This window comes from Antennarius striatus, chromosome 22 (assembly GCF_040054535.1).
Source record: "Antennarius striatus isolate MH-2024 chromosome 22, ASM4005453v1, whole genome shotgun sequence".
In the NCBI taxonomy this organism is placed as follows: domain Eukaryota; kingdom Metazoa; phylum Chordata; class Actinopteri; order Lophiiformes; family Antennariidae; genus Antennarius; species Antennarius striatus.
The window spans coordinates 6,136,566-6,280,744 of record NC_090797.1 but is presented as its reverse complement, the minus strand read 5'-3'; the positions used below and the strand labels follow the sequence as shown (position 1 = coordinate 6,280,744).

General features: G+C 40.2%; 6 protein-coding genes across 14 annotated transcripts; 2 read left to right on the top strand and 4 right to left on the bottom strand.

Moving 5' to 3' along the window:
- Positions 1-40,970: 40,970 nt before the first annotated feature.
- On the bottom strand, positions 40,971-47,877 carry fam3c (FAM3 metabolism regulating signaling molecule C). The gene is made up of 10 exons (XM_068307431.1): positions 47,791-47,877; positions 47,350-47,403; positions 47,163-47,267; positions 46,972-46,998; positions 46,545-46,668; positions 43,858-43,916; positions 43,631-43,681; positions 43,471-43,555; positions 43,203-43,329; positions 40,971-41,747 (listed from the first exon to the last, which is right to left on the bottom strand). Exons 2-10 carry the CDS (start codon positions 47,363-47,365, stop codon positions 41,658-41,660), a joined length of 684 nt encoding a protein of 227 aa, XP_068163532.1. The 5' UTR covers positions 47,366-47,403; positions 47,791-47,877; the 3' UTR covers positions 40,971-41,657.
- A 685-nt stretch (positions 47,878-48,562) lies between these two features.
- si:dkey-159a18.1 (sortilin) lies at positions 48,563-56,626 on the bottom strand. 6 transcript variants are annotated; one of them, XM_068307014.1, is made up of 21 exons: positions 56,348-56,626; positions 55,788-55,850; positions 55,581-55,657; positions 55,405-55,501; positions 54,651-54,818; positions 54,346-54,419; positions 54,143-54,189; positions 53,553-53,689; positions 53,348-53,431; positions 52,222-52,282; positions 51,299-51,451; positions 50,999-51,096; positions 50,811-50,910; positions 50,486-50,660; positions 50,193-50,386; positions 49,819-50,014; positions 49,590-49,706; positions 49,364-49,508; positions 49,181-49,287; positions 48,974-49,091; positions 48,563-48,877 (listed from the first exon to the last, which is right to left on the bottom strand). In XM_068307014.1, exons 1-21 carry the CDS (start codon positions 56,600-56,602, stop codon positions 48,863-48,865), a joined length of 2,481 nt encoding a protein of 826 aa, XP_068163115.1. In that variant the 5' UTR covers positions 56,603-56,626; the 3' UTR covers positions 48,563-48,862. The 6 variants fall into 6 exon arrangements, with proteins under 6 accessions (XP_068163115.1, XP_068163116.1, XP_068163117.1 ...); XM_068307015.1 differs by having other exon boundaries at positions 48,998-49,091; XM_068307016.1 differs by having other exon boundaries at positions 50,486-50,603.
- A 10,244-nt stretch (positions 56,627-66,870) lies between these two features.
- Positions 66,871-78,757, top strand: LOC137589438 (inosine-5'-monophosphate dehydrogenase 1b). Of its 3 annotated transcripts, none has more exons than XM_068307210.1 (16): positions 66,871-67,099; positions 68,982-69,080; positions 69,253-69,330; positions 71,501-71,549; positions 72,921-73,022; positions 73,115-73,189; positions 73,580-73,786; positions 73,891-73,978; positions 74,069-74,268; positions 74,370-74,460; positions 74,603-74,698; positions 75,343-75,486; positions 75,595-75,739; positions 75,827-75,970; positions 76,052-76,135; positions 76,669-78,757. In XM_068307210.1, exons 2-16 carry the CDS (start codon positions 68,983-68,985, stop codon positions 76,688-76,690), a joined length of 1,623 nt encoding a protein of 540 aa, XP_068163311.1. In that variant the 5' UTR covers positions 66,871-67,099; position 68,982; the 3' UTR covers positions 76,691-78,757. The 3 variants fall into 3 exon arrangements, with proteins under 3 accessions (XP_068163311.1, XP_068163313.1, XP_068163312.1); XM_068307211.1 differs by having other exon boundaries at positions 67,083-67,197; XM_068307212.1 differs by lacking the exon at positions 69,253-69,330 and having other exon boundaries at positions 66,872-67,099.
- A 1,081-nt stretch (positions 78,758-79,838) lies between these two features.
- prrt4b (proline rich transmembrane protein 4b) lies at positions 79,839-98,031 on the bottom strand. Of its 2 annotated transcripts, XM_068306923.1 has the most exons (5): positions 96,258-96,324; positions 92,893-92,964; positions 91,853-92,810; positions 87,626-87,760; positions 79,839-82,322 (listed from the first exon to the last, which is right to left on the bottom strand). In XM_068306923.1, the coding sequence occupies exons 1-5, from the start codon at positions 96,300-96,302 to the stop codon at positions 80,272-80,274; spliced, it is 3,261 nt and encodes a 1,086-aa protein (XP_068163024.1). In that variant the 5' UTR covers positions 96,303-96,324; the 3' UTR covers positions 79,839-80,271. The 2 variants fall into 2 exon arrangements, with proteins under 2 accessions (XP_068163024.1, XP_068163026.1); XM_068306925.1 differs by lacking the exon at positions 96,258-96,324 and adding an exon at positions 97,908-98,031 and having other exon boundaries at positions 91,853-92,964.
- A 4,632-nt stretch (positions 98,032-102,663) lies between these two features.
- On the top strand, positions 102,664-105,453 carry LOC137589434 (transmembrane protein 53-A-like). The gene is made up of 3 exons (XM_068307204.1): positions 102,664-102,903; positions 103,491-104,107; positions 104,281-105,453. The coding sequence occupies exons 1-3, from the start codon at positions 102,878-102,880 to the stop codon at positions 104,646-104,648; spliced, it is 1,011 nt and encodes a 336-aa protein (XP_068163305.1). The 5' UTR covers positions 102,664-102,877; the 3' UTR covers positions 104,649-105,453.
- A 1,646-nt stretch (positions 105,454-107,099) lies between these two features.
- LOC137589516 (leptin-B-like) lies at positions 107,100-108,404 on the bottom strand. The gene is made up of 3 exons (XM_068307334.1): positions 108,229-108,404; positions 107,786-107,924; positions 107,100-107,697 (listed from the first exon to the last, which is right to left on the bottom strand). The coding sequence occupies exons 1-3, from the start codon at positions 108,279-108,281 to the stop codon at positions 107,374-107,376; spliced, it is 516 nt and encodes a 171-aa protein (XP_068163435.1). The 5' UTR covers positions 108,282-108,404; the 3' UTR covers positions 107,100-107,373.
- Between the last annotated feature and the right edge of the window lie 35,775 nt (positions 108,405-144,179).

Here is a 144,179-nt window from a genome sequence, read left to right as displayed (position 1 = left end):
AATCATGATCGTCATGTGCAACTCTGTGTCACCCATTACTAACTTGGATAAAGGAAATTACTGTTTCAGTGAGGCACTTAAATACCAGTCGGTCCCTTAAATGGCAAATTGCGACAAATGAAAGAGACAGTAGAGTGTTTATCAAGCTGGGTGAGTGAGCAAAGGTGTGGCATGTGGGTCTAATTTGTATTAGCAAAAGCAAAAGTACATCTCTTTGTACATCTCTTTGCATCTCTTTGTTTCTTCACATTTGTTACTGAGAAAAGCAATAATACGGAACTGTTTTCATTCTATGGAAATTATTTTATAAGTTTCTGTTCTTTGGATCCTTTTCCCATCACGAGAATGAGTCCTTACTGGAATGTGAGTGGCATGAATTAATCCCCAGAGACCACCTTCCCATGGCTCGATTCTTGAAAGACTGACTCTGAGAGGTATACCGCTTAAAGTTGACACATTCAAGTGACACGGGCTGGCACAGGTGTGTGGAGATAAATCGCCAGCGCCACGTGGTAGCAACTTCTGAAGGAACTCAACTTCTGTCCCATTACCTGTGCAGGATTTTCCTCCTGGGGCGTAGCAGGAGCATCAGAGCAAGCAAGCAAGATTTTCAAGAGAGTACGATCACAACATACAACGTCAAAATGCCTCATTGGTGACAGTGTGTGTGGGTGTGTTTGGGTGAGCTCCGGTTGCAGGGGAGATAAAAGTCAGATGCGATTAGAGGAAGAGAAAAACAGCATTGGTGACAACAGAGTGAACTTGTGACATAATTAAAGTCGGAAAGTCCCATGCATTTCTGTTGATGCGGATATGATTCACCTGAAACAAACACACACACGGACTGAAAATGTCATGTTGTTTTTCACGAGAGGGTCACCAGCGCTGGGTCAAATATGGCCCTGGTTGTTGCCAGACAAGGGCGGGGTATCCTGTCGTTATGTTGGGCCCGCAGTCAGACTAATGAATGGAGGCTTTTATCTTGGAACCACACTTGAACTACAGGAAAGAAAGTCCGGTCAGGCATTGGGGAGAGAGACCATGGCTGCTCTGTAGTGGGGGAAGAGTTTTCTAAGAACATTATTATTTCTTGGTGTGAACATGTTTGGATACATGGGTGTACAAAGAGACACATACCACTAATGGCAGCACCAACATCTGCAGGGTACACAAAAGCTAAAACAACACGAGCTGTATTCATGCAGACAAAACAACGGCTCTGACTTCCCAACACACACATCCCTTAACATTCACAACTGTATGTTGGAGCATGCAGTTAATAATTTGAGTGCATATGCAGGGAAGTGTGAAAAGTAGGCTAAGTGCAATTTCACTTAATCTATTTTTGCCTGGTATGTGTGTGTGTGTGTGTGTGTGTGTTTGTGTGTATTACAAATACACGCACGCACGCACGCACGCACACACACACACACACACACACACACACACACACACACACACACACACACACACACACACACAGAAATACACTGAAACAAATACAAGATTTAGTTTCAGTGTTCATATCATCCACACAGAAATCCCACCCTCATACCCACCCTAAGCCAACCTGTCTCATACCATAAGAACTATGTTAAGTGAGAGGTCACATAATAAAAATACAATATGCAAGTATAGTAAAAGTAATATAATTATGTAACAATAGAAACACACAAAAAAATCAAACAAAATAAATAAATGGATAAACAAACACACAAACAAACAATTAAAAAGTACTCTCTCACACACACACACACACACCGGGATGGGTGGGGGGTGCACATCTGATCTTATGAGTATATAGTAATGGGCTTTGTACATTCTCATAGTATGTCAGAAAAGGGGATCAGGTCTCTCCTGACATTAAATATCCATACTGTTGATTATGTATTTTTACATCTTTTCACTCGTGATATTTAATCCTGTGTAGAGATATTTAAGTCTATGTAAACATTGTCAACAAACACTGTCAATATGCTTTTGACTTCATCCTGCTATTTGCTGTCGTCTTCTCTGTACCCTGTTTAGCTCTGGCAAACCAGTGTTCGCTATGTTGACATAAAACTTGTCGCTATTGCATAGCCAAAATTGGAAATTTGCCACAGGCTTGTGATTGAAAATTCATAGTGAGCTACAGAGAGTTTTATCTGGCAGAGATAGGCTTAATCAGCATTATGTGAACTTGTTTGGCTGAAAGTTTGTAACAGATGCTTATTTCTCTTTAGAAGCCTCCAACCGGTTTAAAGCAACACTCCTTGGGTAGATTAGAAAGAATGGCAAAGTGACAGTCACAGTAGTAAGAGCTAAAACAGCAGGTGTTAACATAAATGGCATTACTGAATCATGCTTTATGGTGGCTAACGTTAGCAAACTTTATTAAGTGGATGTAAAATTCCAACACATGTAGATCATTAACAAAACCACTTATAATCCTAATCCTTTTTTGACATTCAATTCAGTTGAGGTTAATACAAAGACAAACATTATTTAATTGTACCTGATCTTCATTGCTTTACTTATTTTTGCAAATATACATTCACTTTTAACTTCATGTCCTTCATACATAACCAAAGGATTGGAACCAACAACAACTTTCACTATGATTGGTTCTTGATTGATTTCTATTTTTTCTAGCTTTTTAATGTACCAACTTGTATTCAGATATATTTTTCGTCATAAAGGAGGAAATTGTGATGTGCTAAATTATTAAATGATAGGTGGTTCATGTTTGTCAACGCTTGTGAACTTGAAGTGGATGCAGTAAAAAGACTTAGAATTGAACTTTTTTGTGGCTAATTGTAGCTTAAGCTGGAACTATACTCTTTTTTTAGACTGGGACAGCAAATAGTGTCTCTCTTTGGATTCCTGTTGCCAATGGCAATATAAAAATCAATTCTAACTATGAATGCAGTAAAATATGGAGTAAATGGAAACGTGGATTCCCAACACATGCGATGTTACTGAGCTGGTAGCGTAAGGGTGTGGCTCAGGCTGGGTAATCACCTCTGCTCGCCCTTTCACAGAGACTCATTGGACAAAACCACAAAGTTTCCATGATACTCACTCTCCCTCACCCTCTCCCTTCCTTCCTCTCCCTCTCTCTCGCCCTCTCTCTCTTTCCCCGGATGTTAATCGAGGAGCTACCCCAGCTTTTCCTACCAGTGGACTATTGCTCTATATGCATTGGCTTGGCCTTGAGTTGCTCGCAGAGACGGAACAACGGTCAACACTCAAAGCCTCAGGAATTTTATTTTTCCCTCCAATTGCTTCCCTTATAGCCCTAATTCTTATCCTGCTGAATTCTCTCTGTATTTGCTTAATCCATTTTGAGGTTTAAGACCACATGGATCTTCCAAGCAAGGCTGCCCCAAAAATAAGCCTTTGAGAAAATGTCTTTTTTCTCTAGTAATAGTCCATTATTTTTTGTTTTTTTTATGCTCATCACTCTCCAGAACATCATGAGTAATTTAAGTTCAGTGATCAATCAGACAAAATGCGCCATGGAACAGGTCCGTAAATTTGAATGTTAAACTCATTCACGGCTGTATTGTTTCACAAATCATTTGGTTCCTCTCCATACACGAAGCTCTACAAATGTGACTGTGTGTGTGTGTGTGTGTGTGTGTGTGTGTGTGTGTGTGTGTGTGTGTGTGTGTGTGTGTGTGTGTGTGTGTGTGTGTGTGTGTGTGTGTGTGTGTGTGTGTGTGCGTGCATATATAGTGATGACATGTGAGATGGTGAGGGGCATGCCAAGACAAGCCCAGTTTTGAAAGATGATTCACAAATGTTCTTTTCACCATCTTTATGTTTATGAATCATAGTGAACAGAGGGAATGAGAATTAAATGGGACAGTCTAAGTCATTCCTTAATGTATTTCAAACTCCAAAATAAATATATAGTAAGCTAAGCTGAAGAAAAAGTGAAATATAAAAAGATTTGCTCAATTCACGTTGTATGTAAAGTGATTCTCTGGATGCTAATACTGCAGGTTTTTTTGTTTGCGGAATGCAGGCGTGCGTTCTTTGTGTGTTTTCGTGCAGACAGGGTACAGTCGCAGGCTGGCTGGTGTCTTTGTGGCGCATTGCCGCTCTCGTGCAGCGACTTAACTTTCCCTGGTGGAATGGCAAAATTTCAGTGCTGCATGGCTGAGTCATTAAACACACAGAGGGAAGACAGGCTGAAGGCCACGGAATGCCGTGTCTGAAGGCAGCGCGTCTTTGCGAGCTATAAATATGTAAAGTTTGGATGAATATTACATACCGTATATGCTCTTCCCGCTTTATCTGGGACACAGTCTTCACACGTACTGAATGTAAATCTCTGCTGCGTGCGGAATTAGGCAACGGCATCCAATGTGCTTCAGCTCACTCATGTCTTCTGAAAGAGGACACACAGAAGACTTATGTGACTGACATCATGTAGTGAGCTTATTCAAGTATATTATTGAAATATACCACCAAGTTTAAAGTATTATGACTAAGGCTCAATCCCATTTATGTGAATACATAAATGACAGACATTTATCATTGGCATACAAATACAACAGTCAGATTTTTCTGCAGTTTGGGAGCAGATTTCTCCTCTCCTGGAAATTGGATCAGAAGCTCTGTTTGTTTAGACGTCCAGTGAAAACATAAAAGTATCACTTCTGCACAACTATTTATAAAACAGAATAAGAGAATAAGCAAAAACTGCAGTGTGTATAAAAACACTAAACAGTTTTCCTGAAGTGTTACAAAAATCCAATTATATATGAAACTTAATTTATGTTAATAGATATTCTGATGAGTTTTGAAGTTCTTTGCCTTGTTGCTTGTAAGAGATTTAACATTTATGCACTACTTTAAGAGTAGTTGAAGGGATGGACACATACGTTTCATCGCTGACTCAACATGAAAAAGTTTTAAACCCTCTAAACACTCCAAATTCTGAGAGCCAATGAGAGTGTCAGACAGACAGGAAGAGAGACAGAGAGAGAGAGAGCGAAACCCTGCCTGAACACATGTTAGTGAGAGTCAATGACTGTGCAACCTTAAGGCTCCGACATGACTCACCCTTTAAACAGCCTCAAACGACCAGGGATCAAATCCAGGCTAGGCCCACACAAGCTATCATTTCACCACTATTCGTGACACCAGCTGTACTTTCACGATGTTGACGTGCTGAACCCAAAGCGTTCGACTCTAACCGTCAGATCTGCAGACATATTAGGACTCAAAACATCACATTTGGGTTGCTAATTTATCTGTGTGTGATCCACAGACTTTTTGTAAGGTAGCTGTTCTGTAGCCATCATATAGATGAAGCTTACTGATACCATGGAGGCTCTCAAACACTAGTAGATAATACCAGTCAAGCATGGAGGGTCCTTTTTGTTTCTCATGAAACATATGGGTCACTAGATATACAGTATTGTATCTACAAAGCACTACGGCATTTCAGTGAAACAAAGATAAATTACTTGTACTTGCTTTTTACAGCATAGGTCTACAATAAAGTAAACGTATATTTTAGGATTTTAGGATAGGTCTTTAAAACTGGGCATTTCAGTCTGACTCAGCACTTAGTATTTTCTATTCAAATGCAACATTCCTGGTCATGTTAATGTTCATGAGTCATACAAAATAAAAGTGTTTTCCTCCAAGCCTTTTCCACTCACCCCCTTAAACACATTACAGATGCCACAGTTTGCTCTCTTCTAACAGTTGCTTTATAAATGGCTTGATTTGATGAATTCATTTAGTCATTTTTTTCTTTACAGCCTAATATTTGCTCCTGTTCTTTCCCCTGAACCTCGAGTCATCTCATGACTTCAATGGAATCAGATATTATGAAGCAATTTGGATATGGAGTGAACCAGATTGTGTGAAATAAATTAGATTATCTTGCTGAAAATATGTTCACAAAGAAAAAAAACAAGAGCTGGTATTGACATGGGCCAGACCAAAGAAAGCTGATTTAGTTCTGCATGCAATCCTGCGGAAGTTGAAATGAGATTCACGTTGTTGTAAACTGCCCTTTGTGTTGAGTTGTGTTAAAAATGGATATTAAAATAACTCAAATTAATCATCAAATAATGTTTGACATAATAATTAAAGGAATAACTAGCATGAATACGAACAACAACGACAATAATAATAAAACGTATTATTATTATATTTTTCTTACTATACGTACTGTTATTATTATTATTATTATTATTATTATTATTATTATTATTATTATTGTTGTTGTTGTTGTTGTTGTTGTTGTTATTGGGAGTAGAAGTAGCAGTAGTACTAGTAGTAGTTGTTGTTTGGTATAATGACGCACTAATGTATGCACATTTTACATCTGTATCCTATAATTTAACAACATTTTCATTTAGTCAAGGTATCTTATAAACCTCTATCCAACATTTGTGCATGTAAGTATGTATGTATGTATGTATGTATGTATGTATGTATGTATGTATGTATGTATGTATGTATGTATGTATGTAGGTAGGTAGGTAGGTAGGTAGGTACAATGCATATACTCCTATGCATCATGACAATGTGACATTTAGCTGTCCGTACCTACATTTAGTGACAGCATATCATTTACACCACATAGTTTGGTTTAGACCTTTTGACCCTTCTGTAAGTTGATAAGATAGCAGCTGCCTGTCGCAGCGTATCAGAGATCACTTTGAATAATGATGAGGGGAAAACCAGTGAATATTGATTGAGAGATTATCTCATGCTTTTCCCAGACAGGCAAATATTAACTTGGATCGGTAAAGCAAAAGCACACATCAGAATGGGTACTGGAGAAGACGGAACCATATTTGATTTGGATTTTAGACTCAACAAGAATTGTAGTAGTGTGTTTTTCTATGTAGGAATGGTTAACTAAAGCAGTGTTGATGTGAAATTTAGCAAAAATACATAAAAATCTGTCTTACAAAAAAATCAGTTATGGATTAAGCTTCAATAGTGATACTTCCTGTGTACTAAAAAAGTTATTTATGCAATTAATTGTGGTGTTGTACTGGTCGATTATCATGAACACAGGAAGTGTAGTGTTAGGTAAACACTTCTTTAGCATGGCAGTTTTTCACAGTCTCTCTTTTTCCAGGTTCTTTTTGACTTCTGAACAGACTCCCCCTGCTGGAATGGAGATTAATCTCCCATCATGCAGGTGGAGGCCAGCATCTGTTGTCTTTATGGTGTGTTCAAGTACAACTGGTTCACCCAGACACAGGCTTTTATGTCAGTTTAATGTGTCTGAGGCCTTATAATGGGGAACTCTGAGAGTGTTGTGAGAAAAAATAACTCATTGCTGGTTTTAGGTTTTTCATAGGCCTGTATTACTTTCAATTCAATAAATTAATTTATAATAACTATTTGGGTAAATATTCTTTTTTCATATTTAGATGTCAGTCAGAGATAAATCTATTTCAGCGTGAGTACCGTAAGTATTGTTGGTAGTTTTACAGTCAGGAAACTTGTCAGGACAAGTAGAGGACAGATAATCTGTCATCGCTGGGGCTGAAGTGGGTGGTTTGTGGTAAACATGATTTAAACTAAGCAGCTTGGTTTCCCCCTTTACCCTCAGTTATTGTAATGATTTTAAATGAGATAGCTTTCAGGGAGACAGAGGAAACTACTGCCTCTCTTGTTCAGTTGTGAATGGACTTTAGCATGTGTGGGTGAAATATTTTTACTGACCTCCAACTCAAGTTCCAGCTGTGCTCTGACTAGTTTATAGGATGGTTTTCTGGTGAGTTATGTCGGGACATGTTGAGCCGAAAGTCCCCAGAGGTGGGGGGGTCGTGTTAAAGAGTTTCAACAAAAAGCAACAGTAAAGGATCTGGTTTCTTTGTCAACTGCTGCCCGATCATATATGTTGTGTCATGGAGAGCATTTATGTGGGAGAACAACCACGTAGGGACAATTAATGTAAGGAATGTCATCACCTGGTAACTTGTCCGGGGTATACCCCTCTTTTCCCCTATACTCAGCTGGAATCATCCAGTGTAACCTTGGACCTGGATACTGTCAAAGTGGCTGAAGACGAGATGATTACGATCTTCTAATCTCCAAGGAGATGAATAAATAAATCATTACTGACATACAGTTGCAATAAAAAACATTTTTTTCAAAAGTACATTTGACTGAAGCTGAGCTGTTACATCGGGGTTCTATAACAGTAAATAATGAACAAACGAGTGAGTGCAGTCCATAACGTAGGATCGGTAAAGACAAATGCACTGGATAAATTAAGTATTCATCAATAAATGTGTTTAAACACAGGTAAATTAGAGAAAAATGGATCCAGAGCATATGTGGGGTAAATTACCTGAACCTGATGGTTCTGCTCCCATTGGATATTTCATTTCCTGTTTGGCAGGTGTTTAATCCCAGTAGGTGTCCACAAAATAGTTGTGAGGTGTGTTTGAGTGCATTAAATTAAATTTTAAAAAAAGGAAAGAAAATCAAACCCATTCATCCAGCATTCTGAACATATGGCAACCAACCCCCCCAGGATGGCCACAAAGAAAGTTAATCTCAACTTGTCAGCTGAGGCCGGTATAGAAGCTGTAGAATATGACAGGCACCCCACCTCCAAACGCTATCCCCTAGGAAAGCAGGGCTGCATTGATCCAAGCTTAAGCTCCGACATGCCTCCCACCTCGGTCTCTGCAGTAATTAAATGAGAGCCACTGTTCAGCAGCACTCAGGAAATTGGCCCTGCACATCTCCTGTCTCTGCTGTCATAGTCTTCAGGAGGTGGGTACAGGTGGCGTTAGATGGCAATGAGGTAGAAAATAGAGTGAATGATGGTGAGAGTGGGCGCTGACAGAAATGGGGAGATGTAAACAAGGTGAGGTGATGGAAAGAGACAAATTGAGAGACAATCTAGATTGGTGTTCCATTGAGATTTGAGAGGAAATGAGGGACCACGGAAGGAGCGAGATCGTCACGGCAGCATCCATCTCACTTGCGTAATGGCAATAATATTTCGGTGATGTTGTATCCCGATAGATTTGTCTGGTGATTTTCCAAGGCGCTTCTTTCAGTTTTGTTCTTTGAATACCAGGGTGACGTGAAGTTTTAATGATGAGAAGGACAAGGACTTATCTAAAGAAGGGAAAGTCGAACGGATGGCAACTACTGGGGCCTTGGGAGTAAATGCAGACAGAGGCTATTTAACTGCAGCAGAACCATTAAAAACATGCACTAAAATTAATGTCATAACCACTGAGTGTATCACTATGTGATCACCTTGTAACACGTCCTTCAGTTGTGGATAATCATAGAGGTATTTTGGCAGCTGGGTTTTTTTGCTGTGAGTGGGGTTAAATGATTGATGTCCAAAGTGAAAAGTACATTCCAGCACTTCAAAAATGTTCTTAGGTACCATGGATCTCATGCAGGTGCACAATTTCCAAAGTGGTTATCCACATGCAGAACAATTACCCATCCGTGCATGCAGATGCAGAGGGCAGGAACTCCTTCAAACTTGCTGTAACTTTTTTTGTTTCAAGCTGTTTTCTCAGCTTTACTGCTTAAAAGGCAAATGGTCAGACCAGTGAACATATTAGCATTGGAAAAGGGCATGGAATGTTTGCAATAAGAGTCGAAGATTTGTTCAGACAATTTTTACCCACAGCACCCAGCTCAGAGCTGAAGGAGTGCAAAACTGACATAAAAAATCATCATCATTATCCTGCTGCTATATACATTCATCCAAATTTAACAAATGCTAAATCTCTTAATTGTCTTCATTTTTGAAGTGACTCATAGTGACTCAGATTTCTTAATTAATAAATAATAAATAATTAGAATCATGAGTAGAGGGAATATTATCGAGTGCCAGACCGACTCTTTTCTCCTGTTTTCCTTTATTTATTGAGCTATGTTTATCTCCTCCACTCCCCTGATGAATTTAAAACAGATACAGAAATAAAAATTTTAAGAGCGGAACTTGTTGAAGCTACTGTCAGCTTTTAAGTTGAGGCTTTTTGCATCTTCTCTTCTGCAGTTTCCCAGCTTGCACAACTTTGATGGACCAAGCAGACCAGTGAAAAGCAAGTGCAAGTCATCATTTTTCTTGAGATTAAATTTTTTGCTGGTTGAGAAAGCCTGAAGTGTGTGTTCATCTTAAATTAAATTCCTGGCTGCAATTTGTACACCCTCCAGCAATGCCTCCACTTAGCTGGAAGGTGACAGAGGAAGTTAATTGGCTGCTTTGCTTTCAGCTGCAAGGCTGTTGATCAAATGTTGGCATGTCTCGTGCCCTGGGAAGCAAAATATATTTACATTTTGTGCGGATTTGCTGATACCACCTGAACTGGCAATGTTCTGATACTGTTTGGTGGTCCAATCTGACAAGATTCAGCATGTTTTGTTAATTTATTCCTTCAAAAAGAGTTTGGTTGACAAAATTAACAGCTAAATGTCAAGAAAAGAACAGAAGTGAAGCCGAAGGGAGGAAAAAAAATGCTAATAGTAGAAATATCATGCAGGCCAAGGAGAGCAGAGAGATGGCGTAAAAGCAGGAAAGGCAACCAGAAATAATTTAGATGAGGTGGATTAATGATCTGCAGATGACACAAGTGACAGCAGGGCTATAAATAAAAGTGAACACAGTACAAGTTGAGAAAACTGTTTTGCATGGGTCAGGCCAGCCCCCAGGGTCGAGCCACTCTGGCCTCAACAGCAACAGCTGTCAGATCCGGACCTGTTCGTATGTTCTGTCCATCTTCTGTCTACATGTCGCTTTTGCATCACTGGACGACTAAACTTCACACATGCACGACATGCATGTGCATATGGTTGTTTTGCACATTTTCATGTGCATTTTTATTTAAACAACACCAATTCTTATAAAACCGGAGCACTGTATTAACTATAAAGAACAAATAAAGTAATTTGTGTATTACTTTTAAAATATATTCAACCACAGAGTAATTTAGTGTTTAAATTGTGAAACGCTGTTCTTCTTATGACTGTAAACCTCGCATTCCTAAAAAAGCACGTTGTATGAATGGTGGAATCTCTACAGATTACAAATCAATCAGCTAGGTCCTAAAAGTTGTTTATTGAGTATTCCACAACTTCACTCTTTTGTTGCCCCTGCCCTGACCTATGTCAACATGTTACTTGAAATCAGCTTTGATGAAGACCGACAACAGATAAATATATCACTCTAACCTTTTGATTATATTCAATGTTACAATGACTTTTTCTTATGCAACCCATCCCTTCATGCTTATCTCAAACGTCTAAGGGCCATATTTTCTGAATAGACACATAATTACGGCGTTCAAGTGTCTAAACATTGTATTATACCTGCAAGTGTCTGGCCATGACTGGCTGGTCAATGAAGGGTTTTGTTTTTGTTCATTGGAGTCTAATATTGGTGAAAAGTTGCTTTTGAAAATGAGCACGAGTTAATTATAAACAAAACCTTTAACAAGTCAATTAGTCAGCTTACAACATACACAATCTCACTTGTGCACATGCAATTAGATTTACAACATATGCACTATAAACACGTCTGCTAAAGCAGCCAGACATAACCTCCGTCTAGACTAAATCTGACATGGCCACACAAGAACAGGGTTCCCTGTTCCTGCATCCAGCCAGAGCTGAGCCCTCTGTGTTTATGAGGGTTGTTCCTGCAGCCCAGTATTAAGTAAAGGCAGGAACAGGTTAGTAGACCGTAAAATACCCCCTTCATTTGTAACAAAGCTGTTCTTTGAAGATTAGGATGCTGTTTGTTGCTGGACTCGGATTTGGACGTATTAAGCACTTCTGAAATGAAAATTACACATGTTGGAGCCAAACGTTGCCTAATAAGAGTGTATGCTCATGTCGGTATGAAGGTCCGCTTTGCATGTGTGGTGAGACACGTGTATGAAAACATGCATGATTAAAGTGCAGAAAAATGGAGACAGCTGATTGTAATTGGCTCAGGCAGTGGCATTCCACAGCTTTAACTGAAGAAGCACTTTGATTGTGGGAAGTCAAGTGTGATTAAATTTTCCACTCAGGGAAACTGACTTTTGGATAAGAGAGTTTACTTTTCCCACAAGGCAAAGGTAAACTACAACCTGCTCTGACTATAAATGTAATGTCTCGAATAAAACTTCTACTTCTTTGTTAAGGTTAATTAAATGAACATTTTCTTTTTCCAATGTGATTCCAGATGCTAAGGTTGGTTTATAGAACACTGAGCTGCTTTGCTGAAGACTTTTCTCTTAGTGAGCTGAAATTTGTGCCGGAAAGACCACATCAAGACAATTTAAATTAGTATACACTATGTTCTAAAGATTAAAACAGTTTTATTTTAACTCATCATTTTATGGTACCATCATAATCCTGAAATTGTAGTATGTAATTAGGGGATCCAAGAAATGATACCTGTCTGCTTTTATGAATCACATAATAAGAGGAGCATGATATTACTTATACACACAACAATACACAGCCATTTAGTAGAAGCAGTCTGTTGTGTCCAGGAAATCCAACCACCTAGAGCCAAAACAGCAGCATGTGTTTGTAAAAGATAAACCTTGTTTTGTAGTGCCGCTGCCTTCAGGGAACACTGTACATTCTGTGCCCATCATAAAAGAGATGGCTTGCTGTGTGTCTGTTTTTAACTGTGACCAAGAAGTCAAATCTACATATTATATTTTATTTCATGAGCAATTTAAAAAAAGCAAAAGGTATTCTGTGTCACATGCAATGTCTTTAACCTATTAACTTTTTTCTAAATACAAATTTTAATGTCATATATGACGCTCTGAAGCATGTACATGCTGACGTGCACCATGGGGGTCTTTGGATCTGCAGCGATCGCCATGGTGACAGACCCTTTGAAGTACATCTCCACCTTCAAGTGACTGTCCTGCTTTTGTTCTTGGTAATTAAATGGATTATCGGTTGCTCTGTTTTACACATGCTTTCTCCCCCTGCACCGTTTATAGATAGCTTTCATTGAATCCAGCAAAGCAGCAAGAGAAAAAGACAAAGTGATGATCAAAATAGTCATAATCCATGATGTCCTCTTCACCTGACAACATTAGAATGGTGGAGTTAAAACACACAGATTACACTCCAATGCTCTGATCATGGAGATGTGCGTGCCCTCCAATTTAAAGAAGACTTACTAAACAATAGCTGTACACATACTTCTTTACTGTACCAAATGACATTGTTAGTCATTGTTTGTTTAATATAGTTAACTGAAGGTGTGCTGTTTTGTGCAAGAGATAGCAGTGAGTGTTAAATATAAACCCGACTTACTGGACTCCAATGAGATGAATAAATGTCCAATTATTTTTGGGTTAAATCCAAAACTCATGATAGTGAAGCCAGACAATGTGGAAGAGGTGGATTAATAATTGTATGTTTCACACAAACAGAACTGGAAAAAACACTAGAACTACGTAAGTTAGGTGGTTTACAGATGTTTAACTGAATGATTTCCAGTAAAATGCATTGTACATGAAGTGTCATAGATGTAAAGCATGTAACAGTTTTGAAGTTGCTGACAGTCACAGATGTGTTATAGATGAGTGTGATGGAAAAAAGATACAAAAACAGATCTCTTATGTTAAATTTTAACTCAGACATCCTGTCAGACAAAGTGTCCATGGATCATATCAATTTCCAAGAGAGGCCGTTTTTCCCCAAACCCATTCAATAGAGTCATTGTTGTAAATTTGGACACAGTTTGCTATCGTGCAGCAATTTGGGGATATGTGGTAAATGTGGACGCAACATGTGTTGCAGTGGGTAATGAAGAAGAGACTCTAAGTATAATCAGTTTGGAGGATGTCATGGAGCATGGATGTCGTTATAATCCTGATTTTACACCAATTAGGCAAAGGTGTTTAGTCATGTTAGATGTTCATCCTCTCTGACACAAAATAAGCCTGGCTTCCTATTTGCAACGGTTCTCAAAGCCTGACCCTATTAAGAATCAGGTACGAGGGAAGAAGACACGGGGAAGCAGATAGAATAGGTGGGTTTCAGGAAGTGAGAGAGAAACCAGCTGGGAAGCATGATGAATATTTCAAGAATAAGATTAAGTTCTTTGGCATTTCTGGCCATGGTGATTAAACACTGCTAAGACAGAAAGTAAATTTCTCTGAGAGAACAGAAATAGTTGGGGATGCTGCTGGAAGAAATTTTTGGGGAATTTTGGTGGAATGACTGGAAAGGAAATTACTGTGAAGAGGCTTTTGGTTTCTTTCTGAGCTTAGAATGAGAGGGAGAGGAAAATTATTTTTCTGCATATGTGTATGAGTCCAGGATTGAGTAATGCATCATTTTGGAAGCAAATTACTTATAAACACCAAACAACAACAGCAATCTCCCAACAGATAGGTTGATGCAGATGAGCAGATGTTGCTGTTTACTGCCAGAGAATGAAAGATAAATGTGGCACAGCCTGGTACAAACCCTGATATATATTTTTTTCTTTAATTCAGTTTTGTATTGTTACATAAGTTTGAATATGAAAAGAGAACTGGAAAAATTAGAGTTCTGAGTGTTAAAGTTTGAAAGTTTCCCTTTGTCCCAACTTTGCTTGTATACAGTGAACTATAAATTGTTCAACTATTTCAACTGAAGTTTGATGCCACAAACAAGCTACAGCTTACAGGTTAGGTTAGCGATGAAGTGTAAATGGGGAAAAAGCTAGCCTGAGTAAACATCAAGGGCTTGCTGCTGAAATTCAAGCAAACACACAGAGATGACTCGAGCATTAACTAGAAAAACCTAGTAGGAATCGAGAACTGGACATTGCAATTTCACAAGCAGTTAGCTAACAGCGACAAACATTGAATATTCACACTCTGTGTGAGTCACGCAACTGCCATCCTTTTGGAACACCATTGACTTCACACATACTTCAGCTTTTCAAAACCATGTTTCAGATTTATAAAAATTGGCGTAATATTACGTAACAGTGAAAACTACTAAGAAACAACTCTGATGCTATTACAAGACAAATTTCTGTCTGCTGATATCATCTGCCTTTTCCCACCTCTAACTATTACATTAATGCTTTATCCTACTCCCGGCGCTATGTGGAAGTTGACCTGAAACACATACCAGTAGAAGAGGCGGTAATGTGATTACATAATTTCCTCTACAGTGACCTTGACGTAGTCCCTGTCATTGTAAAATTTGCATGACTCATCTGATGATGCAAAGCATAGTCTGAGGATAAGATATCCCGATGGTAGAACTGCAGTCCCATGATGCTACAAATACAAAAAACAAATGTATTAAATATATAATTCTTTTGATAACAGGACAGAAGAAAGAAAAAGACTAAATCAACTTTATTGATCCCCTTCGGTGTTATTTCTGTAAAATACAATGCACATACATGTAATACACCCTGGTTGGTTACCAAAACATCATTAATTGTCCTGCCAAGATGAGTACTGTAAATGATTAAGCTTCCAATCACTACAACAGACATCGGTCCTGTTAAAGTGTCCTTCGATCAGTTCAGAAGTGTACTGTCTGAACATGAATCTGGCATGAAGTGACTTTGTATTTAACAAAATCAAAAAGAGCAAGAAAGCTTTTGGTCTTTTGGATTTACCCGGACCAGGATGGCTGAGAACCTAGACATGTATGATGAAAACACATATTTGTTTATCTTGTCTTGGATTTGGGCCTGAAGTCCTTGTAGCTTGTGTCCCTCTAATGAATACATGCTGCAGTGTCTTAACTGCTGTATCGGCACTATTATAGAAATATCGGCTGTGGCCATCCTTGATTTACAATTTTAGTGGCTTTGGAAAGGAGTGAAGTGACAGTGATGGATTGCCTAAGGAGAGGGTAAAGAAGAGAAACAACAGTCTGATGGACAGAGGAGGGACTGAAAAGGAGGAGTTTCAGGTAGATTTGAAAAGCAAAGCAGGCGTCAAGAAGAGGACTGAGAGGAAAGCCCCGAAGGAAAAGAAGAAATTAGCTTGAAGCTGAGATTCAAAGAAACTCATCCCAAGCTTTTGTTTTTAAATTAAGTGCTTTGGATGAGGATTATGTTATGAATGGTGTCAGGGAGACAGAGAGAGATCGAGAGACACAAGGGGAGAATGGTGCAACAAGAAGGAGAGAGAGGGGTGTTGACCCACTTTGGCAATTCTAATTTGGCTTCTGAATAAGCAAAGAGGGGGGAAAAAAATGAAGAAACCAAAAGAGGAACATGAAGATGGAGGCTTTTTTCTCCCAGCGACTCCACCAACAGATTTAAACAAAGTAATTCTAGCACAGAGGGCTCTGTAGTCATACGCGAGTCTTTGAATAAATCATCTGGCTTCACAAAATTCCTAATGACTGTTATATCAACCAGTGACAATCAATCTTTCGTCATTCGTCTACATTGGTCTTTGATGGAAACAACCTATATGAAGCCCATTTATCTCATGTCACAGTGTGCATGAAACCCTCAATCCTTTTAGTTTCCACACCGTACACTATCCTACATTCTTAATCCATTTATAATTAAATGTCATCGTTCTAACGGACAGGAGATTAATGAACAACAAGGTGAGAAATGGTGGTCAGAAAAACAAATATTGACCGCAGGAACATAGAGACGTATGGGAGACTTGCAGGGACAGGGAGAAGGGTTTGCATATGTCTTTGTTATATTTGATGAATGTGACAGGGAGATGAATGGTCAGAGCATTTCAATCACAAGATTCAATATGGGCAAACACGTGCAAACTTATGAACACCAGGCATATGGTCCTTGAGGTTTATTGTTCCACTTCACATCACAAGTAACGCAATCCAAGATTATTTTCTTGATAAAGTTCATTGATGTGTGTGCAAATTTGTGCAAACATATCATGCAAATACAAAATTTGCTCAAATGAATACCAGTATATAAAATCAGATCAGTATATAAAATTTAAAAAAAAAACACATCTTGCTGTCTGTACTTTATTTTCTGGATTAAATGGTCTTGACACAGCACAGACACAAAAACTTCAGTTTACCTGTAGACGGGAGTGAGAGAGCAGTATCCTCCTGTGAAGTCTTTATGCTAAGCTAGGTACTTGTTGCAACATCTTGATGACAACCAATGTGATCAAGTGTGTGGTACTCTGTGCTGGTTTTCTGCCACAGCTGACTCCTCAGCTGCTCTGTGCAGTTCAACCCTCTTAAGCTTGATCCCAATGTGCCAACCATGAAGTCTAATTAAAATGAATGTGGAAGCAGCAGGTTTTTTACTCAATGCTAATGTCACTCTGAACAGAGTCCAAGGATATATTTTCCCAGAGCTCGCTATCAATGGGCAGGTCAGAGCTCAGATCAACCCTCGTTGAGCACCTCTGGAGCTGAGATGTGCTACGACAGCCGATCCTTCACTGGGCAGTGGTTTTTGCTTTTTTATGTGAAAAAAGAAACACAAGTAAGAAGAGTAAAGGTGCTCGTGTATTGATCTGAATTGAATTGCAGACAAGTGTGTAATTTCTGGAAAGTCAGAGGTTTAAGGTTTTATGTCACAGATTTATTCAGTACATTCTGTTTAGATAATGCATCTGCACTTACTGTTATGCCAAGGAAATTGCTGATAATCTGGGATGATTCTTGAATATTCTGCAGATCAAGCCTTATTATGGTCAGTGCAGGTTGTCTTGTCCGTTTTGGTTGAAGATCTCATTAGCTCCCCTGGGCTCGGAGAGTAGATGAGCCTGGGATTGATGGGAACAGAACAGTCTGTGCTCGGTGTGGATGAGTCATCGAGCCGCCCGAATGCACAAAACACACAAAGGTAGCCACACACTAACAGAGAATATAGCGATGGTAAAATAGTACAGTGCAATAAAAAGTAGGTGTGCATACATTGTTTACCTTATGTCTCTCCACCTAAATGTGATTTGGTCTTCATTCTTTATTTTGGGGAAAGCAAACAACTGACTCCAGCTTAAGCCTGAAACATAAGGGAATTATTTTACTCTCCAAGCAGCCAGGAAAACCCACAGCCTTTTAAAGCACATTTCTTCTTTTTTATTAGGGCTTTAAATTTCCTGTAACTATCTATATGTTTCAAAACTTCACATGGAACAAGAATGTTTATTAAGCTGAAAATAAACACAGCCTTATGCTCACTCACCCTTTATATCACCACTAACCTCTTCCCAACATACACCAACAGACCCATAGTTATTAGCTCGCCCTAAGAATGTGAGAGGATTTTCCTCATGCTCTTGGCACTGTAATGTAATTGTCTTATAGATCGTCTCTGCCTTAAACAGACTAATATGGAAACTTCCATGCCAGAGCAGAATCCCCTATAGCACAGATGCTTGTGCCTGTGCACATGTATGTGTATGTGTGAGGGAGGAAATGCAACGCAGGTGGAAAGGAACGTTGACACTTCTTCTCCATGAAAGAGGATCTCTCTGGATTATATATTCTCTCCTCCACTCTTCTCCATCTGCCATGAGGAATAAAGAGCTGTGAGGGGAAGGGGATGATGTCATTCTTACAATCAATGCAGCAGGAGGGATAGATGTGATTTCCGCTAAATTTATTAGCGTCATTGGTGGCATTATCCTCCTGGGTGAGCGCACGTGGCAGCATGGGGGATAATGTGAACTAATCTCCTGTCCTCGCACATCTGTGCTCTCCTCTTATAGAGAACAGGATTGGCTACATATATAATGACGGACTCTAACATGCTGTAGATATCTGGCTTCATTGAGAAAAAACACAAGTGTCAATGGATTTTTCTAGCACCAAATGTCCATAGAATACAGTGATATGCACAGAAAGGTCAATGGCATCTTCACTCTCTTGCTTAAGGGTCTTCATGTCTCACTGCTTCTGTATCCCATGCCTTATAAATTAGAGATAGAGTCATCAAATACTCCAGAGCAGGCAGAATGTTGGGCAGCTATAGGGCCTACAGTCCATTTGAGCTCATTGTTTGTTAGCATCTTGTGAGGAGCCATCTGCCATGTGAAATTAAACTCTGCCTATGTTTGAATAGAATAGCACCATATGTAATACACTGAGAGTATATGTCTGTGGGTCTATAGGTTCTAGTGTATATAAAACAATCATCAGTGCATACTGTAGGAGCAGTGTGTTTATAAAGCTCAAGGGTGTGTGTACTCAATCTAAACCTTCAGTGCCAAACTAACACTGTGGCTAAGCAGGACCTGACAAAGCTGCTAGCATTGCTGTAGACCTCTACTCTCGATTGACTTGACAAAAAACACAATGTAGAAAAGGGAAAAAGGTACAGATGACCAAGATGTTGAATATCACATCTGATGGGGAAAAATAGCAGAAGAAAGGAGAGAAGAGGGGAGTGATAGTGAGAGAGAGGAATGTTCTGATCATTGCCTCATGAGTGATAGATTACAGCCAAAACTGGAGGGGAAAGTATCCATAAAGCATGTGCTTTATTTCAGCCTGCATGGACACCTGATGTGCATATGCAGTGTATGAGTGTTGGTGTAGCTGTGATATACTGTATATGGGCTTTAAGTACTTATGTAGCTATATGAGAGAGGATTTAATAATTAAGTCATGACTGGAAGCTGAAAAATATCCAGAGATTAATGGGATAAATGGACTAACTGCAACCTATTGTCTCGTATCCCTACAGGGATAACAAGAGGCCTGGTATCAGAAAAGGGAAATTTACTATAATAGAGCAGAAATATGGTGGTCATGACCTGTCAGCTAATGGCTATCAAGGCCTGCTTACTCGTATGTCTTCTTTGCTTGTCATTATTCTCAGGTACAGACTTCAGTGCTTGACCTTTAACAGCATCATGCAGAATGTGTCATGTGTCCTCTAGCATAATTACCTGTGTGCGAGTGGTAATGACGACCTCAACGATAGGCAAAAAGTTCTTTGAACAAGCAAACATTTCAGACTAATTAATGCACTGCGGTAACAGACAACCACTATGTTGAAGTCCATAAATTCAATAGCGTGATGCAGAACATCTTGATGGTAAAAGATTAGCTTTCTTTCTGTAAATAAAGTTTACATGGGGACAAATATCCCCAAAGGCTCGCTACAGGCTGTTCTTTTTTTACTTCATACAATCACATGATGGAGATGTTATGAACCAAATAAAGTCATGTCAGATCAGCTGTTATTTTGTTTAAAAAAAAAGATGTCGCCATTAAATTTTAAGATTTTCTATGGTAGCTTCCTGAAGATATTATTTAATACAGATAATCTAAAAGCCATGTATAATGAGTTAGATGACTGAAACGTTTTAATTATTTTAATTATGTATAATGATGTAAAAACCTTGAGGTTGGATGCAAAGACTTAATTGTTCTTTATGCCTTTCCAACTAAGATATTTCAAAACTAAACAGATAGAAAAGTAAATAGTGTAAATATTTTGATGAATAGTGCTTCATCTTCTTACTACTAACAAGCTCAATGATTGTGGCATCAATCGTTTTAAAACCCATATAAAGGTTTTTAGAACATGTGTGTGAAAGAGTGGTTTACTAAAAAATGCTTTGGAGACAAGTGATATTTGTTTGTGATTTGTTAAAACCCATAAAAAATTCCTACTTTTGGCTGGATCATATTCAAAATGCAATAAAAATACAAGAAATCACTCAAAATACCCATCACCAATGTTCCCTCTGCTTTTTCACGTATCTGGGCAAACACACAAGCTTCCTGAGGGCGCTGATGACCACAGCTTGGAGGTAACACAACCCATCACATTATCAACTTCATTCACCCCTGGGCTGCAGATATACAGTGTAAGTGGTTACTTCATGTCCTTGTCAACCAAACAATAAAAGGATCATATTGCTTTTAAGGTTAAGTCACAATTTGGTGCTGCCACAAACAGAGCCAGTACAGTTTGTAGTGTATCTTAACCCATTGGCGTGACCAGAGCAGTCTCTAACTGTGATTTTCAGCCACAGGGTGAGAAACGCTTTTCACCCTAGTCTACCAGGAGACATCAACTGGGCTGATTGTACAACAGGAATTGATGACATCATTCTTTCTCTCCACAGGGCACAAGCATGCACACACACACACACACACACACACACACACACACACACACACACACACACACACACACACACACACACACACACACACACACACACACACACACACACACACACTCACACACTCTCAAAAACCCCTCCTGGGCCACCCTCTCCACAAGCCAATGTCGCTAAAAGGATCCTCTCACAAAGCCCGAGGTCAAAAAGTCCAGTGAGGAGGGGTGGGTAGAGAACTCCATTGACCTACATCATAGACATAATAAACAATGGGCATTTGACGAAACTCCACAACAGCTCTTGTGCTCGCAGACAGACCTACTATTACTTTCCAGCAAACATACTACACCACAACCTGCATCTGTTTCTGAGTCATAATGGAGGGCTTGTTAACAGCAAGATGTCCCAACCCCAGTAGAACTGTCTCAGAAGTTAAATGGGCCTCTTGTGTCTGCAGAGAAAAACAGCCAGGACTGGCACAGAGACAACGTGGGCACGAGGGAAAAGCTTGGGCGATCGGCGGCTCGTCTCGTGACCCAGCACAATGAGGGATGTTGGCAGACGGAAAACAAAACTGATGGATGAAAGGCTAGAGTGAAAGTCTGCAGCCACGCTCTCGTGCTCATGTTACTGGATGCTCATTTTGCGGAGTATAAAAATTGTTGTATTGATAATAATGGAGACACAACTTGCTCTGAGGTATTTTGATAGAGATGTCAGTATGTTTTAGCTTAGCTTGCTAAATGGTCAAACAGCCTGTCAAAATTTATCGCCTCCAATCCAACAGTTTTTATTAGTTTTCAAAACCGTCAATCCATCATTCACAACCATGACATGCTGTAACTCCAACTGTCCAGAGAACAGAAAGTATGGTTTGAATTTTCCTCTTGCTCTCTAATTTATTTCTCACATGACTACTGGCATCAAAAACAGATATACCATAAATTTGAGACCATAATGCATCCCTCACTTTTTCTGTTATTATCATATAAAGGTTTAATTGCCCAATAACATTATTGATATGCTGAGGAGTAACATGTTAAATTGTGAAAAGTAAAATAGCACTCAATAAACCGCACAACTCTACCAGTGCTGAGCAATCCTACATTGTCTAGAAGGTTCAGCTGCTTAATGAAAAATGCTTTGATGTAGCACATTATTACCTTGACTTGAACAACTCTCATCCATTCAAACATGCAACCAGCCAAACGACCAACCGAACAACCAGCCAGTCAACTGACCAAACACGTAGCCAACCAACCTACCAACCAAACAGCAACCCAACAAACACAACAACTAACCTATCAACCAGACTACCAGCCAACCAAGCCAGTAGCTAATGCAACTAATGTAGCAAAGAAATGATAAGCCCTTTCCTTCAAAACAACAAATGCATAGTGACTATTGTAATCATTTAAAATTGTCAGAGATGTGTTACTTTGGGTCTGAGTGGTGAACTACATAGTGACTGCCTTCTTTAAAGCCACACAAGCTCTGAAACTTTTTTCTATCCAAACAGAAAGAAAAAGAACACCAAATGGAAAAGACAAACAGTGTATCCGCTTGTGTGTGTCCATACTAGTGTCACAAAATGGCCAACTGTTTGTTATGCAAATCATCGAGTATCACGAGGTACCGCAGCGATGTCGTGAGATAGTATCGGTTGTGTTTGCATATCCTGGGGTGCGTACTGGGGAACAAAACACTCCAGGGATAGCAACTCTGTTGGAAAAACACACAGCTGAGTGGATCATGAAGGACTTGTCTCTAAATCAACACAAGCACAAATGACAGTAGTTGATGTGGATTTTTTTATCAGTCAAACTGCTTTCTGTGTACTATAACAAGTTTGCGTGATGATCTCTGCACTGCTGATGAGTGTGTTTGAATGTTGGCATTCAAGCTAAGAGGCACTAAGGCTGTATGGGTGTGCACAAAATAGATTGAGTATTTGTCTGTGTGTGGGACTGATAAGCATAAACAGTCCTCTCAGACTGTAGCATTTGCCTACACTGATTACATCTCCTTTGTCCATTCCAACCAAATCAGACTTGCCCCTTCTTGCTGCAGCACGCAAACACATAAACATGTAGATTAAACACTAATGTTGCCCTTGCAAAGGCACGTCATATGTAAACGCTTCTGAACCAGTCCAAACTTCCCCTTTTTGGTCACGTTGTTAATAAACAGGCTGGTTTGCCCATGATAATTCAAAACCCCAAGGGTAGCTAGATGGAAATCTTGGACAATGATGAAGTCATACTTTCCTGTGCTTCTGTATGCTAATGAGAGGCTTTATATGGATGGATTGTCAGGGGATTTATAATTACAGGGCTGTGGAGGAGGGCTAAGCAGTTGTAATGAGCCATACAGCCTGGTAGGTCCTCTGATTGGAGAGCTAGAGGCTAAATGAATCCTGTGGGTTCCAATTTGCTTTGTGTGAGTGCAGATATGCCGGTTTATAGAGGTATTTTGGGGAGTCCTTATTTAAGATGCACTAGTTTTCATGTGCCACTTTTAACATGACAACATAGCAACAGCCCGAAGCCTGTGGGGCTCTTATTTGCATGATATTAGTATATTTATCCAGAAGATGATTTATGAGATGGAAAGATTTTATTCCTTGTCCATGAGGAATGATCTTGGTCTTAAAAATGAATGTGACCTTGACTAATTTATCACTTCTGTAGAACAGTTGCAATGAAATACTATAGAATTAAAGAACAAATCCACACTTCATATTCTACAGAATGAAAATCTGTAACTTTGCCAAGTTAAAATAATTTTAATGAATAATTGCTCATTCCTGTGGTGTTTTATTGGAAAAAACTGTAGACTGGTTCATCCATTTTTTTTCTATGTGGCTATGAAATGATTGAAATTCAGCTGGGAAGTGAGACAGATGGCAGACATGGATCAGGAACACTGGATCCTATTCACTACTGGGACGCTCACAGTGACTTGTGATTTGGCCTTTTAACATCTGTTGCAGACTCTCTGACCTTTGCACTGCAAAGACAGCTCTGCAGAAAGCTGTCTGCTGCTTGTGTGGATGCCAAAACAAAAATTTTCCATACATTTACAGTCAGCAAGAAATCACTGACAGTTGATGTTTTGCATTTGTTATTTTCACTATAGCTGTTTTCAAAAGAGCTACTTCTCCAACTTAATTTCTGTCATTTCTCTTTTCCTTTTAGTGTCACTATTGCAAGATCCTTGAAATAAAATCCTCCACAGTGAAAGAGCGAACTAGCTCTAACGATTGCCTCACCGTCACTAGACAGATAAACCTATGATAGCTCAGAGGATAAAAACAACTTTATTTTTCTGCTTACAGAAGGGAAAAAAGGAAATTTTCCACATTAATATCCCATTACTCATCTTGCAGCAATGTCTTGTGAACCTTTGGAGATTCCACTTCCACTCCGTAGCCAAAGCTTCCATGCTCTTCTGGTCATTTTCTCAAGCAACACGGATATACAAGATAAAAATGAAAGCCACTGTCAATTTTAAAACTTTATTTGCAAGGATTCCTGTACAGTACGAAGCTAAAATGTGAGGAATCTCTATGCATCCATCTACAATTCAACTTGTCCTGTGGAAAATGTTCATCTGATCTACCTTGCATGTCAGTTCAGGGTACCAGGAAGTGATTTCTCAATTTTACAACAATTCTTTTGTGTGACACACTGGATATTAATACATTTGGAATGAACAGGTGAACGACTCTCTGTGCAGTTGGCAGTGGGTGCAGCTTCAGAACTACTGATTTAAAAAAAAGAAAAAAAAAAGTGGTACAGTTGGAAATGGTGACAGCAGTGTAGTGGCAATGCAGGGAAGGCACAATAAACACATGGAAACAACAAAGAAAATAAAAACGAAATCATACACTGATTATTTAGTGCATTATCACTCCAGCTTTTGCTGGGGTGATTATGTACTAAATAATGTACAAAATAATGTACTCAATAATGATCTCATATGCTCTTGTTTCTGTTGTTGTCTCCTTAATCTAATGTGTTAAGACTCCAGACATTTCTGAGCCAATCCAGTTCAGGATGTGTTGCCTATAAACCTATTTTTTTCCAGATTAGATCTAAGGCTTTGGCAGAAATTATTAATTGAGACGAACATACAATTGAGGGCTTTGTGCTGTTTTGTAATCTTATTTTTTATCGGTATTTACTGATTGTAAAACATGTGTTTGGAGCTGCAGAAACCAGTGTTTGACTACATGAAATTCAAATTGTATATCAAAGATCAAATTTCCCCAACACTTACTTTATTTGTTTAATCCAAAGCAGAGAAATGAGAGACAGCAACTCACCAATAACCACATTTGCAATGCTCACATTACATTAATTCTCAATAATCAAGTAACATATGCTTAAAATTATACTAGTGATCAATCTTCACTTTTTCCCTGATTGATCCTTCCTCCAATCTCAATACTAACCTGATTTCATTCAGAACAAATGTAATACAATTTACACATTTTCACCTTGCCTCAAGCACAATCTTTGTAAGAACCCGAAAGGTTTTACATACATTAAAATATGGGACACCTCACAGCTTAATGTCTTTGGTACTGGAAGCTGTGGGGATGTGACCCTGTGAGAACAGCATGTCAATCAAATGTATGAGCTCATGTGTCATTCTTTCCTACGCAGTGTCTTATGGATTACATTTGCATTTTTACCCTAAAGATATCTTTTCCACACAAAACCAGACAGAAAGGAAGGTCTTGGGATTAGAAGTGTCATTTGGGGAATTTGTTGCATAAAACGCCCCTCGATGAGATGGTGTTTCATCTGGGGTGTACACCTCTTCTCAGCCATAGCAAGAGGCTTCAGCGTAACCCACAACCCACAAAGAGGATAAGTGGCTGAAGATGAGACAATTATGATTCTCTTGTCTTCGAGACTGCTTTCACACATTTCCATTTTCCACTTTCCACATTTTGAAGTTATCAGGTAGTTGGTCACAAGTTGAGTATTTTATTCCAGCTACCAAAATTGAAAGTTTAAAAATGAAAATCATATTTTTGTGTAAAATGAAACACCATGAATCCTACAGGAGCTACTGTTTTCAGAAACAGATTGCACACAACAATTTTATGTTTTCAGTGTAGTGCATGTGCAACAAAAGAGAATATCAATATGTCCTTATATTTCCAGCCTGTATTTCTTCCAGCACATAGTTTTTAACTTGCAAATAATTGTTTTCCAGTATAGATTGTGCATCCACCAAACCCTGTATTTTTCATCACAGAACTGTTGTTGTGAGCTGAATCAGAAGAAAAGTACAACCCCAGATAAAATTGCATCATGCATTAAAGTCTGCAAGGTGGAATGGAAGAGAAAGGGTAATTAACAACACTGAGATTCACTCCATTAAAGAAGCAGTGACTGGTGTGTGATAGAGGGAAGAATGGAGGAAGATGGATGATTGAGGAGCGCTGGGAAAGGCTAGGAGAAGCAAACATTACCCATTACCTCATTGCCATTACTCTCAGTGACTCTCCACGTGATGAATGAAAGGGTATGAGAACAGATTCATAACAGACAGCAGATGAGAACAGAGCAGCAAAGACATAGATAAAAAAGCATTGCATAAACAACCAGAATCTATAAGTACAAGCTGCTAATGCTCCCCCTGCAGATCGGTTAAGAAAAAACCAGAAAGATTTTGTCATTTTAAACATGCATCAGCCTTAAACCTAATATGATGTGACTTATATATGAAGCATTGCATTCACAACTATCAGTAATGGTGCATACTGTCACTTATATTCAACCTGTGGGTATTGAAGTGTGACTGCTCGTGTCTAGACTCGGAATAAACAGTGAATCTGAGCCACCTGGAATTATTCTTCCACTACTTGCACAATACAAACATCATCCACCTCCAAGTAGGCTGGACCAGGTTTCTGGAAGCAAATTAGAAAGCCCACATGGTTTGCTTTACCATCTTCATCAGGTGACCCACTCCTACCTGATGTGAATGTACCTGGGGGTAACGATGGCTGATAAGTATATAATAAGTTATATAATGTGCAAAATGACGTGTGTTTTGCAAAAGGTAATAATGCTGCATGGCATGTGGACACATGGCATATGGACACATATGGACCCCCCCCCCACTTGGATTAAGTGGGGAGGAGGGTGTAGGAATGGGTTCTGTCCCATTCATTTCCTCTGTCCATCACATTTTGTTCATCGAACTTTACTCACTAACCTTTCTTTAGGCCTATTTTACTTTTATTTTTGTTTCCATGGTTACATGTTGAACACAAGCTCATTCTGTGACTGGGGTTTGTTTCAGATTATGATTTCCAAAAATTGTCTTAGATGTAATATTTTTTCACAAACCATTATTAATGGAGATAGTTCCCATGTCCTTTTTTTTTGGCATTTCTGGAATTCTAAAATATTTTTTATATGAATTATTTTCCCAGATGTGAAATAAACATGAATCAACAAAATCTGGAATAAACAGGGACATCTTAAGATCCTGGGAATCCTGAGTATTTAATGTAATAAATGATTTCATAAGCAAGTATGCTGTGTGCTGCAAAGTGTCACATATATCACCTAGAAAGCACTCAGACAGTGCAACAATGTGACTGTAATTAATCAATTGTTGTGTCTTTATTCAGATCTCCCTCATTCCAAATATCCAGATCATAAACTAGATCTGGAACCAATAGTGGAACATACAAACTTTAAGAGAAAAATCTGCACCTATTGCCGGATCTGCCAAAGAATTTAATCAGTCATTCCTTGGCCTAAGACCCACCATTACCCAGAATTTCATAAAATTGCGAGATAGCTTTCCACACACAAACAAAAACATCTTTACTTTCCAACCGTTTTTTGCTGCATCTATGTTCAAAACAATAACCCAGATTAAATTCACTGTCCTCAGACTGAAAAGGATTTGTGAGTTAACGTTTGAGATGTTTTTCTATAATCTAAAATGATCTTTAACATGGGGGCTGTAATGATGCAGTCGTGGCACAACGACACCTGTCAAAGTCCTTCAGAGAGGAAGTCATGAACATAACTTGAGGCTAGAGCTACTCCTAGACACACGCCATATATACTGTTCATACACTGCTCCGTGAATGTACACCTGAATATTTTTGTACCATATTTAACAAAGCTGTGTTTCATGACCACAGTGCAGTCTTTCCCCTCTCTGCAGGATCTCTGGTAAAACGGTTAGCTATGTCAACATTTGCAAAACACAAGTTAGTGGTTTGTCTGCCACAGTGGGCGGAGCTCCTTTTGTCAAACAATACTAGCCGAGGGGGAATGTCTGACAATCCCGAAGATAAACTGAAAAAGCACTCCGAACGTGCATACCTCCATAAAAGGCACCATCAAGTACAATTTCCTCCGGGATTAATAAAGTATCTATCTATCTATCTATCTATCTATCTATCTATCTTTCTATCTATCTATCTATCTATCTATCTATCTATCTATCTATCTATCTATCTATCTATCTATCTATCTATCTATCTATCTATCTATCTATCTATCTATCTATCTATCTATCTGTCTATCTATCTATTTATCACTAAATCATGGAACACATCAACACTCTTCAAATATAAATTTGAATCTCCCCAAGACCTTGATTATGATCCAGAGCAATAAATCATAAATCTTTTTTTGTTTGTTTTCTTTTTTGTTCTCTTATCATTTTGAATGGTCTTGTGGAGATATTAAGGGATGCTTGAAGATATGTTGCGGACGAACCGACAAAACATCTCGCAAGAAAAGGTAAAAAAGTGGCGGTGTTCTTCCATAGTCAAACAAGAAAACGCAGATGATTAAATTATAACCACAGAATCAAACAGTTCTGCTGCCCAAGAGAAAGATAACGAAGTATTTAATGAAAGTGGAAGAAAAATTGTGTTTTACATAAGTTTGACATTTTCTGAAGGATTTCCTAGAATACCAGCTAGTGGGTTTTTTTTCTAGAACTATCCTTCTTTAACCTGAAGTTGACAGCTGCTTCCTTTTGATGATGGAATACTCCATGCATTTCCTCTCATACAAATAAGCAAGAACATTGTACGACTTGATCTCAAAGTATACTGTACTGTAAATATACAGTAATGATGCATGAGCGGAGGCACCATGTGCAGAACTTCAAAATGTCTTGAAATGATGAAGTTGTCTTTAGGAGGGTCAGGTGGATGAGAAGAGGCAGAGAGGCAGTATGGGATTTTAAACTGCCACTTCATGTTAGGTGAAAGTTCTACCGATGATTAAATGCCCCTCTAAGTAGAAGTCCCCAGTAATGGAGACGTGTACCTTTGTTTCATCACACAATTCATGTGTGTTATCATTGTGTGCTTGCAAGCGATATGCAATGTGTGTCCTGTGTCATCCATCCTTCCCTAGTGAACCCTTCATACCATTAAAGGATGGCTAGACTGCCTCCATTAGTGTAACAGGATCAGACCATTAAGACCCTTTGAGACAGACTGCACACATGCATATATCCAACCAGACGGTATCAGGAGGGTACACACACGCACAATCTCTCACACACACTCCTACCTACTGGAAACCAATACCACAATTCTCACAGAGCTAAAGTGAGCAGTCTGCATAATATGAAAATACACAGTTGAGGGAAAGAGGATGAAATCATTACAACAGCCACCAGGCATCCACCTCTGCAGCTCACTATTTAGCAGGAAGTTTTAGGGGATAGAAGAGCAGCAATAGTGTTGGCACCCCAAACGTCACCCACATAGTCCAATCTCCCACAGGAGAAAGGAAAAATGGAAATCTCGTGATTTTTCCTGCAGTTTATTTCCAAACCGAGAGGCAGTGTTTACCAGCAGCCAGTTCTCTTCCAGTAAGCTATAATTATCGCCAAACTGACGCAGATTACTGGAGATGGGGAGGAAGGGGGAGATACAGCAGTGAGGGTTTTAAATAATGGTTACTGAGGTCATGTGAGAAAGGTAAATGGAGCTAGAATGAGCTGACTCTCCATCCTTTCCATTTTAGAAACAGAGGGGGATTTTGTCCTTCAACGCTATTAGAATTTTGCGGAAGATGTGCAGCTGGTAATTAGATTTTCAATTTGAAAAGCACTTGAATCGGTTTGATATAAAAGAAGAGAGAAAATTAGGACGAAAGTTATCTGTCCCTGTCATCCTCTGGTAATGAAATTGCTGTTGATTGAATTAGGACCATGAGGAACTTGTGTTTGGCCCTCAAGGCATGGACAGGCGTGACCAAATGGGCTGCAGGCCATATTTGGACAGCTTTGGGCCAAACGGTGTTGTGTTTCCAGGAGGCTCGTGTAACATGGGGGGCCATTCGCCACAAGAGGCAGAGATCAGAGATGTTATGAAAAATGATCTGACAGGGATCTGGGCTGGTCTGAAACGCAACGCATATGGCTCTGTGGCCGCGGATATACATCGCCAATCATGCAGGCGGCGAAAACCCAAACACGGGCTGGGTGTGCAGGTCAAACACACACACACACACACACACACACACACACACACACACACCCACACGACTCATGCAAAGCCTCATAACATTTGGAACCAGTTTGACTTGACAGTCTACCGGTTTGGCCTTCCAATCACCTTAAGAGTGTGTTTTTTCACCATCACTTAATCAATCCTGTTAGCTCCCAGCCCCCACCCCCCCTTCACTTCCACTCCCTCTGGCACACATTCTGTCACCCTTGCAATAACAAGATGTTTTTGCATGAGGTTTGTGGCCCCTCCCCCACTCCACCTATCAGCAGGTATTTCTGGATTCTCATTGGCTGACCGATGACTGGCTGCAACACCCTCTCCAGGTTCAATGACCTGCAATCCAACTGTTACTTCAAAACACCAACAACTGTTTAGTGAGTCAGAGGAAAGCGAGTCCTAAAGTGACTAATACTGTTTTTTTATGGACAGCTTGAGCTGCAGCTTGCACACATAGATACCCACTTGTACACTGAATGCATCCATATAATCCATCATCTGCTGTTTTCATACAAAGAAGCATTTTCTGCACCTTGTTTGACTTAACCTCCTGTGTTGTATGGATGTACTTTGGCTTGCACACTTCCACGTTAACCATTTCAGTAAAAACAACTTGAAGCTACGGAGGTGTGAGGCACTGTTGACGCTCAAAAGCCCTAAGGGTTGAGAAGTTATTTTTTACCCGGTTTGCTAGGGGAGTGTGAGGTGTGTGTGTGTGCGTGTGTGTGTGTGTGTGTGTGTGTGTGTGTGTGTGTGTGTGTGTGTCGGCACATACCGTGAGGCGTAGGTGCAGGTTAAACCGACACACCTGTATCCTTTTTATGGAAGCAATAACACACAGCAGACAGTCCCGTGTTTGTACAGCGAGGGGAAACTGTGAAATACCGTCACCTAGAATGTATACGGTTGGCTTGGCCGGGTCTCAAAGCACGCAAAGCACAAATGGTAAAGCAACATGGCTGCCATTAGCGGACAGTGTTCTTTCAAGTCTGCTCCCAGCTCTGAGCTCTTTCCAGTCAAAACAACTCCAGGGTGGAAACCATTTAAGCCTGTCAGCTGGGAAATTGTTTTCACAAAATAAAACCACCATGAAAGTAATGCCACTTTTAATAAATGTATAGCACAAACAATGTGCTGCTGAGTGTATTTAAGGCAGTACATCCTTTAACGCATGAGGCACAAGGAGAGGAGTCTCACACAGTCACATGTTTGGACGGCATGTATAGTAATCAGATCTTTGTCCGTCCACCCTTATGATAATAACATAATAAGAGGGTTGGAAGACAATAACAATAACCTCTGTGTCATTCTAAGATGGCAATAGTGCTATAATATGAAATCCCTGCAGTGTATCTGACTCATCAGCATGAATCACATTCCCTTGAGGCACCGATTCTTTCATTCCAGTTGTGCAGTAACTATGCAGCCTTTAATGTATTACATTCTTCCAAAGTTGTGAATAGTTGTTCGGTGGAGATAAAAGATAATAACCGGAGTCACAGCTGTCACCAGAACAAAACATTTTCCACAACATTAACATTAATATCCTTTATCTTAGCACCAGAGGCCCCGGACACAAGAAGCAGATGTGCTAATGAACATGCACAGTCATCAATTTTTGTATTATTACACTCAGCAAATGTTACAGTGACATCACCATGGTAATTGCTTCAATTGGATCAGTCTTTAACTAATACCTTAAACCTGGAAACTCTGGTAAACTCTGACCTTCAACACACTCAGACCAAACTTTTGTTGTATCTAATCTGCAGTGAACCATCAGATTATTCATGGTTTAAAAATTGCCTTAAAACATAAATAAGGAATGAGAAAGGATAACTAATGCAATGTGCTGATAAAGTTACTACAGTGAATAATATACACATGAATATTACCTCTCACTACACATATGGATGTCATCATTCATGTTGTTTACAACCGAACTACGAGGCAGCGCCGACCCCATTTGAAACCCCCCTCCCCCGTCCCCGTCTGGGGGTCCGGGTCGCACACATTGTCTTCAAATTCTCCATGATTGTGTTTCTGAGCTCCCAAACTGCCAGCAGTTCGCATCAAAGTATTCATCTTTCAGTTTAGGATATTAAGAAGTGTTGCAAAGTAATAATCTTTTCTAAAATCTGCTGCAGTGACAAGTGACTGAAAATAATCATTCATTTACAAGGAATATTTTCCGATGAGCCTCAAAATATTCAAGAAGTGTCAAATGAATGTGATTTCTTTTTAGTTAGGCTGTAATAAAATCTGCTTGTAATAATATTTGATGCATCAACATTCTAATTCTTCATTCATTTGCTGTGCTGGTCATTTATTTAAGTCTTAACAGCATCACGTAAACTGTTTTACTGTGACAAGGTCCCATTTTTCTTGGGACCTTGAATTTTTAAAAAAAATAATATTTAAATCTCTCATCGTTGCTCATGTGGACAAATGTTCTGGAGCTTAGAATAGAAAAAAACAAAATAAAATGCCCACATGCTAGTTTTATAGCGTGTTGCATTTAAGTGCATGTTGTGCAACGCAGGACGTGAAACAGGCAAATTGATGCGGTGAAATTTATAAGATGACTGCACTTATGGGAAAAGGCCTGACAGAAAACTACAGCGTGATTTTCTGTTCTCTCAATACCAGCTGCAGTAAGTCGGGCCCTGTGAGTAAACATATAATTATTTTGATGAGTGTTATGCCATGTGTGATATATAACAGCGTAATAAGTCTTTTCAAAGTCAGCACAGTAGTTCTCTCACAGGCTACACCTCTTCAGTGGAGGAGTAAAACTGTACAAGGGCTAAGTGCCCACACTTCTCATGCAGCTGCACTTTAATTGGATGTCCCCAATATATATTTTATACTTTTTCTTTACTTTCCAACTCAAAGGAACAGTTTTTCTAAAAAAAATCCAGACATGCATATTTTCCCTTTACATTCAAAGCTATTAATCCATCGACATTGTTTTTGTGTAACTTTTGCAGATATCATCCACAAAAAGTCAATAGTATAACGGAACCAACGGCACTTTGCTGGTGGTCCAAGAATCAACGAATACATAAGTCAACCGCAAGGCCTCTGTTCAGAAATCACCTGAGAAATGTTTGGGGCTTATTTTATGGTGTTGTTAAAAGTTAATAAGGGGCAAAATGCAGGTTGTTATTTTTACGTGACACAAACCACTCGAGCTAATTTGCAAATAAATACACTGCTGCATTCTTGCATCCCTTGAGTGCAGTTTGAAGTGTAATGCAGTTCCATTATATTCCAGAAAAGGCTGACATCTCTAGGGTCTGCATGTCAAAAACTCGACTCAAACCCACACCCAAAAATAATTGCTAAAATCGTATTTATGCAGAAAATGTCACTTTGTGCTTCTTAAAAGCGTGGACAATAATACTAATTCCGCTCATCTTAAATGATCCTACATTTTGAACTCTCATTGTGAGAGATGTACTCACTACTTTCATACATACAAATGAGGCATCAAGCAATTATCAGGAGACAAGTATGTAACATTAAAGTTCATGCATCTCATTAAGTAGATTAGATGTACTCATAGACACTATTTTTTCTTTTGATCCAGTTCTAACAGCAGATGACGTCATGACGTCAGTTTCTCACTTTCTTGGAGCTCCTAGAACAGGTCAGACAAAATGCACGACTATGATTGGTTCGGCCTTTAGTTCTGTGGTGCAAAGTCAAGTGCAATGACGCCCTATAATGCAGGGCATTGCTCTGGGAAGGAATTGTGGTTGCAGAATGATAGTTCTCAATGAGCAAAATTAGAGTGGAGTGTTGTCTGTACTGTAGACACAATGTTGCATAATGAATGCAGCAGACTTTGCGGTCACATTAATAATATTTTTCCAGACGGCCTTTCGTGTGCTTTAATGCCTGCGCGCTTTCATTCAAGAACTCATAAAAATCATATCAAAATGACGTGAAAAGCAACGTCCAGATGCAAATGATGTTTTGTCCCACTGAGAGTCAAAACACAAGAAAAGAGTACACAAATTATTATTTTGAATGAAGTCTTTATGGATTCCCAGTAATAATTTTCCTATTCTGTTCATCACAGGGGAATTGCATGTCAAAAAAAATTAAAAAACTTACAACCACACATTTCTATTCAAAATATTGCACAGTGTGAAAGTACGTACAGTTGCCTATATGGAATTCAAATAAAATTAAATTATTGGCTTCAACACAATATGGTGAATGTGCTGCTAATATTATAGTCTTAATAATCACAGTAAACGTTTGCACGGTTTGCACCTAATAAATATGAAGGATAGGGGTTATTATATACTGGGGAAGAAGTCCAGTGCTCATACTAGGATTGCGGTTTCCACTCATCCAGTCTGGCGTGTCTAAAACGGGATATGTTTACCGGCAGCATCGTGATCGGCCTCGACTTCCCGACCCTGAGCTCTGAGCAGAGGAAAGTCAGAAAGACGGCGATGAATGAAGCCTTTGTTTTACAGACAAGACCGGAGGGAGCGCGTGTGTTTCGTGTATGGGCAATGCTGGCCATTAGTGAAGGTGAAAAGGTTAGCCTTGTTTCACATGACATAGTGTAGAAACTTGATTAAGATTTTAGATTTCCCTGAAAAAAATATTCTTGGAAAATTATCTGCTGTCAAAACAACAACAAAGAAGCCCTCCGTGACACGCTTCAGACAGCCATCCATGCAGAAGTGTGTTTAGTCTCTGTAGTCTCTGTGCAAATTGTTTCATCAACTCTGGTCTATCTGATTGTGTGTGTGTGTGTGTGTGTGTGTGTGTGTGTGTGTGTGTGTGTGTGTGTGTGTGTGTGTGTGTGTGTGTGTGTGTGTGTGTGTGTGTGTGTGTGTGTGTGTGTGTGTGTGTGTGTGTGTGTGTGTTGTTGTGTGTGTGTGTGTGTGTGTGTGTGTGTGTGTGTGTGTGTGTGTGTGTGTGTGTGTGTGTGTGTGTGTGTGTGTGTGTTGTTGTGTGTGTGTGTGTGTCCATTTAGAAATGCACATATAGAGTGAAAAGATGCATATGATCGGCTATTGATCTTATGGCCTACACAGTGTTTGTCTGTGCTGAGGTCAGCAGAAAGTTCCCACAGACCCACGGAGTGTAAACACAGCTGTCTGGATCAGTGTGTGTGTGTGTGTGTGTGTGTGTGTGTGTGTGTGTGTGTGTGTGTGTGTGTGTGTGTGTGTGTGTGTGTGTGTGTGAGTGTGTGTTTGGAGAGGCAATTATAGGCCTGTGGGGCGGAAAGCAAGGGCAGTGAGGTCACTGCTCAGACTGATGGGGGAGGAGGTTCCTGCATCTCTGCAGCGCTGCTTCTGTTTTAATCTTTTCACTCTTCTACGTCTTTGTGCTAACTCCATATAAGTTAGAGTTCTTAAAGCTGATTTAAACTCAGCGTTAGATGAGTATAAATACAAACGGATCTTTCCATATGTCCTCGACCTTCAGTTCTTCCTTATTTGTGCAGACTCTCTGAAAAGCTTATAGATTAGGAGGACAAGGCACAATAACACCGGAAATCACTGAGGGAGGAGTGTTGCCATCATTCACCGAAGACAAGACAAATGTATAAATAAACAAAAGCAACTAGAGAAGGGTCTCTGCAGTGATGTTTTTGTGTGATCTCTATGCAAAAAGGACAAATGGTTTGTGTTAGCTGTTCGCTAGTTTAGGGTGGATTCACGCTCGGTTTGTTTAAAGCAAACTCTGACACAATTGCTTTGTTTGTGGCGTTCATTTGAATGTGAACGCTGCCAACCGAACTTTGGTACACGTCAAACAACGCCCATATAAAGAGATGGGTCTGGGTCTGCTTCTAAACATACTCTGTTTAACTGAAGTACGATTTCAGCACAGCCCAGAGGCCGAAAACAGGATGTGAACCACCATCTCCTTGCTGTATATCTTTTCTTTGTTTGTGTGCTACGGAGGAATTCCTGCCACTGTTCTGATTCCTTTTATACGTTTAACTCTTAGTGAGTTCTCAGATGGTGAATATGCCAATCCAACAAGCACATTTAAACCCACACACTGAATTAATGTGTTAGGGGGAAAGTTCAAGTCACACAATCTACGTCACCGATGTGTCACACAAGCACTCCAATCAGGTTGCGACCTTTTCCACATTCCTTTTCTTTTATAAACTTATTTTCTGTCAGATTTAAAATTGCAAGATGAAAATTCACTCAAATGATTTTCTGCCATATTTCAGAAGTCTTCACTTTGGTTTGGATCAAGAGAACCCGACTACGGCTGCTCATACGAAATGGAAATCACACAACTAAAACATATTTAGACAGAGTCAATTCAATTACAGTAATACTATATGAAACAGAAGCTGTTGCACTGAAGTACACTGGAACAAAAGTGATGAAGTAGTTCGTTGCTTAATAGCTAGGGGCTAAACGCTGATGAAGACTAATATGAAGGTACCAGCATGGTGTAGGATGAGTCACACATTGCAAGAAAAACTCCCTTGAGGCATGTTTGTGAGCAGGGGTGAGGTTATATAATTTAAAGCGACTTAAGCGTCGGGGGGTTGTAAGGAAATCAGAGACTGTGGGAAAGGTTTGAAGGAGTCTAAGAGTTAATATACAGAGCTGGACGTAAACAACAGGGTTAGGCTCCGTTCGGGGTTCAGTATCAGATAAGAGGCTGGGTGAGTGGTCACAGCCCACAGACCCACGCAGAACTCACAAATAAGTGTTTGTTATCGTGGTGTAAGTGGATGACAGAGAGAACCTGGAGGTTCGTAGAGAAAGGAATGGTGGATTGTAAGTTAGTAAGATGTCCACAGGCTGTTTTTAGTTGTCAGAAATCTGATTCATATTTTGATGGATACTCGGTATAATCCATGAAAGCTTATCTCACTATCAACAACAGTACTGTTTTAAAATGCCTAAAGAAACAACAATTAATGACTCCCAACAATGGGGAGAGAAGGAAGGTATACTTGGTTGAACAACATCTTCAATTTAAAAAATGGTTAAGAATAATAATCATCTACTCTGACTTTGTTGTTTAGGAAGTCTGGATTCTACAAATTCTATAAACTTCATGACATCTTCTTATCATCTGTTTGTAACACAGGATGTCTGTTATGTTTCACAGACGTGTTCTTCAAGCCCAAACCGACATGACCTTGTTGACGTGTACTTTTTAGCTCTTACTCTTTGTGCATTAAACAATGGAGAAGATTGTTTAAAGCATCTCTTCCTGTCCATATGTTCATGGTGGAGACACTGAAACATGTGTTTAGTTGGACAAATGTACCCAAAGGCCACCAGTGGTCACAATATGAATCCCTTGAAGTTCTTAGGTTTCAAGTATTTGACTTGTGTAAATGTTTGGGTGTCTTTTGGAGTTAGGTATGTCAGTCTGAGAATGTGTTTAAAAGGTCACCACCCAGCTGCCATCAGTTGCCAGTTGATTTTTGATCAGCTGCTGGAGGTTGTGGGGGGAGGGAAGGAGGCGACGGAAACAGGTGTTGGGTGCAAATAGATGGTTGAAACTCTGAGCTGTGTCTGCATTTTGGTCTGTGGTCAGCAATGAGGGTAGCGTGTTAGCGTCACAGTCACTGGAAAAGATTCAGCTCCAGTCAGTAAAGTGGAAAATGCATTTTCATCACAAACCTCACAGTGTGAAGAGGGGTTGTTTTGATGCTTGTCTTGGAGCAAACTGAAGCATTAGCGTCACGGGGTGAAAGGTCAAGGGTCAGAGGGCACAGAGAGGCAGCAGAGACTTGTTGGGCTCCTTGGGTTTCTTTGTTATGTGGACAGATTTACTTTGGGAAGAAGGCTGAAGGGGAGAAAGGAGAGGGAAAAAAGTTGTTTTGTTTCATGAGAGCATGCTATCCTCCTAGTCCTCCTGTGTTTGTGCAGATTTGCCCTCAAGCTACCACGACACGTCTCATCACTGGAAGTTTATTGGATGGAGATGTTCTCTATTCGTACATAATGCATCATATGGCATGTCTTATATAAGACGAGCCGAAGACGATTCCCTCCCACAGTCCATCTCTCAGCATGGAAACAGCTCAGAGGTGGTTCAGCCCACACAAACACCGACGTGCGTACTTTTGAAGGCATCGTGCGAACATACCTCTAACTGCACGCAGAAACAAGAACATATTGATATGCAAGGCCCACATACCAGACCACATGCAAGGATCTATCAATGCAAGACGTGATAAATGCCGCACACTGAACTCTGTTGTGTAAACACAAATAGAGAGCTTGAATGTCAGAGGGATGTCATGTGCAGAGCTCTGGGGGAGCGCGCCTCAGCTTTTTTTTTTTTTTCCTTTCCAGGGAATAAAGAAGGGGTCTGTATCGAAGGAGAATCAAAACAAGAGTCACATGCAGCACGCAAGACAGACTGTGCGCAGCTGTTTGCATGATAGAATGTTACTAAAAACAGAAAAATTATGGTAAAAAGTATGTGTTGGGTGTGACTAAGTGGTTGTGCAGGAAAAACCCAGATATCTAATTCCACTTAGCAGCTGCGTTGCACTCAGATGGCCACCAGGGTGCGCCAAAAAGCACCTGAAAACTTGCGTTCCTCACCTGTGCAGGTTTCTAAAATGCAGTAATCATTTTAATGTTTTATTCTCTTTTGTTATGTTGCTGTGTTGTTATCAAAATTCATTGTAGTTGATAAGTATTCAGGGTTTTTTCACATTATTTATAACCCACAAAGGTTCTGTGAAAATGCATCGCAGTTTTTGAGTAGAGGAAAAACTATTCTTGTGACTGCAAAGTGCTGGAAATTGAATTCACCCTGATGGTGTAGCAGAATAAACTCCAATTTAAAATGTGTTTAAACAACAACCAGAGCACATGTGCGGTGTAACAGACATACAGGTCTCAACAGGGCCAACAGAGAATCTCTAAAATTCCCTCCTTCACATAAACACCATGAATTTTTGAACATTCATCTCATCTGTGCCAAATAAATTATGTAATAGGTAGATATCAAATGTTAGTTTGGGTTTAACCCAAGTCTTACTCAAAAAAGACCCCACTTATTATCAAGCCATATGCCAATACCCCCAACACACACACACACACACACACACACACACACACACACACACACACACACACACACACACACACGCACACACACACACACACGCAGAGCACAGGCATGTGATTATGATGTTGACCACACTTTGATAAGAAACGAATTTCATAATTTGCCTGCACTTAATAAAACAGTCAGTACGTTAACCAGAATAAATGAAGCAGTGGCGCCCCCTGGCCGTCAACTCTCACAACCGTTTTGTGAAAAAGTATTTCCTCTTCTGATTATTTAAAAAAAAATGTTTTTGCATGTTTTTCATGCTTAAATGTTCGTGATCATCTAACCCAAACAGGGCCTGTACAAAAACGGAATTCCCAAAATTACCCGGCCTTCCAAAGTTATTTCAAGAGCACATTGAAAGCCTTCAAGGAGGTCTCAGAAGATCTCAGAACATTTAAAAAAAACTGTAGGTCTCACTTGGCTCAGTGAGGGTGTGTTTTTGACTCCACAATTAGAAGGAGAAATAGTGTCCATAGAAGAATTTGAAGCTGGAATTACAACACACCAAATGACAAAGGCTTATATCACACTTGCCACTTTATTCACAAAATATTCTGTGGACTGACAAGACAACAGTGGAATTTTTGGAAGGTGTCTGTCTTGTTGCCTCAGGTGTAAACCTAACGCAACATTCCATTAAAACACCAGTTAAACCTGGTGGTTGAAGTGACAGAGAATAGCCAGCCATCGGTTTGTGACCTCAAGCTGGAGCGCATGTGGGTTATGCAGCAGGACACAGATCTGTAGCACACGAGCAAGTCAACTTCTGGATGACTAAAAAATATAAATTTTATGTTCATAATGCATCGTTTTTTTCTCAATGTTAGATGAAGACATAAACAGAAGAAACCTATATGGGGAAAATATTTTAGTTAAGCTATAATTAAGAAGCTATAAGTCAGTTTGTCTAGGCATGAATCCGAATGTGAAAAGGTGACTGGATGCACTGCATTCCAGCAGTCACATGGAATGAACTGGAATCTAGTGGGAAAATAATTAACATTGAGTTGTCACTGAACAGTGTCGAGAGAGACAGAGAGAAAACAATACGACCATAGTTGAAAGATATCCAAATAAACTGAGAACTGACGACAAGACAAAGTACAACAGGTTATTGTATCTCCAGCAAAACAAACACAACTGTTTCTACAGTTGTCTCCGTTATGGGTGGCATCTATTTTAAGTGAATAGCCTTTCGCTGTAAAGATTAAAACAATAATGATTAACTGCTGTTATATTTAGGTGATCCACAGCAGAACAGAGTTCCTCTTCTTCTGTCACGTATTTTCATGTAAAAAAAAAAAAAAAAAAGCCTAGCAGTGAAAGAACTTCTCACCAGCAGATCCAGTCCACACATTCATTGTCACTTGTTTATTTTATTTAAGAAATTATATTAATATTATTACGGTGTTTATTAAATTAGGACCTTTCAAAATCTGAACCCTCCTCTAAACACATATATACAAATTTCACAGTGAATACGGTACATTTGGTTATAATATGAAAGGAAATGTCTCAAAAAAATCTGTTAATAATCACATTCTCAAATTACAGTGAATTACAATTACAGTAAAGGTTACTGAGATTAAGGCAGATATTCAAAGGAAAAAGAAAACGTCAGGGCAGTAAAATCCACATCCATCAACAGCGAAATAACGTAACATCATCATCATAGGTTCATTTCCCTTTGAGATAAACAGATATCAGAGTAGATATCAATCCAATAGTATGTTTTTCCCTTTTAGGAGTGCACCCTACCCATGAGCCACAGTAAACATCGATCTAATGGTTTCAGGGAGTGCAAAAAGTCTGGGAACTGGAGTTTCCCCACCAGTTCCTCATTCCTTCAAATATATACCAGAGAGATTCTACATCTGAATGAACCTTCAGGGTAAATGGTAGAAAATGACCTCTCAGCCCAAAGAAGCATAACCACTAAAAAAAAAGTTGCATGCGGGCAGGAATGTCAGGATGATAGGGCGAAGGACAGGAGGCGAGAAATGGGTCGACGTCGACGGCAGGAGGTCTAATCAGTCCTGCCTCTGAGGCACGCAGCCTTCCATCTCCAACACTTCGGGCCATCCCTCGAATTTGTTGGAATCTGCATTGTTCTTTATATGCTGGGGGATACAATAACAAGACAGTTACAAAACAGTTCCTGAAACCAGAATCCATGTCTTTGTAATACAAGTGAACGTCGGGTGTGGTGACCACAAGACACGGTGCATTGCATTTGGTTACCTTATGAAAGGAAAGGTCTCCAAAGACAAAATCAGAAATTAGTAAAATCCACATCCATCAACAACAGTGAAATAATGTGACAATATCGTAGCTAAAACCACTGTCCTTTGAGATAGAAAGATATTAGAGTAGATATAAATACAATAATAGTGTGTTTTTTTTCCCTTTTATGTCAAAGTGAACATCTTATAGTATCATAGAGTACAAGAAACTAGAGTTTCTCCTCCAGTAGTTTTCAGTCTGTGGTCAGCAGAACAAATATGGTTGAGGTGTAAAAGCTTCATATCTGACAGAGTACACCAGTCCTGTAAAGGCTTAGCTACCAAAAAAACCCAAACAAAAAACAAATACAGGACAAAAGGCGTGTTCTTCTAAGCACTTACGAAACCTGGCTGACCACATCACTGCCTCTTATCTACTAGTGAAGTAAACATATGTCTCGTTCAGCTTAAGCTGAATGGTTGTTGTGAGGAACAAACGTTTGTGCGACAGTTGTTTTTCAAAGGCTCTTCACGAATTTTATAAAATATTCAATTATTTTTGATAAACCCCCTCCCCCAAAGAAAGACAAAAAGATTTTGTGCCTCCACCTTTTGCCGAAAATGCACTTTGATGTGTGTGTGTGTGTGTGTGTGTGTGCGTGCGTGCGTGTACCTGCTCAGTAAAAAAAAATAAAAGAAATAAACCCCATTCTAATAGTCAGTGTTAATGACCACTACCACCTACTACAGTTTAGCAGATGTGCAATTACATTTTATTCTAGTGCAAAAAAGTTACATTTTATTCTACCGCATTTAAACATTTTCACTGTGCTGGTCCCCCGGACTCATGTGTGCTCTCCTGGGATTTCACCGTCCCCCACTATCTGAGAATCACTGATTTAACTAGGGCGTCACGGTGAAGCAGTGGGTAGCGCTGTCGCCTCACAGCTAGAAGGTTCACATCAGACTAAATCCTTTTGCCATGTCCACAATCCTGAAGTCAAATTAGAACATCTTCCATATCGTGGCTGGCACAGAAAATGAAATGCATCATGTCTTTTTAAGTTTGTATTAAATATGAATGCTAAACTGTTCAAAATTTCAGCTGATAGGGCCAACCATTAACCTAAAAAAGCTTTAGGCCTTTTGATTGCTTATTTTTTTAAAAATCACCCTGTTTTTTGTAAAAATCGCACCCTGCATAGAACTGTTATTTTCATGTTTCAAAGCAAACTCTGAACAAACCCAGAATCTAAACATATTTCCAGAAAAAAAGGAATCAGCTGATGACACTGCAAGTGGCATACCATTTCCTACATAAACCTTTTCAACTGAGCTTTGTGGATTTGTTACCTGCTCAAACGGACTCTTCGTTTTGATGCCTTTCCCTCCTACAAAGATCCAGTTATCCCTGAAGCCCAGCGTGGTGATCGCCGTGCTGCCAAGCTCAGCGATGAGATTCCTGGCTTCATCAGTGAGTCTATGGAACAAAGAACATGGATATTATCTTTTGGGTACATCAGTTCACAGACGCATCAGAGACAAAGATAACAGAGACAACACCGCTTCAATTGTATTAGGCATCAGCAAGTGAGGGAATATTTTGAACAGAAGCTCTTACTTTGTGGAGCAATCGTCAAAGGAGGCCATCATGACCACTGTCCCATCCTCGATTTCCTTCAGAAACTTGATCAAGGTGGCCACATCTGCACAAAGTTAATCACAGTTAATGCATTTGTGCTTTCAATGACCAAACTAAAAAGGTACTAAAACAGACTCACCCCCCGCCCACATATCAAAAGCTTCTGTCTTGATAAGATTCCCTGTTTTCCCTGCGGGTGACAAGCAAAAAAAAATGTAAATGTACATGTAAAAGCACAACAAACTAAACAGGCATCAGATTCGAAACGTCTTCTTTCTTCTCAGCAATTCTAATTTTACAGGCCAGCAGGACTAAATTATTTATTCATTATTAATTGTGCACATTATAAAATTACAATAACATTACCATTAACCAGAACAATGTTGATTCCTCTTCCCACATTGTTCTTCACACTGCTCATCAGTCTGTAACAAAAAAAGAAGGCGGAGTCCCTCCTTTTTACAACATGTTGAGAACAGACATGACGTTAAAAAAAAAATCTTTACTTCACTCCGTTGTCTTTTTGTTGAACTCACATTGTGCATTTTGCACGTAGATGTAAACATAGTAGTAGTGACACCAATAGACACGGGTCCTACACATGAAACGCCTTTGCAGAGTGGTTTTACCAGTTTTAATTCCAAGGTCTGTTCACTTTGTAGAGCCACCGTAATAACCTCTGCAGACAATACTGCCCTAGGTAAATATTTGGCGAATGAATGAACTGCATTAATGTAGCACCAAGATACCACACGTTGTCCATGTACAGTGTTATAAGAAGAACTTAATCAATGCGGTAAGTCAACAGATTTATGTTTGGTGCAGTGGCAGTTCCTGGACCATAATCCCTTCTCTACCATTATCAAACATCATGAAAGGATTTCCTTTAGCAAGTGTTGATATAAGCACCAGTTTTAGTGTGTTGTTTGCCATTTACTGACTGCATAGGCATTGTTTCTGCAGTCTTCTTCTGCTTTCGATCAATGAATCATTGCCTCCATAAAGTATTTAAAAAGATGTATTTATTAGCAGATTTTCAAATTCTAAACATATAAGGCTGATTAGAAGAAGGGTGACATTTATTACTTGATTATCACATATTTTAAAAGACAAGGAATCATATACAACGGACGGTTAATGTTGAAAAGCTCAGGGTACAAGTATTTATTGGCTTCATAAGTTGGATGATTCCATTAAAAAAGATGGAGATGCTAAGCTGAGTTTAGAATATTCACTGCAATTACTGTCAGTAAACTGTACTTCACTCACGGCTAATATTTTGACTGGATACCAGGCAAGAAGCAACTGAAGGAGTAAGAAGAGTTGGATGTTCTCCTTGAGTTTTTTCTTTCAATGACCACATGTTGGTGGAGTAACACTCGGTGACCAAAACCAGCACAATTCCTTCCAACACTCGTCATGCTGGTTGTACTGGTTCCCGTCAACTAATATTAGGCCATCTGCAGAGATATTTAGTAGAATAGCTGTAAAATGCGTCACTTCACTGCAAGAACAGAAAACACCACAAATATTTGATCCTAAAAATACCTGTCATCCTGTTAAGCTAAGTCTTTTTTTTCTCCTTTTTCTAAATTGTTTTGCAAAATTCTACAGGAAGGAAATACTTTTCTTCAGTATTTCACATTGTGGTCGTTATATTGTAGTTTGCAACATAACTGCATAACCGTGAGAGTTAAGATCTGTTATCTGAGACATTGTGTAATAATCTCTTCTGCACTCTCCCCGTGTCTGCCTGGGTTCTCTCCGGGTTCTCCGGCTTCCTACCACCTCCAAAAACATGTGCTTCAGGTTGATTGCCCATAGGAGTGAGTGTGTGTGTGCGCGTTTGTATGTCTTTGTATGTGGCACTGGCGTCGTGCCCGGAGTGTCCCCCACCTCACACCCTATGCCAGCTGGGATAGGCTCCAGCTCCCCGTGACGCGCTATGGCGGATACAGCGGCGGTACATGAAAATGAATGAATGAATGAATAATCACTGTTAAACTGGTAAAACATCCAAACGACTCTTGTGATACACATTTCCTGTAAAGTCATGTTTAACCAGCCACCATCGGAATACCATCATCATTATTTACTCAGCCTTTCATGAGCTATTTAAGTATACACTCCAGGGGTATTTAACATTTAAAGATGCCTTGAGCAGCATTGTGTGCCACTCACCGATATACTTTGATAACTACCGAATCAAAGGGATACACTAATGTAAACAGGAAGATTAGTCACGTTTGGATTTCTGCCAGGAAATAAAAATATAATTAAACAGATTTTTCTACCCATGTTGCACGCTGTACTTCTCAACCACCCTGCCGACCCTCAGAAAGGTTGAGCTTCACTACTTTATTGTGCCTTGTACGACTTTATATGTTTAAATCAGTGACAACAGCACACTTGATAACAAAGGTAAAGACTGACTGCTTTTTATGATTGGCTGTTGTTTGCTACATGCTGAGACCATACAACAGACCATAAAGTTTATAGCTCGAGGTCCATGACACTGGAATCAAATTACTTTTTCTTTTCTTTTCCTGCTATTTATGCTGTGAACTGAAGATGTATCGCACAGAATTCTTCATTTCTCTAGTAACTTTTTAAATGAAGAGGACTGATTCACATCTGACAAACACTAACAAACTGCCACATCAGTAAGACGTGTTAGATAAGCTCCTTTGTTACTAGCAGCAAAAAAATTGTAGCGTAACATGTTTCAGTTCTGTTGCCTCGAGCTTACTTGGCATTGCAAGTCCTGCAATACGACTTATGTGCAGTTCTGCAATGGCAGTCTTATAAACTATTTTTAATTGCTGAAGACATCTCAGTCCCAGAAGGCAGCAGCAGTGTAAAACTGACTTCTAATTCAAATATTGTCCTACATCAGCAGTATAAAACTGACTTCTAATTCAAATATTGTCCTGCATTTACAAGTACAAACAAGGATTACTGGTGCTTGCTGTTAAAGGTTTGTCTAGTTTGTGTGTGCAGAATTCACATACTTTTAATGCTAAATCATCTAAAAATAACTGTGCTCCACTTACAGTTTGTCCTCCAAGCAGATTCTGGGCCCCACCACTGTGGCCGCCCCACTCACAATCTTGAAAGCGAAGTGTCGAGATGGACATGACTTTGACAGCCCGCACTTGTACCTGGTAGGCTTTGTGTCTGTGAATAAAATATTTCATTTCAATAGCAGCTGGCACCTGGAGATATCAGATATGAAGTACAAAAGCTTGTAGAGACAATCATGCACACAAAGAACAAAGACACCTTCATTGGAATATTTACATGCAAAGCGGTAGGCAAAGCAAATATCAGAAACTAGATAGTGCCTTCCTTTGACTCGAACACACTGGAAGATCATGCAAATCCTCTGCACTACATGACACAGGTTTGGTATCCCCGTGATAAAGCTTTAAAGAGAAAGAACACCAAAATACTACAAATGAAATACTGCAGCGTACTTACAGGTTTCATGGCCTTGTCCAGATCTGGCTGACAAGTAAAAAGAAGAAAAAAAAGTTAACTTAATGATGTCCATTCAAATGCAATCAAATAAAAAGGTTTCATGTTACAGATACTCTCTTCTGGGTTTTGAGGTGATTTGTTAGTGTGTCAGAGAAATACAACACGTATATTTTAATTTTGATGCTACCCACACAAGAAACTGCCCACTTTGAAATCCGTGTTTATCTCCAGCAGGTGGAATGCCAGAAAACCAGCAAGAAGCAAGGAAGAGATGAGCGCTGCTAACTTCAGTATTCCTGGATGGATAGGTTTGAGAGATCATCACCATTTTACTCATTTATGATGTTTCTCGATTGTGTTTAAAAAGTGAATACTTACCGCTGGCTCTGACCATTATTGTGAGCACTTGGCTTCTTAATCCACAGCTGCAACCTGTGATAGCACAAATAGAGGGTGGGTCCGTTATGGCCATAGGGGGTGACCTCTCAGCGATGACGATATGTTGGCTACTACTAGTGAGCACGCTAAATATTATTTTACTTTAACGCAGGTTGAGCTTTCAAGAATTACTATTTAAAAGTTTATAGTTCGCTGTAAAGTAATTACCAAGCGCCAGCAGTTTCATTTCACTCAAAGTAGCGTGGAAGCTACATTTTTATTTGCTAGCTAGCATCCACCTTAATTCGACTGCCGTTTAACTTCCTCGTCTTTACTGATGTTTTGATGACTGGCACCGAAAGTACTTCGGAGAAATTGTTTGTACTAACTTCTTTTTTAAAGTAAAATGGTTTAAAGGATAAAAGTTAACACTTTACTCACCTGGCCAATCGCCCCGGTAACCACCAATTCCGGTTTGGTGGAGAAACCCGAAAGGAGTGATTCGTGTACTACTGACAGCTGGACGCCCCTGCGGGACAGGAGAAAGTAAGATGCTCCACTCTCTAAAAAATATCGGAGACGAACATTGCTGATCGTGGCTAGAGAAATACACGTCATGCGTTCATAAGATACCTTGCGAAAAGGCTATAAAATGGCAAAGAACTGTTAATTGCGCCTTTTAGAAATATTTTAATTTACGTAATAACAGTAAAAATCGCATAAAAAATATTCCAAATATCAGAATTTTAATGCTCCAATTGTGAATTAAAGGAGAATTATTCAGAATCCTTTATTAATCCCCTGAAAGGGAAAATGAATGAATATATATCTATATATATATATAATGTAATTTTGATATACCGTAATATGTTATATTACAATGTTTCAATTTCTCAGCTTCAAAGTGAGATATTCTAGTCTTGCCAAATTGAACAATATGCTTAGCTTATTTTATCACATTTGACAACACTTCGTACTCGAAATGTTGATTTAGTTCAGAGTGGGACATGATGTTTTTTGTAATTTATCTTTGCTTTCCTAATGTGGGCTTCCTCGTTTTTCTTCTTCTCTTATTGTCTTCGAAACAAAAGTGAGACGTCACAGCGCCGCCATTGTCCTCTGATCAACAGTGGGATTTAGAAGATTATAAACACGGCACGGCACATTTCCTAGTATAACACACACAGTGTAAACGCACAAAAAGATACTTTTTTAATACACATGGTTTGTTTTGTCGTATTTCCACACTTTACATGAATTCAAAAGGTGGTGTAAAGCAGAATTAAAAAAACATACTGTACAAATAAAATAATAAGCAAAGTCATGAAATGAAGTAAGATTAATAAATTAAGAAAATTTCATAGTTGTCATTGAAATTCTCAGGAGTTGCCATGGAGATGTCGTGAAAATGTAAGGGAAAAGTCCAACAAATTGCCACCGGTGCTGTCTTTCAGGGCAGCAGCTTTCAATCACGAGTGTCGATTACATCCATTAAAATATATCTGGAAATTCATCATCCAATAAGATCCTGTCAAAAAAAATAATATATAAATCACAGGTTTTTACCTGTTTTTAACATATATTCAATGCAAATAGAAATCGGTATATAAATAAATCATGTCACATCATCTGAGTCGTGCTGGCACACCGTGCCGTTGGTGCTGGTGGTGCTTTCAAGATCAGCTGCAAGGCCATTTTCATTATCCTGAATCTGGAGGTTTGAGAAACGATAAGCTGGTGTCCTGTAGATGGTGACATTAAACCACAGTAGTCAGCTGATGTTGTGTGTGTGATGGCGTGTTCATGCTGCACAGACGGTCACTGGCTTCACCTGTGTCTGTAAACCACCCTCCTGACGGCAATGAGGGCAGAAATCACAACTACCAGGACCACGACTCCTGCTCCTGCACACACTAGGATCAACACCAGCCTCTCTCTCTGAAAAAATACATAGATTGCTATTGTGTCTCTAAAATGTAAGTCTCAGCATTTTATTTGTGCGATTAATGCTCACTGGAGTGTCAAAGTGCGTGGCTGGAGATGAGGATCTGCCTGGTGGACCAGGACTGGGTTTAACACCACAGGGTCTGACAATTGTCTGCACATGGAGTTGAGGATTAAATCCCCCCTCACACTTATTGCTTGGGACTTTTCGGTACCTGAAAGTATATTCAAAATTGTCCAAGTGTGCACACAAGTTGTGTGTCATCTTTTTTTTTTTTAAAAGTGATGATTATTACCCTGCAGAGAGAGGTTCATCGTCCTCTCCGTCATGGCAGATCTCTGAGGTTTTGTTGGCAGCACTGGATTGTCGTACACAGTTTGAGGTGTTCACATCACGATCATAACCAAAGTCACTGTTGAAAAAAGAAAAGTAAGGGCTTTGTCAAACAATATTCTACATTCTGTCCAAAGCACACTTTGCTTTTAGAGACCAGGTTGTGTAATCTGGGATCTGAACTGATGTACCATAGGTAATCCTTTCTGGTGCACATGCAGGGGGTTTGCTTCTTGCTCATAACAAACCCTCGACCATTCCTGCACACAGATTGTTTCTTCAGCCTTCGATAAATCTCCTTGATACCCAAAACACATCCGCTTATTTCCAACTCTCCTTCCGTGTAACTGGAATGAGCTAACCATTCTTCATAGTCCTGGTCAGCACCTGAGGAATCGGAGGACCACAAAAAAAACACAATACAGTACAGAAAATCAAGCACAGCAGTGAAGAAAAAAATGTGACTTATGGGATCGGCGTTTGGCTTCCTGTCTTATGGTGAAGTCAGTGCCTCAGTTTGTTAAATGTAATTGAATTGAAATGGTATTATAGCACCTGGACTCACACTCTCTCGTAATGAGGCTCTGGAAATCTATGGTGACAGCCACCCACATGGGCTGGGCGTCTTCCTCAGGCCGGAATCCCCAAACGCTGACGTTCATGGCCTTTGTTCCCGGCTCAGATGCCAGGCCTGCAAAGAAGAAGGGCTGCTCGGTGAAGTTGTAGGACTTCCAGCACTGACCCTCATCTGTAGAGAACCTTGTGATAAAAAAGGAAGGCAGGCGTGTGTTAAAACATGGCTCAATTTACAGTTAAAGCACTTTAAAATATAAGTAATACAATACATCCGCTCATTACTTGATAGTCTTGACTTGTCCTTCACGGTGGGCCTCCACAGCCACAATTAGACCCCCAGAGTCCAGTATGCTGTAATGGTGGGGACCCCTGAGGGTCCCTCTCCAGTTATAACCCCCATCTGAGGAAACAAACACGTCAGGGTGCTGTGACGATGACAGCGAATCGCCTACGGTACCTGAAGAAGAGACAAGATAACCCAAACACAATATTCAAGACAAGTTAAATCAATTCACGATAAGTTAACTGTTTTGGAAAAATTACTCCAATTTGCAGTTTTGGTATTCGTTATTCTGTGTATTAAACGTTCTCATCATGCGTTAGTTACCATGAGCAATAACCAGACCAACAGCAGTGGGTTCAGACAAAGCCAGCATGGGAACGATGCGGTTGTTGCGGCTGTGTTCTCCATGAATATGAAGGTTGCACTGATAAAACACAGAAACATTTCGCTCTTCATGTGTAGAATTTAACCTTAATGTACCGACTGGGATTATTGTGCTACATATGACATACATTCTGTACTTGATCTCCACACTCCACATTTTCGGGTTTGTTGAGTTGCTTCCATGTCCCTCCTCTGTTGAAGGAAATGACAGATCTTATACGTCCATCTGGAAGAAAAAATATTGAAGCAGTATTTTGAAAAAGAAAATTAGTAGAAGTATTATTTTGGACACATAATTGAACTAAAAGCACCTGTAACAGTTGAAAATACTTCAATCAAGTGCAACAGCTACCCATACTTATGTTTAAATGTATAGAATATATTCATATCTGTGTATTATATACATAGAGGTTAGTTGTGGACCTCACCGTCGTCCAGTTTGTTGGTGAGGTAGACTCCTCTCAGTGAGGTGATGTTGGTGAAATCACTCTTCCTCTGCCCATCAAACAGGTGACGCTCCAGAGATTTAGAGAACAAGATACCGCGATCATCAGAAGTATACATGGTCCCGAAGAAGGTGTCTGCAGTGAGAGAGAGGGCAGCATGAAGTTCCGGATAGACTAAACCTACCAGATCTAATGCAGAGGGTCAGCTGGCCAGCGGTTTCTGCTGTTATTTAATGGAAATATAATGTCAGAGATGTGTAATATGAAGCTAGATGTTTAATTCCAGTTAGGCACTTCATTGTTAAACCAACCAATCACTACAAAGATTTATGAGGACTGGGATGAGATCAGTGTTGAGATCATTTGTCTCGCAAACCATCCATCAAACCGAGCTGACAGCTAAAGCCATGAAGGACAAGCTCAGCCGAGGGGGGCGATGGACCTGGTTTTCCATGTGTGTGCACTTGTGTCACACCCTGATCCCAAGATGTGTTTGTCAGCTCGTCAACTGTAAACTCCCTCCCCTCCCTCCGGCCGGCAAAAGATAAAGCCCCCCTGCCCCGTATCTCCCCTATTTATCTCTGCTATTCAAAAGTCCCATCAGCTAATCTGTGCATTAACTGGAAAAGCACTTGGCAGAGAAAAGAAAAATAATGTGGAACAGAAACAGATGTGAATGAGAGGGACTTAGTGACAGGGGGTGGGGGCAAAGGAAAGAAAGGAACAAAGGGGAGGCAGTTGGACTTGCATACTCAAGCACACACTCAGTATGATGGAATGATTTGTCAGCAAAGAGAACTTGTGAAACCAGTTGAGCGGTGAGCTTTTCCATTACATCAAAAGGGGCTGAGAGAGCTCTATATGTTTTTTTTTTGTTTTGTTTTTTACATTTTTATGCCTGTTACCTCCTGGATTGTCCACATGCATGAAGAGCATGTCCTCGTCTCCATCCAGGATGGAGTAGAACTGCAAACGCAAGTCGAAAGAGAGAGAGAAAGAGAGTGACAGAAAGAGAGAGAGAGAGAGAAAGAGAGAGCGTGGGGTGAGAAAAACTGGCATTGCAAATAAAAAAAAAGCCCTTTATGATGACTTATTTAATCTTTGCCACAAAACTCGCCTAATCACCGTGAGAGAGAGACAAAGAGAGCGTATGTTTGGGCTGTCAACAAGATGTAGTGGGTGTGTAAATGTGTGTGTGTGTGTGTGTGTGTGTGTGTGTGTGTGTGTGTGTGTGTGTGTGTGTGTTTGTGTGTGTGTGTGTGTGTGTGTGTGTGTGTGTGTGTTGCGCCAGAAAATATGTGTGTTCAGTTGGTGTTGAAAAAGGAAATGGTGCCATTGATGATTTTACTTAAAGCGACCTTGATAGTGTTCATACAGCAAACAGCCTGTTTGACCAGCGGAGCGCTGGATGGACAAGTTTAACGCTTTCAGACTTCAGGTCGGACTCAAAGAAATTTATGACAAAGAAGATAGATTTATTGACATGCATACGGTTCCTTTAGAAGGACAGGATACCATTTGCTACTGGTGCGACTACGCAGCCTGTAAATGGTAGAACATAACATTAGTGTCAAAATTTTTTATAAAGTGCATTTATTTTTAAGAAAAGAATAATTGCAAAAGGAAAAGGAGTCAAAGATGATCAGAAATGCAATGTAATGCTAACTATTAATTTAATATGTTAATAATAAACTATCAAATTATGGAGAATGATTTTGAAACATTAAAAGAATTGAATCAAAGAAAAATATATTTGACATAACAACTAATAAAACTGAAAGAATTTTATCTGTTTCTTTATGATCTCATCGTATGAGTCGCAGTACCGTGTTTCTGTCTTCCCAACACATACCAACCAAATTGTAACTAGAACTCAAATGTAATCAAAATGTGCCCCAAAATGTAATCAACTCTTCCTTCACCAGCATAAAATCTCACTAAAATCCAATGACTAATATATAATCTGAAAATATCAAAGAAAAAAAAATCAGAACACAGTTGTAATACACAAGTTGTTTTAATTGTATTCACCTGCTCAGTGGAGGCAGAAGGCAGGAGCGCCTGGCTGAAGGTGTCTCCTTGGTCTGATGAGAAATACATGACACGAGGGGACCTCTGGGAGCAAAGAGAAGCACAGGTTTGATAAGAGTCCAGACTACACAGCAGTTGGTGTTACAGTGTGTAAATGTAAAAAGGGATGTGTGTGAAGACGAGGCTTTGTGTTGTTTCTACTTACTGAGTCTTCCATCACAGAAAAGAACAAGAATGCTCCTATGTAGCCAAAGCTGTAGATGTCGTCGTGGATGGTGGTGAAGGTCTTTCCCAGATCGTTTGTCCTCTTCAGCACCAGATTCCCCCTCTCCTCTGCCTCGACTATGGCAACAAAGATGAGTCATCATGTGATGAGTTTATGAATGGTGATGTGTTTTTAAATCCTTGAAGGCAACTTTATGATTTGAGGTGAATAGAACTGACTTGAGTATTTATTTTCATCTCATCCTGATCTTTTCTCTTGTCTTTTTTAAGGTATTTCATATTGTGTCAAATAACAAAAACTTAAAATTGTGGTTATAATTGTGCTTGCATTGCTGTAGTGAGGCTTTAGAGCAAAAAATTATTTTCTTTGACAGTTCAATCACGTTTTACATTACAAATCAATCTGATGCAAACTTTTTAGATCAAATTAAATATGATTTTACTTAAATGTCAGTTTTATCTCTCTCCTTTAGATTTTTACATACAATAACGCAACAAAAAACAAATGAAACAATTACATGTGATTTGCAGGGTTGTGTTTACATGAAACAATGAGTGCCAGCTTGCTACCTGAGTCTACTCGACTGTAGCTGAAGAACAAATTGATTCCAGCCCCCCTGGATAGAAAGACAAAGTGTAAACACCACAAAAAACAAATATGTTACATGGTGGCTTTTCAATTTCATCAATACATTTAATATGGTCCATCTAACATGAGTCCTTTTAGTCATACTGGGCTTTTTCATGTGGTTTTGTTTCCTGTTTATCCTCACCATGAGAAAGAATGCACTCCATCGTGAACTTTTGTCCACTTGGCACCAAAGTCCAGCGAGAGCCAAAGACCGCCCTGCCAGGTGGGAAAGAACAGAGTGCTGTTTACCTTTTCTTTAAGGTGTGTGCTTCATGTGTGCATGTGTGTGTGCATGTGTGTGTGGAGGTGGGGTGCCCACTTCATGTGTTTTACCCAGAATATTACACTCAGAAAGAGAGACCAACAAGACCCCAGGACTCAAAGTGAAAGAAAGAGGAGCAGTATTTTTTAACGTTCCTTAATGAAGCGATCAGCCGTGCGACTCACATCAATGCTGAGGGCCGCTAGGTAGTCAGGATTGAGGAAGTGGTACGTGATTGGCTGAGCCAAGTGGAAGGGCAACTGGATGAACCTGAAGGTTGCACCGGCATCTGTGGAGGTGAAGATGATCCCTCCTCGGTTGTCCACCACGGGTATGTCTGCTGTCAATATTACCTGTTGATTAAAATCGAACAAAGCCAATCTGACGTGAAAGTCGTCAGGGATGAAAATAAATACAATGTCTCTGCACTTTCAACAGAAAATAGGCTTTTTTTGAAAAATATTTTATTAATTTACTACGTAAAATTAGAAAATAGCTTTTCACATTTTCTCACAGGAATATGGTCCTAAAAATAATCTGAAACATGAGATTAATTTTGTGCTTTAAAAGTTAGAATCAGTTCAAATCTAACTTACTTATTTAGTCTAACCTATTTATGCCAAAGTTCCTCGCCCTGTAAAATTGCTGGACAGACAAATGACGTTCTTTTTGGTAGAATTAGGACAGTTTATTCCTCAAATCCACTGCATTATTCTTTTTTCTTCTTGCAGCAAATCATAAATAAATAACAACTAGCTGCAAACATTAGGAGAAAGAGAAGAAATAGTTTCACATTCATGGATGTATCAGAAACTCATTAGCGACTCAACGCCGTGAAGCGAAGAGAAAATTTTTTTTTGAATCTTCACACTTTCTTGAAGCAACATCACACTCCTCCCCCTGTAGTAAGAACACACAACTCAGTTCCTGTGAACTCACAGAGCTCCCTGGTCCAACGCTGACCCCAAACTCTTCCCTGATGAAGGTGTGGTTGATCCGATGGGAAATATCACGGAAGGATTTTCCATAATCGGTACTGATGACAGAAAGTTTGTACTGTATGTTGCTGATGCTCATGTCCCCCCCATGTTGTAACACACCAGAAGCTGACTCACCTTCGATAAAGTCTTGAGGAGCCTCCTTCTAGGAAAGACTCTATTGGGGCGCTAAATGTTGAGAGTACCAAAACAACCTGGGAAAATTGGTTAAAAGTTTGAAATGATATCAATATAAAAAAACCCCACTGTTTGATAAGTTTCTCTCTGAAAGTGACATTTTGCCAATTTTTCCTCCATTAAAAGCAGGACTGCTGGGATACTCACTCCTGTACCGTCACCCACCCATGTGAGAATCACATAGGAACCGTCATCACCGTTAAACCCCGTCTAAGAGATACAAGTACAACAGAACAACACAAGTGTGACAGCAACACCCTTAGCTAAGAAACAATTATTACTATAAAACACATTCACACAATTAAAACCCTAACCCCGCTCCTACAAATAATTGATAGATTTATAAATACCATGATTGTTTTACCTGCATCATTGCTGAGGTTAAATGGCATAATTACTTCTTTTAAATTGCCATAAATTAATTTGTTTGCAGGATTATTTTACCTGTTAAATGATTACCTTACATATATTACATAATAATAATAATAATAATAATAAAACAGGTCAAACTTAAGTACTGGCCTTTTTCAACATTGTTTTGCACCAATGTTGTGATGGTCATTTCTTCTGCCTATATGCAACAGATGTAGAACAATGCCACAACACACACACACACACACACACACACACACACACACACACACACACACACACACACACACACACACACACACACACACACACACACACACACACACACATTTTACCTCATGCGTGTTATCATCCAGGACCTTATGCTCGGCCGGGGTGAGGGGGACCCGGCAGGAGGTGAAAGGAGGCCCGTAAGACGATCTGAGGGCCCCGCTGGCGTCCCTTCTGGGGCGGGAGCGGGCTTGACCCCGGCTCTCATCCTGCTGAGTACGTCGGAAACTCAACATCCTCCCCCGACCCTCACCTTCAGCACTCAGGAGAAGGACGCACAGAAAGACGCGCACCCCAGCGGGGACTGCAAACCTCCTCATCGTGTCTCAAGATGACCACTAAAGTAAGAGTGACCGGAGTGACTGTCAATACTGACTCTGTCATTAAGTTTCGCTGTGAGGAGAAGGGAGTGTGGGACGTGCTTGGACGGGTCATTAACATAAAAAGTGCTGTGTGAAGAGGTGCGCCGTCGGTCTGCAGGTGTTCTGCCCGCATCCAGGCGATCCGAGCCGCCGTGAGGGTTTACACTCCAAGTGTGTTTGAAGGAGGATTGCGCACAATGTGGCTGACGTGGTGTTGTGAAATAAAAGAAAATGAGATCCTTAGGAGGTCTAAAAATTGAGGGCAGCATAACACAGCGGGTTTGCTACAGTACTGTTCTGTATCCCGGGTTTTATTTGCAGTAGACGCAACTGAACGCAAGAGGACGTCATACGTTCAGCCGTAACACGTCAGGGCTGGTGCCTCCACGCACAACTTCAGTATAGTTAGAAGTATACTGTGTGATATATGAGATAAAACTGTAGATGGCATTGTGCAGTTTTAGTTTAATTCGAGGGTAAATATCACAGATTAGCAGATTTATTTTAGCAGATACTTAAAATGCGACCAGAACTGGGACAGTTTCATTTAATTGTGTATTTTTAAATTTCCAAGAATTGTCCATGAAGAAAAAAATATCTTGTGATTGACCCCATCCTGCGATCATGAAGAACTCATTGTGAGCAGTCTGGATCCAAATGATGATGGTGCCTCAGGTCATGTTTGCTGGGGGCACGAAGGGGCCTCATTGCTTCCCATGTTACGAGTTGGTGCTATGCTGCAGCAGGAAAGAAAAACACCAACGAGTTCAAGAAAGGAGATTTTTTCATATTGTGCTATTTACATACATAGAAAACATGACGCAAAGACATGCTTCAGTCAGGTCATGTGTCTGGCTATGGACGAAATGTTTGTATAACCAGAACAGTAAGAAATCCCAGAATTCACCAATGATGTCAGCAAGATAAGATGAATTCACATAACTACAAGAAGGTCTGAAAATAGAAACCAAGATGTAAATCAACTCGTCTTCAAAAGGCCCAGTACAGGACCTCATTTCTGCAGCGACTGAGCAATCACTGGTTGACATGAGGACCGTTGATCCGCCTTGTCCGTCCATCCCAGTCTGGGACAGCAGGATCCTAACGGTACTCCTCAAAGACCCGAAAGCAAATAGAGAAACTTTTTTAAAAATTGTGCTTGCAGATCAGCATTTAATTTGAAGTCTTGTTTTATTGGGGTACTTGACTGTTTTAAAATATTCCCCAGAGGAAAATAACTTTAAGAGATGTTCATTTACATATATTTTTAATTTTTTTTTCATTTAATTTCTACATCTACATGTATCATTGGGATTAAATTCCCGAAGTTCATAAATAATTGCCAAAACCATGAATATTGTTCTTGTAGCAAAAAATTTAATTTATTTAAAAAAAATACACAACTTAAAATGAACATATCAATGTGAAAAAATGCAAAACAGGAGTAATCTTTAGTGCAAATGATTGTTCAGTGATCGAGTTATATTTCTCCTCAGATTCCTATAGTTGCTAAACACAACCTAGTTGTGACAGCGTACACAGCAGAGAAAACAGATGAATCAGTTTGGTTCTGAGTGTAATGGAAACAGTTCAGTTGTGAAGCATCAGTGTTTGTCCAGCTGTTGTTATGGCAACCATCCATCCAGCTGTCATGTTGGAGAATCACAATGCAGGGATGCCGATGCATTTACAGACAGACGCTCCTCTGTGGCGGTCGCTTGAATCGTCCCGCCTCTGAGTCTTTGAGTGGTGATCCAGCCCCACGTCGTAGTGTCGATTCTGGGGGTACATCAGACCACCAAAGGAGTCCACTAACCCCACAAGGATGGCGAGGACGGTCAACGCTGTTCCGATAAAATACATCTTCAGCACGGCAGTCACCATGGCTCTTATGGTAAACGACAACTGGAAAAGAAAAAAGATTAACTTGAATAAAAATGACAACAGAACATGTAAATTTGCACGATAACGCGACGTGAAAATGCAACATTTTACACAAGCAATACTCCATTGCTCATTGTGATTGATAACAGCAGTAACCCTCCCCCCTGTGGACTGATACAACCCTTACATGACATCATTGTGTGAGATGGAGGGCCACCATTCAGTTAGAGCGGCTGGGTCACCGCCTCATCTGGCAGATATGGTGATAACTGGCTCCAGGCCATATTACACATCGTCTGGGATTAGAAATTCCAGATGGGCTTTTCTTCTGAAAAGTGTGTGGTCTGACTAAGACAGCTGAATGAAGGTGAACGAGAGGAGAGCTCCAAGGATGGGAATGAAAACCTGGACTACAACCAATATTGGACTGAACATGGGGGGTAGGGGTGAACAGGTAGAAACAAGATCTTGATGTACTTGAAGACTATTTGAAATATCTAATTTTAATGATTACCAAATCAAAATTGATTTTTTTTACCTAAACTATTTGCACTTTGACGCTTAGAGTTTATTTCTCTGGAAGTAAAAAAAAAAAAAAAAATCTATTTATGACTGTGACGCACAAATTCTTTTTTCTTGAAATGGATTTCAGATGTCCGGTACTTCATTAATATGACACTTTAAAAATTAGGAGCGACCAAAAAAAGGCCATCGTTGTTAAAAGAGACACCTCTCACAGCGCTCCATCCGAACATTTTCACGTTACTGTACAAAACCTGAAAAAACCAACGGAACCTGAAGGCAACACCAAACCTAGGGCGCACATGGCTTTGACAAACGCGAAAGAAATACGAAATCACTGCGACAATCACCTCACATTCGGGCTCGTCGTCCTTGTAAGCAGTTCTAAACCAAGGAAGGATGTGCAGTAGTTAGTTGTCGGTTTGAGATCTTACCAGCTGATCTTATTTGCGAGATCTCTCCGTGTTTCTCTCTCTCTTGGCGCCCGCGGAGACTGAAATGTGTTTTCAAGGATAAACCTCCGCAGAAATGAGCCGGTGCTTCTCTTTCATTCAGGCCTATGAGAACATCATCCTTCTACTTACACAACGGCACGTCTGTCTTTATCCGCGCTGTCAGAGATCTGCATCAACTGCTGCTGGTCATTACGCGTAATGGTGACGTCACGCTGCAAGTACTAGTAGCAGGCTGTTTCCTGTTTCTCCACTCAGACCGGAGGAGAGCTCAGGGATTTCCTTGGCTTGTTAAAACTTATTTACAGTCATGTTTGGATTCATTATCTGCCCTGTTAGAAATATGTGCTTCTTCTGTGCCCTCTTCTTTTTTTTTTTTTTTTTTACTAATGTGTATTGATCCTTCACAGGGAGGATTCAGGACTAGTTTGCTCTGACATAGTGAAAATGAACAAAGGTTATTACATTCATCCAGGGTTTATACCAGGGTAGTAGCTACAGCTGCCTTACTGTACCTTTAGGTATTTAGAACAGTTTTAGTGTTTAACAGGCAACAAAGACGAACAAGAATTAGATTATGGTTCTGATCATGGTTCACTTCTCTATTTTGGTTCTGGCAACAAGAGTGTGAGTATTTCAGGATGGAAGACAAAACATAAACTGTTGGGCAATAGATGTGACCTATGTTCTCACTGACTTGCAGTTTTTAGATTCTGGGATTAACTTTCATCGTCAACACACACAAACACACATACACAGACTAAGCAAATCCATCAATAGGCATTTTCCAACCTACTCCCAACTCCAGGTAGCTCCAATATGAACTTAGAGAGGCACTGCAATCTGCTGTCAGCGCGCACATGAGTCACTCGTCAGAGAGGAGATTCCAGACTTTCATCACGGAAAATTCCCCATCTAGATGAACAAGCAGAGAAAAATAATAGCGCTGTTCGTTTCCCCAGGTTGCTGTGGGTTCTCTCCCCTGGTTTGGACAAAATTTTTGGGGAATTTCCAGCTTTAGTTGCCCACTAGTACAGTTCACTGAAATGGTAATGGAGCACATGTCACACTAACTGGTGCATCAGACAGTTCTTGGCATGGTCTTCACTTTCAAGTCAGTGTTTCTTTAAACTATAACCAAGTTCAACATGCTGCAACACATCAACTCAGGCCTGCAGGGCTGAACATGAATTTCCAGATTAGCCTCCGGGGTTCATTTCAGGACATCAAGTCTCATAACTTTGGTCAGAAATAGCATGGAGTTGTTTAAGAAGCTTTTGTACTCTGGGTCTTGATACGCTGCAGTTTTTCTTCCAGATTTTTCTGCTCCCACGGCGTCAGCTGACAGGCAGCCATACTTCAGATGACTCATCAGCACAAGGGCATTAAATCCCATTGTTTTTTATTCACTGCCTGGGTTCAAACGTTGGACTCTCAGAGAAACGATAGCATATTTAATCCAATGTACTCCTTTCCTGCTTTTCACCACACGTCTGTATAAACACTGAAAGGCTTGCCAGTGAGAATCTGAACAATGAGATGACTGTGAGTCAGACTAAATTGTTTAGTTACTTGACACTGAATCCTCCCCAAACTGCTGTCACCTGAGCACTCAAAGTGAAAAAACACATCCAGATGATTATATTGGCATCAAATAAAGGACATGTGCCCTAGTACTGCACATGAGCTAACACTCTACGTACTAAGAGCGAAATACTGTATGGCTGTTTTTTGACATCAGTTAAAGTTTTTCTGCAGCTTTTTATTAATAGTTACAGTAAATGCTGACATTTTGAAATGCAAAAGAGTTAATAAAAATACCTGGCAATGGGTAATTTATTCAAGCACAAACTTGTAATTCCTTTCAAATGAATCATTTTGATTTATTTATAAAACATTTTTTTATTTCTAATATGTTCTAGAGAGTAAGTAGTTTCTCAGTACCCAGCAATTTAATGGCTTTTCTCATTATTTCATGAGTTGAACAAACAGTCAAATCAGTCATTTAATGGGGAATGTAATCCACAAGCCAGAAGAAGTGAAAGGAGGTCATTATTTGCAGTCCAATAAAAGTCATTCAGCATCAGCTCCACTTTATCCACCCCTAACAGTAAAATACTGTTACGGATGAATGTATGAGTTCTGTTCTCATGAGATCATTTACAATAGGCTATTGCACCACCCACAGCAATTCTTGCTTTATTCTCTACAGTAATGCAGAATTTTGTTTGTTATGTGCTTTTTTCCCCCACAATGCTGGATGCGTGTTTTCATTTAAATTTAGGATCTAGTTCCTACTCTCCTTCACTGTAAATTACCTAGTAAATCATTTTTAGTAGATCACTATCGCCATCCATTTGAACAGAAAATGAAAACATTCTAGTGATCCTGGTTTCAGACAAATTATTTTTTTTAAGGTAACACAACATTAAATCCACTAGGTGGCAGCACACGAACAGAACAACGTCACATGGTTTTAGGATTACACGTCACTCCAGCATTAGCAGATACTGTTCTTTCAATTACACTATCATAATATTGCAGTTTTCCCTTTTGCCAGCACATTGTCTCAGCAGGAAAAGCATGGATGTTGGCAACATTAGAATCTCATGCAGCCATAACAGTGAGCAAAGATGTAAACACGCTGACAGTGAACAAGTACGGAAATTAAATTCCTTTATTCATTTTATTTTTCAAGTCAAACATAATAAAGGCCAAAAGCATTACATTATTCATGCCACAGCAAAAAAAAATTGCGGGTGTATCAATTGATTGTCCAGGTTTTATGTATGCTTACACACCATCACAATTCACAACTTACTCTAACTGGAACACATTAGTTCTACTTATGCCTTTGGTCCAGTGAAAATGTTTTTATCTTCACAAGGCACTAATAAAATGCACTGCAACCATTAGCTTTCCCATCCACTTGCTTACAATCAGATTTAATTAACCATTATGGGTTTATTGGCATCTTTTTTCAACATACATATTTTATGAATGAATGCATGCCATTAATTTTAATTGAAGTCAAACAGTCGACCTCATTGTCTGACTCTAGTTCTCTCTCACTTCACTCATTTCATCCAGTCTCTCAGCTCCAGTTTGAGAGGCCGGTCCTGTAAGTGATGTGATGTGAAATTAATTACAGTCATCCTGTACACTCACATAATCTTTTTTGCGTGAGCTGCTCGATGATGTCTTCAACGCCCAGTCAAGGATTGGTCACCCTTGTGTCAAAAATCTTATGACTCTAGTTTGCCTCAGCCAGTCAATGAGTGTCCACGCTATGCGCATGATGTTCATTATGGTAACGCAATTGAATGAGAGGAAGGATGACCTGAGGACAGGCACATGTGAAATTAAAAGCTGGAACCCGCTCTCCTTTGGCACAAGACACTAATCCTTTAATGCCACAGATTACATGATTTTGAGGTAGAACAGCAGAGATGTTTTACACCAACAGCAGTCAGTCCATTTATATTACATGATCTATATATCCTCAGTATTAAAACACCCACGATTGGTCTGTTTTCCTCATTGCATGGGTGAGGGGTTTCCGTTACCATGTGGTCATGAATAGGTCTGAGTGGGGAAGTTACTCGAGCCTAGGAAAAGAGTATAAGAGGATTTTCCATCTTAACGTCTCAAAAACTGTCAAGAACAGTCAGTCACCTGCAGGTGATGAGCACATGTGTGTATTTGTGGAGGGGAATCCTTTCCACAATCTAAATGTAAAACTGTGAACACAATAAGAAAATCCCACAGACCACACACAAGTACAAACATTCACTGAAGTATGAGTTTAAATCCAGATGTCAAGAAAAATCTCTAAGATGTGTGCAGCATGTAAAGAAATGATTAAATGGGTTAAGAGTGCAATCTTAAGTAATACTGTGATTATAAAACACTGTGTGACAATATGTTACAAAACTAACTCCACGGTGTCAAAGTACAAGTGAATACCCTGTAAAACAGCCCCAGCCTGGATGTTGATGGGAAACAGGGTGGTGACACAGGGGCTTATTTTAATGCATACTCATTTTGTTTGGCCCCATTTTTGCTAAGCTGTGCATCAGAAACCAACATTTTCTGCAAGGCCTGCACAAAGTAATGATACAAATCACGGCTGTCGGACGTGGATGGTCCAGCTAAATTTATCATTGGGAGTCCAGCGAGTTAAATAAAAAACCTTGTATTCTGAATATATTTGGCTTGAACTGGGTTGTGTTGAGACAAATAAAAGTGCAGATGATCTTGCTGTAAAAAAACCAAAAAAAAACATGCTGCTCTTCTTTCCTTTTCCTATTCATTCTAATTCTGAAATCCTCTTTGTGAAATCACCATGAGAGAAAGCAGGATTAACCCATACATAGAAAGAGAGAGAGAGCACTCAACACTCCATTGAACCTGCAGAGGGACGCTCAGGGCGATGCCTGCTTTATCCTACTCATAAGCACAGAACAGGGCTGTGCTGTACTTATCTGTCCATTAGCTTCACCTTCACTTCAGACATTTTGAAGACATCAGCCCAACAGCTTCTCCACAACAACACTCTGCTGCTGGCATCTTTTCCACAGTGATATGCTCTCAGTGGGAGAATCTCCTAGGTGACGCCCTCTGTGGACACGCCTAGAGGTGGCTGGTGTCTTTTCGAAGGCAGGTGAATCCTGTGCAAGGGCAGATGGAGTTGGAATTTTTTTTTTCTTTCCGTTTTTCTTTTGCTCGAAACACTCACGCATCTGCATATCTAGTCTGTAGGGCAAAGTAAACAGGGCAGACAAAGGAATTTGGATGAAAACATTGAGAAGCAAACAGAGTGTTTACATTTGTTTTGCAAACTCTTTCATTTACCACATTTTGGTTATGAAGTTCATACGAACCGAGCCTTTCGGTTACCTCCTTTTCTGAGTCAAATTCTGCTGTAGCTGTTGGATATTTGAGGTGACTTTTGGAATTCTGTTAACATGTAAATAGCTGCACAGGAAGAAAAAAAGTGTCACTGGATTCTGAGACTGACCTCGGACGGACCATGGAGGGGTATGGTCATGAGCACTTTGGTGCAGATGGAACGAAGGATAGCCATGCTGATAATCGGAGAATTGTAGGGGACTTTCAGCCTCCACATGCCAAAGCTTCATCTGGGGAGGATGAACACTTTGTGTGGAAAACCTCACACGGACACGGACACAGACACGAAACTGCAGCCCAGAGATACAGCGCTACACGTATCCAAGCTGGTTTAGGCCCAGAAAGGTGAGTTTCCTGAATGAAAAGGCATAGATTTTATATATGTCTATGGATATTATTTGGAAAAGCCAAATTTTAAGTATTTCTTAACAAGAAATGAGAGGGTTGTGCAAAATATCATAAAGTCAGGCATACAAATTTATATTTTTTTGATTCTAAATGGGGAAATAAGGCAATAATGTGATGGAAGTCTTGTAGCTTTCGTTGGCTGTGCCTTTATAACGCTGTACCTGTAAACCAATGACAGGCCGTCAAGACAGTTTACATGTCAACACACGATTGCATTTAGATCCGCATGCAAATGCCCTCTAGGATAAACACATCTCTTTTGAATGATGCACTTCATCTTGGAGGATTTTGGAGGCTTTTTATGATACCTTTGGTTTGTGAGAAGAAGCTAAAACAACAGGAAGTGGCTTAACATAAGGCGTCAGGTGTTATTTTTAACACAGTCTGTCTGTCCAGAGTGTGCGTATTGAATGTTCTTCAATGCAACATCAAGGCATGAGCGAACAGCATGCTGCAGGGAGGATAAACAGGAAGGAACAACTGACCCATATCTGCAATGACCCACATTTAATGTGACAGAAACACAGAGAGGCAAGACTGATCCCTCCCGAGTCACCTTGACAAACGTCTAAAAAATTTTCAGTTAATATAAATAAAGTTTTGCAAAGCACATTGGGTTTCAGAGAAAAGAACGTGGTTTTTGTCTCATATTTCTTTTCCTTGTTTGAACAGGAAAGAAAGACCTAATCAATGACAAGTTGAAATACACTCTTTCTCATAATAAATAACTTCATGTCAGCAGCAACACTGAGGTCGCAAATACAAAAAAGTTATGCAAAATTATTTCATGTGGCCACTGGACACATTTACATGTGTAATTCATGTAATTTACAAGTAAATATTTACCAAGATCACCATGAACCTTTTTTGAAACATAATTAAAAAGACAAGTTGGGATAAGATAAGATGGCTCTTATTGATCCTGAGCAAAATTCTTGTTCCAGGTGGCTCCAAAAAATAAGATATATGAACATTCAAAATATAAACACTGAACAGAATAAAAATTGACAACAGCACATTGAAATGACAACAGAACACCAAATAGGCAAAAAAAGATATACAGAATGTCAAGTAGCCAATAAAAACTTTGCACTTTTCTTGTGTTCCAAGCCTCTGTTGCACATAAATAAACATGTGGGCATGTTATTATGTTTACTTTTGGACACCATAATACTGTAGTGGTCAGAAAGTGAAAGTGAGTCACATCAGGTTGTTGTGATCTTTCAATGAATGCAAGGATGGTTAGAAATGTAATCAGTGTTGCCTTTTCTGCCGATGACTTTGCCATTTTATCCAAGTTAAGGTCATTTAATTCAGGAAAAATTTTATTTAGGCAAGGCAATTTGTTCCTGGAAATGCTTTTTATAATGGGTCCCTTATTTCTTTTTGCGGTAGGTTGAAAGCCAGTTCAATTCCAGACAGTAGAGCCGCATAATTAAGAAGACATTCTCAGATAAGAACGCATACCAGTGCATTACAGTTAAGGTCATGCGTTTAAAACATGTCACAAGTAAAAGTAGCAGAGCAAGTGAGCAGTATCGGTATGCATTAGTCTGACGACTGTCAGCATTATGATTTTATACAGTATTTTGCTTTACTGTTTTACTGTACTGTTTTAATGTGTTTGGCTGTTACAAAGTTTAAAAGATGACAACGCATATTTTACATAGCATAAATGACTGGCGTTGCACATTAACATTTTAATGAACAGAGACAGTCAGATGATAGATAAATAGATGGAAAGACAGACAGACAGATAGATAGTGCAGTATTTATTTATAAACCTAATCGTACTATTAAATTAAAACATTTACATCCTGCACATGGAAGCAATCAAATAAAGGCCAGTGCTAAAACGATCAGAAATAAAAAGAAAACCAATTGGAGTCCATGTGTGACCCATTTGCTCGTGGGGGTCGGGTTTCAGGAGACGAACTTTCCACGTGGATCACCTTTTGCCACTAATCCGCCGGATTCGGAGGGTTAAACCCGCCCCCGTGGGGAGAAGGGCAGTGACGCTGCAGCCGCCACTACATAACATCAACACGCACCGTCTGCAACGTCAGGCAAGCGCATCTAGATCACGTAAAATACCAACCCCGATTTTTTTTTTTTTTTTAAACATCTGGGAGCCGCGTATCGTCGTCGCGTTTTTCCTTCGACTCAGAAGGAGCGGTTGTGTTTATTATCGCTTCTTTTTTTTTATCCTGACGTCTTTCCGATCCACGGCTGGAAAGTTGCTTCCCTTTTGGTCAACGTGGGCATCGGCTTCCACAAGGTAGCTTGCTAATGTTGCTCGATCCCGGGAAAATAATGTTGGGGTTAATGGCAGCGAAGACGCCACGGAATTTTTAAAGAGCGTCTATGTATTTGATGGTGAGGATTGTCGCTAAAACGCACACGTGGAAAGGCGTTTTGTGTAAAGTTCATCCTCAAATGACCAGGCGCTAGTGCTAAAGGCTAATGGTTGCTCCCACATGTCTGCAAGCATAACGGTAGTCTGAGCAGAGTTCACGTCTGATCGGACCAAAGTTTCATGTTTTTTGTTTTTGGATTGTTAAAGCATATGCATAATTTTATTTTATTTTTTAATTCTAGAATTAATGACGACTTTCAGATGCTGATAGAAAAAATAAGATCTAGGCGAAAATTCTTGCATGATGTCACAACTTGAATAAGACGCAAGTGACGACTTTTAAATAAAGTGAAACGTGTAATTCAAATGACGTGTTTGTTGGTGAAAACATTTGTGCCGAATATCTTTGATTTAGAGTAGATATCGCTTGGTTACCTGATGAATGAATCGCTTCCATCATTTAATGCTTGTTTAATGACAAATCATGCCTCGCTTCCAGTTGGCAGACCTGGCTTTAAATATGTTTACAATCCTCAGGTTAACATTAAAGCTTCAACATGAAAGCTTTATTGCTTTCTTCTGTTTGAAATGTAGCTATATTTTCACTTCGCATTAGTATTAGTATTGCAGATTAACGTAGACTTGATGTACATCAACGCTGTTCCTCGCTTTTGAAAATATAAAGGCTAGAGACGGTCATTCGATAAGAGGACCCCTTAAAACTCTGTCATATTATTGTTAACCCTGTTCTCTAAGTTGTTTTTTGTATTATAGAACATCGTTTAAAACCTTTATAGTGCACAAAAGTAACCCTTCTTCAATTCGGCGTATATTAATTCAGTTAAACGCCGCAAATTAAAATGAAATCTAATAATTTTACTGCCGCAGTACTCTTTTGCAAACCAGTTCTTGAAATGCTGGTTTTAACATGGATACGTTTCCTACTATGGGTAGCCAGGTAAGACACGGGGATGCTAATGTGTGCTAACACGGCTAATGAGGGATCACAGCTACTGCTAGCAATAATGCTACGTAAACAAGGCGGCTAGCTGTTTACTATGGGTGTGCGCTGCGTGCGGCTAATGTCTGCTAGCTGCTGATAATACCATGTAGGTCACCATACCAGTACTCGGGCTCGACTTGACCCCCAAATTATGACATGTCGAAGATATGTTCATTTTTCGTTAGGCGACGTTCTAATCGATAGGCGTTGCTTCTGATTATTTTTGTTTTTTTGTAAACGAATTCCATGCGGTTCTAGGTGAAATGGTTCACAGAAATGTCAGTGGGTAACCCATCCATATTTTGCTTGACAGAGCTGTGCATTTAGTATGGCTTTATATTTTTATGGTATTTATGTTAAGTAAATATTTTTTTAATTAATTAACTATTAATACAGTTAATTAAATTAAAATCACAAGATCACTCCTGATGTATTGCAGCTGCTTGTTTATTACAGTTGATTTTCCATCTCATGTTCAATTTGTATTTTTATTCTCAAAATGACCTTTCTTTAAAAAAATGTGTGCAGTGTTAAATGTAAGTTTACTATTGCATTATTAATGGCTTGCTCGTGTTAAGCAGAGGGAGTGATTGCATGTTGCACCTGCAGTCCAGGCGCTTTGACTTGCATCTGGCTGGGTTCTAATGTTGCTATGGTAATGTCTTGCTGAGAGAAGGTCATTAAAGCTCCGACAAGGATTGTCTAGTGTTCTCACAGGACATTGCTTTATTCAATTCACTTTAAAAAAAAAAGTTGTATATTTTAGTCTTGGATTTATGTGACATCTTTTCATTTTGGCAGCATGGCGGACTACTTAATCAGTGGTGGTACTGGCTACGTCCCTGAAGATGGACTCTCAGCTCAGCAGCTATTCTCAATCGGAGACGGCCTTACATACAAGTAGGTTTGCACCACAAACTCCGATTTGTTTTTTTTACTGAAAATCTCAGCAATGAAATTCATTCAAAGTAAGGTCTCCTTATTTTTTTAAAAAAAACCTCACCTGCGTGCCATGGTGAGTGACGTTTACGCAGCAGTGCTTTGTAATGGCCAACGCATTTTGAACCACCAGATCTGACCAACAGTGCGTTGTCTCCGATGGTCATACGGCTGAAGAGCTATGCTCTAAAGGAGATGGTTTGACTTACAAGTGAGTAAAACAGTCCTCTTCAAACTGTTTTCAAACTGTTCTGTCAAAAGTCATCTGTCTCTCCAAATAGTGAATTCATTAGCGGAAAGTAAATGAACATTCTTTGGAACAAAACATAGCATGAGTTTCAGACTTTTATTAATGTAGAAATAACTACATTATCTTGTTTTAAAATCTGATTTCATGCCATCCTTTTAATCCAGCATGCACAACAGAAAATTTAATTCCCTTCCTTACAAATATTTTGAATTAATTTAGCAATTTCTCATCCCATAGCCAGCTGAACATCCACCAACTCTCATCCCTAATCAAACTTTCTACAGACACCAATTGAATAGATGTAGTATTGCTTTGATTATGTCTGCATGTCATTCAATAATCCCTCCACAGTGTAATTAAGTGCATCACGACTAAAGGCAAACTTGCACATGATTTCCTGAATTGACATCATGTGGGCACGAGGGGTGGACGGAGGCGGTTCAGGGCGAGAATCTACATCACGTTTTTTTGAGCCATTTGCCTTCATGTCACAGTCGCTCCTAACATGTGAGATGAAAACTGATAATGTGAGGAAAGCTGGTTCTGTTTCATTTCTTAGAAACGGGATCAAATTTCTTCCCACTTTCCCGTATTTGCCTTTGACACACTCCTGTCAGCACAGGGTTCAACGATCATATTTGCATATGGTATCTATTTATCAAGGATTTACGCCAATCTATATGCGTATATTCATTTTCATTAGTTACAAGCTGTTTATGAACATGATGTGATGTGATTGCTGTCCTTTAAATCTAGCTTTTAACATAGAGTGTAGAAGGTGAATGATTAGCTCTATTAACTAGACATGAGGCTTAAATCGTCTGTTTTTACATACAGACGCCGCAAAGTACATCAGCTAAAATGTTGTGTAATCAGGTTTGAAATGTCAACTTAGGTTATGACCGCTGTCATTTCAGGCCACAGATCAGTTTCACCTGCAGCCTGAAGGGACTCCCAACTAGCTGCTGTCTAATAGTGCTGATTTCTTAGGACTACAGAGGATTAATTCCCTCTGCTAACTTTCATCTAATCTCACTCACATCTCACAGGTTTTCTCTTACAAACCAAAGTAGGATATTGGACATTTACCTGAGTCTTTACGAGATTCATCCTGTCAAAGTCGATGCTTTTACATTTGCGAAACCCCCCCCCCCAAAAAAAAACCCCAGGTGTGTTCTGTTTGGGTGTAAGCAGATTGTTCATAATGCTTTTACATAAGGAGAGGTGTCTCTACAAGTAGGGAAAGGTTGTTTGTGCCTTCAAAACTTGACTGGTTTGCATCGTGCATTTGTCTACATTTCACATTCAAATGAAGGCAGTAAGAGGCGTTTAAGTCAACGCAACGAGTTTCAACGTAGCGCTTGACCACAAGTTGGTAGGTGCAGTCAGTGTGTTGCGAAGCTGAGGTTTGCACTGGGCGTTAAAAGCTAGCAGACGTCTCCTGGTCTTCCTGTTTGTGGGGTTTGATGATGCCTGGACAAACAGGACTCCTCCCTCGAAAGTGCATCTCTTTTAGAGATCTTGATGTGTTACAGGTTCAGCAGTGTGTTTTTACTCCACCTGTACTGTTCATCTCTTTCACATACGTTTGTTCTGGGATGTTTTCCATCCATCCACATTCAACACTTCTCTTCATTCCTGTGTCTTCTGTCGACTTTTTGCCTGTTTTCACCCCCAAAGCCGACCAAAACCACAAAGTTCATCTGACCCTAAACGCACCACTCCTGTGTCTGGGTCAGAGTCTCTCACTGTTTTTGTGTCTCCCTCTCATTGTGTTTATATGGGTCAAAAGCCATGTTAACCCTGTACCTTTTTCAGCAAACACAGTGTTTGTACACAACATTCTGGGAATCACGGAGAGACAGAAAAGAGATTCCAGTAAAAGACTATAAGTTGCTCAAACGATGATCTTTTATCTGTTTCTAAAAAAAATAATCGTTTTACCATGTTTTCCCTGAGTTTCTCAGAAAGAGAAATTCCTGCTCAATATGAAGCAGAATTTATTTCACGTATAGGTTATTTAAATTGCTTTTGACTCGAGAAACTCTTGGTGTGTAAATGCCAAGGTGTGAATGCTTCTGTACCGAGTTGGATCAGCCTCTTACCTTTTCTTTTTTGTTGTGTCTTTCAGTGACTTCCTGATATTGCCTGGCTTCATCGACTTTACCTCAGATGAAGTGGTGAGTATGCAGATGTGCAAAGGGTCTTGTTTTCAGCATGGAAGTTACTCGAGCGTAGTTTTAATTGAAGGTACTGGTTAGATTAATTGGTTTCGGAACGGGAGATATTTCAGTCACTGGTATGTTGAAGGACGAGTATATAATTTCCCTGGTTTCTCCCCCACTCCTCTGTGACATGCTCACAACGTGGCAGCGTCTGCTGACGCGCCGTTTTTAGTCGCACCACATCCCTTCAGCCTCGTCGCAGTGAAAAGAGGCCTCTCCGCTCCAGACGCAACCTCATCGCATAAACAGAGCCTTTATAAAAATAGTCTTGTTTTCTGCCTGTTTCAAAACTGTCAGCGTCATTTCTCCTCTCCCCAACCGCCCTCCTATTTTTGCCCGATGTGGTCACCCGCCGCCTGCTCCCTCACCCCGGTGTTTATATGTGCGTGTTCTCCGTCGCTCACCAGCCTCTCTGCAGAGAGCGAGAATTAATCTCAGGGCTTTAGATGAAATCCTTCTTTTGCTTCGTCCATTTTCAGAAAGATTAATCTAATTGTCATCACTTTTTTCACATTTGCTCAAAGTTAAAGATAGCTCTTGACTGCTTTTGCCGTGACTTAGTTACTTTCACTCAGTCTGGGGTTTTGCCATGTTTATGTTCTGCATAGTGATCCCGTTCAAGCACGAATAACACAAATGCTTCTGAATTTATGCTCAGTCACCACTTTGAATGGAGCAGTTCTTGTCAACGTGTCAGTGGATAAACTGAAAATCGCGACGTGCTCTTCCGCATTTTCGCGGCGTCGCGTTTTGATGGAGCCGCTGTGGGAAATTCTTCAGACTCGTCCCGACGTTCTTTCCAAACTCTCAGTTGAATTTAGCAAGTTAGTGCTGTGGAGTGGTGTCGGTAGATTTCTCTCACGTTCCCTGTGAACCCCTGAGAAAAAGTTTTCATAGTTTATTTCTCACAGATAAGGGCTAAAAGCTTGGACGCCACCGGGGGCGCATCTGCTGGTTTCCCAGCAGATTGTTCGTGATTGTTTGTGGATTTTTATTCTCACATGCGCTAAACTGAAGATAACAAAATCTAGCTTTTGTGTTTTGGAAGGACGGGAAAGTTAAAGGTGGCTGTTGGAGATGCAGTAGCGTGAGCATCAGATTTTTTGCATTAGCGTCTGATTTTTGTTTAACAGGGGCCGCTAGCAACATAAACTAATGTTAAAACAAAATGTCAGTCACGTTTGTTTCAGTCATTCCAGGTTATATATTGTTAAAAATGTCACTTGAGGACACAAGTCTGCAACATTTCACATCTGCCACTAAGAAAAAAACAACTTCAGTGTCGACATTAAAATCTGTTATCCTTCCATTTTCTCTGCCTCTCAGGACTTGACATCAGCCCTGACCAGAAAGATCACCTTGAAGACCCCTCTCATCTCCTCCCCCATGGACACCGTCACAGAGTCGGCAATGGCCATCGCTATGGCGGTACGACAGTAACGGCGGAAATAACGAGTCAGGTTTTCTTTTCATTTTTTTCAGCTCTAAAATATCCTTTATAATTACTTCTGATCTGACAGCTCATGGGAGGCATCGGCATCATCCATCACAACTGCACACCGGAATTCCAGGCTAATGAGGTCCGCAAGGTTAAGGTGAGCAGACTTTTATTTTCTTAAAGATCCCAAATTCAAATGCTCACTAATAATGATTGCTTTTCCGAGTTGTAGTTTTATTGGTGTTGTTGTTTGGTTTTAAAACCAAAAGGACTTCCAACATCAACCATAAAACCTATGTTGTCATCTTTTCCCTATAAAGGCTATGGTAAATGTCTTCCATTTGTTTGTGTGGGGTTTCTTTTATGTGTTTTTTTTTAAAATGTTTTTTTGTGTTGTTTGGTTGAGTTTTCATACTAATAATTTCTTCTCATACATCCTGTCGTCTGTGTTTGGTTTGGCACTGCTTTTCCTGCTTCGTGCGAAATTAAAGAGAAATGGGGGGACGGGAGAGAGAATAAATTAACGACGGATATGTTTCCTTCCCAGAGGTTTGAACAGGGTTTCATCACAGACCCACTTGTGATGAGTCCACGCCACACAGTTGGGGATGTGTTTGAGGCCAAAGTAAGACACGGCTTCTCTGGGATCCCCGTGACGGAGACGGGCAAAATGGGCAGCAAACTGGTCGGGATCGTCACCTCCAGGGACATCGACTTCCTTTCTGAAAAAGACCACGGCAAACCTTTGGAGGAGGTGTGTATTTTTTTTAATGCTTTTTAACAAACAGCACGCTTTCGGTTTCAAAATATTTTCACTCATCATTTTATTTTTTTGTTTTGCAAATCTTTACCTCCAAGGCCATGACAAAGAGGGAGGACTTGGTCGTGGCGCCAGCTGGTGTTACGTTGAAAGAAGCCAACGATATCCTGCAGCGCAGTAAAAAAGGTGACGGTTGTGTCTTTGCTAGCAGCTCTTGTCCAATCGGATCAGAATCTCAGGAAGCTCAGTAGCATGAATCCTGCTCTCTGTTGCTAGGCAAGCTTCCCATTGTAAATAATAATGACGAGCTGGTGGCCATCATCGCCAGGACCGACTTGAAGAAGAACAGGGATTACCCGCTGGCCTCTAAGGATTCACGCAAACAGCTGCTGTGCGGCGCCGCCATCGGCACCAGGGAGGATGACAAATACAGACTGGACCTGTTGGTGCAGGCTGGAGTGGATGTTGTAGTCCTGGTGGGTTTAGCTTATGGATATAAACTTACATTTAGAGACTTGAGTCATTTGTTGAGAATACGCGCTCCTGTGCTTGACTCCTGAATGTTTTCTGTCTCCAGGACTCTTCACAAGGAAACTCGGTGTATCAGATCAACATGATAAATTATATTAAACAAAAGTATCCAGACTTACAAGTGGCAGGAGGAAACGGTGAGTCTGTTGACAATGAAAACACAAACGCGCCGCTGTTGTCACCTCTATTAATACTTCCACGATGGTGATGTGTTGGTTTTTTTTGGCAGCATTTTTGTAATGTAAACAGAACTTAATAATTTTTTATTCTCTCTGGCAGTGGTTACAGCAGCCCAGGCCAAGAACCTGATAGACGCTGGCATCGATGCCCTGAGGGTCGGCATGGGCTGCGGCTCCATCTGCATCACGCAGGAAGGTACCCTCACTTCATTTATATCACATGCTTTAATTTTTATCCCTGCTTATTTCTCTTTTTAAAGATCGGAGAAATATATAAAGACTTTATTTGATCACATGTTAGAGGTAGGTCACCACACTTTTGTGCTGCTGTTTTGATTCCGTTTGTAAAAGTGTCAATACAAGTTAAAAACTACTTTGGTCGTTCAGTGGAGAGAGATGCCCTTCATCTCCCAGGAAGGCTTTTATTGTGAAACAGCAGGAACGTGTGATTTCCATACACTCTTGAAATGTAGCTGCAGTCATCTTTAGTAGAAACAGATTTTACACGTAGTTGGCGCAGCTCAGTGCAGCCCTACAGTCGCTGCACCTATTCCTAATCATACTATGAGCTTCAGTGTGAAGAAAAGGGTATCAGTTGCTAAGGTAACAAATACCCTGAGACCGCTGTTGTCATGGTGATATGCCAAGGCCTCTTTATGGGTTGCCATGGGGACTGGCCTCTCATGCTCATACTGGGTCACGTTCACCAACAAGAACAGGAGAGAAACGTTGCAGAAATAATTATCGAGACGTAATTCTGTCGCTTCACGTCTGAGTCAGGATGAGTGATAGGCAGGATTTTTTTTTTTGAGTCATGATATATGTATTTTCACCTTCTAGTCATGGCATGTGGGCGACCCCAGGGGACCTCGGTGTACAAGGTAGCGGAATATGCCAGGCGCTTCGGCGTGCCGGTCATCGCTGATGGTGGCATTCAGACCGTGGGCCACGTGGTGAAGGCTCTTTCTCTTGGAGCATCAACTGGTGAGATATATCAATATCTATATGTCTGTAAATATTTAGATATATCAATATCAAAACCTTTGTCACAGTTGGTGAGCAGATTATACATGTTCCTGTCTCCTCCTCCAGTTATGATGGGCTCTTTGCTAGCGGCGACCACTGAAGCTCCAGGAGAGTATTTCTTCTCAGATGGTGTGCGGCTAAAAAAGTACCGTGGTATGGGCTCCCTGGACGCCATGGAGAAGAGCATCAGCAGCCAGAAACGTTATTTCAGGTACGTTAAAGGCTCAAACTGTTGAGAAACCTTCATTTACTAAAGCTGTGATTCCATCAGACAAATATCAACGAGGTGTTTCCACAGTGAGGGTGACAAAGTAAAAGTGGCCCAAGGCGTGTCGGGCTCGGTCCAAGACAAGGGATCCATCCATAAGTTTGTACCTTACCTGATAGCTGGTATCCAGCACGGCTGTCAGGACATCGGGGCAAAGAGTCTGTCTGTCCTCCGGTAAGTAGCCTGTGAGTCACCAGCGATGATACAAAACAAATATTAGCTTTCACGTGGGTTAAACGTGCTCGTCTGTTTCAGTTCAATGATGTACTCTGGAGAGCTGAAGTTTGAAAAGAGGACCATGTCTGCACAGGTGGAGGGGGGAATTCATGGACTCCACTCGTAAGTACAAATAAGACACGCTAACGTTAAGTAGATGGATAGTGAAGGCGTCTGTAGAATACAATTAGAAGAATGCTGGTAGAATGGAATGTAATTACAGTATTTCCCGCACTGTAAGGCGCATTAAAAGCCTATAATTTTCTCATAAACCTACAGCGCGCCTTATAATCCGGTGCGCCTTATAGTGTGGGAAATACTGTAGTAGGTGTTTTCCTTTATGCATCGAGATCATCATATTATTTTCATGCAAACTGAACTCTTACTTTTGGCCCCGGCTTGCTACTCCCCCCCCCCCCCAGAAGCAGGAACAACAGTCCAAGCAGCATTCTTTTCGTTCGCTTTTACAATGCCAAGAGACAACGCGGCTACTGTCATCGTGATACTTCCTGTTGTCATTTCATAATACAGGAACATGAAGCTGGCCTGAAAAGACATGACGGCGCAAAAAGTTTGATAGTCTTGTTGGCTAACATAAATGTGCTGAGTCACAGGTGTGTAGCAGCGGCGCTGACATCTCATCTCTTCCTCCACAGTTACGAGAAGCGACTTTACTGAACTGACTGCGGATCAGCAGTGTACGCGACGCACCCAACCTAACAGTGACCAAATGTTAATCGCCACTTTGGATACAAGCCCCCCCCCCCTCTCACCCAGCCACGCCCTCACCCAACCACACCCCTCTCTGCACTTTCTCGCATTGTGTCCACCGTCACCTCCCGTCTCCGATCTAAGCCGGCTGCTTCTCTGTGGGGAGTGGGGGAGGAGCAAAGAGGCAATGTAGCGACGTGAGAAACTCCGAGCCGGCGCCCGACGTCTCTCTGAACACCCAGGTTTCGAACTCACGAAGCGGCACATCAGGGTTTTCAGAAGGACGCGCGCACACACCCCGAAATCTCAAGTGCGAAGCCGACCCCCAATCTCTCGTGGGCGTCGAGTCGTGACGGAATGAATGAGTGTGTGTGTGTGTATGTGTGCGTGTTTGGTGAATAATGATTTGATTGTTTGGATGAAGTGAAGGTGCACTATTTTAATGTTTCCTGACAGTGAGGTAAAAACAATCATGGTGCAGATTCCATTAGCATCGCTTTTTTTGGGGTGGGGGATTTTTACATCCACTCATCCCTGTTTGGAAGTGTCTCACATCCCTGTGCGGGAAAACACAGTTACACACACAAGACACAAGAAAAATTGTCTCTCTTTGTGCGGTATGTCTCCTTTGTAACGGCAATCTTATTTACTTTTATTTGCATTTTGACGTCATCAGAGGTTAAAGCTACTTGTTGAACTGTAGCTGCTCATCTTTCTGTGTGTATCCTCCATACTGAGGTACAAGATATTGGCCGTGGCAGTTATCCTTGAAGATTTACCCTCTAGTTTCATCCAGGTAATAGACAGAACCCAGCCTGTTTACCACTGTGGACATTCATTTCCCTTTGAACCAAATAGTCAGCATCCTATCTCACTTCATTATGTTCATGTGTTGAGCATAGAAGGGACCAAAAGCTACACAATCAGGTATATTTAAGAGAAAACAAGATGTAACTGATAAATAAAATAAATAAAGTTAATATTGAGAAGAAGGAAAAAATCTCCCTCTAATTTGAATACTTTTTGATCAAACAGACTTTATATTAAACCTGTATACTCTTCGGGACGTCGAATTGAGCATGAAGTGTTTTTGATATGCATGTTTATTTTTTCACTAAGCCAAACATGTTCTATTTTTATTCCGCTTTGTTGTACTTGCATACATACTGCCACGTATATTTACACTTTGTCTAAGACTTTCTATGGTAACTTCAAAACCAAAATTGCCACAAGAAGCCGCTTCTTACCTTGTTACTTGTCCATTTTGGGTATTCTGGTGAAGGCTGTCTGATAGTTGTTTTACTTTTTTTAAAAACCAGATATATGCCTTGAAGCCAGGGATGGAATTAAGGTTGCACAGCACAGCTCAAGTCGACATGTACGATGCTACTCACCCTCTCATCCCCCGTTTTCTAACTTGAATGCCATTTGTCATCATTCAGCTCGTGTAGGACTAGGCTTTTCTAACATTTTCATACTGGATATCTGTTTGACTAGACGTAATTTTCTAAAATAATAAGCCTGAGAGTTGCTTTCTCTGCCTGGCCAGGGCGCGTGTCCTACAAAGCTTGGCGATTGAACTACATGGCCAGAAAATGTACACCAAGATCTACAGAATACATGAACCTTCTTTAGTGAATGACATTCTCCTTGTTTTTCATCTCCCATCCTGTGAGAAAAATCAGGTTTATAAAATATCTTATGTCAGTACAGAGTCTTGTTTGCCCATCTAAATGGCACTGATAAAGTGTTAAGTGAGATACTAACTACTTTCTTTTTAAGACACTTTTTATGCTTTCATTTTCTGTATGCTGCAATATGTATTTAGAACACAGAGGTAGCTTCTGCAACCAGCATTTATAATTATAAGCAAGGGCTTTTTTAGATGGACAAAAAAGATTCTGTATTCAATAAGTCATTACAGTTTTGTTTGGATGATTTACAGTTCAAAGAACATTATGTTTACAGTAAAGCAAAAGAGAAGTTGCTTTTGCTGTTCATTCAGTTAAAGAAGAATAAATGAATCAAACTGTGTTTGGACCACTGTCTTATTCCTTATTACATCTCGCTTCAAAACGGTGATGTAAATGTCAGTGTTTCGTCCGTCCGTCCGTTAGTGCACCAAATATTTTCGCAGCAGTGTCAGATAGAAAGATGAAACAAAAAGCACATTAATCGGGGAGCAAAGGGGATGAAAATGAGATGAAGACCTTGACCTTGAGAAAACTAGCTCAATGTCAAATTTCAACTTTGTTACACAGGAACCGGACAAGATAAATGAAGGCCAAGCTAGTGCTTTGATCTATGACAGTAGGTCAAAGCACTAGCTTTGATCTTTGAGCTATGCAAGTAGGTCAGGGTAAAATTTTGAAATCAGGGGTGCCGTGGGATGTTGCAATCTGTGACTACATTGGTTCTAGTTCTCTTGTTTTTGTTGATAGGGCTTTTTAACTAAGCATGGTCACTTGAAAAGTTAAAACACAAATCTTGAGATGTAATTTTTTATTTCAGTCTCTATTCAGGGATAGTTTACATTCATACATCAAGAGATTTTTTTTTCTTCTTTTTTTTAACCGAAATTTACATTTCGGTAAATATATTGAAAATTAATGGCCAGAGTCATGCTCATGTAATATAATCATATGCAATTTAATATGGGTCGAGATATTAATCACAATTTGGTGAACTTCTATTGTTAAAATTTAATAAACTTTGCAGACTTACAAAGGTTTGCCTAATTTAATTTCAAATTTTTAATTTGATTGAGTAATTTCAAGCCTTGGTGGTGCTCTGATACTTGTGTCACTGAGAGCCATTCTGAATCCGAGTTCTAGAGTTTGATAAAATCCCATCTATGAAGTAAAAGAACCCAAATATTATGATACAAATTTTACTATAATGGTATGTTGGAAAATAAATTAGTAACATGGTCATAGACCGTTGATGTGTGACTTGGAAGAGTAAAGTAATGCAGTCTTTCTGTTTCACCAGCAGAGGGCACTGCTGACCTGCAACATTATAAACGTTGTGCAGCATATAGTGTGCGATATTTTAATCCTAATCACAAGTATTCAACATGAGATTAAAATAAAAATGATACTGAGGTCAAAAAGGGTAGGATTTCAGTAGTATTTAATAAGTGCTTCAATCGGTCACAGTAAAATCTTTTGGAATTTTGGAATTCATTAAAAACATTTGTACAAATAATTTTGTTATCTCCACTCAGGAAAACGGTGTTATTTTTCTTTTCTTACTATATCAAACTACACCAACATTTATCAAACATGTAAAATTTATAAACGACCTTTTGGCTTGGCTTTTGACATTCTTGGCACTTGGACCCTCAAAGATTCATTTGCTATTGACCGAAAGTTCAAAAACCCTTCAGAAACTTTATTTCGGCAGTCAAAGTTATTTTATGATGTATGCAAAAGCTACCATGCACTACCAAATGGGCTGTAAATAACCTTGATAGAGATCTTGCCATATTTAATGGACACCCTCTGGAATGCATCCGCAGTGTAACCCTTCCTTGAGCAGACTGTCCTTTATAAATCAATAGTCTCGCTGCAGATGCTCAAAGCATCGATCTGTCTGCAGACAGTGATGAACTCCTCTTGCACGGATCGCTCTGCCTCGGACGATATGTCCAGGTCCAGGCTCTCCTGTGAAGCTGCTCCCAGTGTATGATAGTGCCTCTGTGGGTCAGCCTGGTCAAAGGTGGCCGTATTGGACCCTTGCTGGATAAGATGACCACCCTGCCTTTCTGGGCTCAGGCAGAGGACCATCGAGGAGCCTCCGAGAGAGGCTCGGTAGAGGGAACAGGAGGACGAGCTTCCTCTCCATTGTTCAGGAGATGAGCAGCTAGAGGACGTGGACAAGGAAGGAGATAGTGGGGCACTTACAACAGTGTCTCCTTGAGTTTGGGCAGGCTTAGAGACCATCTCCATGCAGGAAGAGGTTCGATAAAGGCCAGAGTCACCAGAGAGAGGATCACAGAGGCCATTGCCTGGAAGTGCACATTGGTTATTTACAGATAGATCACTGCAACGAATGGGTTTAGCTGGACTAAATAGGCTAATAGGAAAGAGGGACTCGCTGAAGAGTGCTTCATCTATGCTTCGGCGCAGGTTGATGGGAGAAGGTGGCCGCAAGTCTGTGGTGGAGTCACTGGTAAAGGAAGAGGCACCTGATGGTTCTTCGCCTCCTCCATCTCTGTGTTTTTCTAAACCCTGTAAGTCCAAATCTAAGTCTAGGTCCCTATATGCCAACGCCCGGTTGCTATGGTAAAGAAGGTCCAGGCCATTGAGACTGCTCCCAAGTCTCTCATCCATTAGAGTATAAAGAGGTAAGCTCTCTGTCTCCCCAAGACCAGCGGTATCGACGATGGCGAGCTTCTCCTGCTGGCTCAGGGACCATTGGTAGCTCCCGGGCAGCATGGGTGACTTTGATGCCAACAGTTCAGTCCAGCAGCTCCCTGCTGCAGGGAGGTGGTCGGAGCAGTAGATCGGTTGCGCGACCACCAGGGCTAAGGTGAGGCAAACCCCAAGCTCACACAGTCTGCAGCTGAACTGGAAAGCCCACCAAGGCCAAGGGTGGAACACCTCCTCTCCACCTGCCACCCCCATGGCATTGAGGATTGCGTATAACTGTAGTCCTGCACAGGCTAAAAAAAAGAGAGCTGAAAGACAAACCGTTATAGCTGCACGGTTCCAGTCCCGACTCTCCGCAAACGGACAGCGGTTGTAGCGCTCAGCAGGTGTTGGAGACGTGTTATTCAGATGGTAGATGTGCTTCGAATCTGCCCGAACGTAGATGTAAAATACAAAATAGGCAGCAGATAGAAATGTAGCCAGTGCAACAAACGCTCCACGGGAGATAAGAGAAAGAAAGAGGCAAAGGCGAGGCTTTTGTAGATAAAACTTAAGTAATGTCACTGGTCCAAATGCTGCAGCAAAATGTATGAAAACCAGGCAGGCAAGGAAACAAGGTCTTTGGAAGGCTGAGTAGGAAAGCTGCATTCTTGAGCGCATGGAAAGGAGAAGGAAAACCAAACCAAAAGCTGCGGTCAAGCAGGGAAACGGTGCTTCATTCAGCATTAAAGAGGCCTCTGTGGAGGGTAGAAGGTCTTGGTGGCCGTATGCATCGTACAGGAGCAAGAAGGATCTGGTACAACCAGCAGCTAGTAGAAACAAGCTGACCAGGGCGAAGTAGCCACATCCGGATGGGCATCTTAGCGGCAAACAGAGCAGATTGAGCGCTGAGGCTAAGGTTAGCATCACAAAAGTGCAACCAGCGCCGTAAACATGTGCCTCCCAAGCCAGGCCCCAAGCTGCCATGGCGCTATTCCAGTCGGTGTACAGGGGCACCAACATGAGCGGTGCTTGGATCAAGTAGGGGTTGATTGATTGGTTCAAGGCAGTGGTGTTTGGTGTGGGCTTAGTGTCTGAGGAGGTTGTCGCATCCCAAGTGTCAGAAAAGTTGCAGATTCTAGAGTGATGTTTATTGCAATCTGGAAGGTAAGTGATGTCACTGTCTGGCGGGCTTGGCATCCAGTCTTCAATGTATGGGCGGATGTGAGGAGATTCTGGGCGAATGCCTGTAATGAAAGTAAAAATTCAGTTAATGAACTGTGTCCAAATAGCTGGTAGGATAATCAATAATCGAATGGAAGAGGACAAGAATATATTAAGCAAAGCATATTGCATTATTGTCGTACAAATAACTTAATTAAATTATTTCAGACCAAATCAAATCAACTCTCCAGGATGGTGAAAGCATGTGGTCACCATTCTAAATGCGAATCCTGTTTAAAAGCTTATACTTGTAAGCAACTTCAACCTCAACCTGAGTCGGGTGGAAAAGAAGAGGTAGGGATGTGTGTGTGTGTGTGTGTGTGTGTGTGTGTGTGTGTGTGTGTGTGTGTGTGCCTGTATGCGCGCGTGCGTGTGTGTGTGTGGTAGAGCGATCAGCCAACTAAAAATCACACATCTAGCTTCTCCTTGCATTACGTAAGCCATCTGGAGTGTTTCCATGCAAGTACAGTACATTCTAATTGCGTTAGTCAGCTTGTAGCACAGTGAAAAAAATACAGCAGGATTTGTTAATAAAGGAGTCGCCAAGTAACACTTGAACATGACAGAGAGATTCCTACAAAGCATGTTTACATCCTACAGGTCTATTTAATATTGGCATGAATTGCTTGACTTACTCATGGGTGAAAAGACTGAGGTTTTTCAGCCTTCTTGTCTTTGTGTCACAGACTATGTTCCTTTCCATCAAAAGTAAACAATGGCTGCTCTTTTAAAAGCCGTGTTAAACCTTTGCAGTGTTACGAAAAGGTTGCCAATAGCTGCAGAGGTGACGCTGCCTCTAATTCCATCTGTTGATTGTGCCCATCAGTCATTTTGCTGCAAGTTTATTCAGGTGCTACAGTGTGTAAATGGACAACATATCACAGTAAATCCCACCTCAGGCAAGTTTAGTCAAGTGTACAAATCTTCATAAATATATTTTGCAGCATTTTCTGTGGTTGTGAAATTGTTTGTAGTTATAGTTGCAAACCATAGCGCTTGTAAATAAAAAAAGTGGAGGGGGCTTAAACATGTCCATCAATGCCTGGGGGAATACATTATACTGGAGGTAATGCTGTTTGTGCAACAAAACCCAATTTTTTGCATTTTGCTACAAAATGCCTAATTTGTTTCCAAGGCAAAATTAAAAGCTAAATTTATGTGGTTTTACGTCATATGGTTTTATCTGTTTTTGGATGTATTTCCATGGGTTGTATTTTTCTGTTTCCCATTCCCACCCTGTCCTGGTTCCCTAATTTGCTCCTTTTGTTTATGATTTCCCTTCAACACCCGCCATTAAATGGGGGAAACACCCATAGGTGGGTTTGTTATTTTTACAACAAGATGGTTTTCTGCTCTCTTTTACAATCCTCTTATGATGCTTTGTGTTTTCTGCTCCCCCCATTGCATAGATTGGATATATGGCAGCTGCTGTTTCCATTATGTTTAACTGCAGTAGGTCTGCAGTTCTCTCTCCATGGAGGAGAGTTAAATGGTTTAGTGTGTGCATCTACTTTTGGCACTCGAACTGCTGAAATGCACACTGCCTATAGCCTATGGAATGATGTTAATGTAATTCATGTGCAATTTTTGCCAATGTGTGTTTTCTATTGTTGAATTTGCAACATACGTTCACATCACTGACACTTGCTGTTCTCCATGCAAAGCAAAGTCTTACATTTTTCCCTCCTCGAATCCTCAAGAGTACTGGACTCTAAGTACTTTATCATACGCGTTAACTTCCCTGCTGCCTGTTCGTTGTTAACTTGATCATTTTTCTTCAGTCATCCCTTGACCCCAAAGCTGAATCTCTGTCCCCAGGTTGAGAGTAAGCTTTCTGGAAATGGGCTATAATAGACCGCCAGCTGCTGCATCGTTCGCTGTGGAGTCTGAGAAGTCTTTAGATGCTTGATTACATTCTCCACAAGCACAAAAAGAGATTTTGAAATGATGGTTCATTCTTTACTCAAACCATGATGAATCTTTAATATATAAAAGTGAAATGCAACTGAGAAGACTCCCTTGTGTGTCAATTATTCCAGTATACAAACAAAGTTGAATAATCAGACGCATGATAAATGAACAGTATAGTTCATTTACAAAGTTAATACCACAAATATTGACGTACAGTATATAATACTGACAGACATGTTTTAATTTTTTAAAATATTTTAAATAAAAACAAACATCAATTTATTATTATGATGAAAAGAATAACAACTATGCTGGCATTTCTTTATTGCAGTCGCTTAGCAACGTGCTTAGCGTACTAGCATGTATTTTTGATAGATGTGTATGTATACATGTGTGTATGTATATATACATATATATATATATATATATATATAATGTTTTTGCATGCTAATGTTTGCTAATTAGCTATTTAACACTAAACAAAAAAGCATAATTGGAGTTGTACAAAATCTGTTGTGAAGAACAATAGTCAATCTTAATTCAAGTTAAAAATAAGCACCTGTATTTGTGTTTGCAACTTTAAATGATGTCAAATACATGTGTGCTTTAATTATCTGACAGGGTATGGCTGCACTGACAATGTCACCCTGTCAAAACAGACAGCAGCTGTGTGGGAAATGTGGCTGAAGTGTAAAACAAACACACTGCTGCAGGCGCTTGGACTGCAAGGCCACTGATAAAGTAGGTGTGGTTCATTATGACCTCATGCCAGTGACCCCCTCCATCCATTTGTTTGCTTTCTGGGATGATAGTAATGATTGGGATGCCAGTGAGTCAGGCTTAGTGGAAGACATGACACATATTAGATTAGTGCTATGCTTTGTCTCTCTGCTCTCTTGGGTGAGCCTGACCGAGGTTTGGAACAGTATGTTTTGGCTGCAGCGTAATAATGGAGAACTTCATGTTCCACTGCATGGCCCTCGGTTATCAGACAGAGTTCTTTGGGAACAAGTGTCTCATGTGAGAGACAGCAGACACATCTGTAGTTGTCAGACACAACCAGCAAAGCACCTGCGAACACCAACCGAGAGGAAAAAGTTCCCTTTTATCGCCTGCTAGAAAATATCTCATTGTCAACATGGTACTATGAAGGAAAGAAAAAAACAAAACAAAAGACGTCTAGTTTATTAAACTCTTTCTGGGGAAATTATCTTCAGACTAGTTGACTAACTTCATTTTTAAAAATTTTCAAAATCAAAATTTTACTGCCTTTCACTGTATGACCAGACCTGTAAATGGGAAGTATTCCACTGAAGCATTTATTTGACTCTGAAACAAATGGTTGATGTTGAAGAAATTTCTACAAATACCTTCTTTTCAAATACAAATCTAAGAGTGTTCAGCTTGAAGGCAGTGCAACTGTATACTAAGAGAGTGCTAATGCTAAAAAAGGCTGGAAAAACTAACGTTTAGACTGTAAGATGTCTACCATGGTAACTGTTTCAGTTTAGCTCAGGTGCATGCTAACATTTAGACAAAGGGCAAGTGATGCTGATGCCTTTTAGGTATTTTGATGTGAAAACCAAACCACTAGACAAGGCGGCTCATGAAAGCCAGAAGACCTCATCCCCTGGGATGTAATAGCCTGCAATGAGATGGAACAAGCAAAAGACAAACAATGCAATGACAACATGTCTAAAAATAACACATAAAGGTTTCACTTATTAACGTATCTATTTATACTTCTGTCTTAACATGATTTATTCATTCATTGGAATCAAGAGCTCAAGAGATAAATGAGTTCCAATCAAAGCCATCATCAAACCTTCATTGCATGACTTACTCACACATATGAGAATCAGTTTCATTTACATCTCAGTGGAAACACTTTTAGCACACAGGGTTTCTATTTGTTTCTTAATTTTGTTATAGTAAATGTAAAACGGTCTCATCTGAAATATCTGTTGGCCAGTTTCAGTACTAAAGGTGAAGGATTTGTCTCAAGGGGATGACAATCCCTTTTCGTCTCACTCTGACACATCATTAGATGATTGAACATCATTAAGCTTGTCTGTTTTACATCCATCTGCTTTTTGATTTCGATTTTGACCACCCAGAAAGCGCTTGTGGAAAAGCCAGATAGTGCATGTTAAAGTGGAAATATTCCTGTATTTAATCTGCTGCATTTAAAACCAGAACACCTGCCTTGGGTCCACTAAGGTAAATGGGAGAGCTTGTGTGAAAATGTATTAAAGTGCAGACTTTTGCTTTAGGGAGAAGACACACAAAAAAGCAGACAGATGGATTACTAATGTTATTGTGTCAATCATTCACACGCGACAGGTTGAGCTAGCGCGCCCTGAGGCATCCCACCATCAGTGAATGGCACCTTGGATGAGACTATTTTTGAATTTCATCTGCTATCCTGGGAGACGTAATGTAGGTTCCAGCTGGTTCTGTGAATCTGCATTAAACCTATCTTACCAAAAATTTGGCTGACGACGGGCTAATATACTGTAAATTATAATTAATACTGTTCTAAATATAATGGAGGTATTACAGCAATATTAAAGAACAGTAAGCCAAAAAAACAAAACAAATGGCCAAAAGTAATTCTATCCTACTGTAATAGAAAAAAAATACATTTAGGAACTAAGTGAGCCATTTGTAAAAGTTACATTTTATATTTGTGAGCCATTGTTGAAGGTTCACATCAATCAGAGCCAGTGAGGTTTGCTACAGATCAACTTATCTTTGCAAGGGATGTGTTGGAAATAGCAAAGTGTAAATCGAAATGAAAGTATAGATTTTAATGAGAAGAAAAACTAAATATTTAATCCATGTGCCAGTAAGCTATAGCAGTAGAGGAAACCTCCCACACGATTGAGTACAACCAGTCCTAATTTAGTCTTCGATTGAACTGAAAGTGTTTTTTCGCATTGAGCTTGAAAGAAGGTGCTACACAACTCATCCTAAATAAAAAAAGAATGACGCTGTGTCTTATTGAGTAGAATAAAATGCACTTTGTTTAGCTATTTCTTTGAAACTGATGACTGAATTGGCAAACATCAATATTTTTGCCATCTTTGTCATCATATTGATGATTATTTATTTGAAGACAGTACAGAGGGAAATTGTTTATGGAGTGGCCATTGTTCCACAACTCCTGTGTTCTCAGCTTGAATAAGCAGTTTTATTCTCCCATCGGAAGCAATTAGTGGCTTCAGGCAAAAGATGCGGGGTAATTGTTTTTTCCCAGTCCTCTGTCAGATTTACTGATACAGCTTCAGGATGGTCTATTAAAGCAGCGACATGAAGTCCTTTCAGCTAAATAAGTGTGGTCGTGCAAACAAATGCTCAAAATGGATGGGGAGGTGAGGCAGGTTTATTCAGCACGAGGGATTTGTGAGCTCACCTTTTCTGTGTGGCAGGGATGGCGTTAGCGGCTTAGAGGGTGGCGTGGAAACATCTGCCAAACCAGCGTCAGGGCTCCCATCCGCTGAAGGAGCCACATCTTCCTCAGCCTCCTTAACGTCTTTGCCTGGCAGCTCTGGAAAGACACATGCAGTATAACCTGTGAGTGATCTCAAAGTGATCACAAACGCAGCTTAGAGAACACACAGCGTAGCCAGCGTAAATCAGATTAACGAAAGGAAGTTTAACCCTCTCTGCTCGTGGCATGTCTGTGACTTCCAGAAAATGGAAGGACTATTTGTTAACCCAGTTCTGTCAAATGGAGCAGCCCATCATCCACTTAGCTGGAGCCAGTCATCCATAGCACAGGAGTCTGGCCCACTGTAGTCTAATTACATTGACATCCTGATGTGTGTTCATGGGTGTGGACATCCTGGTGCATCACAAATCCAGAGCCCTCGTCCAATCATCTGTCATATTGCGAGAAAACAGAGGCAAAGGAGGACAGAGAGAACGAGACTCACTTCGTTCTCTTTTCCCTTTGGTGCTCTAAAAAATATATAATGTCACTGTTACCCTTGTGGACAAGATTTGTGTGTTTTGCAACCCAGTGCAGCAGTTCCAAATGAAAGATGGGATCAGAGGAGATTTGGGACGCTCTTCAGTGAGTGAGTCTCTGCTGGGAAGGACTGATGGTGAAGCCAGGGAAACAAGGTGCAGCATAATTATAGCATCAGAATGAATATTAATAAAAGGAACTGAGGGATACGGCTAGTGGGAGGAATAATGAGCTCGAAAAATAACAGCCATGAGGCAAAGCAAGCCACTACGTGGTTGTAATGTTATTTAGGCCATGCTCATAGCGTCCAAGTTAATTTCAAGTTTTAAAAGTCCCCAAAGTAGAATCTACTTTATTGTACCACTGGCCTCAAGGCAGCTGGAGCTCTGCCTCAGCCAATAGACACGGAGAGACAGAGTAACAGATATCTTCTAAAAGAAAATCATGACTCCAGAGAAAGAGAACAGGAAGACAAAGAGTACTAAGTTTTTCACCTGTTGGTCATTAATCTGTGGTTTGTGTATTTGAGCTGCACATATGAAACTGTTGCAATTGCAGGTTATTCAACAGATTTGGCACATTTGGACAAAAAAGGGAAGAGAAAAGAGGGATGGGAGGAAATCTAAGAATTCAAAAAGAAAAGAATAGAAAATAATTTAAATATTCATAAATCTAAATAAATGGGCTGTGCACTTAATATTGTATTCCCTGGAGGTTTAACAGTACCGCGCTCACAAAAATGTTGCGAGACGAGAGATAAATCCCTGGGTTTTGGTCTTCTCAGGGACTCAATAACAAACAGTTTTACCTGGATTTCAAAGAAATATTTAACAGCTGAGGTCCAGAAATAGAGAAACAAAAATGAAGACAGTAAACAATGCATCTCACTCACTCCGTGAAAAGTTTTTCAGCAACTAAAGAACAAAAGAACTGAAATCGAGTGATTTAATCTACACTTTACTTACTAACACACTTCTCATGCGCTGAATGTTAATAAAATGATCCTAAGTTGGAGAAGAATCTGTCTTCTTTTCCTCAGGCTGTGAATGTGATTGAAGTTTCATCCGGAGATTAAAAACTAAGCTGAATTCATAGCAAAACTCCGAGGAAAGGATGGCCATTTTAATGCAGTTATTCACTGTGTAATGTTTCTGAAGCTCCTGCTTATCACCAGCCTCTAGAAATGATGAACAAAAGACAATGCTGTGCTCCATTACGCACCCCTTCATCTATGTAAGCCCCCAGACTCTGTAAAAGAACACGTGTGGGTTTGACGCAATCTCAACACATGCAGAACGATAAGAGAGGAAATGAGCGTCTGTACGATGCTGATAATCAGACAAATGGGACGAGTTAGAAACGTCATCTTTAATTTTTCCTTCTTTTTGTTTTAATTAAGTTGCACAAAATTGCATCAGGATTTTTTGTTTTAATTGGTAGTAATTCCTTTACAATCTGGCTTTAAAATCTTTTGAATGAATATTGTTCTGTGATTCCTTTTTCTCTCTGTCTCCATGGGTGGAATCCTAAAAACAAACAGGTGTAATCCTTCCAGTTTAAAAAAAAACCCAAAAACCCCATGGATTCCTTCTGGGTGAAGAAGCCATTATGAGAGGCTTACCATAATATTAAATTCACCACGGCATTTACATTTAAGCTCCCTTGTCCATGTAAATTCCATACCAGGGCAACAGATGTTCATGTCACATGCTTCCTTTTTAAATATTTCCGTAATCGATCTGCCAATGGCTCTGCTTCAGCTACTCAGTCGACAATATATCGTTGTAGATATATATATAGAGTGTGTAAAAGGGTCTGGTCTCGTTGCATAAGGTAATGGAAATGGTGGGACAAGGGTAGACAAGGAGAAAGTGAAGGGAAGCTTTTACTGAAGGAAGAAAATGTGCACTATATCCACCTTTTATTCCTCTCCCTCTTTTGATAATTACTCTTGCTATCAGATGTCTCAATGTTCCTGAGTGGGTTTTTTTGATGCAGATCCAGAGCATTGCTTTTTTTTTTTTTTTTTTTTTGATTACCTCAAGGGAAGCATCACACAGAAAATGCTGTCTCAATCAAAATCTACAACAAATACCCATAAAATTCACCCCACTGTTCTGATGTTCTACATCTCCTGCAGGGGAAACAATGCAGCTTTAAAATAAGTTCCAGTGCACATTTATAATATTCACATTGGGATAATGTATGGTAATACAGCAGGCTGTGCTTTAATTTTTACGTTAGTCTCCTCCTGTGTCCTTTAGGAAGGTACAATAATTTACACCCTGCAAGGCTGATGTCTAATAGTATGCCAAGAAGACTATCAGGCATTTTATTCCATGACCAGAATCTTCTCCTATTCCTCTCGAGACATTTCCGACCATCCGAAGCAGCCACGGCTCAAATCTTAAGACAAAAAGGTGACGGGGATTTTCATTTGCACTCAGGGAGCAGGGAGGGAGGTGACTAAATGGCAAGGAGCATGTTCAGCATCCTTGAACAGCGACTGGTGAACGGATGGTCCCACGGGAGAGGGGGGTGGTTTCGCTGAGTGTTCACTTGGAATACTGATACGACGCCACGGCAGCCCTCCCCTCCCAAGCCCCCTTTTTCTCTGCATGCTGTCACACGATGCACAAAGGCAGACACAACACTGGGTGTTACAGACAACCCATAATCATCACTTTCAGTACCAAGTGTGTGAAGGAGAGACGTGATAGATTCACCTCTTAAAGTCTGACCTTGGAGAAAGCTAATGTTGATAGCAATATTAGAGCACTGGATGGCATCCCATCTGAAAGCGGAGACCGTATGTATTTGAAGAAGTATTCAGGTGAAGAAAAGTGCTTTATAATCCAATTTTAATAATCACAATATCCCACCGTGTGATGAATAAAGGTTGTCACTGTTATTCGTCTTCTCTATTCATCCCCCACAACAATCAATTTTATCAGATGGACTCCAAACCTCCTTGGCTAAGAATAATCGACTCATCATTTCCTGGTGCGACCTATGACCTGACATGATTAATGTGTCTGTACCTAGAGGACGAAGATCCTCCGAAGACTCATTAAGCACACAGACCCCAGACTGCACACCACTGTAGGTGTGGGGGTTGGGGTGGGGGTGGGTGGGCTTAAAGGAAGGAGCTACTGCCTTAATGTTGTGACAAAGTCTCCTAAAGCCTGATGACAGTCGATGATTTATCTTATTGTCTTTTCCTTTTCATGCTCAGCGAGAACATTGACAGGCATGTACTTTCCTTCCATTAGCAGAGGTAATGGTTTATGTAATGCTGCTGAACCATTCTGAGTCATGGATCTATTTTCTTGAGCAGCACAGACTGTATTGTGGATTGTATTTCTGTGGTTATGCTGAGTTGTCTTCTTCCACAGGAGAGTGTGAGGTAAACCCCCGAATAGTATAAAAAAATCTTAACTCTATCTTTAAAATTGATCTTTGCTTTACCCTTTTTCTCACAACTGGATTCAGTTTTATGCTAATGTAGATCCTTTGACTACTTACCCTGTCAGACATGTCGCTGCTCATGCTGAGCTATCTGCAACCTTTTGACAACCATCTATTGAACCCTTAAGACCTGCCTGCAAATGATTGATTACATGTATTGAATCAAATGCAGACACTATTGATTGGTGTAACTTTGCTTACCTCCTGCTATTGGGAAGTTAACCTTTTGGCTCTGAGTTGTGCTGGTTATGGATTCAGACACTGGTTGGCCATCGAGTCCCATGGCAGTGGTGATTACTCCCAGCTCCTCCTCCAACCTGGACTCGGAGAAACCTAGGTTGGGCTCGCTGGAGTGAATTTCTTTCAATGAGTCTTCTTCAGTGTGGAGGAACATACTAACAGTCGAGTGTTGTGTTTGTCTGACAAACGCGGTTTCCCCGGATGTCATAACAGGCCTAACAGTGTGTTTGCTGCTCCCTGTGGTCTCCATTAGTCCTGGGACTGTTGTCGTGGTTTGGGCTGCTGCCCATGTCAAGGCAGTAGGGACTGTAGTTTCTGGCACGACCGTTGAATAGATCTTTTCTATGAAATCCTCAGCTTCCTCGGTGGAATCCTCTTGGAGGTGTGGCGGACTGGCACCCTCGCCGGGTCCAGCTGCTTGTGTGGTGCCTTGCTGTGGGTGGTTGTGTGTTGCATTTTGTTCAGAAGTGCTTGCGCTAGCGGGATTGTTGGTGAACAGAGTGTTTCTGGTAAAACTGCTTGTGGGAGAGTAGGAGTCTGAGACAAGACTATCATTGTGGCTCTGCGCTGTGCTGCCTTGTGGAGAATCAGATGTCCCTGTGGAAAGCGATTCTGGTCCAGTCGTTGTCACACTGGTCAGGAGCTCCTGAGTTGAAGTGCTGGTGGGTTCAGAAACTTCAAAATTTCTCCCTTCCTGTGAGTAATCTTGCAAATGAACAACAGGCTTTGTCAGTTCTGTGGCAGTTGTGGTCAAGGCAGAAGCCTCGTTGTCAGTGTCCGATCCCCCAATGAAAGGGATCTGAAATGGGAATGAGGGAAGTGAGGGGAGCTTAGGCCACCAGGAGGAGGTTTGTTTCTCTTCAGGTGGTTTTTCTCTTGGTGGCGTTGGTCCCCAGAAGGCCTCTTCATCAGCCACAGCCTGTTTGTGAAGCAGCAAAAAACACCATAAGCAGAAGGTCGAGGTCCGGAGGAGGCGAAGCATGCTGTCAACGGCGGCGCACCAATCGGTCACATGTTGTTTTCCATCCTCCCGCTCCCCGTGGCGGGTTTGGCTGTATCACCAGCAGAGTGGCCTAAAAGACAAGAACACACAGAGTGACACACTTTTCTGCTAATTTTAAGTCAAGGAAAACTTGATAGAATATACATCTGTTCATTTTTTTTAAGTTGGGAAGGCGAACTTTCCGTTACTCTGAACGTGACCTGTTTTCCAGGCTGCAATAGTAAATCAAGTGTAGAAACTGTGCCACTCTTTCCAAATGACTGCTGAAGATAGCAGACCAAAAAATATATGCCAACCACCACAAATCACGACAGGAACTTAAGTATTACACCCTGCAATTAGTGGCGTCCTGTTAGATGTGGCGGTATTTATTTCATGTTGTCGCTCGCATGCATGCTGTGCCGCAGTGGTTGGGCGGCTACACAGGCCGGGCCAATAAGGGAAAGTACTTCCATCCATATGTAATCTATTCAGTGAGGAGTTGTCAAGAAATAATGTGTGTGTGAGTAGGGCTGGGGAAGGTTGGTGACGAATTAGGGGTCCGTGTTTCCAACACAAGACTGGAGGGACCTCTTTTTCTTTTATGGAGCACAGAGTGGTTCAAAGTCACTAGTCTGTTGCCTAAGTGAAAAGACTGGAGCACCAAAGGAATTTCCCCTGCGAGAACAACAACCTGTATGCTTTAGCTGTACTTAACTCCCCAATAAACCCCACCTCCCCCCCTCCAGCCTGGTTTTGGCCTCACTGTGCTCTCGTTCAATCTCAGATTTATTTGTTCTTTAAAGTGGAGTGAAAGGAATCTGTGGAGATAAAAGTCAACATGTTATCTCAATCTGTCATGTTCTGATTTTCTGGACCAGTGTTTGTCTCGTTATTGTACAACATCCCATCCTCATCCTCACTGACCAGGGAAGCAGGGATTTAACCTGTCACCCCCCCACCCCCCCCCCTACATACTCACCCACCCACCCACCCTCCTCCGTTCCCGCCTGGAGGCATGAAAACAACCTAGATACGCATTTAGATGCCAAGATAGGAAGGTTGACAACGAGGAAGGTCAAACTTAGAGCTTCCCACACACTCCATCGGTTTATGATCTGACCGAAGAGCATGAAAACCCGTTTCCAGCGAGGTGAGGTTGTTTTTAGATGCCTGTTTGTTCAATCTTCCACCAGTCAGCCCACACACGGACACATTCCGCACTTGAGATATGATCGTAGATGAATTTCTATCTGACTCTGCACGTTATCGCAACTGCTTACTTGTTTTTGCGCCCACATGTACTGTTCTAGAGTAGGGACACTCACCCACACATTCGCACATCTTTTATTTCTTTTTGGGCTTGTAAATTAATAATCCATTAGATACTGCATGTAGATGGTAAATTGGTGAGATTTCATCTGTCGGTAAGCGTTGAGCAAGATATGGTCAGCCGTAGACTGACTTTTCAATCAATCAATTATTTAGAAACATTGTGAATATTTATAATTCACTGAAGTTGACAGCTCACATTTCACATTTGCATCACTTATACCTAGTGTCACCAGGTGTGGCAAAAGGAAGGATCTTTTCAGGCCACGATGCATTGACAAAAAGTTCTGCCCCAGCTGATCTCCTACCAGGCTGCTGTAGAGGTGAGCTCCATTACAGATTTATTTAGAAAAACAAAATATACAAGAGTTTCACAAGGGGAACTTATAGAGGAATTTGATCTGCTTTGGCAAAGAGTGAACTTTTTTTGAACTGGGTTTGCAACTCTTGCAGTAAACAGCTTATCTTTAGCTCTTTAGTGGCTAATGGCCCTCTTGTGTTCATCAGTTAATCACAAACTTTGCCGATTTGCAGAATGATAATTGATAGCTCTTGTACGTTTGATTCATCATTTTGCTGAAAGACACCCACAGCAATGAAACAACTGGACTAATCAATTGCATTTCTAAAATAGATTTTGAACAAAGTAGCAATCAAGTTTTACAAATTGATTATCTAATGTTGAGCCGGTAATGAACCACTCAACGATAGCTTGTGCATCTTTTAACTTTCTCGTCGCCTCATCAAATACATGCCCGTTAGTGAAGATATTGTTTGATTTGACAGGCGGCAGAGTAAGTGGAGAGGAACGATGAAAAGTGTCTGTGGGGAATTTACAATCCCCCGTCTATTATTTTGCTGGGGTTTTGTCTCGCTACTCTTGACAAAGACTGGGGGTGCTTGCCGCTGTAGTGGACTCAGTGGAGCGGAGAGGAGAAGGAAAGTCAGGAAAGAAAGGCAGAGAGCAAAAGACAGACGCAAGACAACGTGTTGACATTCAGTGGTGGCTTTCTCATGGCAGAAACGTCTGCAGCCATCTCCTTGATACTCACTTCACTTTGCTTCCTGAGCCTCTTTCATTAACTCTGTAAACAGACTCCTGTCTTTCAATCTAGGTAATGCCCCCCCCCCCCCTGCTCCATCCATTCTCCCACTACTGTCAGCCATCTTGATCTTAATCAGCCCTCCTCACCTGGTGTATTATATTTCTCTATGGAAATTTTTCCTGGTGGTTGTGTATGCCGTTACGAGTCCCCTTTCATAATAAGATCCTTGTGCCGTTACGAGCCCCCTTTCATAATAAGATCCTTGTGCCGTTACGAGCCCCCTTTCATAATAAGATCCTTGTTGTTAAACTAACAAGAGAAGCAGAGAAGATGAAAAGGAGTGGGAGAGCTCAAGAAAGCTACTGAAGGGGGAAGGTGACTGAATTAGAGGTGTGTGTTGCTCTTGAGTGACTGAAATGGAGAAGCTCGACGCTGAAGAAATGAACTGGCATGGCCGTTGTCATTACTATTTAACAAACCTGCTATGTGCATGGCCTGAGGATCGGTGACACCGTTCAGGATAATGGAGTCATTTACCTCCCTGCAAAATGCCACTGTTGAAGGTGACAGTTGTTTCTTCAGATGTGTGGGTGGGAATTTTAACCACGAGTCTTAAACATATTATTTCCACATGAGCTTGTGCTTCTAATCAAGTGTGTATTCACATAATGTAGCCTCCATTGTCCTGTTTGGTATTATCAATTTGAGCTCTCTGCCACCGTAGGTGTTATTTCCTATCTAAGGAGTCAACACACGGCTTTTTTCCCGTTGTCCTCTCCTGACTTTGACGCTGCACAGAAACGTCAATACGGCACAGTTTCAACGTGACTGACCGCTTCAAGCCAGCGGGGAATTCGTTATGCAGAAAGAAGCACGTTTGTAGGGCTTTTTAAGGTGGAAGACAGCTTAATGTAGTAAAGAAGTGTGTGTCTATCCATCTGGGAAGTTGTTATTGTGTTCATTATTGGGGGTTGATAAAGTTTAACACATAAGTATGATCGCTCACTTTGTGAAGAAACAGCAAATCTGGCTTGAGTGTCAGGTTTTCCATCCCGTTGTCTTCAGCAGATTTTAGCTCAGTATGATTATCCACCTGGACTTGAGGATGAAAATGAGATGCTGTGAGGAGGCATGCAGTGAGGGTGGGTGGGTGGGAGGGGGTCACTGTCATACCAAAAAACTGGCAGATCTTACTGGAAGTTGGCAGCAACAAGACAGAACTGCAACGATGCTCGACACGTCCCTCCACCGAGGCAGAAGAATCGCTCACGTCTGCTCAGCTTTGCTGGCTCATGCCCAATCCCTCCATAAAGTTTTGTGGGAGTCGGTTTGGTAGTTTTTGCATAATTAGGGTGTTTAATCTTAAAGGAAGTAATAAATGTTTAACATCAAAGTAAGAGATTGCATTTCCAGCTAACGATGTGCTGTCTTGCTTAGAATATCCATATCCATTTTTTGTGAGCATATTGTCAGTATGTAAGTATTAAGGATGGTAGAATCCTATATAGAATTTAAAGTCAAATCCTTATTCTGGTTACAAAGCAGAGGATGACAGCAAGAGGGAGCGCTGCTCCCATTACCCTATTTAGAAAAACTTCTCTTTATTTGACATCATTTCCAACCGGGCTCTCCGGCGTCTCATTACTGCTCGTGAAACTGGAGCTATACATGGATCCACAGACATGCGGGATCCAACCAGCGATGGTCAATAGTCCCTGGACATTATTGACCATGATGAATGCTGGTCTCACGTCCAGGAATAGCCAAACCTCCGGACATAAGTACATGAGCAGCAACCTTATCCAGATCTACAACAGGTCATGTATGTCCTGTCGGCTTTGCAACCAAAAATCCAAAGTCATGCTTTATTTACAACATCAATGCCTTCAATTCCAAAGTCTTGGTTTTCTTATTGTCATCTTTCAAATCTGGAGCATCATTAATCGGCGCTATACTATTACACTCCTTTTCCTTGAGCACCCTGCTTTGACCACTGATGAAATGATGAAAGACATTGCTCATTCTGGAGAATGACATTAATTGTCGTGGGCTAATGCTCATGTTAGCTCTAAAGCTGATGAATGCAGTGAACCTGTCGCCAGTAAAAAGGCTCTCAAACGCAGGCGTTCCACCAGCTGTCTTTGCCATGGTGACAGCTGAAGCCAATGACGTTGTATGGACTGCTCACACTCTCTCTCTATCACACACACACACACACACACACACACACACACACACACACACACACACACACACACACACACACACACATGCACAACCAACATGACATGCAGGAAAATTTGCCGGTTTGCATCCACATATTCCTCACATCTTAAAATAGAATCCATAAACACGGACGTGGTTGCACAATCCAAGCCAGAGAAAACTGCAGATGTTGACATCTTTTGAACAGACGCTCTGACACTTTCTTTTCAATTCTCATGCAAACATGCACATTTCTGTGTTTTCCCAGAGATCAAATGAGTCAATCTGACTCCCATAATCCTAAACCACAAACCTTTAACATGTGTTAAAGGGATCACAGCCTGTTTGTGTGTTGGAGTCGTACCTGCACAACCCCATTCCTGGATGCAAAGCAGCTGTTTTACATACTTGTGCAGACAGAGAGACAAATGAAAAGCTGTCAGCTGCTTACCTTCAGACGTGAGGAATAAGATGGAGAATGCACAGCCAGCAGTGTTTCTGTGTGTGTGTGTGTGTGTGTGTGTGTCTGTATTTGTGTGTGCTTGAGTGTGTGTGTGTGTGTGTATGTGTGTGTGTGTGCTGCAGGAGAGACTGTCTCTTTGAGTCCATGTAGGTTTGTCTGTGTGGAATTGAGTTCCAGTGTTGCTCCCTCCCTCTGTCCCACTCCCTCTCTCTGCCTCTCTCTCTCTCTCTCTCTCTCTCTCTCTCTCTCTCTCTCCCTCCACGTCTATCTCTCTCACCCACTGCATCAGTAGTCCGCTGTGTGGCTCGTATCACAATGCCTGCGGTCACACCTCACCGAGCAAATTGTTCATTAGCGGAGATCACCCGATGCCGCAGACACTGGGAAACAGAGCTGGATGTCATACCACAGCCACTTGTGCAAACACACAAATGCAGAATATTACACGCAACACCACCATGTCCACACATACACACAGCTGTAAGACCTACAGTGGTGAAACTCACAAGCTGATGGTTTTGCCCAGTATTTAAATTCCTCACCACTTGTTATGTAAAATCCTATTTGGAGTTGAAGTTTTATAATTAATTCTGATTTGTCACAACTTGGGTTTTATTATGGGTTTGCTGTCATTTCTGCCTGAGACTTCATTGCTGGCATGTGGGACATTGGTGGGATGCCATCACACACGAAAACATCATAAATTGCATGTTCAGCTAGAAGTATCCACGAGGTTTGATCATATTAAAAGCAAGACAACAACCTAGTGATGCTTAGGTTGACTGACAAAGGAGGCTGCTGCAGTTTTTCTTTCTCCCTACTGACATTTTCTTGACCAAACATTGTGGTTACAGTGACATGGCACAACAGCTATGCTCCAGGTAGACGACATGCACAAGAGGTCGGGGGATTTATTTGCAACAATGAGTGATGATGTGATGTTCCTTGAGAGACTGGAGACTGTGATGTAATGTCTTTACCAACCAAAATCCCATAAAGTTGCGGAGCTCATCTTTGACTTTGATTGGATTCACCGGTATTTACATGTAAGGTGTCTGTTTTGTACCAGTGGGGTTACTGTTGTGCATCAACATTCATATTCTCTGAATCTCCGTCTGTATGATCCCCAGGAATTTCTCAAATATAGGAACAATCAACAAACTCCTACCTCAAGGAAAAATAATTTCCTGAGCAGTGGCTGAGGGCTCCTTCTGTGATGAGATCCCCTCCCCAGTGAGGTTCAGCCCTGTGACGTGTTTGGCCTTGGCTCTCCTTGTTATTCTCACAGAACTGACTTCTACCCCAGTGGGATACAAGAACACTTTTCTTGCGACAGGGCTTCTTCTTCTTCTACTTAAAATTCAACGTAGCGTCCCGCTTTCATATAGAATAAATTGGATTCAGAGTGAGCTCCTTGTCTGAAGGTGTGCATCCCGAACACACGAATTACATGCTCTATTATTCTGACCTTCAAATGTACTCAACGTAGCTATATGCTAATCTTTAAAAGATTAGGTAAGAACGCATCATCCAAGAAAAACTGCTTTGGAGAAAGAGTAATTTACAGATTTGAGGGTGTTTGATAGTAAAGTAATGTACGTATATACGTATAATAAAGTCCAAGTTTATTCAAAAGTGAGTTTCATTCCACACAAAAATTGGCATTTGCCTTTTATCTGATGTAAGGACAGATTTATTCGTTTCACGCTCATTATGCTGTGAATTTTAGACAGGCTGAATTAAATTCTGCTCAAGGACAGCCCTAACACCAGACAAATGTTCTCCTTGAGGACCTTCCATCAAATCCCAGCAAAGTCTATTCATTTATTTTCTTCTACTGCTTTTGAATTGATTAAATTCATCCTTTTGCCTTTGTAATAATAAAAAATTTAAAGCATAATGGAGGAGAGACAACTAAAAAATGGTTAGGATGAAGAAAACTCAATTCATAGTAAAACGGTTACAATATTTTAAATGGTGTTTACTATACATACAAATATATATACATTATAATACCACTTTAAGCCATTGACAGTAATCTTTCATCATTCTCATTTTCCTGTCTCTGCAGTTGTTTAGATTCTTCTCCAGCTCATCAAAGAGGCTGCCGCCTCCTGATATGACTAAAAACTCCCACTCTAAGATAACCTCTGTCACCTTATAGATGCACTTTTACACACACTCTGTTGTTATTAGTATATCTAATGGCAGTGGATTCCAGTGTGTTAGATGGGTTTTTCATGCTTTCCCAGGTTGAGCTGGTATCCGAAGGACACTGAAACAGATTGGAGTCCCCCAGAGAACACCAGGAATCCAATGCGTGTGTGTGTGTGTGTGTGTGTGTGTGTGTGTGTGTGTGTGTGTGTGTGTGTGTGCACGCGTGTGCACGCGTGTGCACGCGTGTGTGTGACTACATATTGATGTCCTCTCTGTGTACAGTCTGCTGGCACCAGCACACGGAAAGTGCTGGACAATGGCAGATTGTGGAGGTCAAAAAAAACTTTCTTTGTCTTACAGGAAAAACCAACAAACACAACAATTGACTTTGTACAGTTCATGACTGTCATCTGTAATCTGTGAGGGCCTCTTTTTAAATTTTTTTAGTCACAGCAAGGTCAAGTCAAATCTCCCAAATCTTTATCAACCAAAGAAAACCAACAACAAAATCCTACCGTGTGTTTTGAGTCTCATGCAGTGGTGTGTGTGTGTGTTAAGAGTTGATTAATGTCTTCTCACACATCTTTTCCATCAGCTATGTTACGGCTGATTACGACTATTAGATGAGCATCAGGGATGACCTTGGACAAATCGGCTGCCTGTAGGTCTATTTGAATGACGGTGATTTCCTGCAGAGGATAGTATAAAAATAAAATCCGGCCCATTTCACCCTTCTGCTGCGCATCAGCTCATAATCAGAATTTTAATATTCATGACCAATCCTGCTACTTTGGTTTTACGGCAGTTCTCATGGATATTCAAGTGCAATCTGTGCATCGGTGCTAGCTGTTAAATATGAAATTAGAAATGATGAGCTTCACGTGCAAAACACGTGTGTTCACACATATGTGACCAAACGTGTGTGAGCCATAGTAAGCTATAAGTACACTGATGAGATTCTTAACACTGGCCAAGCTTTCACATTTGTTTGAAAGCAGAAATACCGTTACCATGGTTACCTGTAATTTAGTATACCTTGCATACCCCCTCCCTTTTTAAAAAAAATCTGATTCTTCTAAACCTGTCAGAAACAAGAATGAGAAAGTTGTGAAACCACACGATGCCAGACGAAAACATGATGGGTGAGAGGAGTAAAAAGGAAATACTGGGAGAGAAATCAGGAAGCACCGATGGAATTTCCACACCCTGATGTGGGCGGACCCCTCCTGCCCAGAGAACAGAGAGGGCACATTCTCCCCTCCTCCCCTCCTTTTCTTCTTTACCTCCCATCCCTCCAAACTTTCTCTTTTTTGCTCCTACAATGGGCCCGTGGTGAAACAATACAAAGAGAGAAAAAAAAGCTTTGAGGGGGTAGTAACGGGAGTGGTGGTCTGAGGTGCTGAGAGGGTAAGATGGGTGAGAGGGCCTCTGTGTGAGTGATGCAGGCTTTCTTTTCCTGGGTGGAGGAGTTTTGATGAGGGGGGGGTGTATAGAAAATCTGAAGGGATGAAGGGGATTGATGTAAGATGAGGGTGAAGGGGTCCTGGGTTGAGGAGGGGTGCTAGTGTATAGCAATAACACAGACTCATGGCCTAAGGGGCTGGTGTGGGGGGGTGTCATGTTTATTGGGGGGGCTCAAACATTTTTCTGCCTGAGTGAGCCTGAAACTGATTGTGGTGAACCAGGGACACAAACTTGATTCCAGGGGACAAAATCAGGCTAAATAAGCAAAAGTGGTGCATCTACTGGTTTAATGCATCTACTGGTATATTTTATTTCATTGAGTAATGGCTGCTATTTATAGCTGAAGTGACACTTGCTCTGATTGGGAGGAGGGAAAATCAGAAAGGGATGTGATGACCTCAAAGTGCCTCAGCTGTCTGAGAATGAGTGCCTGATAAAATGGAAAGACCTGATCATAAGTGTGGCCGCCATTTTACTGTCAGCTGCCCTGTCATGACAACCTCAGTTCATGTTCGACAACTCGACAGACTGCTGATGGTATCGGAGGAGACGTTCTAGTTTCCGAGCAACGTGTGCCTGAAATTGATTCAGATTTCATGAATCCGATTTTGAGGGTGTAATTCTTTATTCTGTGTTTTATTCATAGGCCCGTAACTTTATTTTAAATTCAGTTGAAATTAACTGGTCAAGGAAATATTTAAAACTTCTTTATACTTGCGCTTCATTATGTTTAATTTAATCTAATCAGCATCCAAGGCAGCTTTACTGCAACTGACTGCAAAATTTAAAAAAGAAGCCTTTTTTTCAGTGCCTTAATGACAATTAAACAATTATTGTAAATATTATTGATTACACAACTGAAAATGAGTGTCATGGAGGCAGCTTGAAATGATTTTCAGGGTCCCATCTTGAATAATCTGAGGAAAAGTGTGCATCATAGCGAAGGTGATAAAATCATGACCGTCTTTATTGGTCTCTGGCGTCACCTGGTGTCACTAAAATGTATTGCAGCAAATAGATGAGGTCATACCAAACGGGCTTTATGACCTTCTGCTGTTTCCCTGTTTAGATAAAAACATCGGACTATTCGATAACAAAAATAGCTGAATATTTTTACACTGTAATATTTTCACCATTACTGTATTTTTTTTTTTAAATTATTGTATTATGTCGCTATCTATCCTCCGTACCAGATGGCGGCACACATCCACTACGTTGTTATTTACACACTACCTAAATAAAGTCACGAAGAGGAATCTCCTGTCTGAGACGAGCCGGTGCGGCGCTGACGGGACAGGCGAGTCTCTGCAGGCATCCAGACAGACCGCGGCGGCAGAATGGGAAACCTGCTCATCTCCACAGGGTAACACCATTCACTTCGATTGTCATTAAAAACCCCTGTGTGGAATTTACCTTGAACGTCAAAAAAAAAAAAAAAAAAAAAAAAAAAGGATAGATGATATATTCGCATTTTATGATCATTTTAAGGAGCGCTTCAGTGGACACTAAATTGCGTCGATTTTACGGATTACATGGGTCGGAAATGTTGCATTTGATGTTCATAGCCCAGCTACATTCCGGAGAGCTTAATACTCTCATATCCAAACAAGATCGCAACCCAGGAATGTATAGAATTATGGTATTTTTGCGTCAGACAAATCTCTAGACTCGGAGAACTGGAAGAACAGGATCCATACATCTGTTTCTCATAGAAAGAGAGCGTTGTGTACTTTTTGTCGCCCTCTCACATTCAGTCCTGACGGGAAATGAGAAACCAGATCTAGATTCTGATTTAATGACACATTTGTCCATGTTCAAATCAGTGATATGCGGTGATCAATTTTTTTGGGGGGGCAGATAATAACACTACCTTTCATAAATCATACACAGTATTCCAGCTCTCTACCTCTCCTTTTCTCAACGGACTCATTCTATTTTATTTTGGTTCAGACTCTTCAGGACTGGAGTCGTGGCTGAACAGGTCGGTGAGGAGAGGTTCAAAGTGAGGAGGATCAGCCGTGGGATAACTTATTATTACACTCCGTTCTCAGGAGAAAAGGAACCGACCTCACATCTCACCAATGGCTCTACCGATCCTCGCCCCTTCTCATCCCCATCACCCTCTTCTGATCCCTCCTCCTCTGCAGATTCTCCTTCGTCCCCGATGCTCTCAGGCTCCCAAACCCAATCAGGTTTATCCTCCACTCCCCGTCCACTTCTACTTTTCTTTTCCTGGCTTGGCGCCCGACCACATGCAGTGGCCAAATACAGGGACCTCTACGTGGACCGGGGCATGGATGTCCTGGTGGTCCAGAGTAATGTGATGCACTTCCTGTGGCCTCGATGGGGGCTCGACTACGGGTTGGAGGTTTTGAAGGTTTTGGAGGACTCTCAGTTCTCTGGAAGGAGGGTACTGGTCCACGCCTCCTCCATTGGCGGCTACACTTTCAGCCAGATGCTCACTCATATCTCTGAAGGACAGGAAAAACACTCATCCCTGGCCAAGAGGGTGACAGGGCTTATCCTTGACAGCTTGGTGGTTGGCACTCTGGAGCATATGGCGATAGGTGAGTGTGGGTGACCCAGCTCGGGTTACTTTGGTCTGGGACGTACAGTATGTCAGGGCTTTAAATAATGCATTAGTCAGCTGACCCACTGCTGGGGGTGGGGGGGTAGGGGGGCATAAAGCAGTTTAGAAGTTGAATGAAATATTCAGCCACTGTTTCATCTTGTTGTTCAGGACTTGGCAAGACTCTGGCGCCACGTTTCGAGGGCATCGTTAAAAATGCCGCCATGCTTTATTTTTGGCTCTTCAAAGCCCACACGGCAGACCTCTACAACCACAGCATCCAGGTTTTCCGAAATAACCCCATCACGGCACCAGCACTCTTCTTCTCCAGCGACAATGACGCCCTGTGTGACCATACCGTCATGGAAAAGTGGATTGACCTCTGGAGGAAAAGAGGCGTGACTGTGGAGAGCATGAAGTGGAAAAGGTCGATACACGCTGCCCACATGCGGTGCCACCCGGCAGACTACTTCTCTACTCTGGATAAATTCTTGAACTCGCTTGCCTTTCCGCCCCTGGAGGTGAAGAAAAAGATGTAAATTCCCTGTGTTGCGTAAAAATTTCATTGATTGAATTTTAAAACTGAAACATTTGAAGGTTTTATTTGTCAGCAGGAGTTTGATTAACAAATATGTTCGTTTTGCTTGTTATATGATAAGTGATGTGCAATATTTAAAGAGTCACATTTCCTGTTATGTTGTGTTTGATTTGCACAGTAACAGTTAATGAACTGTTTCCCTGAGAACTGTTTCAACTCATGTGAAATTAAAACTGTTCATAACAATGCCAATGTTTTCATAATCTGACAAAACAGCATGTTCACAATCAATTCTGTGTAGATTTTTCGGAATGCAGAGAATTTTGAATGGGCATAATGTTATGTTAACAGGTGATGTGCACATTATGAAGCATTCCTTTAAGCATGAAGGAATCTATTCTTTTTAAAAAATGGCGACATCTACTGGCAAACATAAGAATTGCATTGGTAGTTTTATTTCTATTTTCCACTCTGGACATCAGCAGATAGAGCTTTGTTTTTGGAGTTCTTTGTTCAATTTCTGTCACTTTTTGTCAAGGTAACATAATGTACAAGAGTTATTTTTCACGAATACTTCAAAAAGAAAGAGCTTTTTGGAGATGATCCAGATTAATGGGTTGAATCTTTTACGCCATGTGTACATCCTGTACACATGGCGTACAACTGTACCTTTATATTGTATGGCATATTGGTGGTTCCAGTATAGAAGTTCAATAATACAGACACATTTGCACTTAACCAAAAAATTGAAAGTACAGATCTTTATTGAATAAAGTGTATCCCTGTGACAAACTGTGAGACTGAATCAATTCTTAAGGCAGCAACATTGAAGCATTGTCACATGTTTTAGAGGACGTTTTTATCAGTATACAAGGTCACATTGAGCCAGCAGTTCTTAAAGCAAAACCTGATACCCACAGTTAACATCTACAGGAAAGCTGGCCCAAGTTTTGTTTTTTTGATACATTTCCCTATTCTGGGGCGTCATGATCTGGATCCTCAAACACAATTAAAGACAACAAATCATATCCAAAAAAATTAATGTTACATTTTATTATTGGGAAATGTTATAGTTAAAAGAAGCTGAGAAAATAGGGGTAGAGAACTTGTACAAAACTAATTTTCATAAATGCTGTCCTGAATAGGCACAGATTAAAAGACAACACATAACATCCATACTTTATTATAAATGTTTCATATTAGTTTGTAATAAATGCACCTAGATTCCTTTAATAGTTCGATATATAGTATAAAAGTATCCGACAAATATTGAGCAATTATTTTCCCCTATTTCAAAAATGAATCATTATTTCTTGTACATTTGATCGTAGTGCCTGTGTCTAAAATCCTGATTTCTCATCACACGTATCTAATTGATATCTTTGCGACTTAAATTCCACCCAGTTACTGCATACTTTTAATTCTGCTGCCCAAATCAAATATGCTCCTTAAAAAACTTTTCAATCCAAGCAGGATCAAATTTAACGTAAACTGTGAGTGACATTTATAATAAAATGTTGAATCAACATTGAGTCACATGAACAGGTTTGGTCTAATTTTCCCCTAGGTACACCCAAATAACATTAAAAAGTAATTAAACTTTATTTTTTCTCAGTCATAAATTTGTGCAAATAGTTAATTTGTTCTCCCGACAATGAATGCTGAGTTCGTATTACTGATGTCTGCTGCATTCACAGTCCACTGTGAACAACACACTTCGGCACAGATACTTCTTCATAAAGTAAGATTAAGTAAGACATTTTCTTACTTTCACTGTGAATCAGTGTGGGATTAATGTTAATTCATGTTAGGACAATTAATAGGAATTATTTTAGTCATCTTTGTTTGAACCGGAATAAAAAGCATACATTTTGAGGAAGTGTTATTCCATCTGTGGTGCTCTCTGCTTTTTACCAGACACATTCCTGTTTCTGATAGATTGTGAGGCAATTTTACATGAATTGGAATAAAATTTTGATGGATTATGTATATTAGATTCAATTAATTACTGTCATTTTTTTATTCTAATGTTTTTAAATTTTCAATAATAATAATAATAACAATGACAAATGTGTTGTATTCAGTTTAAATAAATTCTTGTCTGGAAATGAAAAAAAAGACAAAAGTTTTTGTTTCTTGTTTGACTCAATATCTTGTTTCAGTAAAATAAAAAAAGTTAAATTATTTGCTTTCATATCATTTTTTAAATAATATTTAGAAAACAGGACAATATTATAATTAAAAAATGTTTTAACTCCTCCAGGAGTTCAGCACTTTATGACAAAAGCCTTACTTAACTTTGTAAAAGTTAATCTATCTACTATGTGTCTAGTATCAACGTTCCCTATTCATCAAATCCTTTCCCATTAAAAAGTGAGCATAATTAAATACCCAGAATATAACATGCTGAAAGAAAGACACGTTGACATATTTTTCTTTTCAATATTTTTAACATGAGGTAAATATAATACAAACCATATAAATACATCCAAATCCACATTTCAGCTATTAATGGAAGATCTTTGCTGTTTTTATTTTTAATGTGCACCTCTTGCATTCAGACGAACTTCATTATTGCTTGAGTATTGGAAATTAATATGAAAATAATATTCATACATCACAATGCCATGCCAGAAATGCCATGAGAAGTAGTGCAAACCGCCGCCGTGCAAAAAGCCTTTGTTCAATTACATTATAGCAAGACTTGAAATTCATGTGCAGATTTCTCAGCAGACAGTGAGTTTGTCCCTGTTGACAAGAAGCGTATCCAGATACTGCCGCACCTTCTCCACCACCAGGTAAAGTTGGCTGTCAGGGAAAGAATTGCCCACGGGTTCTCTAGCCGGTTTGGGTCGGATGGAACAGCCCATCTTTCGAGCGAGGGAGCCCATCCATCCCTCTAGGCTGGAGATGTCAGCCCGGATCTGGCTGAGGTGCTCTGTGACATCGGAGTTCTGCAGTTCATTATCCAAAAGTCCAAGATCATAGCAGATACCAGTCACTCCCTCAATGGAAGGAGTGCTGAGCTCCACTTGTGGATTAGTCGGCAGCTAAGGTGAAGAATAGCATGAGTCGTGAACAGAAATCCTTCATGTGTAATTATTGGTTTAATGTGCACATTAAGCCGTGTGCGAATACCTTTGTCCTTAGTTTCGTAATGTGGAACAGGGTTATCTTAGCTATGTTTATTATACTGATTATGGTACTTCTGCTGGAGTCTGCAGTTGTGGGAGCCACCAAAAGGGAAACACTGACCAGGGCCAAAAGGATGTACATCCTAAAATAAATAAATTAGCAAATACATTATATGATATAGGAAAAATTTTAATTCATACTTTCTCTTTATGCAAATGCATTTTATGTTTCCTGACATTGTGATAAAAATTATCTTTTTTTCATCTTTTATTTCTACTTTTTTTTGCATCTAGAAATTTATATAAAGAGTTACTTTGCAAAAGCTTCCAAAATTTGTTAGTCAATTAATATTCCTTTGATGCAATTCAGGAAATCCTTGCATTTAAACTTTTTTCTTTGTTAATGTTCATACTTGATAACTGAGCCCTTGAAAAAAAAAATCTTACCTGTGGTTTCGGATTTGTGGATCTGCTCCTCCAACACTGAATGGCACAGACATGACACACACTTCTTTGCAGTTACCCCCCTTTTAAATAGTCTCCCTGGGTCTATTACCCTTCCCCTCCTCCCCTCTCTTTCCACGAATCAAACCTGAGCCTGACCTTTACAGGTCATCCGTCCACATCCACTGATTGCGCATGAAGTTAACAAGAAAACAGCTCACACATTCTAATTCAGTCACATCAAAATTACACCATTCTATGTTCTTACTTTCGGTTTCCTGTAAGGGGATTTCTCGTTGCATGTTTGTGCATGTAAGCCTGTTTTTGTTGTTACCATTCATAACTTTTAAGCAGTGGAAAATGCGGAGGATGGAGGAAGCGTCTATTGGCGTCACGCGTTGCGAACCCAATTGCGCAACCAACTAACAAAGAAACAACTGATAAAAAAAAAAGAAGTATTAAAAACGAAATGTAAATTCGATTCAAAACAGGTAAAATACTGTATTATGAATAAGTAAAGCAATAATGAGTCATCCTCTGGTTGCAGACCATCTTTCACGGGCCTTGCGGATTTTCTTTACGTGTCTTTGAATGCATCGGTGCTGATGGGGAATAATGCGGTCATCCTCGCAAGAACACGGCGCCCACGTTTCGTACGCGTTTGCGTCTTTATTGTGTGCATCGCTTTTAGAGACGATGCAATGGGTTAAATATAAGGACATAATAATTTATGGATCATAAGGTGTTCGTGATCCAAAAATCTGCAGTTTGTTCGACCTGATCGTGTAATAGAGAGTTTGTCTTTCTCTTTTTGCTGTTCTTCTTTAGCCACGTTTACATCAAGCATCCCTCCAAAGACTTAAAATGAAGTTATTTTGGAATGTAAATCCGACAAGGAATTATCATTCCGAAGACCACAGCAGTTGTTTGTATTTAGGATTTCATTTATATACTTGGGACATGTCTAGTAACTTTAATAGTTTTTCAAATCTATGAAATAAAAATACAGTATTATGTACTGAATTGTACATATAAAGAATTTGTCCTGAGCTTTCCTTAAAAAAATTCACCTCTGATGATTTTTTTAAACAGATGAATAGAAGTTGTAATATTTGTTATCAAAGAACTATTTACATAACAGTGGCAGAATTTAGTTTGGTATTAATGTTTAATTGCAAAAGCAAGAGTAGTTTTTACCATGAACCTTAAAATATAAATTTGAGTGAATCACTGAAAACAAAACATATTCAAAACAATTATTTTACTGTTTTTTCTTTACTGTTTTCTTCACATTGCTGGGATTATTAGACCAAAACTTCCTGTACATTAGATTCCTTGTTATAAAGTGATCTTATTCTATAGTATTTATTCTCTGCTTGTCATATTGGCTAAAATGTAACAGTCTTAAAGGGATTTTCTCATGCTGTGGAAACTTTTGTTGGGAAAGACTGTCATCTGATGGGTATAACAAAGCTTTCAAGCTTCTGTGGCTGACCTGCATGTGTGCATCCTCTGTGTGTTAATAAACGAGAGCACACACGTTCAACAGTTCCGCCTGTTTCAGGTCAAAGTCCAAAGTCAAAGGACGAAGAAAGAAAACAATATACTGGCTTATTACAATGGAGAGCTCTAATTTGGGCCCCGTCCACACGATGACGGATTTTTTAAAAACGCAACTTTTCTGTTGCGTTTACGCCTTCCGTCCACACGACAACGCAGATATCCGGAACGCTGGGTCTGCGTTGTCGTGTGGACGGCGTATCCGCGACTTTTTTTTAAAAACGCTGACGTCTTGCCTGCGACGAAAACCGCTGTGACGTCATATTTACGGGCCCGTGTGTTGTGACAACAAAACACGGAGGATTCCTATTGGATAAAATTTGACTCAATACTGCCACCACATGGTTTGGCATGCTTATAGCCGTCTTCGAAAAACGCACTGGTGCGTTTACGTGTGGACGGAGATTTTTCTTTAACACGCTGTCTTGTGGATGCATAGTTCACAGGAATTCAGAAACTCATTCATGTTCGTTGAAACTTGTATTGATGTTGGTTGTTTAAAGTTTTATTTACAACCTTTCATGTCCAGACAGGGAATCTCCGCTAGAGCTCTAGACTGCTGTGAAGAATTTAATGGAATAGCCTTCAGTGAGGTATTTCTGACATTAGGGAACTTTGACTTTGCATGACTTCTCTCCAGTAATATTGTGATGTAGCTGCTGAGAAAACATTCCATATTTATCTAAATTCATCTTGATTAAAGAGGGGTTTATTCATGCAATGCTCTTTTTTATGGTAATTTAATAACTTATTCAAGCACATTATTTACTGATCTATATATTGACCCATATTTTGTGGCACAAGGTTTTTGAACTTTGAACATAAATGACTTGTTGAGACAGAATCATGTATATATACTGTATGTGTGTGTATGTGTGTGTGTGTGTGCACATGTATACATAATGTGCATAATTATTATACTGTATATATCTTACTTAAACAATGTGGCTTGCTCATCAGTTTCTCCTGCCTTCAAACACATTTCCTCTACGTACGTTTGAGGAATAATGTGACACACATGGAAATGTTTTGGTCCTGAAGTACACAGGAAGATAAAAAAAGAAAGGGGGATGGGGTGGGAGCAATTTATTGGAATGCCAGCTTTGGTCAATTCCAGTAAGCAGACATGGCACAGGGCCAGGCAGTTCAACTGTCTTGTTTTTCTGCTGAAACTGACCCCCTTCTTCTGGTAAGTGTATACATTTGGGAGTGAATGGATGAGTCAATAACTTGTTGGAACAGGGAATAGTTGTGATTTCTTATGAAAACCAAGGAATGACAATTTTTCTAAGATCTAGAACCCCCAAAGGTTGAAGCATCACTACTTATCAAAGCTAGGAATTTCCCTAACCTTATGTCAAACCAAAATTCATTTGGTCAGTTATTTCTGACGACAACAGTGTTATGCTTACTCAAGCTGGTCAGCTGGTCAGTCCATGACAGAGTGAAATACCTCAAAAATATTTTCTGGTCTGTTGGGGATGCCTTCAGGGTGCCTATCTAGGAAGGTGTTCCAGGGAGGAGACCTCAGGGAGGCCCAGTACCAGGTGGAGGGATTATTTTTCAACACTTGCCTGGAAATGCCTTGGGTCCCCCAGTCAGAGCTGGTGGATGTGGCCGAGCAAAGGGAAGTTTGGAGTTTCCTGTTGAAGCTGCTGCCCCCGTGACCCGACTACAGATAAGCAGTGGAAGATGGATGGATGGATGAAAACCAAATATCTGCAATCATTTGACGAAATGCTAAGGTTAAATGTTAAGATAAACATTAATACTTTTTTATGTCACTTGTCACATGACAAAATATCATTTGAATTTACTTTATAATTTATTTGAGTTAAAAAAGCTAACTTTTTAACAGTGTTAATTTTAGGTTTACTCAATAACCTAATTGTCTCGTGACTAGTTGGCTATTTTGCTAAGGCTAAACTAAGAAAAAAATATTTACTTTGCATTGACACTGTGTGTATATTATACTTATCAAATAGCAACAGAATCTTGTTAATTTACTTTATTGCCCTAGGAGGAGATGTTGTCTCATCTAGGGTCTACTCCATCTCTTGCCAGCTGAGATAGGCTCCAGGAGACCCGAGACACACGAGGTGGATAAATGACAATAATCATCTCATCTACAAGAAAATGGATGAATAATTTACTTTATGGCTGTTTGAGTTGAAAAAAACAACAACTTTTTTTTTCTGCCAGAGTTATCAATAGCTTTATGAAAACATGTTGTTGTCCTACGACCAAATACCTATTCTTTGTCAGGCATGCTAAGGGTAAATTATGATAGCCATCATTTGCACTGTTAGTTAGCAAATAGCTGCACAAACTTTAAATTTACAATATAGTCATTGGAATCTACAAAAGCAAACACTTTGTCTGTGTTAGCATTAATGTTACCCCTATACACATCTGGTGTGTGTGTCATATACACAGACTAACTATAAGGGAAAGCTTTCTTTCCCTTGGAAGTCATCACACACACACACACACACACACACACACACACACACACACACACACACACACACACACACACACACACACACACACACACACACACACACACCAAATAGCTATTAAGAGTCTTTTTTCATAACTTGTCAGGTGACCTGAATTAAACCTGGTTCTGCTAGCTGCATCAATACGTGGAACAAAATGTTGTTTTTTCTCTGAGTCTACTTGCATCACTTCAAATGTCTTTTATGACTGGGTTTTTGGCAATTAATGTTAATCAAATCATTGTGTTGAAACCAAATACTTGGCAATGCTTTGCCAAAATAACCAGACAGAAACTGACTGAGAGAGGCTGAAAGCCAACAATAACAAACTTGTCCGAGGACAGCATATTTTGTTACACCAAAAGGGCCATTGGGTAATTCACACTTCATGCTTTTTACCGTAAATTTGTTGTAAATGCGTCACAGGGAGGAGACTAAACAGTATAAAGTTAAGCATTTAACTGGCTCAACCTGCTGTAAAACCTCTTATTTCCCCAGCTGTGATTTAACAAATCTTTCCTGGAAATCTTTTTTAATCATTTCTATTTTTAAATAATTCTCTGTTGTCTTTACTGTATAACAGAGCTGCAGTCTGTTCTTCGGTGCAGTTCTCAAGTCATCCTCTGGAGAGCTACACTCACCCAGAAATTTGAGGCAGGAACATACAAAACCTCGGAGAAGATGCATTCAAAGTAATTTATTTTAAACTTTCAACAGATTTAGAAATCTGCAGTTTCTTTGAATTATTTTTTTCTTTACGTTGCCTGAAGAATATTTTGCTTATTTAAAACAAATTGCAAATCCAATACTTGTAAATAATTTGATAACTTGTAATAAACTAATCTAATATGCTGGTTATCAAAGGAAAAACACAACTTTAAATCCTGACACCATAAATACATTTGCATTATCTCTGCACATACTTAAGCCTGTTTCAAATTAGAGCAACCAAAAAAAACAAACAAACCATCTTTCATGTGTCTTTTGCCATTGGTTATAAAATATAATATACATTGTTAAAAATGAGAGAAGAGAAAATGTGTATCCCATGTCCCTATCTGATGACAGAGATGAGGCACTGCCCTATTTCCCAGGGCGATGTGTGACACACAAATCGTGGCCACGGCTGTGATTTAACTGGGAATCTCTAGCTCCAATCTGAAGGTCAGTTAGAGATTTGCTAAATCAATTAATGAAAGCAGAGGCCTGGTCTACTGGAAAACATGTAACCACCCACAAGGCAGGAAGAGTCAGGGGTTTAATGCTGGATTAGCTACTGCTGCTGTTAGGCTGTGAAATCAGTTTCTTTTTTTATGAATAATCAGTGTACTCTTGATCAATTTGTTGCAAAGAAACTGTACATTCTTTTAAAATTAGCAGTATTTAGGTCGTGTGCCTTCAATATACTGAAAATGTGTACATAGTACAATAAAAAACAGTCAGCCAATAACAGTTGGTTGTTTGCGAAATAAGTGAGACAGACAAGACGGCATTTACTTTCATTTTCCCTCATCTTTATTATCAGGTCAAAACACATGAAGAAATATGATCAGGGACATGTAAATCACAGAAACTGGTCTGAATAGATGTGAATTTGAATAAAACAAGGATCGATCAAAGCTCCTTTTAAAAAAATGTTAAGTGTAATCTTACTTCAAGTGTGCACATGAGTCTGCACACAATCCTACAAATAATCTCTGTTGTAGATTTAATTTTGCATACTGTACATAACAGTGCATACAAATGTATATAATATCCCCTGAGCAATGGAAACATGGGATTATCATAAGTGTCCTCATGAGTACGCAAGAAAGAAAAAGAAAAAATGCCTCAGGTTTTGATGTAGGAAACCAGATTTTGAATACTCCTGGGATTGAATAAATAATAAACGTCTATGTAACACATCAAAGAGTCAATGCTGCATGTTTGTGTTTGTGTCTCTACTCACTGTGTTCATCATAATTGTGTTTTTAGGGGGGATTCCAAACATGTCTGCACTGTGTATGCATCCCATTGGTTGTTTTGGTTAAGAAGTGAAAATAACACACTTGCAATATATATATATTAGATAGATAGATAGATAGATAGATAGATAGATAGATAGATAGATAGATAGATAGATAGATAGATAGATAGATAGATAGATAGATAGATAGATAGATAGATAGATAGATAGATAGATAGATAGATAAAACAGGAAACTCATCTGCATTTCTTTGAGTGCACATGGTCCTGTATCTCCATATTCAGGAAAATGAATGTATAATCTGGGTGTAATCTTTAATATCTTGTATATAAAATGGCAAAAATATTCACTATTAGTGTGTTTCTGACAATATTAATATCAGAGAACTGTAGGAAGTGTAGCTTTACAAGCACAGCAGCTGTCTATCTCTCACTGTAATGTGACTCTTCGCAATTGGATTTTTCTCAGGTTGCCTTCTCCGATTAAGACGTCTGTTCGGCCACATCCTGCAATGCTCCTCTCAAACATCTCCTATTTTAAAATCATAGTCCTATATTTCACAACTGAGTGTCAGCCACACCCAGCTTCGCCACAGCCTTCCATGATCTTGGAATTTGTGAACAGGATCTTAGATGTGAAAGATCCTGTTCACATCAGAGAGAAGGAAAGGTTGTCGGATGCCAGAATCCAGTGCAGATACTTTTTGGGGTAAGGGCTTCCTGGCTACTGCCTTAGGAACAGCAAGCCCAGACCGCAAAAAGACCCACAAAGGACAAAGTACCTCTTCATATCAGGAAAATCTCTGCATCTATAGGGAAAAAAGAGCCATCAGCACATCTGATGTGTGAGGAATTTGTGGAAAAAGTGTTCAGAAAAGGTGGAAACTCTTTGACACGACAAAAACAGAAAATGTGTATTCCTCACAATGACACATTTGAATTAGCGCATCCAAGAAATGTGTGAATTTGAGACCTAATCCAATGAGGAACGATCATTTGCACTGTAGGAATACAATGAAGTGTGGATATCAAAAACTGTATGGTCATGTTTTCAACCTCAGGCTCCACCTTCTTTCACAAAAACAACCTTAAAATGATTGAATTACTTACTTGCATTGGAAAATGTTTTTACTGTAACTCTTCTTTGTCTAAAACAGGATTCATCCATCATCTCTTGTTGTTTTCTTAAGAGATACGTTAAAGCCCAAATCAGGAATTCTGAAAAAGTCTTTCACATTTAGTTCAAGTGATTCACTTGTAACCTGTATGTGCACTGACTGACTAACTGTATAGGTGGAGAACAATAGACATGTAACAAAACCTACATATGCTTTAAATCCTGCTGCACGGAAGTAGTGCATGAATTACATCATTTGGTGAGTTGGATATTGATTACAGTCACATATTGTCTTTACGAGAGAGTGATCAAACTAATATCATAATTCTGTCTGTTGTTTTTGATGGAATCTTAATGCCTGTGACTGATTTCCTTCACTGTGACTGTCAGTGTGTGATATTCCAGTAACATAAAAGGTTCAGAAGGATCCTGGTGTAAGTCATAGTTGTTGGTTTTTTGTCAGTTTGATTCAATGCTGCAACAGCAACTAGATGCAAAACCATTCTGTGAATAAAGGCTTGCTGGACAGTAGGAAACAATGTTTAGGTTAGTGTAGTGGAATATGTCACCGATAAAGTGATGTTACATTTTAATTTAATAAGACTCGTAGGAAACTTTAACTTTCTGCAGAGTCTGAGGAGGTGACATATTTTAGCACAATTTACAGCAGCAGATAAACTCTTGTGTGGATTTGATGAAGTCAATAGGTTCACAAGTCAGATGAGCTCCAACAGCTTCAGCAGTCAAATTGTTTTTTTGTGCTACTTAACCATCATTTTGGATATTTCTGTATATCAATATGCTTTTGGAGTCCCTTTTGCAAACTTAATCGAACCGTGTTAAAGTTTTTCTGTATATTTGCAAGCAGAGAACTGCTGCTTCATCACCAGGAGAGCAAAAAGACAATCCTCCTTTTTCAGTCTGAAAAGAGATGAGAGAAGCAGCAGATTCGGTCTTTGGACGAGTCCTTAACACAAAATTTAAGCCTAGAAATCTTGAAGTTGCATCTTCTCTTTGTGTAGATTTGAATTACATCCACTCAAATAGTGTTCAACACTTTTGCCTGAGATGATGCTCATGCGTGTCTTTACCGCATCTTTTCCTGCTGTTCCACAATTCAATTCAACATCATTAATCAAGGTACACTAACGTAAAATATTAATTACACCCAGTCTTGGTTTGAGGTGAACTTAGCAACAATGGAATAAAAATGCTGTTTAATTACTACATTCAAATAAAAAAAAAAATCAAAAATCGACAAATAGAGATATTCAGGAAGAAAATGAGAGCTACTGCAACGACTATCCGCCATCACAAGCCAGCTGCCATATACTGTACAGCACATGTCAACCCACTGTAATCTATGAAAAACAACATAGAAAACACAAGCACTCAGCTGAATCTTTCACACTGCATGAATAAAGTGATCCAGACACTCCAAACTGTATCAAACGCCACACCCTTATCTTCACCACCTGATTGCTTGTGAAGCTTAAAGCTAAAGATCTTCAAGAAGGCTCCGCGTAAGATGGTACATGGATTTCAAACGAACTTTACATCTTATTCTACACCACGTGTCTCACAAAATAATAATTTTTTTTGTGTTTTAACAGCTCACGTTCACATTTAAAACAATGAAATCTTTACCGAGGCTCTGTCTTTATGGCTTGTCTTTATCTTTTATTACATCTAATAGCAACTGTGAAATACTTTCGAGTAATTTCCTCTAAATTACTCTAAAGTTTATTGTTCCGATAAGTCGAAACAATTAAAACCTTTGCCTGCGTCTAGCGTGTCATTCCTCCTGTTTTGCTCCTAAAAGTTTGTTTTGCGAAATTATTTTTGCAGTGATCTCGTGAGGTGGAGGGAGTGTGAGATTGATAACATAACACGGTTACAACCTGCAAAGATCATCAACACACACACACACACACACACACACACACACACACACACACACACACACACGCACACACGCACACACACAATCTGGATTCAGGATCCAGATGTGCTTAAGTCTACAAGGGGGATGGGGGGTGTCATGCATCAAGCTTAGCTGCGGGTGTAACTCCATTCAATGTGCAGGCCTACATTGTGAGATTTCATGCTCCAGTAAAGATTAAGTTCATAAAGCAGTTTTCTTTTCTTTTTTTTCTTCTTTTTTTTTAAAAGAGTCATTGTGGAGGCTATAGAGGGGGCGGGCACTGCACAGCATAGCCCACATCTGGATGGTGGGGCCTATGCTTACATGGGTGTTACGTCAAGCCCAGGGCGGATAGGGACCAGCAGACTGGACCATCTGCACACGTAGGCATCTGCCACACTTACCTCAGCACATGCGTCATATGTGAGAAAAAAAAATCTCACATCACCTACTGCTCTTTCTCTAAATAATGCCCCACATTCGACTTACTGATTAAATATCCCGTTCTTGGACTATTTCCCCAACCCCTACATGAGCGACAAGCAGTTTGTCTGTGATTATTCCAAATTCTCGCAATTGTCAGTTTTATAGGGCCCCCTAACCGGGGGAACCTCTTGGTGTTCTAGAAGTTGGGCGACGGCGTGGCTCCTGCTCAGCACCGAGCGGCCTTCAGAACGAAGGATGAGGGGAGCGCTCTGTCCGCGGTGCTGAAACGCGCTGCGAGCTGTCCGCGGTGCTGAAAGCAGCTCCCACCGCGAGGTGAACGCCCTGCGCCGGAGCCCGAAAGAGGGCGAAGAGTTGGGAGTTGATGACAAAAGCATACCTAGAAAATAAGCAAATGAATAACGCAAATATAAAGAATGGAATTAAAAACAACAACAACCGTATTAAACCTTTTTTTTTTTTTTTTTGAAAGGAGGGGGTCTAACAATGAGCTATTGTGAAATTAAAAAGGCTGGCGCGTGGTTTGGCACTTGTTGCCATTACGCATTGAAAGCCCGCAAAGTGGGGAATAATGTGCACACCAGTAATCTTGGCTATTGCGCTAAAAGAAGTAACGTTACTTCTCCTATGATCTACGCGCACGACTGCCCCCCCCCCACACACACACCCCCACCTCTTGTCTTTCTCCCTCCTTCTCCCTCTCTCTCTGTAACACACACACACACACACACACACACACACACACACACACACACACACACACACACACACACACACACACACACACACACACACACACACACACACACACACACACACACACACACACACACACAGCACGGCTATGAAAAGTAGCCTCTTGGCAAATGATGATCAACCGGCTCCGTTTCTATGGACAGCGCGGATTTTTAATGAAACTAAATCGCTCACGTCTTACTCTCCGAAAAAAAATAAAAAAAATAAAATAAAAAAAACGAGGCTGATTGCATTCAAACCTCTCCGGGGTTGTCTTGATCCTCTCGTGGTGTTTACACTATTTCAAATATAACCAGAATGTTGTTGATCACACTACAATGTCAGCCCATTCCCCACTCACTCTCACCCAGCGGTGGATATGTATCGATGGATGCAGAATTTGTGTGTTGCGCCGGGGTGCAGACGGAGCACGTCCACCGCTGCGGTTAATGATAAAGAAATTGCAATCAACTCAGGGGGAAGTCTACACGAAGACACTTGTAGTTGAATTTTTTTTTTTTTTTTTTTTTTTGCCCGATTACCACACATCAATACGTCTCTCCGGAGAAAAACACTGGCCACTCACGCTTTTGCCGTCAAACTCGGGAATGAATTTCTCAATGGCTCTCTATGTGGCAACACTGTCTACAAGCACGAAAACAGAACGGCAGCTTGTTGTTGTTTTACTCACTTCAACAATAAAGCAATGAGGAAATAATTAAAAAAAAAATAGAACGGGCTCACCCAGTCATCACCGATCCGAGGAAACGTGCATCATTTTTCTCTTGCCCCCCTTTTTTCCCTCCAATAATCCCTGGGAATTTGAACGGCACCCATTGATATGCAGCAGTAGGGTCCCCCCCCCTCTCCACCACCACCACCACCACCCCTCCACCTCCACCCTCTCACCCTCCCTCCATCCTCTCTCTTCCCAGACGTCAGTCGCATTGCCTCCCATTCATTTCGGTCTATGTTTATTTTATTTCTATGCATTTTCTTAATTCTTAATCCATTTTGTCCTCCTCCCTCCTCTCTGGAAAATGCTGCAAAACCTCTAATGGAAGCCACTCCAATTCCTCCAGTCTGCTTCTTGCTGGTGACCTGCATTGACGTCATTGCGTCATTAGGTTTCCCCTGGAAACACGGGCGAGCCAAAAATAGAAACACATTAATTCCAACCCCAGGCTGGGGGAGGGGGAGTTGGGGTAGGGGGTAGTTGTGGGCTGTTTTTGGCGACTATGTGTTTCTATCAATCCATAATCTTCTGAACCACACCCCCACCCTCAACCCACACACACACGCACACACACACACACCCCAACAACACACGACTCTCTTTGATATTTCATGGTATTTATTATAATGTATATGTTTGTAGCCCAATTCTTTATATGTATCTGACTTAAATTATATTTTTGCATCATATTCTTGAACGACATTCCTCTTGAGGAACGGGTTGAATACATTTTACAGGTCCAGAAATGAAAGGCATCTATATAAACGTCATATAGTGTCTAAGGACTATGACATATGTCACTCATATTTTTGGATCATTGCTTAAAGCTTTATTTTTAAACAAAGTTTTTTTATTATACTTTGTGACTTCAATCGTATTTTAGCTTAACATGCCATATTTATCTTAAATTTGCATTATCATATTTTTTAACACTTTAATGGTTTATTTGCTGATTATCAAACAAACTAGAAAGGCTTCTGCAGTAGCATTACATTTTTTTTTATTATTCATCACTGGATTCATCTGATAGAGGGGCCATTCGGACCAAAGTGAGTTCATGGGGCCCCTTTAACCCCGGTGCAATACCTATTATGTTTTTTACCTTTTTATTTTGCTGAACATCGGTTCACGCTGGAGTCCATACAAGTAACCAGTTTTCAGGTAAGTTTTTGCAACTGGATGACTTCAAGTGAAGCTGGGAGCTTTCAGGATTACTGCAAATATGGGGCCACAGTTTGATCAGCAATTAATCTTAGGAGAACAGTCTTGACCAATGATTTACAGTTTTTAATTCTTAATTCTATAATTAAAAATAAAATACAATAACCAATTGTAAGGCTATGTATTATTCTGGAAAAAAACGTCAAATTCACAGTTGAAACTAGGGGAAATTCAAATGTATTGTAATAGAAAAGCTCCATATAAGACACTTGCTGAATAATTACTTTCTGACATCAGGTAACACACAAATGTGCAGCCGCTGACCAAAATTGCAATTTTATGTGATATTAATGAAAATCTCACAATAAGAAATACATTGTGGACTTCCTTTTCTCCCAGGATAAACCTGATTATCTTCCAAAAACCACCAATTGAGACAGAAGTTTAGGAAATATGAAATTACGCATGCAGCCAGTGATGCATTGGAATTAAAGATAAAACAAATATCTCCACTAGAAGTAAACACGACAATTAAAAAAGTGACCTCAAACTGATGATTTTGACGACGATATCGATTAAAAGCCTCATCACATTCAGTAAATCTAACACAGATTTACATTTGCTGAAAAAAAAAGCAGGGATTTCTAGCGTTGCATTGCAGCGTACACTCATTCATTGTTCTTCCATTCATGCAGTCATTCATATAGTTCTATTCCTAATCCATTCACATATCCAGGGCAGCCACTTTTCCAGTGACGCAGGGACCTCCTCCCCTTTAATCACTTTAGCTGCATGTATCTGCTCCGATGTTCGAGATCAAGTGACACACGGCGCCGCATGCACCCCCCCCCCCTTCCCGTTCCCAATGCGCCTGGACCGCGCGCCGCCGCTCACAGGCGGACACGTGTTCACGTGTACACGCTCCAGCCTCGTGACACCCGGCTTGAGGCACGCGCACTGGCACATGAGAGGTGATGCTGCATTCACGGCGTGGCAAAAAAAAAAAAAAAAGTCAAAAAGAATAGGAAAAAAAAAAAGAAGAAGAATGGAGAAACTGACTGCATCCTCATCCTGTGATGACAGAAGACTGTCATGGCAAACAGGCAGTCTTTATCGAGGTGAATTCCCAAAATAATCATCCTACTATACGCACGAACCAGGTGAGTCACGAGCCCCTTTTTGATTGGGGCGTGTGCTTGGAGGTCTGATCCAAACGTCATAGGAGAGAGGCCCATGCGCAGGAGTGTGTCTGTGTGTGTGTGTGTGTGTGTGTGTGTTTGTGTGTGTGTTGTATTACTCTCATTCATGATGAACACAACTTTTTGAAATTAAAATTCAAATAAAATTTAAAAACTTTTTAAGTCCAAGAAACCTGAGGAGTAGAAAGGGTTGGTGACCATCTGGCAGTAAACCGAGGTTTGAGCCGAGTTTAAGTAGGTGGAGCCTAATTAGAGCTTAGAAGCAGGCGATTGAATGGTTGGTGGGAGTGAACCCAAGATACTGAGGAGATTTGGGAAAACTGGAACTGGGACCGTGACAGACCTGAGCTAGTATTAGCTCTGATTCTGACTAATCATAGTCAACAATAAACTTTACCCTATGGATGGCTGGTATTAGTTAATACTAGCTTTGAGACTAAGAATTAAGTAGCAAACTTTTAAAAGATGTTCTTCGACTAATAAAGGCTTGTGCCAGAGCAACACCCCTGGCACAGTCGTATGTGATTGTTCACTTTTCATATTGTGAACTTTATTTCCCTTCATTACTGTTTTACTACTTTGGCCCCCAACTAGCCTACAAGTTAACTACTTTGTCAGCATAAGCTGATAAAAAAGTCAACAATATAAACTACCACTTCATTGGGGTGTTTGGAAAGTGGGATGTCGTTATCAGTCAGAGATTACCTGTTGTTGTTTTTTTTCTATAAAATCACAAACTGTCATTATTTTCTGTTGTGTTATTTTGCCTGTAAGCAGCAGGACTGGTGCAATATCCTGCAGAATATTTGCATCAGCTATTATCCTTTTTAGATGTGGCAAAAACAATATAAAACTTGCATCCTTGTTGAACTGCTGTGCCGTACGTAACACTTTCCTGACCTCAAACTGGAGAGATGAAAGTGAAATGAATTGTTTATCTCAACAGATGACATGTAGTATTTGATCTTGTTGGAAACTATTTGACTCTTGGTTTCTTCAGGGAGATTTTAATCGAACAGGATGTTTCCCGAGTAGCATCATGATAAACTCCCTCACGGAGAACACTGGTGGTGATGGCGGCTGATGGCTCTGTTGTGACTGATAAGGTCGATGATGTGGGAGGACTGGCCTGTGTTGGGGAGCTGGACAGGTGCACATGGTACTAGAATGAATGTGTGATAATGCTCGAGGAGTCATTTCTGATCAATGAGAATGCTCTGAGGACAGACAATAAGACTGTGGATCCTACATCAGCAGAATTTGGGGCAGTCCCTCTTAAATACAACCTATGTTAGAGTCCCTAGAGCTGGACCTGTACTTCCTCATGGGCATCCACAGCCTGCTAATAAAATCACATATGATGCCCAGATTAAATTAAGCTGAGATGCCTTCCAGTGTGCCAGTCTGGGTCGTGTTTGGATCCATTTCTCTCACAGCAGTCAACAGTCACTCCCTAATAGCTCAATGTAAATATTTGTGCACAGAGCAATGATACCTTGACAACAAACCACAATTATGTCCTGTTGCTGGAATAAACATTTTAGATTGTGAGCTGTCCAATGACTAACAGTAATATTTTGTGTGTTTGTGTGTGTGTGTGTGTGTGTGTGTGTGTGTGTGTGTGTCTGCACAGCTTGATAAGCTTCTGTGGTACTAGGACAGAATATGTTCTTAGATATTATCCTATATAATCTAAATCAGTTCAAATGGTTTAAATGATATTTAACAGCATCCAGAACAAATGTGATTAAGGCAAACGATGGTCTGTGTTGAGTGTAGATTCATGGTAGCTGTAGAATTTAAAATTATTACGTCATCTTCCTTATAATTACTGTTACACGTGCTACTTTATGGTATTTACTTGCAAAAAAAAAGAAAAACAACAGCTCACTTTTGGTTAAAAGTGAACACCGGACAGTAAAAGGATATATATGATGTACATGTTTTTAGAAGAAAGTGCCAGGATTTAGCCATGAAAGGCTAATTTTGATATCACCAATGAACCAAAATGGCTTTTTTAAAAACTTTGTCATCTTTTGTGATGTCAGTACATTTAGCAACATTGATTCAATAGAGTTTTCATGCATTGGATGGATATTTTTCACTCTTCCATGACTGATTAAGTACTGTAGTCTTTTCTCCTTTTTTTTTTCTACCACGGTTAGTTTTATCTCTTACTGGCTGTCTGATTCCTGGCCCGCTGGAGAGTTTGAGCTCTCTGCTCGACAGTCATCGATCTCTGGGGTGGCTTCTGAGCAAAGAGGTTATAATGACAAACATGTTTTTGGTAGTTTTTTTAAGCACTTCCCTGTTTAGATAATGAACTCTTGAGTTGACTCTTTTACAATGGGTCTCTACTGACCGGGGGCCAGCATAGACTTTTAATTGTTGGGCTCAGCCTACTGATGAAATGTTTTATGCATGTGCTTCTCCTGAGGAAAGCCGATTTTAGATGTTATAAGGCAAAACAAAGCTTTAATTATATGGTTTTACTTGATAAACTGAGTACAAAGAGACGTATATCTATTTATAAATGCAAACATTTTGATCAGTAAAATCAAATTCACTTTTAAATTTGTAGTTGTCATCTTGATAGTGTCTGTAGTACTTCTCTTCATCCATTTGGAATGTCCATGTTATTAGATGAAAAGTCCAGTTAGTTATATGCCCCCCCCCCTTCCCCATCTCACCTCATTACCCCAGTCAATATCTAATCTTTCTCATCCTCGTTTTGATGTTTCTATTGATTGCCCAGACAAGTTTTCTCATGCTCTTTAGCATGTGAATTAATGATCTTGCCATCTCTCTTCCTGTCACACACAGGAGCAAATGGGGGGCTGCAAGTTTGAAGACACCCTAATGGAGATGCTTGTGTGTGTCCATAATTGATTGTCTGGTGTGAATGACTAAACTTGGTGTTTGGTCTCTAACCAGAATGACTAAATGTACTTGACTCACACTGACCCAGGGGGACAGGCAACACCTGGCTGAAAGCACTGCACCACAGCACTCTGCACTACCTGCTGATGCCATCTGCTGGTTAAGTTGTAAAACTGCATTCGTTATCAACGTCAAAAAAAAAGTTAATGCATTTATAGTCCGGTGAATACCATCCCTTTCCTTATCTTCTTTATTTTATTCTTACTCTGACACATCTTGCATTACTGAACAAATGTGTGCAGTGATGTTGATGTGATGAAACAGATGCATCAGAAAAGGAAAAAATAAGAGAGGGTACCATTAACATTCTTTTTCTATGACTAGTACTTCTGCAAGCTTCAACTCTCTCTCTCAAAATATTCAACAATTAGCTGCAAAAGTCATGTGAAATGTCGTCTCTCTGTAATTCAGGACCTAAATCTTTGTTACTGCTTTTATGAATGAATAAGCCTCCCCACCATTGGTATTTTCTGGCTCTTGGGAATATAATGTATGCAAAAATCAAAGCTACCCTTCAGGAGTAAAAGGTGGCGCAATAAGCAGAAACCCTGCGACTATTCACAAAGCAGTGCCTCCTCTAGTGTGACCCAAGTTACAGCCTTCCAGGCACATCCAGACTCACTACTGCAAAATACCACCAGGGGGCAGGAGTGCTCAGGCGTCCTGTTCTCCTCTCCCTCATGCTTTCTTTTTTGGCTGTTTGTCTGTTTAAGTTAATGGAGACACACACGGATGGGTACACACACACACACACACACACACACACACACACACACACACACACACACACACACACACACACACACACACACACACACACACACACACACACACACACACACACACACACACACACACACACACACACACACACACACACACACACACACACACACACACACACACACACACACGAATCGTCTGTTCCTCTGAGAAAATCTAGGTGCTCACATTTATCCATATTTAAAATGTCTGCACAGACATCACAAACCTGGGATGACGTTACAGTTTCTTTTTTGTGATCGCAAAAACACATTACACTCGCATGTGGCCCCGAAGTGACTTCACAAGGTCGCAACCTAGACACTTCACCACAAGCCATATCTCCACTGCTGCACTGTGAGGTTCAGCCATCACACATCTCTTCACAGCTAACCATCTATGTACTCCCTATTTATACCAGATTGTTAATGGCTACTCTTATTAATTTCACAGGGAGGCAATCAAACAGAACCTTGGTCTTGGTCTGGGGGGCTGCAACAGATGTCTGGTGTAACCTTCATGTGTTATTTCAGATGGACCGTACTGGGTAGGCCATAACTTCCTTGTATTCACGATGGAATTAGGGATGAGAGATAACACAAGTGAGTAAACTGTGAGTAAAACAGAACAATAAAGTGTGTGTGTGTGTGTGTGTGTGTGTGTGTGTGTGTGTGTGTGTGTGTGAGTGTGTGTATGATGCATGAGGACATAGTGAAAGTGAGAGATGGAGGGCGGGCCGATATCAAAGAGTACTTTGTTCGGGCCTCCTTCATTTGCTTGTGTGAGGATCAGAGCCAGAGAGCAGTGGACCTTGAGGACCTTGAGAAGGGGGAATTGAATGCTTACGCTGCAGAACTCTATCTTCAAGGCTCTCTGCCCTCCACTTTTTCATTTTTTTACATTAATTATTTCTCGCTAATTGCCAGGATTATAAAAATAGGGAGAGAGAAAGGGGGCCCTGGGTCTCTCGAGTCTTAGACCAGTGTGTATGTGTGTATGAGTGTGTGTATATGCATATCAAGTAGGCCTTCATATACACTTCTGCCCTGTATATAAAGGAAAGAACAAGGGTAAGGAGTACAAACTGAACATTCTTTGTCAGCAAGGTTGTTAGCACCCCGTAGTTGATTGTGTTTCTTGAACCATAGAGCTATTTCCATTAAGTTTAAGAAGATGGTCATAGCCCAGTAATGCCCTTGTGTAGTGGTTAACACTGGAGGTGATTGGGTTGGACTTTTTCACTTGTACTTTCTGTGCTGTTATTTGCAAAGCCATTGCCTGTTTGATGGAGGCATTCATTTAGATCACATATGGCAGCGTACTGAGTTGGGAGTACTGCCAAAACTCTAAAGCACGATGTTACAGATGGCTTTGTTTTTCATACCTTTGAGGTTGTTTTTTTTTGTTTTGTTGTCATAAATACTTTATTGATGAGGATTTTGAAAGTGCAGATTTATTATCTTCTGTTTGTGTACATAAAACTGCCTGACTGAACCGACACAGCTGACATACAGCCGGACAACTGAAGTGTCTGGTTGCACATAATGTCAGTTCAGCTGCATTTAAAATGGAATTGTGTGGTTGGAGGATGTGAGAAAGTTTGACTGTTTTTTTGACTATTTGCATATTTTCCAGACGAATCCAGTACAGACTTCTGTTTAATTCTCAGGGAATTTCGTCATTATGAACATCCCCTGTTTGGCCCAGATTCATTAAGACACACATTAAAGGGACATTAACATAAGCATGAAGCAAATAAATCATTCAGCCCATACTGGAGTTACTACATTTGTGTTGTGAATTGGAAGCAATAGGTCTCCTCTGTTTCTCCTGTTGGACAGAAAGATTTAGAACGATTCAAGAATAATTTAGTCGACTCTGGGCTTAATGAGATTTTAATGTTATTGGGCAGGAAGAGCAAATTATTTCTGATTGTGATGGCCTCTTTGGATATGTGCAGAACACTGTTCTGGATCGCACACTGATCAAAACAAGCAATAGTTATTTGTCCAAAAAAAAGAAAAGAAAATATTCTTAGCTTAAAAACATGCCAAAATACAACACGGTTGCTGACACATCATCGATATCAGAGTATAATACTGTATGATTGTAGGTGAGACTAATCAGTAATGTAATGGATCAGCTCTCACGTATTAGTGATAGAGACGCTGTAAAATCATCCCCCTTTTTCACGGCATTCTCTGATGATCCCAGACTTATCTTTCTGTCCCTTGCAGCCAAAATGTCAGAGGCTAAAACCAGACTGGGCATTGTGCCTACTGGTTCCATTTGCCAGTAACAATGCATGCCAATATCAAGGAAGTTATTTTATCTCCAAATGGAGGAACCACATCTTACCTTACATGTTGAATAGTTAAGTATTTCATCACAAAGATTTAACGCATGTTCTTGTAACCGAAAAGCATCCTGCTGCTTTTCCTCACTGTTGAACCGCCTGAACAGTACAAAACATTTTTGGTTACTTTAATCACAGCAGCTGAAAGGAGCGAGAACCCTTCAGTCCCCATGCTGGGCAGGTAAAATAAAGGACCCCAGAGCCCCCTCAGGATGAATAGTCTCACCTGACGGCAGCTTGAAATTTCTCAGAGCACCAAGCACACCAGACAATGCCTGCAGAGTAAAAGACAGCTGAGCCTGCAGGAAGTCAAAATCTCTATTCACAAGCTTATTGTCTGTTCTTATGGCTTCCCCATTTATCATATTTGTGATCAATTCCTCCTGCACATTATCAGCCTTCCAACAAACTTGGCTTTTTGTATTAGCAGCTGATAATAAAAACTCTTATCGACAGTACACTTTACACGTCTGGCTCCAGACCAGGTCCTGTGGCTTTTGTGTTTCAAACAAATAAAATCACCTTGTAATGACTGATCGACCCGCTTCTCTGCTTCCTGTCATGTTCTACATTCCATCCGATGCATCCCTTCCTTTGCAAGCTGAACTCAGGTGCTGTGGTTCTCTCACACACTCAGGTAGCAGAAATGCGAATGTGCTTTGATTGGCACCCACTGAGACCACAGCTTCCACCATTAATGTCACCATAGCTAATAGATTAGATTAGCTTTAAGTCACTATGCCCCCCTGTTGAGCAGTAGTCTGGACACTTTATCCATTCAGTGAGCACAAAGAGGTGATTCTGGGTTAATATTGTATCCCATTATTGACTTGTGAAGCACAGCACTGTCCTTACCCTTATTTTACGACAAGCCTCGTTCACCCAGTATTAATTTCTGACATTTTAAGACCTGTAGCTATGTGTGCACTTTGTTTACAACGGCTTTTGGCATTGCATTGGAGCGTAGCTGTAACATTAACCTCAACTTGTGCTCCAAGGAGTCGGGACTTTCTGTAATGCTACTCTTGTTTTTTTTTTCCCTCTACCCCTCCGGTTTCTTTTTTGCCTACTGCCAAACAGTGTGCTGACATTTTTTTAATTTATTTTTTTTATTTTGCAATTGTGGGTCTGTCAGGGTGTGAAAAAATCAGCTCATGCTTGCCTTCCCTTTGGTGAGGTTGCAAACTGCTTGATTGGTATGGGTATTTTGGTACTCTCTGCACAAAGCGATGTTAGGATTCAGTCGATACCATGGTCTGCTGCTCGTCACTGGGAATGAAAGCGCCTCATAGCCTTTTAGCCCAACTAAATTTACCCAAGATGATTCCATAGCGGAGTTTCAAAGTTAAAAAAAACAAACAATAATCTGCCTCAGTTCCTCCATAAAACCAGTGTCCCATTGAATCGCATCACTATACAGCCATTCGGCCCAGTTTTTGTTGATATTCATGAGACCTTGTGGGTCACGGAAAGCAGGGAGCTGGCTATGTTTATTGCATGAAGTCATCACTATATAGTGCCAATGCGGAACAAACTGAGTTCAAACTCGGTACTCAGATGGGATACCAGAGGGCAGAAAGGTGGATACATTTTTATAATCTTCCTAATCTCACCGCAGACGATGGTGTGTGCGCGCACATCTCAATTCGAGATTATCGGAGGGTTTTGTGCTTACGTCAGGTACGATGAAAATTAATGTGCTTTGTTGAGTGTTAGATCTGGAGGAGTGTAATGTGTTTGGGCACACGGCCTGACCTGCCTGTTGTGCTCAGTGTCAGGAAAGACTCTAACTGCGTAGAGAAGGCTGGCATGCTTGGGCATGTCCTTGCAGCCCCACGGGGCTTTTGGAAAGTGCACATCTCACCAAAATGTCACTTTAAGTACAATGATCCACCCCAAACACGGCCAAGTGCTCCTTCTCTTCCTCGCACCCTTCCTGCTCAACCCGATTCCTCCTTTTTTGAGTGGAAAGAGAAAAAATTAAAATGCCAAGAAAACTCTCGCACGACGTAACAAACTGCTTAGTCTGCAGCAAACGTGTGTGTGTGCAGCGCCACACGTATGAAAGGCCTATTAGTCACAACTGTTGCAGAAAATATGCTCACTTAAGAGGATATTTTTTGTTTTTGTTTTTTTTGTGCATGAGCTGAGTTCAGTATTCTCCTTGTATGTTAATGATGAGAAGAGGCATATATTGCCTCAATTCAATGTATCAAAATGTTGTAGTTATGCAATTATGATAATAAGCGTTTTACAAGCTACAAAAGAGGCGCCTGGGGCAAAACGGGGGGAGATGAGGGAAAGTTACTTCAGCCCTGAAAATAATAAGACAGTAGTTATTGTAGGCTTATTTCTATGGATGACATCTATTTCTCTGGTTTCTGACAGCACATCATCTTGACTTTCTTATAATAGCTTGCTTGGCAGATCAGGACTGGGGAGAATAAATTAGAAATTATTCCTAGAGCACAGAATTAGGAGCTTTTTTAAATAGTGGCACTTTTATAAAAAAAAAAAAAAAAAACCAGGGTGGGGGGGCATGTAATCACTCAGCCTAGACTTTGATTAAGCGGTAAAGTGAGCTGGTAAAAGTGAGGATTTCATGGTGACAGAGCTTATGTGGTTTTGACAGTTCATCTCAAAAGATTGTCCCTAAGTCCAACCTTTCCTCTTCCTCACTGTTGTGCCGGATCCCTTTCATGTTAGGTGCTATTCTTCATCTCTGAGCTTGTGTCAGTTCTTCCTCTACTCATGCTGTTATCACATGTGTTCCCTCGTGCATGTGTCCTTTTTTTTTTCTTTTAACTTTGGCATTACAATAGCAATTACAGATGGTACGGAGTTATTCTTGCAGTGGCCTCATTTTCTTTGCGTAATACTGATCAGTGTTGCCTTCACTATAACACATTTGCTGAAGTCTTCTAGGTCAGTTTCAGTAGCATGGAGAGGGCATTGTTGTTCCTCTTTTAGTTACAATTTATCACTGAGCACAGTCGAAAGCCTTAGGAACGTTAATGACCAAACAACTTCAAAGCCACTTTTCCATGCATTTGCTAGTCTTGCTGAAAACAAAACAGTGGACTGTAAAATATGTCATGAATTATAATAAAATATTTACATTCAGGATCCAAAGAAATCAGAGTTTAGACATGGTTGAGCTTTGAAAGATTGAAGCTCCTCCTCTTCTTATATGAAAATGGAGTCATGCGATAGCGAGGTGGTGCCTGGTGTAACCGTTCCCAGTAGATTTGCTCAACTGTGGAAGAGTGTGAAGTGTGTTCAAGGGCACGTTGGCGGCTGTCATAGTGCTTTCCATTTTGTACCAGCTTTGGCCAAAGTGTGTCTCTGAAATGATAATCTTGGCTGGAAGTGATTGATCTCTTATATTTAAATTTAAATTGGCCCCCCCAGCATTGCATTTCAGCTTTGCTATCTTGCTTTTCCATGCGTGTGTCTGCACGTCTGTATACAGTTTGTGCAGTGTTTTCCCTTTTACATGTAAGTATTCATCAGCAACGCCATCAATCTATAGAAAGGCTTGACTTTTGTGAGTCTTTGCATGAATGTGAGCTCAAAATTTTGAGCTTATCGAGTTTGACATCTGTCTGTGTGTCGGTGCGTGTGACCCCTTTGCACAAATCCCCGTACTTGACCGTATTTGATCTTCCACCTCCAAAACCAAATTGCCCCGTATGCGTGGACCATGGAGCGATTAGCACGGAGCTCAGAAAGTGTTCAACAGGATTATATTTGGAGAGGGTGAACTGATAAATTGTATTCATCAGATATGGGAGGACACACTTGTTTCATAATTAATAAGCAGCATTAACAGTATATGTAACCACCCTCACTGACTTTAACACACCATTACCTATATTCATGATTGGTTATAGATGAAGGTCCAAACCCGTAATTAATTGTCATTTTCAGTTCAAATCAGTTTTTACGTTTCTGAAGAGTGAAATCATTGATTGATCTTTTGCTGCATCCCAATTACAGTTTAAGCACCACATCGAAGAGATTCAAACCACACTCATCATAATTTATTAATTAGCATGGCGTATCAGTATCAGGGCTGGAGAGTACATCACTCTAGCATCAATATCGCATTCTTTTGCATTTTAAACCTACCTCTTTGACTCGTATAGATTTTTATTTACTCACTAATATAATGTTGTTTTTATGCCATCTGTAAGTAACAGTTATAGGTGATAATAAAGTAAAGAAAAAGATTTTCATCTTGCTCGCAGCTACTATCGATCGCTCTAAAAAATATAAAAAATCTTAAGTGGAGCACCAAGCCTCCATCCCTGTCTCTGCTGGTCCAAATAGCTGAACGAACCACCACGTAAACACGTTAAAGACGACATGCTACATCTTTTCAAACAGCACCTTAAATGGCTCATGCATAATTAGGGCCATGTAGTGCATTAAAACATATTTACTGTCGCTGTGGCTCCACACAGTTGCTGCCTCATGGATTATATCCCATTTATGCATATTTAAGTGCAGCAGGATTAGAATTATCAGTCTTGTCCAATTACTCTTTCCCCAGCCCTATTTGTATTCTTGCTCTCTTCATCCTCTTCTTTTATCTTTTTTCACATTCTATTTTCCCATTCCCTCTTTTGCATTTGCGAGGTTACAGAGTGCTAATTAAATGAATTGGAGGATGGAGAGTATAGTCACATTTTTCTCTGAGCTGTGTGATCAGCGCTTTATCCCGATGACACAGTGCCCAAAATCAAAGAAAAAGTTTCTACTACCTCTGTCTCCTCTGTTTGTCCTTCTCCCCTCTCCTATCTCGCTAATGATCAATACGAATATGTCCTATGCAGTAATGGTTCAGTCTTCTGTCTCACTTTTCTCTTTTCTATTGATATATGAACACAATTACGCTCATAAGTAGGGCCGTAGGAAGAGAGGAGACAGTTAATTTTCCTCTAGCCTCAGGCAAGCTTTTGGAAACGGCTTGCAGTAACATCTAGCGAGGAAGAGAGAAAAAAGGGAAGAAGTTTGAACGGGTAGAGATGGTGAGAGGAAACAGCTGGTGAGGCCTGGCTGTGCTGTGCTTGCAAAAAAATGCAGGCAGCTGGTGACCCAGAAATATCCCCTCCTCTTTCCAATACCCAAGCATTGCTGAAATCATTGCAGCGAGGGCATCGCTAGCCTTTCAGCCTCAAAGTGAAGCCATTAATGCCTGCAATGAAACGACAGAGGGCGCAGCCAAGGAATACAGAGTTAAAATGTGCTCATGCATCTTCTTACTTCCATCCAACATCTGTAACATTCTGTGGTTGCTGTGCCTGTGCAGTCAGGGCACGTGTGGTATGGCATGCAGTCCGCCTTAAGTTATTTATCTATTCCTGTGTTTTATTTATGATGTTCTTTTATACGAAACATTTTTTCTATTTTTCAATATGCTGCTTAATTGCAAAATCAGAAGTAGACAGAAGGATAAATTATATGTCTGAGCCTGTGAAGGATTAATGTTTTAGCATGCCAGCATTTGAATATTAAACGCCAGAATTGTTTACTCCACCACTTCTGCTTTATCTCATTTAAAGTAAAACTAATGCAGATGATTCAATTTGATGAAAATCTTGCTTTTATGGTTATTTTGTGCAGACATTATTTTGTTTTATTTTGGCTTCACTCCGCCGTTGAGCCTGTGTTTAGAGCATGCACTGATTTTATTAGAGCGCATTTGGATGATATTATTGGTCAGAGCATGGCAAACCATTACTCACTTGATTGACTGCTGCAAAACAACTCGAGTTCAAGCATTTGGTTTTTTAAATAATCAAGACAAATGAAGAGGGTAAGTGGGTAATTTGAAAAGTCTGCTTATTTATTAAAGTTTTCATGGATCCCCAATGGATTTTGATAATAGTTTAGCCGAATAATAAATAATGCCTTGCAATCTTTCGCCTGTTTTCCTGCCGCAGTCAGATATAGTAATTTAGTTTGATGCATGTATTATCTGCACAATAGCTTTCCATTTCTCATTAAATACTCCCTCCCAAACCCGTTAAGCCTTATGAATCTCGGGAAAAAAAAGAAAGAAACTTTGACTTGATTAATTTTCTAGGAGAGCACACATCCCATTTACCTTTTTAGATCGACCTGATGGGATTCCTGTAAGCGTAAAAAGCTTCATGAGGGCGGGAATCACAATGACAGACCCTGGCATCAAAAGCTTAAAAGCGCAACAAGTGACAAAATTCAATTGAGATATTTATTTGTAATGAATTGCATGAATTCATATTCGCATCAATTTATATGCACTCATCCACAAGTGTATCCATTACCATGGAAACGCACTCTGTTACTCTGTGCACTCTCCAGAAGTGATTTGCAAATGTCCTATCTCTTTTTAGCCTCCCTCTCCTTCTTTTCATCCATTTCTTCCTCTGACTCTGTTAAATAGAGTGTTGCATTTCCCCCTTCAGTCTCTCAATTTACATTTGTCGCAGTGTGCCCAGAGGAGGTAAGCACACTGTGACACACTGGTTAATATAAAAGGGCTGATAGGTGGTAATAAAAGTTATTCATAAAGGAGAAGGTGCTTATTCTTCATATACCTTACTTAGGCTGCACCATTGGCCCTTTTTCTGGCTAATTCTCCTCGTCCATTGAGCCAGTTTCTCTCCGCTCTGCTGTTTCTCCTTCCAAGCTTTTATTTCGATGTCTTTCTCTGCATTGACCCCACTTTTTCTTACTCCCAAACTTTTTAAAAAAAAAACTATTTTACCACTAAATCTCCTCTTATATATTTTGCCTTCCCACCATCTGTTCTCCACGGACAGCATTTCTACCATATGTAGAGGAATATCTTTGTAATGCTTTTTTTGTATGCTACTTTTTTCCCATTCCCTCTGTGTAGGAGGAACACACTTTTTTTTTTACAGCTGAAGTCTCTATCATCTCTCAACTCAGCTACTTCAACAGCAAAGCCCATTCACGAGAGTCTTGCCCTTTTTTCTTCTTACATATTTTATCTCTTTTTCTCTGTTTTTTTGTTGGTGGCTTTTTTTTTTATTCCTCTCAATCTTACCTCTTTTATTATCTTCCAATACTGTGCAGTCTCATCTCTCTCTCCCTCGATCTTTCCAATGCTGCCGTCCCTTTCTACTCTCTCACTTGAGTTCTGTAAACATAAACATTTTGGATGCCTGCCATCGGATATATCCGGGGTGAGTCTGTCCCTGCAATCATTTCAATGCTAATTTCTCTGGCATCTGTGATAAATAAATTCACTCTGAGAAAGCACACAACCATCAGCTTCAGAGGATTGGACCTGTTCATTTTTATTCCCCATGCACTGCTGACCCCCCCCCCATCCTCTTTTTTTCCAACGCCGGGCCATCAGGATCTGAAGCCAGCCGCATTCAATAAACACGGAGACGTGTACACACCGATGCCGCCACACGTTCACATATTTATTCCCGGCAGAGCAAAGATGCAAATAGTGTAGGCATACACAACACAGCAGACTGTACACAAAACAAAATCGCACAATACAACTGTAGCGTGTGGCGAATGATGCACACAAACAAACTTAGCTGCAGACATAAAGAGAAACACACAGCCACACACATCCAGACTGTGCAGCGCATTCGTACACATTCAATTCAAGCTGTTTGTTAAATTTGTGCAGATGCCACCTCTATTTTTAATTCATTGCAACTCCTGACATATTCTGCCGTTGAAGACAAAATTGCATGAATGATGGATGAAAGATTCAGACGAACACATTGCTCTCTGTCCACACCTGCATGTCTGTGTGTGTCTTTGTTCGCAGGAAGGCACGCAAAAGGATAGAGGGAGTGTGTTCTGTTTGAAGACCAAAGAGACAGGATGTTGGACATGAAAATTTTAGTTATATCTTTAATGACTCTGCCCAGGATAAAGCGTATCCTGGGGATTCTTTGCAATATACCTCTACATTAGGAACTGAGCCCCTATAGCCCTCACATGTTACACTTATATTTACATTGAGTTGTATTGTGCATTCCCACCAGAGATCCAATTCACTTGTTGTATCATTGTGTCATAAAATCATCAAACCACATTCTGATTGGATGCACCCACAATCATTAATTAAAAACCAAAGACGTTGTCAGATGCTCACTCAGTACCATACTCACTATATAATTATGCACAGTTATTTTACATATAAATAGATACTCTTCCGTACCCAACAGTATGTAAATCACAATTTGCTGCCTTAATTTATGAGTGTCAGCACTCATAACATGCATACTTGCACACACACATTCAATCTGAGAAAGAAACCTACTTATAAATTCTACAACATATGCTTGATCATGGCTATTTATGCATCGGGTAACTTCCATCGGTGTCCATCCACTTGTGAAATCTGGGATAACACACATGACAGCAAAGCAAGGAAAACAAAGAATCGCCTGGTGATGAGTGAAAATGGAACCCATGGCCCTTTTGGAGTATTGATTAACGAACGCACATGTTTATGATGTCACTGTAGCAGCTTTGATAAGATATTACAGTAATAGGGTTTTAATGCAGCTGTGTGCATGTAGAACTATACTAATGCGCTTATATTGTACGTTGTCTTGACAATTGACAGGCTCCTGCACAACTTCTCTCTCCTTCTTTTCTTTTAGTAGTGTCTTTACCTTTTCATCTAGCTGTCTCTCCCCTCTCCCCACCTCGGCCTCTAAGACCTTTGCCTCCCCCTGTCTTATTCTTCCCCTCTCTGTCCTTCTTGCAATCACTTTTTTCCAAGCTGTCTAGTCTCCATATCACCTCGCTTCCGTATTCTTTCTCTTCCCTGGAGGTTCTGTCTCCAACGACGGGATCAGAGACCAAGCACTCAATTTCTCCCACCTTGTTATGGCACTAGGAGGCCACCACCCAGACTTTGTAGTGTTGACACATTGATCCACTCCACCTTGCGACATAAAATTGGGAGCGTGTCAATGGCGAAGTGTATGTGTGTGTGTTATGAACACAACTCCGGTGGTGTTTGTCATTGGATGTTTCGCCCAGTATGTGTGAATTATTTTTGCTAACACCCTTGTGAGATCAATCTACAACCATAGGAATTTAGGGTTTGTTTGTTTTAGGGTTTTTTTTTAGTGACGATTGAAGTTTGTACATATACTGTAGATGAAAAGAAGCGACTTTCCTTATATCGTTATCATTATAAAATCTTGTGTGGAATATCTTTTCATTGTTGTTTGTGTGAACTCCACAAACAAAAGTTGTTACCATGAAAATACATGGTAAATAGGACAGTACTAACTGCTTTGAAATGGAAGATTTTCCATGAAATTATGCACATAAATTTATGAGCTCTACATTATGAAATCTACTCTATGTTGTGATACCCTATATTGATTATCAATATAGGGTAAATAAATATTTATTTATTTTAAGAAACTGGCACTTACAATATACTTTACATCAGACTTGTAAATTATATGTTTGATATTTGGGAAATTCATGTGCAACAATCTGTTATTTTCCTGTCATTACGTTATTATTTTGAATCCGCTGGGTAAAGCCACACTGCAGTGGATGTTTTTATTTTGATTTTTTTAGAATTTCAGAGAAATTACACATTTGCCAGGTTAACTTCAGATGCGTGGGTATGACTGCAAAATGGCTCAAAACAAAGTAATTATTTCATTGAATATAACATATAGCAGTACATCATTCCACATCATTCCAGACAAGCTTTTCATTGAAAATGTGCTCACATCTATAGCTAGACGGCGGTGTTTTTGTGTTCTATTCCATGATTCGGAGGAATGTGTTCGTGTTTGTGTGTGTGTGTGTGTGTGTCTATGTTTGTGTGTGTTTGTATGTTTGTGTGTGTGTGTGTTTTTTTTCTGCTACTGCTGTCAGTAACCTCAGACTGTTAATTTAGGATACTGGCTGTGCAACAGTGTGTGTGACTGTGTGTGTGTGGGGGGGTGAGGTGGGGTGGGGGGCGTCTGGATTCTCCAGGGGAATGTGAGGAGCTAGCAAAAACATACAGTTTGTCTGAACATTACCAGACATACACTCCCCCTACCCTATCTGACCCCGTCCCCCTCCGCTGTCCTTCAGACAAATGCAGGAGTCTTGTGCGTGGTCAGTTTCAGTGTCGACGCTCCCAGTTTGGATCAGATTCCCTGAACAGAAGCAAGTGCAGAAAGAGGCCGGCCTCCCTCACCAGGTGTCGCTTTTCCCACAGTTGGAACAAGAACAAAATCAGACAAAATATTTTGATGGGAAGGTTGAGGGAAAGAGCATGACTGAGAAAAAGTGAAAGAACAATGAGTGAGTTGCAGAGGGATTAATCAATGTCTCTGAATGCATCTGTGGGTGAGATGAGGTAGAAAGTGTGTACAATGGACAAGAAGGCCACAGAGTTAATACACACTGGCTGTGGTAAAGCCATCTGTGTGATTGCTGACAGAACAGACTGTTTCCTGCTTGCTGAAAGCACACAGGGGGGTACAGGCTCAGCTCTGTAAACTATTACACCCCTTGCAGGTTCAGTTCGCTGTGCTGCATTTGAGGAAGGTATGTCCTGTTCCCCTTTTCAAACATAGCATTTATTGGAAAATGAAGGAAGGTCACACTGATTCAGCTGATGTGAAAAATGGTTGTTTTAACCCGGCTGTATTCATTTTCCCAGCAACCTTGTATTTCTCTATAACTACTTGATATCAATCAGACAGCACAGCTTTATCACATTCATATTTAGAAAATAAAAGTGTTCCATGAAGTTAACAAAACTTTCATAATAAAAGCCTGAAAGAGAAAAAAAAAAAAGACAAAATAACATGAATAAAATATATGCAGTGCAAATTCAGAAAAAAATTGCCTAAATCTTATGCGGCTTATATAGTTTTGGATTAAGGGGTTTTAGCATCTATTCTACATGACAAGGCATCTAATGTAATCTAGCTCTTGCTTCAGTTCATCAAGGCAAAGATATTCAAAGACCCGCTTTGTGTTTGTTTAACCTCGGAGGTTATTTGGGATTTTGTAAGTGAGGTTATATGAGGTACTTATCCACAGTCATTGTTTTACTTACAGTAAATTGTGGTCAACATGCCCTGATTTTAGAGACACAGTAGTGGTATGGACGCTTTCCAAACTGAGGGCATGCCAACTGCTGTCAGCTGAAGGGATGAGTACCTTATACAACCCCACTTAAGAAATCAGAAGTAACTCTTTTGAGAAATACTTATTTTTAGGTTATAAATTAAAAGGCTTCCTCAAATAAAAGAATATGTAAAAGATCTTTCATTTTTAATTAATGTGGTGCAGCACATCTCCTGTTAAGTAAATATCAAGGCAGATTTATTTCATATATTTAGACATCCAATCACCGCCACACACCTACCTTGTTTTATCTAAGTTTTGAATAAACTCTCTCTCTTCCCTCTGCTGTCTCTTCCCTTTCGCTCGCCTTTATTTCTTAATCTGAAATTAAATACCCATCGATTTGTATTACTTCTCTCAGCAAAGAAAACACTGAAGCTGGAGTGACATTCATCCTGCTTTAGCCAGGAATGTATTTGTTGTTGTCACTTTCCTGAGGGTGATTGGCTTTAAAACAGAATGTCGGTGGCAGGCCCTCAAGGTTGAGGTTGATGTTTGTGCTTTGTTTGTATTTTGCTATCTGATTTACTTGCCAGTACCTGTCCATGTAGCTTCTCTCCCGCTTCTCTCTCACTTACTCTGGCTGTGACTGTAGCGTTAGGTGTGCCCTTCATTGCTTTTAGCTCGACTCTGCTCTCCCCAGCTGAGTGGGCAACTGTCCTCTACACTTTTAGTACAAATTCCTGTGACAATGTTTGTACAAAGTCTCTGTGTGTGTGTTTGTGTGTGTATGTGTGTGTGTGTGTGTGTGTGTGTGTGTGTGTGTGTGTGTGTCTGTGTGTGTGTTTGTGTGGTTGTGTCCTCTAACTGTTTTCTCCATGTGGAAAGCAGAGTGATGCAGGATGCTGCTCTAGCAGGAATGTGGCTGCAGGCTTTCAGTGTCAAACATTGTCATTGTTAAGATGCCTGAGCGGTTGTGCGCACCCAACTGCTGTGACACACACGTACACAAAAGCGTGATGTGAACAGAGTAAAGCTGATATTTACTACTAATCCTGTGGTACAGAACTTTTACAATTTTATCTTTCTTGTTCTCATTTTACATTGAAGACAGGGTGTCCGATAATTGACCAAAATTGTAGAAGAATCTGATAATTTTCTTTCTATTAGTAGGTTCTGTCTGATGTTAATTTTTAAAAATTTACTCTTTGTCTGTTTTTTGGTTTTCCTATATTTAGATATATTGTTCTTTTTCTTTTAGATACGTTTTATTGTAGTAATACATTACCGGGTACCTCGGACTATTGTAGTGTGCGTTGAAGGAAAATTACATTTTTAATTTAATTTAGTTTAAGGTAGTCATTAAATGTTGACAGTGTAATCTTTTTTAAGACAGATATTTAACATTCACGCTGCATTACTGAGCCACAACCGTTTTTGTCATGGACTTTTATTCTAGTTATTGCCCACTAGAACATTTAGGTAAAAGGCAAGTTAAAAGATTAAATATGCAAATTTGCATGATCAATATGTTGAGATCATTCTCAACATATTGAGCAGACCTCCAATCAGTTATGAGGCAAAACAAAGGTACCAGGTGAACATTGGAGGGAACCAACAACTGAATCTTGGGTGAGTCTTTTACTTCTATACCCTGTCATGATGCTGTGGGCCTCCTCTTCCTCCTCCTCTGGCCTTGACCTGCCCAGGATTACTTAAGTATTTTCAGGGGTCTTGAGAGAATAACATGCAACCTCTGTCTAGCTAACACCCTTTAGTGGATTTGTTTGACTGGGGCGCTGGCCTACCCATCAGAGAACCATCGCCACCATCACTGAAATAGCTTCCATCACGGTTACAACAGCTGCGACCAATGCTACCTTCTGTACCTGGCAGACCTCTTCATTGCCTGTTTGGAGCTTGATGGCTCAGTTGTGTGTGTCCCACTGTGATCTCCAACAGACTGTCAAGCCCTATGCCATCTTAAAGCCCAGCTGAAACGGCCTAATTGACCCTCGAGTACTCTGGCAGGTTTCCAGCAGACCACGCTGCTGCTCCAGCACCAGTCTTCAATGCACACAGCCTTGGGAATTAGTAATTTCTAATACATTATTATGCTAATGGTATGTTCCAATGTCTTCTAACCATAACATAATTCTCCCACTTTGGATGGTAAAATCCCTCAACCATTGCAGTTTATTACTATACAGAGTGATTTTCCTCCTCATATATTCGCCCATTTCATGTTTAAGAGGCTGAAACTTGTTTAGCGCTTAAAGCCAATACATTTATAACTGTCAACTTTACAAACTATCATCAATCCTGGAAGCAGAGGATGGCCAATTTATTTTTGGGAAATAAATTTTCATGAAAGGCAAATCCGACCAATATTTGCTACTTTGGAGTAACTTCAACAGATTTGTTTGACATGATTTATAGTTTTCTCTCTCTTTACAACTTTTCTCATCTTTTGTTCGTTTTTAACTTTCTTCATCCTCTGTAAGTGTCTTCCAGCCTAGGAGCAGTAGAGGTGAAGCAAAGAGCAATTAAAGTTGACTTGCACCCTTGCTCTGACACAGCAAAACTCTTTAAAGGGCAGTGGGGGGGATTGAGGGGGCTTCTTTGTTTCAACTTCAGTGCTCAAAAGATCAATATGGTCCCTTGAGGACAAGAGATAAGAAGAGTAATATACTGCAGTAATGTGTCAGCATCATTTCCCATCTAATTACTGCCTCTGTTGTTACCAATAAACATTATTGCTTTTCAATTATTTATGACGCCGGCAGGTTTTTCCGTACTTTGTGTGAAAACAAGAGTAAAATGATTTTTCATTCTAGCATTGACTAGTGATGTCTTTAGTTAAAAAGAAGTAGTGAAGTCAATTGTGAAAATACACTTTTTCACATTAGGATTGCATGTCTTGTATTTTTCCAAATCTTATGTTGCCATGAGACTTGATGTAATTAGTTTTTTATTTTCACGTTTTATTTGCAATTTTAAGAACTGGAGCCATTATGAATGAAGCAGCTGGCATCACTGATCCCAGTCAAAAAGCAGGGAAACTAAAAAAGAAATGTCATTACCCGAGGGTGAAAGAATTGAATACATATCAGTGCCAGACTTTAAATCTCTGCACAGTCAGCATAGCACTGAATGAGCACTTTTTTGTTTTATAACTAAGGGTTACTTTAGCCTGTAACCTATCAATGCAGAATTAATCAATAGAATTAAAGTTTTATTTGAATATATGACGTCCCCATAAAATAAGCTATAATATCATTTAAAGCAGCCTTAGATTAGCAATTAAAAAGAAAGGAATGAAGAAAAGGGACCGTTTTAACATTATTTATCTAAACTCAGTGATGAATAGCTCATGGTCTAAAGCATTTAGGGTGTATCTAACTCTTTTCTAATGAGGCAGTGTAGATTCTTGCACAGTGAGATACAGGATGATTAAAATGAGAAAACAAAAGTAGATTCAAACAACTACTCTTATATTGAGAGTAAGGGATTCTGAAATGGAAAATTTATAGGATTCCTGAAATTAGGGCTGTTACCAGCCTGGTATTATAAAGAAATTGGGTCATCCAATTCAATTGATTCCTCACTCACTCTCTTAGCTGCTGTGGAACATGAAAAACCTAATATATCTGTTTATTATCCTCCACTGTGAATGATCTCTTTATTTATTTGGCTGTTTAATTTGTTTATTGTGTTCATAACTGATTATTCTTTGTTTATGCTGTTGGCGCTTGTTGAGAGTGATGCGATTTCTGCTGGGCTGTTTTTAATAAACCCTCTTTCTATATTATAAAGAAGTTTCTCTCTGGAGTTCAGCTTTTATTTATTAGATACAAGGAAACATTTTTCCTTTTAATATTATTTGTTATTATCAAAAGCATTTTTTCCCCCAATGACTGAAGAAAAAATAGAAAGCATCTCTTTTTAAAACTTTGATGGTCTGATGAAATGAATCATGATGTCAAGGTTCATTTCAATCAACGTTGCCTTAATCTTTACTTCAGGTTCTTAAAATGTTTTCTTTCAAACTTGGAGTCATAGAGCTTCTATATATAAAGAGGTTTTGTATAATGCTATCCACAGAATAAAACTCTCCACTCCTTTCTTTTTCATTGTGTGTGTGTTCTGCATCAGCACTTCATTTCAATTTTATTTCCATGCTTTTGTGCCAGCCTCAATATTTCATGACCTTAGTTTGTGCCTCCCTGCTGTGTGACAGCCTACAGTGTCTTTAAGCCCTCGAGGATGGCAAACAGTCAAAACTTTGCCCATCATTACATTATGTAGTTAATGCAATAACAGTTAGGTGGAAGAAGTGTGCCAGCAAGCCCACTGCAGGCGACAGTGGTCCCCATCTCTGTATGTTTTAGAGCTAGTAGGATGTGTCTGCACAGTACATGTCTGTGCACCTGCACATTTGTAAGGGCTGAAGGCTAGAATGGTGGGGGGTGGGGATGGTGGGGTAGAGAGGGGTTGTGTCTGTATATATGTGTGAGGGTTTAATGAAGCACTCTTAACTCTGAAAATTTCCATAGGCGACACAAATCTGTAAGGATTTCAATTTGCCTGCAAAAGATTTTCCTTGGTTCTACAATGTTAAAGGACCAAGAATAGAATTTCCCTCCCATCTGTTTTCCATAGTTCCACGTCTATTGGGTGATAATGTGGGTGGAGGATGGGGCTGTAGAGGCTCTGACTGCTGTCATGCCTTCCTGTACAGACGTGTGCATCTTGACTTGCCAAAGTTCGATTGGCGGGCTCATCCATGTGTGGCTAGATGCACAGGTGATATTTCACAAGGCGAGATCAATGACCTTCATGTCCAACTTCAGAATTGCCTTTTTTATTGTTATAGATCAGAGGGACAAAACCTAAGAAGGTGGTGATGAAGAGTGTTGGCCAATATGACCTCCCTTCAAGAGCTCACAGTCTGCCAATCTGCATTGTTACTATATTTAAAGTTAAGAAGTTCTACTTTGCCTTTAGCAGGTCACTAACTTCTACCATTATTAATGTAGCATCTTAGCAATATTTGTAAGCCCAGATGGCCAAGAGTCATGAGTTTTAGCTTGTCAGATTTAAATATTTCCTGGATATCCATGCCTAATTTTTAGTCCAAAGGATGATTTAAATAAGAAAATAATCAGATTACAGTCGTATGGCTAAATAACCTCAGTAATTGGGGTCATCTCCATTTTCAGACTTTAATATGAAAGGGTTTTTGTCCCCCTGTCTGGTGGATGATTGCAAAACTATAAAGTTGTAAAAAGAATTCTAAAAACAAGATCCGGTTAGATATCAAAGACTTTCAGCAAAAAAAATCTCCTCTACCTTCTGTGAACTTCATTACAGTCACATGATTCTGAATGTTTGCAACTTTGACTTTCATGGATTTACTTTGGCTGCTTCCAGTTGTCATTTGTATGATCAAGTTGTCAGAGATCTCTG

Excerpts from the sequence above, each read along its gene's own strand:
- fam3c (XM_068307431.1), bottom strand. Across the intron at positions 43,682-43,857 it reads CAACATTGTTCTGGTTAATG|GGAAAACAGGGAATCTTATC; the intron begins GTAATGTTATTG and ends TGTCACCCGCAG. Across the intron at positions 41,748-43,202 it reads CGAAGAGTCCGTTTGAGCAG|CATATAAAGAACAATGCAGA; the intron begins GTAACAAATCCA and ends TGTATCCCCCAG.
- si:dkey-159a18.1 (XM_068307014.1), bottom strand. The coding sequence starts at position 56,602 with ATGAGGAGGTTTGCAGTCCCCGCTGGGGTGCGCGTCTTTCTGTGCGTC. Across the intron at positions 54,819-55,404 it reads GCGTTGGACCAGGGAGCTCT|GTAATATTGACAGCAGACAT; the intron begins GTGAGTTCACAG and ends TTTAATCAACAG. Across the intron at positions 50,661-50,810 it reads TGGTCTGGTTATTGCTCATG|GTACCGTAGGCGATTCGCTG; the intron begins GTAACTAACGCA and ends TCTCTTCTTCAG.
- LOC137589438 (XM_068307210.1), top strand. The coding sequence starts at position 68,983 with ATGGCGGACTACTTAATCAGTGGTGGTACTGGCTACGTCCCTGAAGAT. Across the intron at positions 71,550-72,920 it reads ACTTTACCTCAGATGAAGTG|GACTTGACATCAGCCCTGAC; the intron begins GTGAGTATGCAG and ends TCTGCCTCTCAG. Across the intron at positions 75,487-75,594 it reads TTCTCTTGGAGCATCAACTG|TTATGATGGGCTCTTTGCTA; the intron begins GTGAGATATATC and ends CTCCTCCTCCAG.
- prrt4b (XM_068306923.1), bottom strand. The coding sequence starts at position 96,302 with ATGGAAAACCTGACACTCAAGCCAGATTTGCTGTTTCTTCACAAA. Across the intron at positions 87,761-91,852 it reads TAACTTCCCAATAGCAGGAG|AGCTGCCAGGCAAAGACGTT; the intron begins GTAAGCAAAGTT and ends GTGTCTTTCCAG. Across the intron at positions 82,323-87,625 it reads ATCCCTGCCACACAGAAAAG|GCATTCGCCCAGAATCTCCT; the intron begins GTGAGCTCACAA and ends CTTTCATTACAG.
- LOC137589434 (XM_068307204.1), top strand. The coding sequence starts at position 102,878 with ATGGGAAACCTGCTCATCTCCACAGG. Across the intron at positions 102,904-103,490 it reads AACCTGCTCATCTCCACAGG|ACTCTTCAGGACTGGAGTCG; the intron begins GTAACACCATTC and ends ATTTTGGTTCAG. Across the intron at positions 104,108-104,280 it reads TCTGGAGCATATGGCGATAG|GACTTGGCAAGACTCTGGCG; the intron begins GTGAGTGTGGGT and ends CTTGTTGTTCAG.
- LOC137589516 (XM_068307334.1), bottom strand. The coding sequence starts at position 108,281 with ATGTCTGTGCCATTCAGTGTTGGAGGAGCAGATCCACAAATCCGAAAC. Across the intron at positions 107,925-108,228 it reads CCACAAATCCGAAACCACAG|GATGTACATCCTTTTGGCCC; the intron begins GTAAGATTTTTT and ends TATTTATTTTAG. Across the intron at positions 107,698-107,785 it reads TTACGAAACTAAGGACAAAG|CTGCCGACTAATCCACAAGT; the intron begins GTATTCGCACAC and ends TCTTCACCTTAG.